The 144,179-nt window shown below is 33.7% G+C and overlaps 1 protein-coding gene across 2 annotated transcripts; it reads right to left on the minus strand.

Moving 5' to 3' along the window:
• Positions 1 to 509: 509 nt before the first annotated feature.
• LOC118202840 (uncharacterized) lies at positions 510 to 57,960 on the minus strand. Of its 2 annotated transcripts, none has more exons than XM_035375048.2 (8): positions 57,738 to 57,960; positions 43,274 to 43,654; positions 38,539 to 38,625; positions 38,155 to 38,289; positions 35,053 to 35,164; positions 34,882 to 34,967; positions 28,146 to 28,539; positions 510 to 1,170 (listed from the first exon to the last, which is right to left on the minus strand). In XM_035375048.2, the coding sequence occupies exons 1-8, from the start codon at positions 57,777 to 57,779 to the stop codon at positions 1,109 to 1,111; spliced, it is 1,299 nt and encodes a 432-aa protein (XP_035230939.2). In that variant the 5' UTR covers positions 57,780 to 57,960; the 3' UTR covers positions 510 to 1,108. The 2 variants fall into 2 exon arrangements, with proteins under 2 accessions (XP_035230939.2, XP_085674655.1); XM_085818529.1 differs by having other exon boundaries at positions 57,648 to 57,960.
• Positions 57,961 to 144,179: the final 86,219 nt, after the last annotated feature.

The raw sequence follows: 144,179 nt of genomic DNA on the forward strand, positions 1-144,179 counted from the left end.
ATTTCTCTAACCATAACGTTTTAATTAAATTTTCGGACACATCCAATGTTGCAACAGATTTTAATTTTTGTAACAATTGACTGGGTTTCAAGTTGCCTAAATCGATTCCTGTAAGAAGTTTTTTAATTCTAGTACTTTCGCTTTCCTTAAATAAATCCAGAAGCCTTGTTTTGGATTCTGTATATTTAGTAGCGGAATTACTTGTTACGATATCCCAGATGTTATCAACATATTTGGGTTCTAACTGTGATACTAAATAGTTAAATTTCGTTTCTTCCAAAATAATTCCATTTATCTTAAACTGAGCCTCAACTTGAAAAAACCATATTTCTGGGCGATCCAACTAAAATGAAGGAATTTTAACACTTACCTTACATAGTTCGCGTACAGGATCTGTGACAGTTTTATCGTCTTCAGACATATTCACTTTAATATCAAAACTTCAAGCCACCAGTTATTGGCTCCAAATAAATCTTTATTTTTAGAACTCTTTCATCAAAAGACGTTAATCCACTTTTTAAATCAAAAATAATCTTTATTTCGTTTTTAGCAAATGTAAACAACTCTTTAGAACAACATCATCAGTAATCTTTTGTTTCCATTCCAAGAACAACAAAAAACAAATAAAACAACATTAATCAGTATTTAAAGTTTCTGTATAAGTTCAAATCACAACACTGGTACTAGCATATGCTAAAAGAAATTGCTTTTGAAGGTAACAAGAATAAGGTGATCTTAGAACATTCCAATTTATAAAAGTGTTCCTCACTTGAAAAAAGTTTGAGAAACACTGGCATAGCTCATTTATATCATGTCTGAAGTTCGATACATTTTCTTCTACAAGCGGAGAGGGTAATGTCAAGTTCCTATCACTGTTCCTCGCCCCTAAAATGAATGTACAGCATTTTTTGCAGTTAATTGTACAAAATGAATCATATTTATTTGACATAGAATACATTTAAGTTAAACTATGGTTACAAAAAATTGTACAATATTTAAAATTACACAGCTTTTGGAGACAATTCTTAATACACAATTTATCTGTATCATTTGCGAAATATTTTTTTTTTTAATTCCAATTTTGAGAAGTATTTCTTTTAACATTTTCTCATATTTCTTCAAGGAAAGACTTTTCATCTAATGTGCTAAACAGTTGATCAAAGTCATCATCTGAAACACACAAAGAAAGGTTTAGAATTTATAACTTAAAAACAATGCAATTGTTCATATGTGAAAAAGTTATTTGCATCGTTTCAAAGCAAAATTTTAATTTACAGATACAATGACATGCTGTTTAATTCCATAACTATGATCTAGCTATTATAACGTCATTTATTTTATGTCTTATGAGATTTTTTTAAAATTAACATCCTTGTATATCCACACTATTTAATGACTTGTATTCTCTAATTTTCAGGAAACTAATTCATGTTTGAGAGTCTATAAGAAATTCTATTCTATGGTTGGAGTGGCGCACTTTTCCGTTACCGTGAACAATATTTATGTACAAAAAAATGTTGTGGGCATTTTGTTATGGTAGATAAACACAAAATGCTGTGGGCATTTTGTTATGGTAAATAAACATAACAAGATACAATTGTTAAGTGTCTGCTGTGGTAGTTCAGGAACATCTAAAATGCGATTTTTCCATCAGTTGCTTTCTAGTCACTAAACAACAAAACCCATCTTTTTCTTGTATATAACACATATTTTTTTCCTACAGTGAAATTTAAAAAAAATTTAAGCTCAATAATGTAACTAGAAATGATTTAACTCTGTTTTTTAATTTAACATGTGATTTTGTTTTGTCAAATATATTTCAAAGTGATCTTGTGAAAAAAACTATAAGCTCACACTGTCTTAAAGTTTTCATATTTAGTGTAATAAATATGACTATTATATCACAGATTGTGATGTGAAAAAATGAGCATGTGTTCATTCAAGAACATTTAAAAAATAAGTCTATTGTCAGTTTATTTATCACACCGATTTATATGCATATAAATCAGTGTGATAAATACATAAGATATATAAAATATGTGAACCAAAATTGTAATTTAAACTAATGGTAAATTTTTTAAATCTTCCCCTCTGTTTTTTAAAATTGTAATAACTTCCCTGGATTGCATCATTTTGAGCTCATTCCATTTCGCATAGCCTGCTCAGCTCTGATGACTTAATAGTTGGAAACCAAAACTGTAACCTCAAACCAAAATTTTTCTCTTTGCATGCTTCCATATCGGATAAATAGGCACTTCAGCTTTTGCCTCTATGCTGTTTAGATACTGTTTCATTCTGCTCTGTACCTATTGCAACAATATGAAAAATGTAAATGCTTTTGAATAGGCACGACTAGAGTGCCAAGTGAATTGTGGCCACAAACGTCAACTGGAAAATAAAAATGGAATTAAAACTGCTTCGACTGCCAAGTATTTTAGATATTCCGAAGTCAACATATTAGCATACTACACAATCAGAATTCTTCAATATGGATCTAAGTACGTATCAGCAGTGCTGCGGGTTTTTCTTGCTACACACAAAACTATGATCAATAAATACAGTGAATGATTGACTTCATAATTTATTTGCAGATACTTGCTGTACATGGATGCAGAAACACAGCTTATCATCCTTCAAAATAATTGCCTGGTTATGCAGTCCTAAAAACACATATAAGTTTTCCCTATTTTAGACGAAGGCCTAAAATATACAAGACAGTAGTTCTGACAGATACCGATTTCAAAACTCAGTTATAAATCGATATTCCTAGAACTCAAAACTCAAATAAGGTTCGAGTTTTGAGTTCTAGGAATATCGGAAAGTTTTAACATGACACTCTTTTTATTCTTTGGAACAGTAATAATTGTAACGTTTATATTATAGAACATCTAACTGCGTATATGAACACAAGTCTCTCATTAAACTCGTAAACAATAGAATACACTTTTTGTTGCCAGATTCAGAATCACAAAGTTATTAACGATAAACAAAGTGAAGTTATACTGAAAATAATTAGAAATAATAAAATAAATAAAAAATTAAATTTAACATAAATTTAACACTCAGTGCATACATTTAACATTCTGTTTTCTACATCCTCCCACCTTGATTTGTGAGACTTCACAACTCAACAATGGCATTACAAATCAAGTCTCTTTGGTATTTTGAAACCTCTTCCAGATCGAGTTGTTCAGTTCATCTAACGGGTTCTGCAGGGTCTGCTACTTGTATTTGGGATAGTTCAGAATGAGACACTTGCTTTCTTTTCTTGTGAAATCCATAGCCATTTCACAAGTAATCTCTAGCGGAAACAACTGTTGTATGAGTCTCATGATTTCTCCATGAGCTGTCCGAAGTTTCACGAGTCTGGCGATTCCTTCTTTTCCAGAAATAATTTCTGTTACTCATCCTAGAGGGCAGCTAATGCGTTTCCGATTGTCACTCCTATGTCACTGCCTACGTCTCCCACAGATATCGTTAACCATTTTTTAATTAAAGAACCCAGATATTCAGACCTGAATCTTTTCTTAACATCTTTTGGAAGTGCGAGTTGATATTTTAATCTTCTATTAAGGCTTTTGTGATCTGCTGCATCACAGCCCGGTACCCAGATTTCTTTGATGTCTTGAAGAAATAATGATGGTGACAGAGGAGCAAAATCTGAGTCATTTTCCGAAATATATGCGAGAGGTCTTGAGTTAATAATCGACCCAGTCACACAGAATCATCTCCTCATATGATAAACAAGCACCACCTATCACTCTCTTTAATATATCTTTTACAATTCAAATTAACCGTTCCTACCAACCACCCCACCAGGAGGCAGAAGGAGCATTGAATTTCCACTGAATGCGATTCACAGTTGAATTTTCGATGATTCGATCCCAGAGTTCTTAACAAATTATCGGCTCCAACAAAATTGGTTCCATTGTCACAGTAACAGGGTTGCCACTCAAACAGGAGAATTAAATTCCACGACTTTTCCAGGTGTGTTTTAAGAAAATTCCAGTCTATCCGCGTAATGCACATTGGCTGTGCTAAGAGGTAAATTAATTATGATACCACTTGAAAACACAAAAATTTGCCAATTACATATGACTTATAATATATAATCCCCAAAGCATTGCTATTATAACTAACTATAATAGGAGTCGTTTTCTCCACTGACGATTGAGCTTAGAATCTGCCCAATCTGGATTAAAAATTGTCTTTTTTTGCAAACAAACAAAAGAAAGAAATCTATTTAATGATATTTTTAAATAAATTCAGGTATTTTATATTTATTTAGCAGCATACATAAGCAAAAAATATGCGTATTAAATTTTGTAATGGTATGTCATCAAACTGCTAGAATTAGTTTCAGGATTATGTCAGAGAAAATTTCCTGAAGTTTTAAAGTACAGTCAAAAGTCGTTAATTCGGACACCCATAATCCGGAATGATCTATAATCCGGACCTCAAAGCTAAAAACTTTCTGCGCATGTGCCGCCGCACAGGCGTTTTACGCGTGCGCGTAAGACCTTGACTACTGCGCATATGCGTGTGCGCAAGCGCAGAGTACGTTTTCGCCTGCGCGTTTAATGTATAACGCACGGTGTAAGCTAAAATTATTTAATTATCTATTTCAGTTAATGTTAATGATTGTGTTGTTCCTTAATCTTCGAATTGGATCCCTCTTATTATTTTTTGCAGACTGTAAGAGCAATTTTATAAAAGTAAACTTGAACTTTCGATTATGTCAAATAGAATTTCCGATGCTGGAACTTCCAAAGAATCTACAAAACGAAAGTATGTTTCGATGTCCAACAAACAAAAAGTGGAATTGCTGCAAAAAATGGATAAAGACATGAAGAATGTGACAGAGAGGTTAGTGAAAACGAAAAAATTTCGATTGACAAGTTAGTCGGTATTCTCGGCACAGCAATTAACGGGACTTTGTAACTGAACAAGAAATTATGTCTGTTTATAGAATTAAAGAGAAAGTATTATCACATAAAATGAAGCAACTTAAACAATTTACATTGAAAGAAATGTTTAATAAAGTAAGCAAATATATATTATGCTTTTTTTTTTTTTGTAAATTTTGATACCCTTTAGATCATAATTGTTCTTTATTTCATAAATTACGGTTTCATATTTTTAATTTTAGAATTTCTGCATGCCATCTTACGAGATTTAAACTGATGATCTATAATCCGGAAAAATCGATAATCCGGAATCGCCAAAGTCCCGACGAGTCCGGATTAACGACTTTTGACTGTATTATTTACTAATAATAAATAAATTTAGAGAGAATAAGCAACACTAAATGAAACGAATAACATCACAATAAAAATTATTACTTAAAAATTGATTTAGAATAATCAACGATATTTTGGCGAGTATAGTTATATTAAATGGTTAGCGCATGCGAGCAGGCCCTCACGACAGTAGGTGCAAGGTCGTGCAGCGAGTCAAAAAGGCGTCAGGGATTCATTAAAACAAGCAGTTTGTTTCGCTGCCTGTCTGAACAGAAAAAAAATTCTTTTCTTATTTGAACGGCTCTCCGGGTCGACTCGGGTAAAACCTCGGAAGCTACTGATTAGGATCTGTACCTAGGCAGTCTCGGCCACGGGTGTTTAAAATCAGTCTCCGCAGGACTGGAGTCATCACTAGCGACGGCTGTTTCAGGCTCGGCAGGGACCATATGGAGTTCTTGTCTGTTCAGCTGGTTATGGTTGAGCTATATAATCAGATATTTATGGATTTGTCCGGGAGGAAACACTCCCGTCAGTGGAGTTGGTGACTTCAGCAAGCCTTTAAACTGCTTGAGGTTTCCAGTGGGCACCTGGAGCCATAAAATTACATATTCATATCCTTCCTTGGTTCCCCCCCTGGGGCGCCTAAAGCCGACATCTGTATACCATGACGTAGTGTTAGCAAGCCGGATTGGTGGCCCGGTCTGTCTGACGGTGTTTAAGTGACTTCGTTCTGCTGTCCAGGGTTGGGGCATCTGTTGATGGCAAATGTTTTTACCATTCTTCCAGAGCGGGGACGTGGAATGTGAGTTGCTGACTATTCCTGTCGGCTCTGCTTAGTCTTAGCTCTTCGGCTCAACCGATAGGTTAGTGGCCTGGATAGCCTCTAGGTGGTGGGGCGTTTAACTGTGTTAAGGCAGCCTCGAGATTGCCAGATCTAAGTGCTCCTTCCTTCTAGCACACTGTCTTATTTGACCGAAAGTTATAACCAGGGCAGGAGTTCATCTCTGGTGGTCTCTTCTATTATATTTGAACGTGAAAATACGTGATGCCAATGTGTATGTAAGGGAAGACGCATTCGACAAACTGCTTAATCCTTATTTTGTGTCTACTGTTGCAACAGTAATAATTTGTTGCAACATTTATCTTTTTTGTGATTGCTTGTTGATATTGATTTTTTTTTTTTTTACATTTAAAAAAAAAAAAAAAAAAAAAAAGTAAATGCAGTTACATGGGTGTACTCCAACTGCCGGAATGAAAATTCCCCTGGATCCTGCTATAGTCCAACTGCGCGAATCAAGATTTCTTCCCCCTGATACCTACAGGCTTACAATTTAACTTTTCGAAGCCAATTGTAGCCAAGAGGTGTTGGTGTTGGTGTATTTAATTATGGCAAAGTACACTAGGGCTATCTGCCTAAGGGCAGGGATGCCTTTGTTGAGGATTTTCTAAGGGAATCTGGCTTGTATACACGTTACACATGGGGAAAAACACAAAAACGCCCACGCAGGCAGCCCGTTCGCTGGATTCCAACCTCGGACCGAACTACCAGTGTTCAGCGACTTTACAGCTCGGCCGCTGTTTTATCAGGAGGGAAAAAAAGCGTCTTTAGGTGACATCCACATACATCACTGGATAAACTCCTGAATCTTCAAATAATTCGACTGAGAAATCATAAGATTCTCCGTTTATGATACGATATGATGTTCTATAATGTAATTTAAATATATACAACCATATGTCTAAAACCAGTCACTCTTCACTTTAATCTGCGATGATATCGTTTTTGTCTTTTCTGTTAACCACAAGCTCAATTGATGGTATTTGCTGGTGTACACATCCAAGTGTTTTCTCTTTGAACACCTAAATTCTTTGAAGTATCCTGAAAGTATCTTCAAAAGCATCCAACTTTTTGAAACATCTTGGTATGTCTGACAGCCAAATTTTCCTGCAAATTTTTGCTTACTGTTCTCCCTAATTTTCTTCTTTCCTCTACAGTTATTTTCAGTGCTCACACAAGAAAATTAAGATTTTTCGATTGCTAGACATCCATAAATTTTGCATTCTTGTCAATTTTTTAAAAATATCAATTAGTACATGAATTGCGTTTCAGCTGAAGACAGCTTTTCATTTTCTAGTCATTTTAACTTCATTTTTTAAAATTTTTAAGTTTAAAGCGAAGTCCAAAGGATAAATATTTTAATTAAAAGATTTTTTTTGCTAAATGACAAAGAAATTAAACAGTCCAGCAGTGTTTATTCTGTACCATCGAGTAACCCGATTCTTATATCGGCTGAAACAATCTAAATCATATTAAAGATCATGTTTTTTATACAATCTATAACGCGAGAGAAAAATTAACTTCTTAAAACATTCTTTCTAAGAGCATTAATATAAAAATTTATATTTATATATATATATTTAAAGCTGGGACTTGAACCAAACTGTCAAATTTTTAAAGTTTAATTTACGTGGTGGTTATAATTAAAGTTTCACTTTGAAATGGTTATAAAAGGAAAACTACCAAACCAAATGTTATCACACTTGGGAATCATGTAAAGGAGGTTATGGAAATTTATTTTCCGCGGGGTGGGGGAGAGAGAAAAAGAGAGTTCAAAAACTCACCACCAAGGGAAAAATGGCGCTGTATGCAATATTGTTAAATGAAATAAAACATGAAAACATCGGTTTAAAATGTGTTTAATCATTTCCGAAACGTGTTGCAAAGCATGTTCAATGTAGCATCCAGTATTTTCCGAAAGCAAGTTAAATCCTATTACTGCATTCTCAACAGCAGCTCTTAGCATATCAGGAGGAATGTTACGGACATGTCGGTGTATCACATTTTTCATTTTTGCCAAACTGTTTAGATTATCACCATAACAGTGCTTTTGAGATAACCCCATAGCTAAAAGTCACAGAGATTAAGGTCTGGTGGGAAGAGGGGAAGTGTCGGTCTATAAGACGTTCATTCGTGAAATGTTGCCTAAATAACTGTGCGACACATGTGAGGTGGGGCCCAGCCCTGCATAAAAATCGTAGTATCTAAAATGCCACGTTACTGCAGTTCATGTATCACGAAACATTTTAACTTTGACTCTAAGTGAGCTGCAATCACAGTGGTCCAGCTGTCGACTGCTCTTCAGAGAAAAATGGTTCAGTTATGAAACTAGCTGTCATTCCACACCCTTTGGTGTGGAATGACTGCTATGCAATCGAATGCAGTAGGAGAATGCAATGGAACTAGGTAGATAACATGAGGGATTTCTTTAGCCCAAATTGATTAAAAGCATTTTGAATCAGTATCTTCATGTTTCAGGGTCGAATTCAGGCTTCAAAAATTACAAATTAGCGATCTGTAAGAAAACGATTTCCAGATTGTACGCACTTGTGCGAGAGATTTGCGATCTCACATTTTCTAATCGCTAATTCGTGGTTTTCACGGGCAAATTTCTCCCTTACACGGATGGCGCACTCGACTTTTATTGTGTTTAACGTCTTTAAATGGTAATTTGCTTACCCCAAAGTTTCTTAAGGGTATACAACATATTAAACCCATGTAACAAAAGGTTAAGTTAGATTCCGACCCATATGTCGTTTAACAATATTGCATACAGCGCCATTCCCTTCCCTGGTGGTGAGGTTTCGAACTTTCTTTTTTTCGCGGAAAATAAATTCCCATGACCTCCTTTACATGGTTACCAAGTTTGATAACATTTGATCCAGTAGTTTTCCTTTTATCACCGTTTCAAAGTGGAACTTTAATTATAATCACCCTGTATATTATTAAATTTTAATTTGAAGCTATGCGTTATATGTATACCATGCGTAAGATTTTCGCTTTACGGAAAAAATAAAGAATTGAAGCAAACATACTTAGGATAATGGACTAAAACTGAAAAAATTTCCCCTCCCTCCGAAAATAAAATATTGAAACTTCGACCTTGAATTTATTGGATTATCCGAAATATTCAATTGCACTTATCTTCTAGGTGTCCGCCGATAACATCGCGGCAAAAACATCGTGGACGAAAACGTCGCGGAGAAAACAACGCAAGGTGAAAACGTCGTGCTACAAAACATCGTGGGAGAAAACATCGCAAAGAGAAAACATCACAGTTCTAAAACATCGTGGTACAAAACATCATCGTAGAAAATAAAGCGGTTCAAAAACATCGCAGTTTAAAAACATCATCGTCGAAAATATCGTGGTAAAAAATAAAGTATCTACAAATCATCGCATGACGATAACATCGCAGACATGCTTTTTTCAGGTTTTAATAATTGTAAATGGATATTCCCATAATGATTTGTGAGTGCAAGGTGTAAAGAAGAATAAATTTTACTTTCACATATTTTATTAACTCATAAATTTTTGCTGAAAACGTAAGAAGGAAACTTAAGCATAGAAAATTAAATGTAACTTATAGATTATACTTTTCATGAAATATTACCAGTAAAAACTTTATAAAAATGATTTATTAATGGCCTTTGTTAGTTAACTATGTCGGTTTAAAATTCTATTAAGTGCTATAAGTTGCATTAATTTTTTATGCTTAAGTTTCCTTTTTATTTTCTCAGCAAAAATTTATTAATTAATAAAAAATCGGAAAGTAAAAATTATCCTTCTTTCCATCTTGTGTTCACAAATCATTATGGGAATATCCATTTACACTTATTAAAGCATGCCTGAAAAAAGCATATGTGCGATGTTATCGTCATGCGATGATTTGTAGATACTTTATTTTTTACCACGATATTTTCGACGACGATGTTTTTGAACCGCTTTATTTTCGACGACGATGTTTTGTACCACGATGTTTTAGAACTGCGATGTTTTCTCCCACGATGTTTTGTAGCACGACGTTTTCGCCTCGCGTTGTTTTCTCCGTGACATTTTCGTCTGCGATGTTTTTGCCGCGATGTTTTCGGCTGTAACCTATCTTCTAAGTCCTATTTCCGACAACAGTTCCGTCAAAAATTCCGAATTACTGAAGCTGAAGTAAAAAATTTAGTATATATTCCCTGTATGTTAATAAAGTAATCAGAGTGTAATAAAAATAGGTTATAGAATTTACGCTGATACAACTTTTAGTCTGAATGCACAACATGTAATGGAAGAGAAGGCTTATAGAGATCTGTTTTTGACATGCCTCTAAAAGTAGATGTCATACTCCTTTTGTGTCTTCAATGTCAAAAAACTTTCGTTTGAGAAGCAAGTTTAGTTTTTGGGGAAAAAAAAATCACAAGAAGACAAATTAGAAGAACATGCACGACGATTGAGTACACATACTTATTTTCGGAATACAAGCGGTTCTCCGATTGGTTATTGAACAATGAAAAGATGCATTGTCATGCAATACAGAACATTTGGAATACGTTTTCTGACTGAATAACGTAAGATTAAAAGTCATTTGCTTAATTCATAGCCATTTACAAGTCAACTACTCCGGCAATTGCAGAATCGTTTTGATTCTGAGCTTGTAAGACAAACCTAATATCACTGGATTTAAACACTTCTTTAATCTTCCGAGAACATTCCTTCTTTAGCTCATATTCCAAGAATATTACGTGAATACAATTATTGCAAAAGAAATTGAATGTTCATTTGCACTACGGCTTGGTAGTTTACTAACGAGTTAATAAAACTTAAATTCTGCTTTTTGTGTCAACAATATTCTAAATATTTACAAATAAAATCTTAAATTGGAGATTTAATTGGAGCTTCACCAGTTGCCTAGCATTTGAAGATTGTCAAATACTAATTGTTGCGAAGTCTAACCTAGGCTGCATGGTTGGTTTTCGTAGTTTTCTAGGTTCTCTTTACAAAGGTTCTCTATGAAAGCATCTTAACCAAATAGCTCTCATGTTCTTTCTATGTTCAAATAACCAACTAACCTAGTTTAAGCGCGATTTCCAAGTGAAGTTACTAGCAAAACCCGAATACTCATTAAAAATCATGTAGCTTGCCAATCGGGAGTAACATAAAAAATACGGGGCCAATAATTGAATTGCTGTTACGGTACGCTGTTTCTAAACTTAGATGATCATTCCTTAATTAAATATATAATTGATTTGTAACTTCTACTAGACTTGATGGTAAGAGCTGAAGTGTAAATAAATAATATCGTGTGCAATCTTGATTAATATAAAATTAGAAACATTTGCATTCAGACAGAAAGATTTTTTTGAAATATATGCATCTAAACTTAGAGATCATTCCTTAATTAAATATATAATTGATTTGTAACTTCTACTAGACTTGATGGTAAGAGCTGAAGTGTAAATAAATAATATCGTGTGCAATCTTGATTAATATAAAATTAGAAACATTTGCATTCAGACAGAAAGATTTTTTTGAAATATATGCAATTACTTTATAAGAAGGATTTATTAATAACCGTAAAAATTACTTATAATATTACTGATGATTAGAATTCAGTTCTTCACAATTTCATTCTAAATTAGAATTTTAAGGATATAATGAAAATACACTACGCATAAAAATACATTTTAGTATTAAAAAATGAGTTGATTTTTTATGTTTAAACTTCTTAAATTTATTTAATAAACGTTATTATTTAACAAAAAATTATAAAAATTATTTAAAAATAGAAATTAAAAAATAAAACACAAAAAATGGGTAAATTTTATTTGGAATGAACCTAAATTTTGAAATGTGAAAGGAAAAATCAAAAAAGTTTAATACAAACAGAGATATTAATAAATATTTGCCAAATTCAATTAACATTGAGGAGCTAAAATTTTGAGAGCTAATATTTTAAAAACTACTCGTATGATTTTTACAAAACTTGGCATTCTGGCATAATTTGAGTCGTAGAATCGAAATATGTAAAAACATTGGTATGCTATTTCAGAAAAAGTCCGATTTTGTGTCAAAATACCTATGTTAGAATAGTGCTATATATAAATCTAATATATATCTTAAGTCGCGCTTTTGAGACATGAAAAACGCAGTTTGAATTTTGGCAATCGGCACAGTAGAACGGGAGATATAGCACTGTCCCCCCCCTTTTTTTTTTTGAGCAATGTACCTTTAATATCGTCACTGCATAAAGGCACTCGCTAGACATTTGCACGAAGGTGCCGATTAGGCTTGGCACGAGCCTGCATGCGAGTCTTTCGATTCTCGAGATTACTGGAAACCGAAGTTGCTGGAGACTTGCTTTGCCTTTCTAATGCTGTTATCACATCTATAGACACGCGCGCTTACCCGGGACAATTCCGAGAAACGAGATTCTAGTAGCACGGCTTTAAGCGGCAGGCTTCCGAGAAATGTTTCGTCTAGCTAGGAGGAACGTGTCCCGGCTACGAGCAACATTTTAAAACTTTTCCCAAAATGTTCCGGCTGGAGACGTCTTCCTCGAACGTTCAACCAATCAGACGAAAGGTCAGCTTCTGAAGGATCGCGGGTAACTTTCAATATGGCGATGGCTCTCACTGTGAAGTGATGGACGGTGGAAATAGAGGCCGATTTAATTATTGCTGTTTTGTTGTAATACAACTGCCTGAGTCATTTTTTAAATGTGTATATATTCATTAAATATATAATCGTGGAAATTTCAGAGTTGACATTATTTTACGACGTTCTTGCATTTCGGATTTCTTTACAAATTGTTCGTAGCCAAAAGTTCGCCAAATTTGTCGTATTTCGTGCTGATCGTGTATTATAACACTGTTATATAATAGAATTTTATTTCTTAAATTTAAGTTGAATAATTTTTTAAAATCCGTTTGTATATGCGCGGCTTTTCTCCTAATTACTTATCTTTTAAATTGTTAACTGCATAATCAGTGACACATTTTAAACAGCATAAAAGATGCATAAAAAGGAAAAGCATAGCTTATGTAATAATGAGAATACTCATTAAATTTGTCTATTATTTTCATGTTATTAATGAAATACTTTTTGAATTATAAATACATTAGAAACTATACTTTTATTGGAATTGCTACATATTGAAACATTGAAAATTTATGGATTTATTATTATGCATGATGAAAAACATTTGTATATACATTCATTAATATATATCTTATTCATTACATTAATACTAATAAATATATATTAACAACTTCTAAAACATCGCATCTCTCTATCTGTATGTAAATATATGACTTATTAGATGTGTATATATATGTATGTATGAATACAAAAATGAACATTGCCAAGAAGTTTATTTGAAGTTACTTTTAATTCAGATAACGATTATGTAATTGGCAGCAACTATAGTTATCAGTTCTTTGCAAATTATTATGGGTATGTAATAATCAGTTGAAAAATAATTGATGAGTATTTGAGTACTAAAGAGTGTACACATTTTGTTATTGGGTTAATTCATAATTATATCATAAGTATGATCTACGTAATTAAAACATGACTAATAAATAATAAGAAATGTAACAGCTGTGCATTTATAACATTTGATTACTTAAAACAGCGCTCAACTGATTATCACCTTCATGTCTGTTTACATAATGAATTGCACTTTCCAATTAAGTGCACGGGCCTACTAGTGGCCGAAGCGTCGTTGAACACTGGTAGTTCTGTCTCAGGTTAGAATGCCGCGAACGGGCTGGCTACATGATGTTTCCTTGGTTTGCCCCATTTGCAACTGGTATACGAGCCAGTTTTAAAAAATCTTCTACAAAGGGATCCCTCCTGTTGTTATCCCTCGAGGCTTTGCGGTAATCACATAAAACCAACTGAGCCCACCAGCGACCGAGCGGTAAAGTCGCTGAACACTGGTAGTTCGGTCCGAGGTTCGAATCCCGCGAACGGGCTGGCTGCATGGACGCTTTCGTGGTTTTCCCCATGTGTAATGTATAGACGAGCCAGTTTCCCTTAGAAAGTCCTCCATGAAGGCATCCCTTCCCTTAGGCAGATAGCCCTAGTGTGCTTTGCTGTAATCTCAATAAATCAAACCATAAAACAAACTCATGATGTGAACACCTAATTTCTAGAGTTGGTATAATTAATGTGTTTTAGGTATATTACCGAGTGTTCTATGGGACAGTAAACAACTCGCACATGTTTGATTGCTCATGTATTCATATGCTTTATTTGATCTTCATTTTGCTGAATAGTATCTGCTGGCTGTGAGGAGGTAAATATCAGCGATATAGATTTTTGTCATAGAAAATGTTTTTTTTTTTTTTTTTTTTTTTTTTTTTGTTTTGTTTTGTTTTGTTTTGTTTTGTTGTTGTTGTTGTCTGTTTGTTTGAATGGACAGAACAGTAATTATGAGCCATAAAGTTAGTCTGAGAATGCTTTCACCAGGTCACAAATTTTCCAGTGAGCCATCAAATTTTCATTGAAATGCAGACAACAGAAAATACACATAAGCGATGTGTGATAAATAGACTTATCCAGCACATTTTTAAACTATTCTTAGAGTGTATACAGAATTTGGCTATTACTGATGTAATTGATTGCTATAACCAGAAGTGTGTTTATCTGTTACATGAAGTGCCAGAGTGAAGATCAAAGTGATTAACTTGATAGTAATCACCTTTCTATTATCTTCCATTACTAACAATAAAGTTTAAAACGAAAAGCGTGTGAGCAATTCAAAACAACACGAAGAAGCGAATGTCACTTGAAAGGAAACGTCACTTTCGCCAATCTGAGCGATAACTGATTCTTGTTTGGCTTTCAGCCTGTTTGCCAAGTGAAGATGGTAACCCTATTTCGCCAAAGGCCGTTTCTCAGAACTGTTGCTACAAACGTTTTGTCCCGGCAACAAACAGCTAATGTGATAACGGCTTATAAGACAAGCTAACTGGAGCTGCAAAAATTTGTTCTATGCCAGCTGGCTGAATAACGCTTGCGCGATACATAATTCGCCAAGAAAAAGATCGCTTCCAACGTCAGCGCAAAACTCGCTTTTTTTAGGGATCACCGTATGAAATTCCCTGACTTTTCCAAATTTTGACTAAAATATTTAAATTCCCTAACTTTTCCTCTGACCTTTCCCGGTTTTCCAGGTAGCGTGGCAAACCTGCAGTAAATAACTGTGCATCTACCTCTTCTTGTCACAAACCTACGTAGGGCCAATAAAAATGTATCAGTCGAAATATCTGACACCAGCTCAATAAGCACAGCCGGAATAAACCACACACGTAAAGAGAAGAAACCCAAGTTTTCTTTTGATCTTTCAAATATAATGGACTGGCTAAATCTACTCCCACAATTTTAAATACTGCAGCATCTCGAATACGGTCTTTAATGATGGGGGTCGTGTCTGCATCCAAACTTTTAGCAGAATGTCTCTTACATGTAATTCATTTTGAGATAATAGACCTCACAATTTTTCTTCCATTAAGATCCAGAAATGTTCCCTCAGAAGATTAAGTAACGTTTGAGTCCCCACATGCCCATGCCTTTTATGAAAAAAAAAAAAAAAATTAGTAGCTTTACAACCTGGTGTTGAGAAGGGAGAATCACAAGTCTTGTAAAAGAATGGCTGTCTTCTCAATAGACAATTCGTGTTCTTAATCTGATAAGATCATCTTCATCTTTATAAACTTTTAGTGTTCTAAGTTTTTTATCATTCTCGTCTAAGAATGCATCTCTTTGAATGATCTTTGGTACTCTTTTCTCAGCTTCTAAAAATTCCTCTGCATCCATACTTCCATGTTTTCTCAATTATTTCGATTTTTTACAGTTTTCCAAAAATTTCAAGATCGAGCCAATCATGCGCACAATTTTTTCATACTGTGAAAAGTAACAATAGTACCAATCAGTATCTACATTTTTTATCTCAATAGTCAAGCAGCTAGTTGAACCAGTTTTCTTCTGTTCTTTAAGAACTTCATCTTCATTCACAACAAATTCTGAAGACGGCCATTTGTCAATAGCTAAATATAACCAATCAGGGCTCTCCCACCATTTTGACTGAAAATTTCAGGATATTTTAGTTTTAGATAATTTACACCAATTTTCTTCTCTTTCATATCTTTTTTGTTTCAAGAGACAAATCAGTTTTCCCACTAGTCTCCACTTCATCCTCTAATTTTTCAATGCTTTTGAAGAATAATTTTCTGGGAGCTCATATTTTAAAACTAAGTTTAAGCTAAAAAATATCATGATTTGTTTAGCATTGGAACTTGAAATACAATAAAAAAAGCATACAAAAATGTTGGCATTGCTTGATGGAAGGATTGTTATGAGCATGATTGTCAGAAGAACGGTTATGTGCATGATTGCCAGATTTTGGTACATTCTGCAAATTTGCTGACTTCTACTCAAGTAGCTAGTGTTTTAAATATGATTTTTTTATTCTTGAGGAAAATATTAATCATGAGCGTAAAGTGTTTTTGAGGGAAAAAAATTAATTTTTGCTTTGTTAATATATTATTAGAAAGGGAGTGTAGCAATGACTCGACTACATTTTGAAAATGCATGCCTCGGATGAAGCCAGAGGTGGAGAGGTGGTAACAGTTGAAGCAGGAGAGAAGCATCAGAGTTCATTGACACTCTTGACTTGATGTTTGGAGGTACGCTGTTTAGAGCTTCTGTTATATCATTTTCTAGAAATGCTGTGATATCCCCCCCCATGCATAAGCAACATATGTCAATGAATTCTGATGTTAATTTAAATAATGTTGTATCTCACTTTATGAGACCTCATTCACCAATCATTGTGATTTGGACATAGTATAAAATGCTAAAGGAGTACATTGTTATATCTGTAGCAGGCATGTTTGATATTGTTGACAGAATGAAAAAAAAAGATGAAGCCAGAACTAAATTTGTAGATAAGAATGGACCAAAGGCATCAATGATTTCAAATACTCGTATAAAAGAAAATTAAGAATCTAGTTTAAAATATGTCTATCTTGAACAAAATTTCATCATTAGCAACACACTAAATACGTATTTGATTTACAGAAAAATAACAAGCTGATTATCTGGAAGAGTTCTGCTAAATAACAAAACAAAATTCTAAAAAGTTCAAGAATTCTTAATGCTATTGAAGTAATAATAGTAACTTGATTGACAGATCTATATATATAGCGATATTAATATCAACAAAGGACTAAAAAAAAAGTATTTATCACAACCGCCTTAGTTGCCAGATTTTCAGAATGTGACAAACTCTGGCAACCATGCGCATACCAATTCTTCAAGTAATCATGCTCCTTCAGTCAAACAAAGACAAAAGTGCTTCAGCCATTTTTGACTGCATTCTTTTCATTGTATTCCAAGTTTCATTAGTTTTTATAGACAAACTGTGATAGATTTTGTCTTCAACTAAATTTTAAAAAACTCAGTTTTCTTGTTGATTTTTTTTTTTTTTTTTTTTTTTTTTTAAATGGGAACAGATCTATGTGTACATGGGGAAAAAACAGCACAAAAAAATTATAGAAGGATTTCACAAAAAATGTTGTTTTTAATGCATAATCCTTATTTAATAATTAAAATTGATATTTTAAATAGCTAAAGTGGGTTTCTTTTTTATACGTTGAAAATGTTTTTCGCTTACAATAAATATCAATAGTTTGCTAATTTTTTTTTAAAACGTCATGAAAATTGCCAAACTCAGGGTTCATATACATTTCTGCACACTGAAATTAAGTACTTTTAAGTACCATTAATAAAAAAGAATTAAGGACCTTTCAAAGGCCAATTATCTGTACCCAAACTTCACATTTGTAATAATGCTCTAAGAATAAAATAAATCTGTAGATACACTATATTAATTATTAAACAATAACACTTAACACAACTATAAAGAAATTCGAGAATAAAATCAACTTTGAAACTCTATCAGGTATTCTGGCATTAAATTACAAAATTCAAGAATATATTATTTATATTTTACACATATAACAGTCCCACATATTTTAAAGAAGATTTAAGTTTTATTGAATGACATTTAAGCTTTACTAACAATTAGTTTTATGTGGATTCTTTCTTCTTATGCCTCGTTTTGTCATGTACTCGCTCAATCTAGAGGTTTATGCAAATTTTATATCAAGTGGTATAAGTTGAAATGAGAAGTAAAATTTTAACTAGCATGAGTTTTAACAGAAGCTTGGCTACTGCCACTGTTGCTGTTTGCTAAGAGAAAGAGAGCTGCTGATCAGAACACATGTGAATGTATGGTGTTGGTATGGTCGGTTAAGTGTTGAAAGTTAACTGCACTTTGTTTGACCAAGTTAAGTGTCATAGTTTTGTGCAGATTTGCTGGAGTTATAGTTCCAATAAGCTGCTAAAGCATCAGAGGTGATAACTTGTTTTATATTACGTATCATTAGCTGAAAGGAATCAAGTTTTATGTTAATTTTTATATCTTTGGATTATATCTTACATCCACAGTAAGGATGCAGAAAAGACAATAAGTTACTTAATGCACAGAGATAGGGTGAACAATTAGTTACAAATACACGTTGTTACATACTCTGAATCGTTATCGATTTACATGGTCACTATTATTATTTTTTCCCCTAAAAACATCTGCAAAAAAGCATTATTCAAATCATAATATAAAAATATTTTATAGTTTAAAATACTCATAATTAGGCATGTAATTTATGATATTGATCGTAAAATAATGATAGAATAATTACACACAAAATATTACAAAACATGTATGTTTTTAGCAGCAAAACATGACAAAATATTAATGCATCTTTTTAATTTGGAAAATTTCAAGACATTTTAGTTTTAGCTAATTTACAACAATTTTCTTCTCTTTCACATCTTTTTTGTTTCAAGAGACAAATCAGTTTTCCCACTAGTCTCCACTTCATCCTCTAATTTTTCAATGCTTTTGAAAAATAATTTTCTTTCACTTTACATAATCAATATCTTTCTCCTATTCTATCAATTCTATAAGTTTCCTCTATATTTTAGAATTTCAGATTTAAATGAAGACTTCTATTATTCTAAAGAACTGCATGTACTTAGAATATATAGAAGATACTAATTTTGTTTCTTTAATAATATGAGAATTGAGAATAAAAATAAAGTCAGGACCAGTGCAGTGTGGCAGAATTTTTAGAAGTTAGTGAAGCCACAAAATTTAGGACTTGCAATATTTTTAGAATTAAGAATAGATACTAGACAGCAGAATTTAGACCCATAGAAATCGCATCAAGTGTCGAAATGCCCTGTGTATGGTGCAGTGAGGCATAAAAGATGAATCTTTTAAATTGTCGGTTTTCAATTTCTTTATTACCGTATTTGACGGCATATACGACGCACTTTTTTCCTAAATTTGGTCTCAAAAACGTTACCTGCATCTTATACGTGAAGGTAATTGCATTCAATAATCGCTTATTTGGCTTTTACGAAACGTGAGAACTAAAAGAAACCACGGTATTGAAACTTTTTTTCCTTGTGTGTGGCCGTCTAAATAAGGGTGCGTCTTATGTGCCGTCAAATATGGTAATAGAAAAATTCCCTTCAATAGATGCCTGTCCAAGTGACAACATTAGAACTACTGCAGTTTTTCATATGTATGTCTAGTGAAAAGATGAGAAAATAAAGGGAAGATAAACATGTTAAGAGGTAGACTTACAGGATCAAAAACAGAAAATTCAAATAACTTTGTTCTCACTGTTCTTCTAAAATTAAGAAATTCATAGCAAATTTCCTATAATACACATATTAATACCATGAAAATCTCTTTCATTTGGTAACATTTTTCTGGAATTGTAGGTCTATAAATTTTGCTTTCAAATCCTTCCTCCAAGTGCAAACTTTAAAAATTATGCCAGCCAACTTGGTAAAAGCAAAAAGCCAGAAGATTTTTGAATAAAAAAAGTTCACAAAGGAAAAGTGTGAAGTAAATTTTACAGAGAAAACTGATACGCATTTAAATATTCTGAAACAAGTACATGGGGAAAAAAACTATAATGCAAAAAAAATAAAAGAAGAAAAATGAAATCAATTTTTAGTAGTAGAAAATTAGTAGCTTTTTTGCTTTTGCTAAAAAGTGCTTCAGAAACTGAGTTTCATAGCTTTTATTATCTTATTTATTTTTCATAATCAAAATACTCCTAAGCGGCCAAAATGGAAAGTAACGTCATTTTAGAAACATGAAAAAATATAAATGTTTTATTTTAATGCTACTTCTTATTCTATGTCTTAAATTCTATTTATTTTAATGCTATATTATTATTTAATGATATTTATAAATTTTTATGTTTTAAAAAAATTGCTGAAAAATTTGCAAATATCCAGACCAAAAAATGGTTACAGCCGAAAACATCGCGGCAAAAACATCGCAGACGAAAATGTCGCGGAGAAAACAACGCAAGGCGAAAACGTCGTGCTACAAAACATCGCGGGAGAAAACATCGCAAAGAGAATACATCGCAGTTCTAAAACATCGTCGTCGAAAATAAAGCGGTTCAAAAACATCGCAGTTTAAAAACATCGTCGTTGAAAATATCGTGGTAAAAAATAAAGTATCTACAAATCATCGCATGACGATAACATCGCAGACATGCTTTTTTCAGGCATGCTTTAATAAGTGTAAATGGATATTCCCATAATGATTTGTGAGCGCAAGATGGAAAGAAGGATAATTTTTACTTTCATATTTTTTATTAATTAATAAATTTTTGCTGAGAAAATAAAAAGGAAACTTAAGCATAAAAAATTAATGCAACTTATAGCACTTAATAGAATTTTAAACCGACATAGTTAACTAACAAAGGCCATTAATAAATCATTTTTATAAAGTTTTTACTGGTAATATTTCATGAAAAGTATAATCTATAAGTTACATTTAATTTTCTATGCTTAAGTTTCCTTCTTACGTTTTCAGCAAAAATTTATTAGTTAATAAAATATGTGAAAGTAAAATTTATCCTTCTTTACACCTTGCGCTCACAAATCATTATGGGAATATCTATTTACAATTATTAAAACCTGAAAAAAGCATGTCTGCGATGTTATCGTCATGCGATGATTTGTAGATACTTTATTTTTTACCACGATATTTTCGACGACGATGTTTTTAAACTGCGATGTTTTTGAACCGCTTTATTTTCTACGACGATGTGTTGTACCACGATGTTTTAGAACTGCGATGTTTTCTCTTTGCGATGTTTTCTCCCACGATGTTTTGTAGCACGACGTTTTCACCTTGCGTTGTTTTGTCCGCGACGTTTTCGTCCACGATGTTTTTGCCGCGATGTTATCAGCGGACACCCCAAAAAATTTGCATACAAACTAATGTTGAAATCGCAAAATTTAGTAATGCATTAAAAAAAAGGTTTTTTATGCAATAAATATTACATAAAAATCATCATTAATACATAAATATTACATAAAAATCTTTTTGGTGTAATATTTTATAAATTCTTCATTATTAAAAAAAAAAAAAAGAGTTGAAATGTTGATGTTTTAATTGAGGTAGGACTTTGTGCCCTATTAAGCAGTAGGAAAGAAGTCAAACAATAACCAATCAAACACATACTGTCAATGAATCAAAAAATATTCCCCCCAGAATGTTAATTTGCACTAAAAATAGCAGTCATAAAACACAGACAGAAATGTCAAATCAGTACAATAAAGGGCCTTTTGCCAATTTGGGCCTAAATTAAGGATTTTTAATTACCAAAAATCATTTCCAAAAGGCCTAAGCACTTTTGCATACTTTTAAGGACTGTACAAACTCTTCAAACTGCATTCAATAAGTAACTTTAATATACATAATTGCGCCAAGATGGATGCTTTAATACATAAGCACCCCAACCTAGAAAAAAACTTATTTTTAGATTTATAATATTTATGCAATAGAATGAGGCGTTTGAAGAGAAAGCATGTCTAAATGATGATATTATCTAATAAAATTAATGAATTTAAATGAAATATCTAAAATGCCAAAGATTTTAAAATCATTATTAAAATTTTATTAAATATTTTAAATGTGCTATTCATAACTATTTCACATTTAGTTTCTGTACAAAAAAATGCATCAGTTTTGGGACATAATGCAAAGAAATCATTCACATGGGTCTATTGTTTCCCAAGAAGTGAAATTGTGTTTTTCGAGACTGATAGACTGATAGATATAAAGTTTTGTATTATCGTTCCCATAGTGTAAACTCATGATGTTCCCTGAAGAGGAGCTTGCATAACTTTTACAGTATTTGAAATAAGCTTTGAATAATCTATTTCTCAAGTTATTCCAAAATTTCAAAAATTGAACTTGGGAACCAAGAAGTTCACGAAACTGATTCCAACTTTTGTCCCATTCATTGTAATTGAAATTTCATTTGATAATGATCCTGCTAAATTGTTCTTTAATAAACCTTTAATGTATTTAATAATAATAGTTTAATAGTCCAACAAGTTGCCGGTTATGGCAAGTTTCAGGATTCCAGTCTCAGAAGTCAATTTGATTTAATCATATAATATCATTCAAAACCCTTATTACAGTATACTTTAGTTTAAAAAGTTAAACTAGAACAGCATCTTTATTTACAGAATGTCCCGACCACTGGGGAAAAAAAATCCAATTAAACTTTGTCAAATTTCTACTAAACTAAAAAACACCAAGAAATGCATTGTCTGTCCAGTGTGTGAAGAAAAGTCAGCCCTTTGTTTGGGACAGTGGTTTCCGAACTGATCCCTATGAACTCCCAGGGGTCTGTGGAAAATTAAAATTGATTTGGGGTTCCTGAACAAAGTCAGTGGGGTCCGCACAAGGTTTAATATAAAATAATAAAATTGCGATCCATTTTTATTATTATGGAAATTTAAATAAATAACAATAAATAAAATAGTAGCAATTTTTACGTCCTTAGTAAAATATAAGTATAGGTGGGTGTTTAAAATACAGTATGTTATTTAAGTACTGAGCGTTATGTAATACCTTTTGTGAATGAACATTGACAAAATTTATTTCCACTCATTTGTCACTTGTAGTAACAGTAGTGAGTATAACTTGTTTTAATGTTATTACTAAAACTTAGTTACTGTTCAATTTAATAAATATAAGCTTTCAACTTCCATCAACATGCTAACGACAATATAACAACAAAATAATAATGAAATAACAATAAAAATGCTGAGATAATCCCTCAAAACCAAAAAAAAAAAAAAAAAAGTCCACTAATATGCACCTATGATTTAATAGTTCTAGATGGTGCCAGCTACTTAAGTTAATAACAAGCTTGGCACAGTGCGAGACAGACAACCGAAAACAGGTTTATACAGGAACACAATAATGCCACTATATGCATTACAGTCAAAAGTCGTTAATCCGGACTCGTCGGGACTTCGGCGATTCCGGATTATCGATTTTTCCGGAGTACAGATCATCAGTTTAAATCTTGTAAGATGGCATGCAGAAATTCTAAAATTAAAAATATGAAACCTTAATTTATGAAATAAAGAACAATTATGATCTAAAGGGTATCAAAATTTACAAAAAAAAAAAAAAAAAAAAAAAAAAAAAAGCTTAATATTTATTTGTTTACCTTTATTAAACATTTCTTTCAATGTGAGTTGTTTAAGTTGCTTCATTTTATGTGATAATACTTTCTCTTTAATTCTATAAACAGACATAATTTCTTGTTCAGTTACAAAGTTCCGCTGTTCAAGTCCCGTTAATTGCTGTGCCGAGAATACCGACTAACTTGTCAATCGAAATTTTTTCGTTTTCACTAAACTCTCTCTCACATTCTTCATGTCTTTATCCATTTTTTGCAGCCATTACTTCACACAGAAGTACATTAGTTATCTAAAAGTGCATGTTTAAATCGATGTTATGTGCTCTTTGATTCAGTGTTGGAATTCCTGGAAAGGAAAGACAATGGTTTGCGACACAATTTAATTACCTCAAAAAATGACATAGCCTATATGACTGATTTATTTGCCAAATTCAACAAAACTAATTTGAAACTAAAAGGTGACCAATTATATTTAATCAAAACTAAAAGCATAATATCTGCATTTGTTGCAAAACTTTTTTTGTATAAAGAAAACTTGGGAAGAGGAGAATGTTCTCAGTTTCCAAATCTTTTGAAATTGCAAAATTGAGATGAAGATTTGCTTGCTTACAGCCAACACCTTAACAGCTCTTCATGCAGACTTGAACCAAAGACTTGAAGACATTCTTCACTTGAATAATCCCCGAATGGGTGTTGAACCCTTTTACGCGTGAATCCCATACACAGATGAATCTATACTAAGGCAGGAGTAGCTTATTGAAATATCCACAAATGAGGAACTTAAACCAATGTTTGAACAAGGATACCACAAATTCCAGTTACAAAAACAGATCCTGATTTTATATCCTGCACTTACAGGTTATTGTACAGAAGTTGTTGACTACTTTCCCCTCTTCCTATTACATAGAATGTGGATTCAGTGCCGTTTGAACCTCATCACAAAACAACAAAACTGACCAGAAATTACTACTCGTGGGGATTTGTGGCTGCTACTCACAAACATTGAGCCGGACATAAATACACTCATAACACCTCATCAAGTTCACCCAAATCATTAATTTTTTAAATTTTATTTTAAACAAAAGTTATAATTTTAATAAATACTTCTTCAAAACAATTTTTTTTTTTAATTTGTAATTTTTATACCATGCATTTATGTAGCTTTTTCACTTGGGGATCTGTGGGCAAGTTTTGAGTATAAAAATGAGTCCATGGGTCAAAAAAGTTTCGGAACCACTGGTTTGGAAGATTGTTTTAAAAAAATACTGAAAAAATAGATTTTTGTTTGTTGATTTTCATACTGAATAAATAATACTATTGAAATCACTAAAATGTTTTACATTTATATTTCCTGCTCATTTATTAAGAAATTTTTAGTTTATATAAGCCAGTCTTGATTTTTGTCTTTTCTCAGAAGCCACATTTCCTTAAATACACTTATATTTTAGAAATATAAATGTCACTGCATGAAAATGACAAGCAAAAGAACTGAAAATTATCCCAAAGTCAGTGCCATGGATAAAATGCAAACTGAGTAACCACTTAGTTGGTAGTCAGTGCATTAAAAAACTCTACAGATGAAAACAGATAGTTAAGTACAGTAAGACCCCGCTTAACGCGGGGGATACGTTCCATCGAAGTAGAGCGTAATGCGAAACAGCACTAAGCGAGGCTATCTTAACATGTAAATAATGGGGTTAGGGGAAGACGGATAAAAAATGGTTAGGCATTAAATTTAATAATGTTTTTTTTTAATAAAAATAAAATCAAACATTTATTTCTTACAAAAATAAAAACAATATAAAAGCATATACTTTTAAAAACAAATAAAATTCTCAGTCAGATCATTCAGTCTATTCTGGGTTTCCAATTTTATGCCTTTTTGGTAAGAAGGCATTATGATAGATTGGCTTAATGGCATATTGCGTTCAATTTCGTCGTCAATCCATATAGACAGTCGTTTTTCCATTTCCTCTATAATGTTATTTCTAGAACGGGTAATTCTAGTTGCAGAGCTTGACGTAGTTGCAGTTGCTGATGACAGTATTTTTTCTGTATTTTTAAGAATTGTCCTTATTGTTGAAGTTGCCAAAATCAATGCAGCACTAATTTGAGATTGACGTTCACCAGAATCTAATCTTCTAATCACTTGTATTTTAGTTTCCAGTGAAATGCTTTTTCTGGTTGCTTTCTTTTCTTGTTTTTTATTATCACCCATGATAAAAACTAAAGATCATAATATTTGTCACTGTATTAATCGTTATAGTATTATACAAATTTAAACTTACAATAATGTCAACAAATGTTTCAAATGATAAAAATGCGTCCACCAAGCAAGAAACACAACTACACTGTTTCGGATATGTTATTTGGAAACCTAGCGCTGCGCACAATTTCGGAGAATCCCCGGGTTGAAATAAAAGAGCGCTAAACCGAAACAGCGCTAAACGAAACAGCGTTAAGCGGGGTCTTACTGCACTTGAAATATCAACATGACATATTTATTACCATCAGTTCATTAGTGTTCCTAATAAACCTGTTGGCACCAGTTACAGAAATGAAATTCATTAGAACTATAGTTCTCTTAAAAAGCAGATTTAATCTTGTTTCACTTTTAAGGCTCTAAAGAAAAGCTAATATTTACAAGAAAACACCTTTAACTCATCCTCAAACAACAAATTTAATAATCTTTAACTAAAACTTTGAATAATATAAAAAATTCATAAAATTAATCATTTATTTGAAATTACCAGTTTTCAATGGTAGACTCATAAATGCAAATATAAAGAAATAATTTAATAATTAAGAAACAATACTTAGGGTGAAAATTCCTGCTTTCCATGAGACTAGCCAAATATGTATGTATATATATATATATATAATCCTGTTTTAGGTTTTGATTAAATATTGGTTACTTAATTATGATAAAACACATTTAATGGCTTTCCAAGAGAAACTGACTGGTATTAAACATTCAAAATATCACATTATATTTGCAACAAGCTATTGGCTTCTAAAAATCTAACCTGCGATAAACTGTCAGTATTCTGCAATATTAGTTACTCAGCAGCTAGTGATATTGGAAATAAAAAAAGCTAAATGATTTTTTCTCCTTTTCTTAAAATTTCTCACAAATTAATAAAACCAATCAGGAAAACGGTAATTATACTTTAAATTACACCCAAAATGTTCCATATTTTTGTGCACAGAATTTCCAAAGGTATTAATTAGAGAATGAATTTCCCGACTTAGATCACTTTTCAATGCCTAAGCAGCTTTAGATTTCTCCAAATTCAGGGTGAAACTATAAAACAAAAATTGTTGGCTTTACAGATTAAATATTAACATTCTGAATTTCATTATTAACTCTCTAGCAATCCTGAATAAATTGATTAATCACTAATATTTCTGCAAATTTTACACACAGAGGCACCAAACACTTTATATGCATATTAAAACCATTTTATTACTTTTAGGAGATATAGTAGAAATTCAGATTTTATATTTATAGAAGCTTTCTATTTCCAGTGATGAAATATTCTTATAAAATTCTCTGCTTAAAAAAGATAGTTTGTAACATAATTCCTGCATATAAAGTAAATAAATAAGACATTTATTAAATATTTTTCATTCAGATGAAAGATTTATTTCCCTAAAAAGTGCAATGCAGACTTTTTTAAAATATTAATTTCTGGGATAGTTATAAAACTATCTAAATCTGTTTTCAACAGCTAAATGTAAGGGAAGAGTGATATTTGGAGATTTGCATTGAATTTTAACTGTGTTGGAAGAATATTTCATTATATTCACCTTAAAAATTATATTTAGCTCTTTTTATCCAGTAAATTTCAGATTCACTAACTTTCCATTTTTTGAAGAAACTCCTTATTATGTTTTTTCTACAACCCTAAGCCCCCAATGGTTAAGTGGCTAAAACCACAGAATACTGGGGAAAATCATTCTGGGCTTTGTTTCTGATGCTAAAAAAATTAGTTGCATTGGGTTTCCATCGTTTTCTTTTAAGTATAAACCACTTTTTCAGAAAAAATCCTCCATTAAGGAGTCCCTATAAGAGAGCTCTCAACTAACCAAATAATTTTCTCATTGGAAGGATTGCAAGGTTAATATGCACCAAAACTGAATTATTTAGATCATGCCTGAGGACTATCTGCCAAAAGACAGGATGCCTTCATAGAGGATTTTTTAAGGGAAACTGGGTTATATTCACATTACACATAGGAAAACCCTAAAAGCCTTAGTGCAATCAACCTGTTTGCTAAGATTTTAACCCAGACTGAACTACCAGTGTTCAGTAGGTTTACTGCTAGATTACTAGTAGGCCTTATTTATATAAGAAATAAATGGGTTACAAAGATTATAATCAGCAAGACCTAAATAGCCATGCTTAAGAGAAGCATGAAACAATTTCTAAGAGATAAATTATTAAGAAATCATTAGATAATTACATACCCATTTCATCGCAGTTCAATGATGTATCTTTGAGTATGTTTTTGGCTGCTACTGCTTTTGTACTTCTTGGACTTGAAGAAACTTGAAAAGTCTCTTTTGATTCTGCTATTTGTATTTTCAGCTTTTGAGATGTAGAAAAGGAACTGCTAATTTTGTCATTATAACCATACTGCTCTTTAGGAATTACAGAAGGCATGAGAGTTTGTAAATTATCAGTGAGAACTGGTCTATGATCTGAGCTTATTTCATTTGATATCCTCAAATATTCCCGATTTTCTGAGCTCTCTAAGATGACAGAACACCAGTCTTCTATATGGTTAGATTTGCCATTAGGAAGGTAAATTGAAACAATGTTGGATTTCTTTAATATTAAGACATTAAATAAGAATGTGACCTAAAAAAATAAATAATTACATTATGAAACAATATAAAAAATTGAATGTATCATGCAAGATAAAAATAACTATGATAAAATAGTAATTTTATTTTGCAGTAATGCCTAACTTTACTTTTTAATTTGATTATTTCTCCTGTCCATCTTTAAAATAGTAACTGCTCGTAATAAATCACTCTAAACTGTGCCATTTTAAAATTAATCTTTCTCATGATTCTTACATAACATTTCAGCTGATCAGAATATTCACATTTACAAATGGAAATCTAAAATTAACCAATATGAAAAAGTAAGCCCATAATTTTGCCAAATTATTATTTGGAAACTATACAGTCTTTCCCTGCTTGCTGCTCTGTTAGCATGCTACTGCTTAACTTTCTTTCCACTGAAAATTTTGATACACAGCTTGATGACAGAAGTTAAACTTACCAAATTTTCAGTGTCCAAAGTAGTTTCTCCAACATCAATGCACTTCTATGAGGTGAATTTTTCAAAGATTAAATGTTTCAAGCCATTCGTTTATTGGAATTGATGGAAAATATGCTTTTATAATCTCATCAATCTCATCTTTGGAATAAAAACGACAATCAAGTAAATTTTATTTTAGATTAAAAAAATAGTGAAAAGTCATAGCAAGACCAGGAGAATATGGTGGATCTCCTTTCACTATGATGTGTTTCTGTTCAAGAAATTCGAATGTGAATCTTGCTGAATGGCACGATGCACTATCATGGTTAAGCATGAGTCCGCTAATATTTCTTTCCTGAAGAATTTTGGAAAAACACTTTGGTTAACCAGTTAGCTTTAACTGTCTTCTGTTTCTCCAAATTGATGGCTTTGACCAATACTGCACTTCTGAAGAAAATAGCATACATTATTTTTTTCACTGCTCATTGACATTTCACCATTGTTGGTTTGAGGTCATTTTCAAAGACCCATAGCTTAATAAAATCACAATAACACGCCGAATAAATACTAATTCAGAAGTCAAACAACAAAAATCAGCGTTATATTTTCAAAATTTTCACAGGACTAGTTTCGATGGTTTGACTGAACCACCATCCTCAGCTGCAAAACCGCAAATGAACAAGATACGAAACAATGATTAGATAAGATAAGAAAGAATGGACAAGAATAAGCAAGTGTCACTATCTGTTCATAAAACCAAAACTAAAACATAATCTCTTTAAAGGCCGAAGGCAAAGTTGGATTGGAATTAGGATCATTAACTGGAACAGAAAGATTTTTTTGAATGTGAAATGCCTCTAGAAAATCCAGTTCTCCAATGGAAGATGTTTTTTTGAATAATTTTGGCAGCAGAAAAATTGAAAGTGTGATTTTCGGACCAACAATGTTGAGCAACAGAAGGCTTCAGTGTTTCCTTTTTTCTAACATATGCCTCATGTTCCTTGACACGAAATTTTAAGGCTCTCCTAGTTTGGCCATTGTAAATCAAACCACACTGGCAAGGAATCCTATAAATATCCCGAGAATTCATATCCAGAATGGGGTCCTTGAGTATGGAACTCGGAATTTTATTGATGGGAGAATAAAGAACCCAAAAGTTAAATTTCTGCAAAATATGTGCAACTTTATATCTAATCGATGGAAAGAAGAGAATGACAACAGAATTTTTATAATCTCCTAAAACAAGAGTGTGCCTTTTAGTGTGTTGAGATGAGAATTTTTTAACTGCTTCGTTAATAATGTTGGGCAAAAAGCCCCTGTCAATAGCTTTAGTTCTTCATCAAGGGCTAGTTTCGAGGAGCAAACTTTTTCCATGCTCTTCAAGTTTGCTCCTCCAAACTAGCCCTTGATAAAGAACTAAATTATTTAAAAGCAATAGGTATTGACAAAGGCTTTTCACCCAACATTATTAATCAAGCAGTTAAAAAATTCTCATCTCAACACACTAAAAGGCACACTCTTGTTTTAGGAGATTATAAAAATTCTGTTGTCATTCTCTTCTTTCCATCGATTAGATATAAAGTTACTCATACTTTGCAGAAATTTAACTTTCGGGTTGTTTATTCTCCCATCAATAAAATTACGAGTTCCATACTCAAGGACCCCATTCCGGATATGAATTCTCGGGGTATTTATAGGATTCCTTGCCAGTGTGGTTTGATTTACATTGGCCAAACTAGGAGAGCCTTAAAATTTCACATCAAGCAACATGAGGCATGTTAGAAAAAAGGAAACACAGAAGTCTTCTGTTGCTCAACATTGTTGGTCCGAAAATCACACTTTCAATTTTTCTGCTGCCAAAATTATTCAAAAAACATCTTCCATTGGAGAACTGGATTTTCTAAAGGCATTTCACATTCCCAAAAAAAAAAAAAAAAAAAAAAAAAAAAAAAAAAAAAAAAAACTTTCTGTTCTAGTTAACGATCCTAATTCCAATCCATCTTTGCCTTCGGCGTTTAAAGAAATTATGTTTTAGTTCTGATTTCACCAACAGATGGCACCACTTGGTTATTCTTGTCCAGGCTTTCTTATCTTATCTAATCATTATTTCCTATCTTGTTCATTTGCGGTTTTGCAGCCGAGGATGGTGGTTCATCACCATAGAAACTAGTCCTGTGAAAATTTTGAAAATATAACGCTGATTTTTGTTGTTTGACTTCTGAATTAGTACCCATAGTTTAGTTTTTTGATGCACCGGAACGTCAAAAAATAATGTGCACTATCATTTTAGAAATCATGCAATGTTCACAATCATTTAAATTTAAATGAATTTAATGTAAAACCTTTTGATAGATGAAAAGACCTTAGAAAAAAAGATGTCATGCATATATTGTTACTACACTGACTATATGGAATAATTTTCCTATTTTCAGAGGCAATGATTTTACGTTCTTTGCTTCTCCCCATTCATTAGGTTATAAAGTACAAAATGAATTATACAAAAAGGGCTTTAAATCATATATTTTAGTTAAATGCACTAAAAAGTAAAGCTAACATTTTTAGCTAGAATAACATTCTTTGTCATATGCCATTAAAGAAAAATCACAGAGCAGTCATATAAGAACTATATTGGGACATTAAAACAAATTCCAGGAATATAAATGATATATAAGAGAATGAATAACATTCAATTTCCTTTTTCTCTTTGACAGTTTTTATTTAAAATTTGTCATCACTAGCAATGACACAACACAATTTGTTTTGAGTTCTTTATGAATTTCTTTTGAGTTCTTTTAGAATATTATGATTATTAAAAAGGATTTCATATTATTTAAAATAATAAAAATTTAAAAAGAATATTTTATATGTGCATTTTATTTCATTTCCAGCATTAATTTTTATTTCTTTTCTGTACATTTGTGAATTCTTGTAATACTTATATTTTGTATGAAAATAATCTTTTTTGCCCCTATGTGTAAAACACGTATATTGTTGGTATATATAATAATTTCAAACTGAGAAAGGCAAACTTCCGATCAATTAATATACGAGGGTAAGTTGAAAAATAATTTTCCCCTGTCGACTATGGTCAGAGTTGTGTATGAAAGTCAAAAAATATAAGGGCGAGTCAAATGAAAGTGAGCCAACCCCTCCTCAGCAAGAATGGTTCGGTCCATCATCTGCGGCGCATGCGCGTAGCACAGAGACAGCCTTCATTTACGAAAGTGGCGCAAAAGTGTGAGGTTAAAGTTCTTTAAGGCGCTCTTACACTGGGTTGAAGACGGTAGCGTGACATAATGGACACTCCAAAAGAGGAACAGCGTGGTGTGGTCAGTTTTTTGACAGCTGAAGGTGTTTCCCAACATGAAATTAGTCGCCGTATGACTGCTGTGTACGGTGAACATTGCATCGCATTGGCCACTGTGAAGCGTTGGAGCAAACAGTTCAGAGAAGGACGTGAAAGTTGCAAAGACGATCCAAGACCGGGCCAAAGCCACCTTGCAATCACCCCTGACACAATTGCACAGGTTGATGAGCTGATTAGACAAGAATGGAGGATACGCATCAATGAACTGGCAGAGCGTGTGAACATCAGTCACGGTTCGGTTCACACCATAATTCATGATCATCTCGGTTATCGGCTTTTGTGTGCTCAATGGATGCCCAAGATTTTGAACGACCGCCAGAAGACGGAGAGGTTCGGCGCTGCTTTGACTTATCTCATCCGGTATCACAATGAGGGTGACGACTTCTTGTCTGCAATTGTGACCGGAAACGAATCATGGTGCCACCACTACGAACCTGAAACACGCCGGCAAAGCTTACAGTGGAAACATTTGAATTCCCCACCCCCGAAGAAAGCAAAGGCTGTCATTTCCTCGGGAAAGGTGCTATTGACTTTTTTTTTTCGATCGTCAGTGGCCATTACTGATTGAATTTGCTAAACGTGGAGAGACTATCAATAGTTCGCAATATTGTGCAACACTGACCTGGAAGATTGACGCATGGTGTGATCTTGCTACACGACAATGCTCGTCCCCACGTCGCTGATGTGGTTAAGACACAACTGGCAAAGTTCAAGTGGGACACGCTGCAACATCCTCCATACAGCCCAGATTTGTGTCGCCATGCGACTTTAACATTTTTGGGAAACTGAAAAAACATCTCAAGGGTACCAGATTCGTGTCGGATGACGCCGTGAAGGAGTCGGTTACAGACTTTTTGAATCGACAGCCCAAGGAGTTTTATGAGACGGGGATCACGCGGCTCATTTGTCAATGGGATAAATGTCTCAATGTTCATGGAGACTACCTTTAAATAAAGTACTCTGTTTGTCATATATTCGCATTGGCTCACTTTCATTTGACTCGCCCTTGTAGAATGAGACATTAAAGATATGACATACCTTTATTTTTCCACATAGGTATAAAGTACATTGAGACATTTGTCATATCGCTTGATAAGCTTCAAAAAGCCCTCCAGGAAAAAATCAGGGCTTTGCATATGGAAGAAGCGTTGAACGATGGGTGCCCCGACAATTGACCTTGACACACAAGGAACAATGGGGGTCAGCCTGGAACATCTCGTGCGTTACCATGAAGATGGCAATGACTTTCTGTTTCGGATTGTGACGGGGGATGAAACGTGGGTCCACCATTTCACGCCTGAATCAAAGGCCGCATCTATGCAGTGGAAACATCCATCATCACCTGTCCGAAAGAAGTTCAAGACAACTCCCTCTGCAGGTAAAGTGCTCCTCACAGTTTTCTGGGACGCCCAAGGAGTTTTGTTGCTGGACTTTTTGGAGGTTAGAACCATCAATGCTACGCGCTACTGTGACACCCTGTCGAAATTGAAAGAGGAAGGCGTTTTGGAAGCAATACTGAAGTGAAACAAGCCGTTCAACGCTTCTTCCATATGCAAAGCCCTGATTTTTTCCTGGAGGGCTTTTTGAAGCTTATCAAGCGATATGACAAATGTCTCAATGTACTTGGTACCTATGTGGAAAAATAAAGGTACGTTATATCTTTAATGTCTCATTCTATTTTTTGACTTTCATACACAACTCTGACCACAGTCGACAGGGGAAACTTATTTTTCTACTTAACTACGTATTAAGGATACATTAAAACAATGACTTCATATAGTACCCAACAAGATATTTCAATTCCTTGAATATTTATAGAAGCTTCACCATTAACTCGCAAAAATATAAAATAAAATAAAATACAATTCTGAAAAAAAAAAAAAAAAAAGTTGAAATGTTTCAGATTTTAAATTTTGTCTAAAGGGCATTTTTTAACATTTTGTGTGTTACCTTTATTTATTAAATATCATGTTCTTAAACCATGAAATTCAGTTCAAGATCAATATCACAAAATAATTTTAAAATGAGCATATGTTTAAAATTTCTGATACACAGTTGCGCATGCTGGAGAAAAAAATGTTTTTCTGTACAACATTGCTATTGCTCGCTTTGAAATCCTTGAGTTTGTTAATCAAAAATTCGCAGTTTTACAAAATATGAAACTGATAATAAAACACATTCCAAATTTCAAATTTGGGTTCCAGATGCCCATATTTGCAGGAGGATTATGCTATTCAAAATTTGATAGCTCTAGGAACTTTTATCACAATGCAGGAAACATACATACATTTATGCAGATTCTTCATTATTTAATTTCTTTAAATATAACACAGGGCGATAATATTTCGTGGCAAAAATTTGAAAAGTGAAACAACACTTGTAGTGAATCAACACAAAATGCCAAAATGAAATTAATAGTCCTGCTGGGCAAATTGCCCCTTTGGACTTAAAAAAAAAAACAAGAAATAATATCAGAACATTCAAGTCATCAGTTCCATTAAAAGCCAGTCGAAATTTGCAAATTAATTCCTAGCTATAAACACTTATATAGACTCAGTATCACTTACATTTTTCAATATTAGAGCAGTACCTGCTTGCAGGTGTTCTTTGTATGTATTCACAACTTCATCATCTACTGATCCCTTAATTTCATCTGCAAAAATAAAACAAAAATTAGACTTTTTTTTAGTACAATACTACTAAAAAGTTAAATTTTCTTAAAACTAGAATTTATTTACCTGTATCATCCAATAGCATCAGTGTTGCAGATGTATCTTTGTAATTAATATGCCTTATTAAGACACAAAGAATAGGGACAACTATGTATTTAGGCAATTTCAGCTTGCAAGACTGGTGGAAGGAAAAAATGAAGCTGTATTAAAATTTTGGATAGTTATTAAAAATATTACTTTTATTAGGAAATTTGATATTTTTGAGTTAAGTCTTTAAATTTTAGAATTTAAAGAATTAAGTTTCAGCTGTGATCATACCTAAAAGTTTTTTTATTAAAATGTGGGTATACTAACTGATCCAAAATATTAAAAAAAAAAAAAAAAAAATAATTTCAAACTTAAAATTTTAGTTCATAATACTTTTAAAAATGGTTTAGATATTTAAAATTTGTTATTTTTAGTAACTTAAAATTAGTTTCAAATTATTCTTTCCAAACTAGTGGTGGGTATAATTTTTGGTTTAATTTTTTTTAAATATTTCATAACTGAACCTGGGAGATAAAAATTTTAAATATAATAAATATGTAAATACTCAGACCTCAGAATTGTGATTATAGTGCTGTCATTGTTAACATTTCTTTTAAAGAATGTGAATTCACTCTTTTGTCTTAGTATTTTCAGCCTTCTTTTAATATTGATGCTGATCTGTATAAAACAGACCATAATTGCAGAACAGCCACCAAATTGCTTTTGCAAATGATTCATTTGTTATTGTACAATGTTTAAAAACATCAATGATACCAGTGCTCATTCTCAGAGTATTTTAAACAATATTTTTTATTGGTCAAAGCACTACAAGCTTGAATTTAACCCTTCAAAAGTTCGAAGGCATCATGATACACAAAAAATCAGTGTTGCCTTATAAGACTAATTTAAGTCTAGGAAGTGAGCCTATTGAAGAATAGCAGTGGATTAAATATTTATGAATGACTGAGGATAATAAATTTCAATGGAAACAGCATATTTATTATTTATAAGCAAGCAACTTACTGAGATACTGATTTAATGTTATCTGTCTGTTCCCAAGTCTTATCGGAAGCGTATGGCTCGGGAGAAAACTGCGACTGATTAGAATATTGAATCTCTTGCATCATCGAAGGACCAGTGGACAAAGAGATTTTTCCCAAGTATTTTCAATGACTTAAGTGTAACCATTTTTAACCGACTAATAAACTTACTCATTTTGACCTGTCATGGGAAGTTTAGAATTTACTTACTTTGCTTCAATATTATGACCAGTGGGCTTTGTGCTTGCAGTGATGCTGTGGAAGATGTTGAATATATTTTATTGCATTGTAGGCTGTAGGCAAGTGCAAGAAGTACATTTGAATTTAACCATTTTAATTTCAGTGAGTTTAGGGTAGCTCTCAATTTACTGGCCTCCTGTTTTCAATTATCTTGTTAGGAGGCCTTTGCAGTCTTATTTGTTGTTTGAACTTTTAGTAGTACAGTACAAAGTCCTTAATCCGGACTCGTCGGGACTTCGGCGATTCCGGATTATAGATCATCAATTTAAATCTGGTAAGATGGCATGCAGAAATTATAAAATTAAAAATATGAAACTGTAATTTATGAAATAAAGAGCAATTATGATCTAAAGGGTATCAAAATTTACAAAACAAAAAGCTTAATATTTATTTGTTTACTTTATTAAACAGCTCTTTCAATGCGTATGTGTAAAGCATACATTACGCATGGTCGAAATTAGAAAATTGCAACCAGAAAACTATTTGATGTGTATTCATGATATTTATAATGATGAGGAATTTGATTTAAATCATATCAAAGATGGAGTACATCGAGATGAAATACTACATTTAGTAAGGAATTATAAGCTGAATAAAATAAAAACATCTGCCCTGAAGATGAGGATAGTGCTGAAAGATCAACTTCTAGTTCATTGTGCATCGCGACGTCCCCCCTCCCGCATAGCAGCGTGAAACTGATAAACAGATTTCGGAATGGTTAGAGAAAAAAAGGATATGCCTTTATCCATTCTTTGAAGCAATTTCACTTTTTGTTTGATTGACGAAACATGCTTTCGCTTTGTAGATCCTTTGGTAACTCCAGAATCGGAAACTCTTTTTGACGTAATCAAAAGTTCAAGCTTACTTTTTATAAAATTGCTCTAACAGTGTGCAAAAAATAATAATCCGAATCCAATTAGAAGATTAAGGAACAACACATTCTGCAAACATTAACTGAAATAGATAATTAGTTAATTTTAGTTTAGCTTATACCGTCCGTTATACATTAAACGCGCACGCGTAAATGTATTATGCGCATGCATAAACGCATACGCACATGCGCAGAAAGTTTGTAGCTTTGAGGTCAGGATTATAGATCATTCCGGATTAAAGACTTTGTACTGTATTATTTATATGATTGGATTTTAATATGTTGTGTGTCACTGTATTATTTTGCATATAGTGTATGTATGGTTACATTATGTACTGATGTATTGTATTGTTGATGTGTCATTTTTTCTTTGTATCAACATTACTTCATTTTTATTATTATTAAGATGGTTTATTTTCATTTATAATAATATTAACAAAATTTAATTACTCATGGTATATTTCAGCATTTTTATTATAGTAGTATTTGTGTTTTATATAGTTTCTTTGCTCCCTCCATATCTAAATACTATGTTTTTATTGTTGACTTGTATCTCCTTGTATTATGAGTTATTTACATACATCTGTAAGCCTCGTGGAACATGAGGAGTTTTGTATTTGTTTTCTTAATTTAAAAAAAAAAAATACTCAGAGCAGTAATCGCAGTTGCAGTTACTCATTATATAACTATAAAAAAGCTAAATAATTCATTAGATAGCCGATGTTTTAAACCTGTTTGAAAAAATACTACTATTTATACAGATCAATAAAATACTGAAAATTAGTTTGAGAATTCTTAATCTGAAATTTGAAAATGTGTATACATACAAATTTATTAATTCTCCATGACTATGAATAATTTTTTGTATATAATCTAAATGAAAATTACTTTATAATAATAATTAGCCAATTATAAGAAACAACAATTTATATAAAATGTAAACTAATACAATTACTAAAAGCTAAAACTAATAATTATTTGCCTACATACTTCACAAAGAACTCTTCGAATGCTGTAATGTTTTGCAGTGGCTAATAAATTAGGGCACGAAGAAACTTCTGTTTGCAGTGTTTTCCATGAAGGAAGCAGTAATTCTTCTGGAGAGAATTGAGATGATGTAATATTCTTTAAAAAAGAAGAAAGAAAGGAAGAAAAATTTGAACCTTTTTTTATTCATTCAAGATATGTCACAATAATTAATTACAGATAAAAGTTAAGTCAATAATTTTAAATAATACATTAAAAAAAGACCAGTTTACAACTATGTGCGTAATTTCTAATAAAACAAAATAAAATAGATTGTCAGTTTTTCTACAAGCAAATAAGGATATTTCACAAATATATAAATTGCCATTAGTTAAAATAAAATATTACCTCTAATTCTTTTTCAGAATTTGAAAGCATTTGATTATTACGATTAGTATCTGATGTCCCAAACACCTGTTTCCCAGATTCCTTGATCTGAAATATATTTTATAAGCTTTAAGAAAAATATTTTGACAATTATTATTTATATAAGAATAAACATTTAAGTAATAATATATATATTATAAGTATTTTAATATATAATAAATATTTGGTTCTTTCTGATTAACTGCATCCTCTACTCGAAAAGTTTTCAAAAGATGCAATGTGATGGCAAAATAGTTATATGGCAACCCATGATGTCACTAAAACGTATTTATGTGGCTACCCAAGTATGCACTTGCATGCAGAAAATTTCATTTAAGTGCATGTGTAGATTTTCACCTTCCAAATTCAATAGTCATTTTTCTGACTGGCATTTTTCTTCTAATTTAGTACATTTTTTACCCTTGAATGTAGAACTGTGGAATTTGCTAGCTGATGAAAAACATTGCATTTCTACAGAAATCTGGTTTTTAGACAATCAGGAAGTACAGTTTTCCAAGTGAAAACATATTGCTATATACTTCGAGAGAACAGCGAAATACACAATACCAAATTTATGGGTGATTTTGAATTTGTGCAATTCTCTGATTTTTTAAGCCGAAACAGATAACTGGAAAGAATACTGCCAAAAAATTACCGTAGAATTTTTTTTTTTTCTTGAGGTAAGCATATTATTGTAGAGTTTCTTGCTCCTTTTAATTTTATACATTGATTGTTCTTTTATGGATTTTTTAGTGACTTCCATTTAAAAAATGGCGACTGCCTTTTGTGTATCAGGTTGGCAAAATGTTAGCTGCCAACTTTTGAGAGAATGAATGCAGATAATAAAAAAATATCAAATATTTTAATATAAACAGTATAAGTAATAGCGTGTCATTGATAATATAGATGTGATTTAATCACAAAAATTTCAAAATCAGATCAAAAGAAACAACAAAAACAAATTCTATAAACTGTTTAAAAAAAATTTCCAACTCAGACAGTACTGAATGTAATCCAAATCAGAAACCAGCGTCCTCTGGATTGCCAAGAAAAATATTCCAGAAAAATGTCTACACCATGACTTCCTTGTACGGAATATTAAATTATACGCAATTTTTCCTGCATTTCGTTTAAACTTATTTCTTCAAATTTCATTAGAGATATATTTCTCCTTCAATTAATTCAGTTCTCACTTCGCGACAGGGCAAAAATACCTGAAACCTCAAAATATCTTTATTAGAAATTGAAAAATATAAATTATAAATACAGTTAAAACAATTTGAAGAACATTTTTTACAATTAAAATTAGAATTTCTATGCAAAACAAGCAATTCAGCCAGCGAGCAAGAAGGCAGATTTTTGGTGCACAAAACTGAAAGTTTACTTTTGGTCTCAGTCGGCAAAAAGACACTGAAGGCACAGAAACTGACTTAATTAGCTGTAGACGCTACTCTGAGTGAATATATGGGATAATTTAAATGTTAATTCCAGAATGGATTAAGCAAGATTTAATTCGCAATAATAAAAGAAGACTTTACTTTGTTGATGCAAAGCTTGGTTTCTCTAGATTGGCAGCAAATCCACTATTCTGCCAAGTTTCAAATGTAAACAAATATGGCTGCTATGGTTAAAAAAAAAAAAAAAAAAAAAAAGGCTTAGCCACACTTAATCAACTTTTAAATTGTTAATACAGTACAAAGTCCGAGATTTGGACGTCCAACATCTGGAATAATCTAGAATCCACACCTCAAAGCAAACACCAAATTTTTATTTATTTATTAATTTTTTTAAATTTATTTTGTGTATGTACATTTGACTCTTCCCCTCGTACACATGGATAGTCCTGATTCTTAATTTTACTTAGGCACTAAATAAAATACTTCGTTATTGAAGAATCGATCATTTTAGCATAAATTTGTTTGATCAATAATTTGCCTCCATAGCTGCGTATCTGCTTGGTATACATCTCAAACCGAAATATTCTACATAGATACATCGCTGATTTGACACCTACTAATATTTTATATCCCTGACGAAAACCTAGAGAATCATTATATATTATATTTCGCTTTCATCACATTTATCAACACATGACAACTTGAGTAATGACTCATATAGCGAAGCCTAAACAATTTTTTTTATATTAGCAATTGAATAACAAAGAGTGTTGTAACCTTTTATGTTGACATTACACTTGACGATAATTACAGATAATGCACTAAAGAATGTTGACAGGAAAAATTTATCAAACATTTGTTTCCATATGCTTAAAATTAATTTTGTTATGATACTCATAGGCCAAAAGATTACATTTAGTGCTGATTAATTCAGAATAATTGATTTGTTATTCACATAAACTGAGAACCAGTACCAGAGCCAGTATGGCCGCACTGTGCAGCAGAATTTAGGGAAGACAAAGGCACTTGGTAGCATGAATCTAGGACCTGCAGAGACTGCATCAGGTGGTAAGAATTCTATCACTGGCCCTCAATAAGCCTTAAGTATATATGAGAATATATTTATTCAGGACTCAAATGAGTCTTAAGCATGTGAAAGGAATAGGCATGAGTATAATAAATAACTAAACTAATACAAATCAGGCTTAATTGTCTCAGTGCATGATAGAAGCAAGATAAAATTTAGCGGAAGAACTTGTCTTTAGTCACCGATTTCATGATACATAGCCAAATATGTATAGTACAAAGTCCGAAATCCGGACTGGTCGGGACTTCGGCGATTCCAGATTTGGGATTTTTTCGGATAATAGATCATCAATTTAAATCTGGTAAACGTGCGTTGATTGCTTGACTGCCCATAAATTTTGAATGATGAGGAAAAGATTTGTAAGGGCTTGTGGTGTATGTTGGTTAGGAAGTACATTGCTTGTTTTGTGGTTTAGATGGTAGAATGGCTAAATGTTGTAAGATTAATTTGAATTTCTGTACGATTTGGAACAAAAGAGGAAATGCGCATTAATTGACTGATGAGTAAATAAAGGTTCACTTATTAGTCATTATAAGAGTCCTGTTTATAGGAAGGAAATGCATATGGTTAAACGCCAGAGGATACCGACACTACGGAGGATATTTTTTACTCTTATTTTTGTGACTTTTGCGGCAACGCTGATATACGGATTCCAGTTCAGATAATTTTAGTAAGTTTTTGGATGCTGTTAAGGAATTTTGTGTGCCACAGACTGAAGGACTCAGAAATTTCTAAATAAGGTAAGTGGATATTTGCCTTGTGTAGTGCTTAGATGCATAAGATGAATTTCCTTTTTTATGTTATTCTTTGTTTTAAAATGTAGTTTATTGAGATTATGTACTTTTTGTTTGGCTCTACTGTAGAATCAGTAGTACATTATCCTTTGACTTTTTAAGTGAAAATAGATCGAAGTGTACATGTATATGTACAGTCAAGTCATGAATGTACAGTCAAGGCCGGGCGCAATGTCAAGTTTGTGCAATTCTCTGATGCTTTTTTAAGTGAAAATAGGTCTATGTGTACATGGATATTGAGTTTGTGCAATTCTTTGACTTTTTATTTTAGCTTTGTGTAGCGGCACTTTTTGGAGCAAAAAACAGCACTACACAAAGTCAAAATAACAATTCAAAGAATTGCACAAACTCGGTACCCATGTATCGCCAAAAATCACAAATTTTCGCCAAGGGTAAATATATTTTTACTGCAAATATATTATATAACATGTAAATATATTTTTACCGCAAAACCTGTTGTGCCCTAAAAAAGGTTTGTGCAGTATAAGAAATGTTTGCACGGGTATTATCCTGTTGAAATACAGGGTCCGGATTTCGTTGAAGAATGGGGAAGTTCTCTGGCTCCACAACTTCCCTTTTAGCAATCACTGTTGAGGTTGCCTGCAGTGTGCACTAGATGGGATGAAAGGTTATACCCAATAGCTCCCCACATCATGATGCCAGGTGCTTGTGTGGTATGGCGCTGGATAATACACTGTGAGAGCAGTTGTTCCTTTCTGCAACATCTGACATGACTCTTCAATCATTGCACTCTAGCTTGTAGTAAGATTTATTGGAGAAAACTACTTGTTGCCATAGGGCATGCCACGCACTGTGTTGCTGTGCCCACCCACCAAGTCACAGGCGTTTGTGATTCAATGGCAGGGGCATTCTGCATAGAGGAACCATTGCACATAGTTCATGCTGCAACAGGATCATGGAGGTAGATAATACAACACCTGTAGCCCCCATGTTGTTTTGTTATTGCGTGCTCCAGTGTAAGCATTTTGCTTTGTTTGGTTATCTTCTATCCATTTCTTCTAAATATGCGTCACTGTTGTGGCATTACACTGCATGCGGGATGCAACTGCTCATTAAGGAAATCTACCATCTCACATACTGACGATGCGACTTTGTTCAAACTCAGTTAGTTGTTGGTATGCCACTCTTTGCTGTTGACAAGGTATAAAGACCACTAATTAAATGTTCAACACATACAGAGGACAATAAACAGATTTTAACAAAACTTCCCAGCCCTTTATATACATGGAAAAAGCGGCCGGTTCTCATTCCAATCATTTGCAAGTCTTATCTCACTTTACATTTGAACCTGTAAGTTTGGTTCAATTTACTTAATTCCTTCATGATGCTGTAATTTTCACAAACATTAGGGTATGTCACTTTAAGTTTCATGATGCAAAATAAAAAAAAAATTTCACAAATTTTATGTGATAGCTTACCTCTTCTGATAAGAGACCAGCAGGCCCTGGAAATTTACGTTTTTTTGCTTTGGGAGTAAAGCCAGGAATGAATCTCTTGTTAATTAAAAGAGTTTTCTCATTTGATTCATTCTCAAGCTCAGTGCAATTACTGCTTAAGTTATTCTTTTTTGCAACAAATTCTGAGATTCCAAAATTTTCCTGAATTTTGTATGCATTTGCAGAGTTCATCTCAGTGCTACTTGACAAACTTTTAAAACTATCTTGCTGAAGTACATTACAGTCATTAAAGGATATATTTACAGAACAATTTCCAAATTTATTACTATTTTTTATAGGAGTTGAAGTATTTGCTGTCATTAAATCATCAGGTATACTTTGTAATGCATCAGCAAAGAAATCCTGGAGGGAGAGAAAAAGAATTAGAATAAATTAATAATAAAATTAATCAACAGAAAAATAAAATGTTTGATAACAGTACATAACTAAACATATCAGAATTCCATCACAGCTTATTAAAAAAAGTTGATACCTTTAGACATTTTAATACAAAAATGCATATTCTGTATATTCTACAACAAGAACCTTAGCACATCTCAACATGTATTTACAAGAACTTCAAAATTAATAACCCTTTCCGAAGATTAATAAATATGCTTTAGTCTTGTAAAATGAAAAAAGGAAGTCCATTATTTAAAAGCCATTCTCTGCTCTATTAATATTATTTGTTTTAATGTAATAAATAGAAAATAAATATTAAATCACTTTGCTATATAACATTGAATAGTTTCCGTGTATAGCTCTACAAAAAAAAAAAAAAAAAAAAAAGATAAGTGAACTCTAATATAAAAATTATCTTCCAAGTGTGAAAATATGTGTAATAATTTTTTATAAAGTTGATGAGGTATCAGATAAGCTGTAAACCGATGCTGGGAAAAAAGTGCAATTACAATACCCTAGTAAACATACAAATTCATTACTATCAAACTAAAACTAAGAATATTTTTAACTTCTTGTTAGCCAGCAAAATTCTAAACACATTTAACCAAAGATGGTCTCTCCTATATGAGTTTGATATGTTAAAGGGCACTCTGCATAAAAAAAAAAAAAAAAAAAAAAAAAAAAAAAATTAATGGCTTAAATATCCTATGCAAAATTTAAGAGATAATTTTTGCATATTTACATCAGCTTCAACACAGACATCTATTAAAAAACTTTTTTAAAAGTTACATATTGAATACAGTTATCCTATAAAATGCTATACTTGTGAAGTACTTGAGATCTGTATATTACTGCTGCATAGGAAAGTTAAGAAAATAACTTCTAATGATTAATTTATTTCAATTCTTTACATAGCACTTTACTATTTAAAGCCTTCCTGGAAAATATAGTGATTATCTGAGGCTGAAAAACTGTTACTCTACTGAACTTGCTTTGAAATCTTGATAAAACATCAAGTAGCAGGATTGTAATATCTGTACAATAAATTTGCTTAAAATTCTGTTAATAAGAAAATTCTTTTGAAGGGCTAGTGATATGAAAAGCAATACCCTAGTAAACATACAAATTCATTACTATCAAACTAAAACTAAGACTATTTTTAATTTCTTGTTAGCCAGCAAAATTCTAAACACATTTAACTAAAGATGGTCTCTCCTATACGAGTTTAATAATATAGTCAATTTACATATTACTACAATATGTAGATTGACTGCAATATGTAAACTGAAATTTGGATTTCATTGCCTGAGAAGCTATCACCAAAGTGCATGACAATGATTTTACCAATTTCACCCAAATTCAATGTAATTACACAAGATATTCATAAAGCCCATATGCATTCAAAAGGAGAGCATGCATGTCATTTTCAGACCACCTTATTATTTTATGATCAATTTCCACTGTTTAATAGCAAAACTTTCCATTACTGATATTTGTTCTACATCTGAAGCTAGTTTGTATGTGTCTTTCAGTTTCCAACAAACATTTTTCCAGTCTGCCTAACTTAAATGATCTTATATGTTTGTTGCCTTAATCAGTCGTGGATTGGCCAAAGAAATTGGGCCTGGCAGGAAAAAATATGCCGGCCCTAAGGCCCCATATGAAATGTCATTTTATACATATAAGTTATCATTGTTATCATCATTATCACAAAAAATAATTTTATAAAATAAAAATATACCTTTGTAGAAAAGTAACACTTTATTCATATATATATATATATGCAAATAAACTACAAACAATAAATAACAGTGACTAAATAATTATATAAATAAAACAGTGGTTGATTCATAATTAGCCATTCAAATATTTTTTAATTCCAGGCACCTCGGAAAATTTTCTTCTCCAATACATCTTCAATTTTTGCTTTAGCCAAAATATCCTTCCTTATGTTAATAGCAATGATTCAGAATTAGCTTGTTCATAGTAGTACTTAATCTACTTTTTAAAATTTTTAATTTTGAAAAATCTCTTTCGCATTCAACACTTGGAAAAAGAATAAATCATAGTGCCAAAATGGCAATTAAGAAGCTATAGAACTTTACAATATGTAGATTGAAATTTAAAAAAAAGGAGGTCTAAAACCAATCTATGCTAATTCGAAATTCAAAAGCAAGTACAGTACAAAGTCCGAAATCCGGACGTCCTTTATCCGGAATGATCTAAAATCCGGACCTCAAAGCTACAAATATTTTTTTTTTTTTTTATTAATGCTTTATGCATGTGCATTTGATTTTTTCTTCCATAATAAAACATGTGGAGATTTGCACTTAAAAATTCCGATTCTTAATTTCACTTAGGCACTAAGTAAAATACCTTGTTATAGAAAAACAATCATGTAAGCATAAATTTGCGAGATTAATAATTTGGCTCCGTAACTGAGTATCTACTTGGCATACATCTCAAACCAAAACATACACTTATTTTATATCCCTGACACTGAGCTGGCGAGTCATTATTTATTATATTTTGCTTTCATCAACGTATGCTTATCAATACATGACAGCTTCAGTAATAACTCATGCTGTGGTGTCTAAACTATTTTTATATTAGTAATTGAATAACAAGAGCATGGCAATCTTTTATGCTAACATTACGCTTGGCAATGATTATAGATTTTTAAATGCTCTAAGATATGTTGACAAAGAAAAATTCAACAAAAATTTCTTTTCATATGCTAAAAATAGATTTTGTTAATGAAACTTATGTTAAGCCAAAAGATTACATTTAGTGTTTAATTGAGAATAACTAATATGTTATTCACCATAAACCCAGAAGTGGCGGCAGAATATGTCGGCATCGGATGACAGAATTTAGGGAAGACGAAATTTTTGGAATTTGGGGAAGCACAGAGTAGCAAAATTAAGGGATGAGAAGTATTTATGATTTAGGGAAAGCACTGGGATCCAAAGTTTAGGCACAGCGAAAATTTAGAACTTAGCAAAGCACTTTGTAGCAGAATTTAGAATCCGTAGAGACTGCACCAGGAGGTACCGAGCGCCGGCCCTAGATAAAGCCTTAAGTAAATGTGGGAGTTTATTTATTCAAGACTCGAATTAGTTTGAAGCATATGCAAGAAATATGCATAGGTATAGTAAATAACTAATACATTTCAGGCTTAATTCAGTATGCAATAGGAGCAAGAGAAAATTTAGCGAAACAACTTGGCTTTTGTCACTATGCAAGAAATAAGCATAGGTATAGTAAATAACTAATACAATTCAGGATTAATTCAGTTCGCAATAGGAGCAAGAGAAAATTTAGCGAAACAACTTGGCTTTTGTCACCAATCTTATGATACACAACCAATAATGTATAACGGACGCTATTAAGTTAGACTAAAATTATATTTACTGATTCTAAGGCATTTCAATTAATGTAGCAGACTGTGCTGCTCCCTGATCTTCTAATTTGATGCAGCTTATTATTTTTTGCAGACTGTTATTATTACAGCAATTTCATAAAAACTCAGTTTGAACTTTCGATTATCTCAAAAAGAGTTTCCAATTCTGGAGCTGCCAAAGGATCTACAAAGCAAAACCATGTTTTGATGTCCATTAAACAAAACGTGGAATTGCTGCAAAAAATGGACAATGGCATATCCGTCTCAAAATTATGCGATGAGTATGGCATTGGAAAGTCCACTGCATATGACACAAGAAAAAAAGAAAAAGGAACTTTTTCAATTTTTTGTGGAGGCATCTTAAGCAACTTACATTAAAAGAAATGTTTAATAAAGTAAACAAATAAATATATTAAGCTTTCTTTTGTAAATTTTGATACCCTTTAGATCATAATTGTTCTTTATTTCATAAATTACAATTTCATATTTTTAATTGTATAATTTCTGCAAGCCATCTTACCAGATTTAAATTGATGATCTACTATCCGGAAAAATTCAAAATTGCCGAAGTCCCGACGAGTCCAGATTTCGGACTTTGTACTGTATAAATAAAAAGTAAAACTAGTAGTCATTTAAACAAACTAAAAAATTGGGAGGTCCCCTATTATAATTTTTCAACAGCAGTTTTTCACAAAATGGATTTTCAATTTACTACACACCTTCAAACACAAAATACTTAAGCAATTGCTTTACCACTTTCAATTTAAATATTAAGGACTCCAATTACTAAAAGACACTATAACAGATTTTTGTAAAAACAAACTACGCTGCAGCAAACCTTTTGAAAATAAACATTTCTGCTTTATCTGCTTCAAGCATCCAGTTTATGACCAATTAAAAATTAACACACTCTTTAAACTACACCAACATCTATTTCCAGACAAAGTACTGGCAATACCAAGCTATCGATATGAAAGAACACTAGGTAGCGTAATAATTAACCACCATGCCATTGATAAAGCTCCAGATACTTGAAATCACAAACTCCCAGAATACAGTCCTCATGTATATCAACATCACCAACATATTATAACAGGAAAGTTAGAAATTACAGAAGATAGAAATTTATGGCAATTGATGAATCTCGGCACCCAATTTGGACCCACTTTCAAAGATAGGAAAAATTTCTGCATACAACAATTCGAAAAAGATCTAGAAGCTTTCATGGTGTTCTCCAGCTACAGAATTAACTTACCTACTACGATTTACCTGGAATGGAAAAAGGAAATGCTCACTGACTTCAAATGACAGATTAAAGCACAAGTAGTACTTAATAGCACATATAATAAGGAAGATTTAGACAAGAAAGTGAAAATTTTACAGGATCCGTTCAACATTACGAAAATAGACAAAGCCAGTAACAACTTTAGTATTACAGTCAAAAGTCGTTAATCCGGACTCGTCGGGACTTCGGCGATTCCGGATTATCGATTTTTCTGGATTATAGATCATCAGTTTAAATCTCGTAAGATGGCATGCAGAAATTCTAAAATAAAAAATATGAAACCGTAATTTATAAAATAAAGAACAATTATGATCTAAAGGGTATCAAAATTTACAAAAAAAAAAAAGGCTTAATATTTATTTGTTTACTTTATTAAACATTTCTTTCAATGTAAGTTGTTTAAGTTGCTTCGTTTTATGTGATAATAACTTTATTTTCTCTTTAATTCTATAAACAGACATAATTTCTTGTTCAGTTACAAAGTTCCGCTGTTCAAGTCCCGTTAATTGCTGTGCCAAGAATACCGACTAAGTTGTCAATCGAAATTTTTTCGTTTTCAATAACCTCTCTGTCACATTCTTCATGTCTTTATCCATTTTTTGCAGCAATTCCACTTTTTGTTTGTTGGACATCGAAAATTACTTTCGTTTTGTAGATCCTTTGGAAGTTCCAGCATCGGAAATTCTATTTGACATAATCGAAAGTTCAAGTTTACTTTTATAAAATTGCTCTTACAGTCTGCAAAAAATAACAAGCGGGATCCAATTCGAAGATTAAGGAACAACGCAATCATTAACATTAACTGAAATAGATAATTAGATAATTTTAGCTTACACCGTCCGTTATACATTAAACACGCAGGTGAAAACGTATTCTGCACTTGCGCACACGCATATGCGCAGTAGTCAAGGTCTTACGCGCACGCGTAAAACGCCTGTGCGCATGTGCCAACGCGGCGCATGCGCAGAAAGTTTATAGCTTTTAGGTCCGGATTATGGGTGTCCGAATTAACGACTTTTGACTGTATTTGAAAGGCTTTCTACTACAATCTGACCAAAAAAGAACTCCATTTCGCAGTTACCTATCATAAAGTTAAAACTATGGCCAATGTCCTGCAAAAATGTTTCACTGCAATTCATCGGAGACTTAAAATTATTACAAATAAATTTTACCAGAGATTTTTTAACCTTTATGCATTGCCTAAATTTCACAAAATGGCAGTCAAAAAATTTTGATTCATAGCTAACACGACCAGAAATTACATGAAAGAAATAGACTAAGGTTTCATGAAAATACTTTAAAACGTTTTCTGCTTTATTAAAAACGAACAGATGCAAGATCATAATTTCAATTGGATAATAAGTAATAACATAATGATAATTGAAGCACTTCACACTTTAAAGATTGAAAATATTTACTGTTACAATTTTGAGAATTTATACACAGCTCTTCCTTTAAAAGAAGTCTTTGACAATCTTATTACTCTACCAGATCTATTTCCACAAGTTATTACTGTTATTTCAAAAGAATGGCAACTCTATTTAAAAAGTATTCTATTTAATAACTACATAGCATTTAATGCTCTTTTTAAACAAATCAACAGTATTCCGAAAGAAACTTGCCCGTGTTCGGCGATCTGTAATTTGAATCTTTTCACCAAGGAATTTCATTTCCAACAGTTATCTCAAGTACAACATTCTTATTACTTTAACATTTACAGATACATGGATGATATTATTACATTCAACAACTACAATCAAACAGAATATGATCGCATTTATCCTTCATGTTTGAAACTAAATAAAACTAACTTTCAACAAGAAGATATTAATTAGCCAGATTTGCAAATTATCAATTTTAAAGATATTAAAATCTATGACAAAAGAAGAGATTTTGATTTCCCTGCTATAAAACTTGTACACTGGCACTCCAATATTTCTCCAAAAGAGTAATACTTAATATCATACTTACTCAACTCATTAGGATAAAAAATATTTGCAACAAAGTAGGGCACTACTCTTATATGTGCTCTAAGATCACCAAATGTGACAATATGTTTTCTGCGCTGGTTTTTGGCACCATTCCATGCTGTGGGATGGTTTGGTGGACGATGCTGTTTGTATAGCAACCCTTTTGATGTTGAAACTTAGAGACGTGGTGGGAAGATTTCAGATGCGTATTTTAGATTGTTTGCAAAGTAAATTTAGTATTAAAATGTATGATGTTGGAGTTGTTAATGAGTCTTTTGTTCATGGGTGTGTTTATGTGGATAGAAGTGCATTTTTGGAATTTCTGTGAGAGTCAGGACTTTTAAAACGGAGTTTGTCCAAAATGCAGAGCTGATATGAGAACTCGGACAAAGAATGGTGTTTCTGATAGATTTGTGTGGGTTTGCAGTCAAATGGTTGCTGGTAAAGTATGTGGCTGTCAGTGGAGTTTAAGATTTGGATTGTGGTTTTAGTTAACTTTGATGTACATGGATTCTTGTCAAATATTTTTGGTTAGAAACTTTACGTTTTTGCTATCTAAATTTTTTGTTTTTGTTTCGGATTTTTAGCTTAAATTATGTGTTAAAAATGTGGTTTTTGCATGTGCGAAAACTGCGTTTTTTTTTAGATATTTTAGGCTTAAAGTTCGAAATGTAGAAAAAAAATTAGATACCGTGGAGTTTTCGCGAGAAATTTGGCGACCTGAGGGCACATGTAAGAGTAGTTCTCAAAGTAGAATACTTACAAGAACAAATCACTCAGTCAATATTCTCTTAGAAAATAAAACACCTTGATTCAAAATTTCTACATCTTTAAAGAAAGCTGGTATTAACTACTTTTTTTAATTTCTCATCTAAAGTGATATGAAAATTATTACTTGAACATTCATTGGAGGTAATAGTTGGATAACTACGATAAGAAATTTAATGTCAATACGTACAAAGATAATTAAGACACAATAACACGCCGAACAAATACTAATTCAGAAGTCAAACAACAAAATTCAGTGTTATATTTTCAAAATTTTCCACAGGACTAGTTTCGATGGTTTTACAGAACCACCATACTCAGCTGCAAAACCGTAAATGAACAAGATAGGAAATAATGATTAGATAAGATAAGAAAGCCTGGACAAGAATAAGCAAGTGGCGCTATCTGTTCATGAAACCAAAACTAAAATATAATTTCTTTAAACGCCGAAGGCAAAGATGGATTGGAATTAGGATCGTTAACTAGAACAGAAAGATTTTTTTTTTTTTTTTAATGTGAAATGCCTCTAGAAAATCCAGTTCTCCAATGGAAGATGTTTTTTGGATAATTTTGGTAGCAGAAAAATTGAAAGTGAGATTTTCGGACCAACAATGTTGAGCAACAGAAGACTTCTGTGTTTCCTTTTTTCTAACATATGCCTCATGTTCCTTGACGCGAAATTTTAAGGCTCTCTTAGTTTGGCCAATGTAAATTAAACCACACAGGCAAAGAATCGTATAAATACCCCAGGAATTCATATCCGGAATGGGGTCCTTGAGTATGGAATTCGGAATTTTATTGATGGGAGAATAAACAACCCGAAAGTTAAATTTCTGCAAAATATGAGTAACTTTATATCTAATTGATGGAAAGAAGGGAATAACAACAGAATTTTTATAGTCTCCTAAAACAAGAGTGTGCCTTTTAGTGTGTTGAGATGAGAATTTTTTAACTGCTTGATTAATAATGTTGGGTGGAAAGCCCCTGTCAATAGCTTTTGCTTTTGAATAATTTAGTTCTTCATCAAGGGATAGTTTAGAGCAGCAAACTTGAAGAGCACAGAAAACATAGGAATAAAATGAAGCTAACTTTTGTTTAGTCGGATGACATGATTTGAAGTGTTGTGGAAGGCAAACTGAGAAAGGTTTATGGTAAACTGTAGTTGGATGTGTTACGTGTGACCAGAATGTCGAGAAACGGAAGAGAATTGCAAGTCTCAAATTCAAAAGTGAACTGAATAGCAGGATCAATAGAATTCATTGTTGAAAGAACTTTATTTAAATCATCTTTATTACCTTCAAACAGGGTAAAAGTATCGTCTACGTAGCGGAACCATAGCGGGAAGTTTAAAGTTTCAAACAATTTTGATTCATAATAATGAATGTAGATATCAGCCAGGATGAGACTTAGGGGGCTTCCCATGACTAATCCCTCAGTTTGCTTGTAATATTTATTTTGTAAAATAAATTTGTTTGTTTCAAACAGAGTTGACTGAGAGAAATTAGCTTATCAATTTCGTGCAAGAGAAATGAAATTCGCGAAGTCTGGTTTCTAGACATTTTAATGCACCCTCCACTGGAACATTGGTGAATAATGATTTTACATCAAAAGAAACCATGAGTAAATTTCTAGGAGAAATGTTTTTAACCTTTTTTACAAACTCTACTGAATTTTTTATGGTGTAAATGTTATTGTCTACTAGAGTTGAAAATCTAGAAACTAAATATTTAGCTAATGGATACGAGGAAGTACCCAAATTTGATACTAATAGGGCGGAAAAGAATACCACTTTTATGAATTTTGGGAAGAGCATATAATCTGGCACAATTCACAACATATGGGATAAGCGAATGTTTTAAGTTGCTTGAAATGATTTGTGAAGATTTGAAATCTCAAAATCGCTACGTAGACGATACTTTTACCTTTTAAAGGTAATAAAGATGATTTAAATAAAGTTCTTTCAACAATGAATTCTATTGATCCTGCTATTCAGTTCACTTTTGAATTTGAGACTTGCAATTATCTTCCCTTTCTCAACATTCTGGTCACACGTAACACATCCAACTACAGTTTACCGTAAACCTTTCTCGGTTTGCCTTCCACCACACTTTAAATCATGTCATCCGACTAAACAAAAGTTAGCTTCATTTTATTCCTATGTTTTCCGTGCTCTTCATGTTTGCTGCTCTAAACTATCCGTTGATGAAGAAAGCAATAGCTATTGACAGGGGCTTTTCACCCAACATTATTAAACAAGCAGTTAAAAAATTATCATCTCAACACACTAAAAGGCACACTTTTGTTTCAGGAGACTACAAAAATTCTGTTGTCATTCCCTTCTTTCCATCAATTAGATATAAAGTTACTCATACTTTGCAGAAATTTAACTTTTGGGTTGTTTATTCTCCCATCAATAAAATTCCGAGTTCCATACTCAAGGACCTCATTCCGGATATGAATTCTTGGGATATTTATAGGATTCCTTGCCAGTGTGGTTTGATTTACAATGGCCAAACTAGGAGAGCCTTAAAATTTCACGTCAAGGAACATGAGGTATATGTTAGAAAAAAGGAAACACAGAAGTCTTCTGTTGCTCAACGTTGTTGGTCCGAAAATCCCACTTTCAAGTTTTCTGCTGCCAAAATTATTCAAAAAACATCTTCCATTGGAGAACTGGATTTTCTAGAGGCATTTCACATTCAAAAAAAATCTTTCTGTTCTAGTTAACGATCCTAATTCCAATCCATCTTTGCCTTTGGCCTTTAAAGAAATTATATTTTAGTTCTGGTTTCATCAACAGATGGCGCCACTTGCTTATTCTTGTCCAGGTTTCCTTATCTTATCTAATCATTATTTCCTATCTTGTTCATTTACGGTTTTGCAGCTGAAGATGGTGGTTCGGTAAAAGCATCGAAACTTGTCCTGTGAAAATTTTAAAAATATAAAGCTGATCTTTGTTGTTTGACTTCTGAATTAGTATGTACAAAGATCTTGTATTTTTTCTCTTTTAAACATTTTTACTATTTTTATATACTCTCCTTCTACTATTTTGTAAATTTAATATCTGGCAAATGTGGTTGTTAATAAAAAAAATGAGGTTTCCAGTTTCTAAGGCATATCGTACCCTGATTACGTGCAGACTATTATCTTTTACCTATTCTTTTTCCAAAACTTTAAGCCAATTATGTTTTCACGCTTAAAATTTACAGAGGGCAGCTTCTTTTAGAAGTTTCTTACACCGCCATTTCGGGTAGACAATCACTCCCTCCTCATCGGTAATAATTTTACAAATCACACTCAACCATTGACACCCACGCACACAAAATATAACAGGGTAAAACATTTTGAACACATGTTAAAATACTTTGTTCTGCTATTGGACAGTTTGAACTTTATCGCATGTTCTTTCCAAAATTTCAGCTTCTCCAGAGCACTCTGAATTCTACTTTCTTTAGCAAGAACACCGTTTGGTCATCTTTAGAGTTCAATTAGATCACAGATAGAAGGTCGTGTTAAGATTTCAGTAAGTTTGCATTTTTCAATTATAGTTTCAAATACATTTTCAGTTTTTAGCTGTTTAAAGCACAGATTTGACCTTTTTATTTATAGAAATCTCTAAATACAGTTTTTTACTTTCTTGATATTAAAAATTTAGTTTAGCATAATTGGGGGCCTCCCAATTTTTTAATCTGTTTAAATGACTAGTAGTTTTGCTCTTTATTTATACTTGCTTTTGAATTTCGGATCAGCATATATTGGTTTTAGACCAATTTTTTTATTTTTACTTATTTATTTATTTCAATGTACATATTGTAAAGTTCTGTGGCCTTTTTAATTGTTATTTTGGCCCTATGTAATGATTTATTCTTTTCTCCAAGTGTTTCAAAAATGTGTAGGTTTAAAGTCTTTAATAAAAATTTGATGAATTATTTTTATGGTTTTTGATCTCAAATGAACCAGAAGAACAAAAAATATGGTACTTACGTATTAACGCAACCAGGCCAAAATTCGCATAAATCGCCAAATTTGGCAACCCTACGTGTTTAGACGAAAGTTTATTTGTAAAAAGAAAAAATAACACTGGGGGTGTACTACCACAGCAATGGGTTTTTGGTGGAATTTGCCGAGAAAAGAAAGAGACTTTTTTGGTTACTGTACCTAACAGAAGCGCCGTTACCCTCAAAGAAAAAATTTGCGAAAATATCAAGGAAGGAAGCATCATTTATTCGGATTGCTGGAAAGGATACAATACAAGTGAGTTCGAAAATGCTGCATTTCTGCATGGAACTGTTAATTACAAATATAACTTTGTGGATCCCAACACAGGCGTTCACACACAACATGTAGAGCGCATATGGGGCTCAGCCAAATGGCGCAACAAAAAACAGAGAGGAACAGCTCGTCATCATCTTGACTCATACCTTATCGAATTTATATGGTGCCAAGCTCAAGCTGTTAATGGCGAAGACAGTTTTCAATCAGTGCTAAAAGCAATAGCCAAAAGATTTCCGCCGAAAAAATAATTCTGCAACTTATTCAAATTCGAAACCGGAAGGGTTTAATTGCTATTTTATATTTTAAAACAAAATAATATAAAAAACTGTATTAAAAATTATCTGTAATTAATAAATGTACATTTTCTTTCTATTCATACTTTTTTACTCAAACTTAAAAATCACGCCAACCTGGTTGCGATAATACGTAAGTACCAAAAATATTTTCGAAACATATTAATCAACTTTTATGAAGCTTTAATTCATTTTTCCCTGATGAGTTCTGAATTGGAGTTTCAATAAAAGAAGATTAATTTTTATTTGTATATTTTCCTTTTCACATTTTTATTTTTCGAGATCGTTCTACTATGAATTCTTTCCTTAACTGATTAGTTTTGATATTGTGCTAAACCTCTTGTACACGGTTGCAATTATTATGTTATAGAGGAATTATCTTGCTTTTATTACAATTTACTATTTAGATGTTTTAAGTTTATTCTACTTCAATCCTGCAGCTATAGCGCAGGACGGGTTCAAAAAAAATTTTTAATTCTAGTTTTTAGCCTATTTTTATATTTCTCTTTATATACATATACATAATAGAGTTTTTGTTTAAACATCTAAATGTAGTTCAGCAGGACATTAAAGGGCCCCCTAAGCCTTCGTGTCCTTATGCAACAGCATTCCTTGCATACCCTTATTTACCTTACTGAACACTGGCAAAATTTAAAAGAAAACTGACAAGAAAAGTGTAAATTTAAAACAATAGATAATTATCTCTATTTGCAATAGCTTACACACATAAAATAATATTCTTTTCCTGAGCCAATTTCCTTAATAAAATAAGTAATAAATAATGGTTAATCTTTGGATTATGGTAACTTGGCGATCTTTTGGCTAAAATTTGGCGACCAACCCTGCTACAGCAACCTGCTAGTTTTGTTTTCAACGCCATTTTGTTTTCACGAAGTAAAAGCATGTTTTTTTTTTCACTGAACATTTTTTTCCAACAATCCGCTAGCCGAATTACGCTTATGCAAGAACTTTTATGGAACAAAAGTGCTTAATCATGATGAAGATTAGAAGCGAAATTGGGAGAAAGTGCAGAATCGCCAATGCTAGCCACGTTTATAAGATTTGCACATACACGGTATCCATGTGCACATCGACCTATTTTCACTTAAAAAAAATCACAGAATCGCACAAAAATGGCACTGCGCACACTCTAGACTTTATCCATGTACACTGCTAAAGTCCTAGCTAGTAACCTTTATCGCCTTACCAAAATGTCGCCAAACTACCTGTTACCATATTCCAGAGATTAGCCTAAATAATAATAATAAATTCCTTAATAATATTTAAATAATATCCATGAGAAAGCAAATTTTAAAACCAGCATGAAAATATAATATCACAGCATTTAGAATTTGAAGACCCTGTGACACAAAATATATTTAATTTTATTGTTTGATGTTATTTAGATCCTACTACCAAGCACATTGGTACACAAGAACAACATTAAAAAAAAAAAAAAAAAAAAAACTTTGAAATATTAAAGCGAAATAAAGATGCCAATATATTATTTTACAAAAAAAAAAAATATGTAGTAGGAAATTATTAAATAAAACATTATGATAGCTTAATAACGATGTAAAGTGTTTAACAAATTACTGGAAGCACTTTCGCAAAGAACCCAGTATTCGCCAACATTGGCGAACTTTATAATTCGTTTAACAACGTCATGTCATAATTTTTTAAATACTTCTGCTGATAGAAAGTCTGATTAATATTAAAAATGTTTGTTAAAAATATTATGAAACTTAGAAAAATATTTACTTGGCAATTCAAAATCTTCACTGTTAAGAAATGAAGAAACGAATTCTACTACAATAAAATAACAAATACATTCTGCAAAAATCATAAATTACTAACTAATTAGTAAGATAACTCAATTTTTTTATTCTGTTATACACTTATGCATTAACGAATACAACAAATACAGGACATAGAGAAATTATAGAAAAAAACCTGAAACCTTTATAAAACAAGTACATGGTGTGCATGTAATAATTTTGAAACAGAACCTGCATTTATATTTTAAGAAAAATGCTAAAAAATTAATTACATCGTTTTCACAATCAAAATCATCTACTGTAATATCAATCATGACTCATATATATACATATATCTTAGTAAGCACTGAAATCTTCGTTTTCAACAAAATATTAAATCTCAAATTTTCACTGTTGATATTTATGTCAGCATTTTCTAACATAAAACACCGTATAGTCAATAATTTACATTCAAACACACAGCAACAGACAGACAAAGTAAACAGATGTCTTGTTGTGCACCTGCTAAGTCTTTCTGCACTGATGGGCGAAAAATCAAACTTAGGCAAGCGAAGGAACGGGGGGAAAGGGGGCAATTTCGTTTTCCAGAGAAAAGACCAATTTTCCGACAAAATAAATTTAAAAATAAATGGCTCAAAGTACTTAAGAAGGGAGAGTAAAGGATTTAAAAAAAAGATGGGTCTCGAGAGGAAAAGGAAAAGAAGTAGAAAATATCTTGATATGTTATAGCGTCCATTGGTGTGTGTGTATGGATATGTCAAAAACCGAAAAAAAAAGAAAAAAAAAACTCCTCTGATTAGGAATGTAACGTGAAGTAATTTAATAATTAAATAAACATAAATTTAGAATATATAGATACCCTAGCATAATTTTGTAACTGAGCATATAAAGGAGATTTAGTTTGTAACTTCTAATGTATTTAATATATCATATAATTTTGAGCACCACTGGGAACACAAGGCATGCTAATATAAACAAAACCTTACAAGTAAATACGTATGCAAATTATTTTTCATTTTGAGATCCCCGGTCGTCGTTTGATGGATAAATTAATAAGAGTCGTTGTTCAAAAATTCTCACCAAATTTGTTACCTCAAGAACTATTTATTACTCGGAAATAACTATCTATATCTCTTTAGTTATTTATGACTCTACAATAATTAAATAATTCCATACTCTCAAATGATGAAAACAACTAAAACTCTCGAAAAAGAACAACATCAAAGTATGTTGCCATTCTCTGAAACATAAACTTTTACAAAACATAGATAATAATAATATGAATAGATAATGAATAAAAAAACCTATAAAGAAAACGATTACATCTGCTTGAAGCTTGTGCAATATTATTCAGAAGCTGCAGTTAGAAAAATATAAACAAAAATATTAGAGTCAAAATATTCTTCATCCTCCCACTTTGTAATATGAAATTCGGGATTGATTGCAAAATAATAAAAAATTAAACATTGTTCTCACAAGTCCAATCGATGAGGAACTCTAATTGTCCTTTCTGATTTGGTTATCGTGGGCGATTTTAAATGGGTATGGATTATTCTATTTGTTTCTACAGATACATCCTCAATTGGAGTTTGCTCTACCGAAAAATTTTTGCATAGTTGACTTCCGCTGAATTTCGATGGAAGTTGCTCGGCAGTCGATAATTCCAAAGGATAAAGATTTTGTACAACTCTTATGACTTCTCCATTTTGCACTTTAATTCTGGCTCGTCGACTTTCACCGTCGGTACCTGGAAATAATTGTATAATTTTACCAAGAGGCCAATTTAATCTCCTTTTGTCATTGCTTCCAATTAAGACAATGTCTCCTTCTTTTAATTTACAACTTCTAGCGAATTTTTTGCTTGTTCTTTTCAAAGTTCCCAGATATTTCTGGCGAAATCCTTTCTTGAAAACCTGGTTAACATTTTGGATATAACACAATCTACGTTTATAAAAGCTAGAATTGAAGTCCTGTTTCACAATTGGCACTGAATAGTTTTGCTTTTCTCGTAAAAAATTTCCAGGTGTTATGGCAGTGAGACTTGAATCAGCCGATACAACTGTTAAAGGTCTATCATTTAGGATGGCTTCACACATAAAACGGTACACATTTCCTCATAACTAAGGCAGGCTCTCCCAAGAACTTTTCTTAATATTCTTTTCATCATTCCTATGAGGCGTTCCCACCAGCCATCCCACCATGGAGCGCTTGGGGGAATGAACTTCCAAATAATACGTTCATTAGCTCCTTTTTTTGCAATTTCATTGAAATCGATTGAAGCAAGTGCATTGCATGCTCCAACAAAATTTGTTCCATTATCAGTATGAATTATGGATGGCTTCCCACGTCTAGCAGAAAAACGATGAAACGCTTGTAGAAATGTATCTTTCGTTAAGGATGTAACCAGCTCCAAATGAACACACCGGTACACTGCGCAAGTAAATAGGCAAATCCATGCCTTCTTGTAGTCTCTTAGAAATATAGGTCCAGCATAATCTATGCCAGTTATTTGAAATACTGAGGCATCCTGTATCCGATCTCTAGGAAGTGGTGGCGCTGGTGGGTTAACATTTTTGTTTGAATAACGCTTACATGTTATACAAGTTTTCAAACCGGATGACACAAATCTTCTTCCAGCTAATATCCAAAATCTTTTTCTTAAGGAATTTAGGACGTGAGAATCTCCAACATGTCCTTTCAACTTATTAAACTTTTTATAAGAGGATGATCACTTAGCAAAATAGCAGGAGTTCTGAACTCAGATGTATCTTCTCTTTGAAATATTGCTGTTTTAGTTCTGATGATCCCACAATCAATGAATGGATTAAGACTTAAATTCTGTTTATCTTCTGTTCCATTAAAGGATTCATTTTGTATTAAACAAATCAAGATATTCTCTGCTTCATTTAACTCAGATACAGTAAGTTCATCCTTTTTCTTGTTTTGATGTTTACAGTTGTAAACAAAACGACACAACCACGCTACCAGTCTGATTGTCTTACGATAACTTGAGAATCTAGTAGCAACTATTTCACTAGCATTAAGATTTATTAAGGACGAAATAATCCTTTTCTTTTTCTCAAGAGCTATTTCTTCTTCATCAGAACTAAAATCTTCTTTTAGCCATTTTTCAGGTGATAAATATAGCCATTTAGGTCTTTTCCACCATCTGGATTTAATTAAATAAGAAGCAGAGCATCCTCTACTGGGCAAATCAGCAGAATCAGTGATCCTGGTACGTGCCTCCAGGATTCAATAGAAGTCAGTTGCTTTATTTCCTTAATTCTGTTGTGAACAAATACTTCCCATACTTCATTTCTCTGTATCCAAGCTAGCACAGTAGACGAATCTGTCCAAAAATAAATATCATCAGCTTGAAATTCAGGTATTATGCTGGATGCTAAACGTGCACATATTGTAGCTCCAAGAAGTTCCAATTGAGTTATTGTTGTCTTTTTCCTTCCGCTGGGTGCAACTCTCGCTTTAGCTTGCACCAAATGAACTTAAACCGACTCTCTTGTTTGTACTCGAACAAAAGCCACAGCTGAATATGCAAGTTTGCTCGCATCACCGAAGAAATGAAGTGAGATATTTTCAATCTCACGATCACAGTTTAACCATCTTGGTATTCTCATTCTTTCCAGACACTGCAAATCATTCAACCATTTACAAAATTGTGATTTTGAATTTGAATCAACTTCTTGGTCCCAAGATAACTTAACTTCCCATCGGTGCTGAAGTAAAAGTTTCGGAACAAGAGTTACGGGGCAAGCTATTCCTAAAGGGTCGAATATTTTGTGTGTAGTAGCTAAAATATCTCTTTTAGACAAAATTTCTGGTAGATTGTAGGTGATGTTAGTAATATTAAGGTAAAGGTAATCTCCACATCGTTCCCAAATCATTCCTAATACATTTGTGGTACTAGAGGAATTATCTGTTGGGTCACTATATTCCCAACCACGTAATTCTAGCTTTCTTGTAGCTAAAGTATCTGAAGCAACTTGTAAAACCCTACCCCACTTTTCGAATTTTTGACGCCACGGAAATATCGACTAGTTTCACCTGGCAAGATGCCTACCCCACTTCTGACTAGTGCTGTAGAAGTAACGAGAAATTGTGTACCGGTATGTATTCGTTACTCGGTGAACCAGTACTCGTTACTATCGTATCGTTACTCGTTACTTTCGGTAAAATCGATCGGTATCCGTATCCTGAGCCTATTTTATCGGTCTACGGCCCTAAAATGGGCCTTGAAACGTCGCATTGCATTGAATCACGTGAGCTATTCTACTCCGCGGGAACTGGGTAGTGCTGCGATAGGGAGCTTTGCGTCGCATTTTGGGGTAGAAATAATTCACTTTATTTTGGCTATTATTTTTTGGTGCACTGGATTCATTATTAATTTTTCTATTGCTGTCAGGGCTTAGTTTCTAAAGTCAGAAGGGCCTACGGAAGGCCGTCAGAAAACAGGAAAAAATAAAATAAAAAATAAATAAAGAAGGAAATAAATATTACAATAATAACATTAATTAGTAATTAAAATAACAAAAAATTACTTATTAAAAACTTAATAATTAAAATAATAAAAAATAGTGATTAAAATAATGAATAATTAAAGTAACATAATAATTAGCAACTGACATATAAAATACTTATAAGTACAATTTAATAAAAATGTAAAAACAAATAAAAGTTAAAATAATTTTTTAATTTATGATGACTAATTAAATAATAAATTAAAATACCAGATCTTGTCTTATTGGCTTAGTATCGTTTCGTCCTTTCTCATTTCATTCTCAGCTCGAAAAAGTGTTATTTCGTTCGCTGCCTTCCCCCGCCAAATCCTTCTTTCCCGTTTCATCCGCTGTTTGAAAAATAGGTGTTTACTTTACGATAAGGCGAACGTTTGTTTACTTCAATTAAAATGGCTTAGAAGAGATGACTGTTTCTACTTCGACTTAGCTTTTGATTTTTTAATATTATTTAATATTTTATGCAGACAAATTATGTTGAGCAGAATAATGAATTTCAGACGTGTTCAAAAGGTGTGTATCTGAATATAATAACATTTTTGTTGTATAGTATCCATTTTTTTAATTTCACACATTTCTAAAGCAACAGAAGTAAGGTATCACTATTTTGGCACACACATCAAAAATATGTATAATTAAGATTAATGTTACATTCCTTATTAAAAGTAATGCAACCATTCATGCTTCTAGAGGATTTTACATGTGGTGGTTTTAAAAAGATGATGTTCACTACCAATGTTTGTTTATGTTCCCAAAAATAGAGATCTCTTAAAAGGTGACCTCTTAAATAATGTCGTAAATAGATGATTTGCTATAATTATTTTCCAATAGATAATAGAATTAATGTAATTTAATGTCAATAACTCGAGGAAGCAAGTTAAAATACGGTGCAACAAAAATACAGAAGTATATTAAATGATGAAAATATTCATATTTTGTCAATGTCAAATTTAAAAAAGAATTAATTTTGGACAAATTATGAAATCTAACTTATTAATGTCGTCTAATTAATCTAACTTATTAATGTCGACTAATTAATGTCGTCTTCTGGTTTCTACATTTATATCTGGCAAAGTTTTATACTCGGTATGAAAAAATAAAAATACAAGAAGTTTGAGTCCCGTAGGACAAAGATTGACCGGGAAATTTAGTTTCAAAATTTGCAATGTTTGATGCCATTTGTAACTTGCCTTCAGGTATCGCTTAATTGAGTTAGAATAATTCGAGGAAATAAGTTTAAATGAAGTGGAGAAAAAATAAGCATAATTTAAATAGTCATAGAAGGAAGTCATGCGGAATCCATATCAAATTTTCACTTTTTCATAATGACCATAAAACTTTCCCAAATACAAATACAGAAACTGGGAAACCGCATTAAAGATTAGCTTGCGTTATTTGTCCGTTATTCGTTATTTCGTTTGCTGCTTCCCCCATTCCCTTCATCAGAACCGCTAATGACGAAAAGCTGAAATTTCCCCGATTCATCCTTTCTCCAAAAACTCTTTGTTGAGACAAGGAATGCTATATTATAAATGTCAACTTGCTTTTTACACTTAACAATAAAATCGATAAAAACATTCGCAAATGTATAGGTTAAGTACGAATAAGAACTTAAAAGAAATTTAGAAATCTATAAAAAATAAGGAAAGTTTTATGTTACTTTATTAGAGATAATAGTGAAGCACTAAATATTTCAATCAGTTTTATTTCATAATGCTATGAGTATACCTTTATTCATTTAAGAAATGGCCCACCAGCGGTCGAGCGGTAAAATCGCTGAACACTGGTAGTTCCGACCTGAGTTCGATCTCAGGCAAACGGGTTGGCTTCATAAGCGTTTCGTGGTTTTTTTCCCTTACCAGCTTACAAGCCAGCTTACCACGTACCATACGAGCCAGCTTTCCTAAGAAAGTGCTCTATGAAGGCATTTTTCCTTTTACGCACATAGCCCCAGTGTGTTTTGTCATAATCAACTAAACCAAATCATTTAAGAAATATATCAGTTGATCACTGCTCAGTGTACATCTGCTGTTTGCTTATAAAAACACTTTGTAAAGACGTTTCCACTATTTTGCTAATAATTCTAGAAGGCTCATGAAATCCGAAATTATGTTACACTAACATCCGAAATTATGCTACACTAGTTAACAGAGAACTTAAGTCTGCTTAATACAACAAAAATCTGCTTGACTTGCTTTCGTGTCTTTGGGAAACGTAAGTATATGCAGAAATAAATATTAAAATCTATCACGTATATTTGTAAGGATGTAAAGCATACTGTTTTGGTTCACGATAATGATAAATATGCATCATGTTACGACAGTTTTAAAAGATCACAAATTACTATACATATGCTAGACTTCTAACAAAATTTCTGTTACAATATGAATATGCATTTATTATTATATGAGTCGTAAAATGGCCCACCAGCGGCCGAGCGGTAAGGTCGCTGAACACTGGTAGTTCGGTACGAGATTCGAATCCCGCGAACGGTCCGGCTACATGGGTGTTTTCGTGGTTTTCCTCATGTGTAACGTGTATACGAGCCAGTTTCCCTTAGAAAGTCCTCCACGAAGGCATCCCCCCTTAGGCAGATAGCCATAGTGTGCCTTGCCATAATTAAATACACCTATACACACATGAGTCGTAAAATTCAGTATTCTTCATTTTTAGATTCTAGGTATATGATTTTTTTTTTTTAATTTTCGTTTTTTTATTAAAAATTAATTCACTTTATAGCTTTTCTTCAATTTATTATAAAGGAATAGTAGTTTAAATTTTTATTTATATATAATATGATATAAATTCATCATTCATTAATAATATTTTATGTATAACAAAAAATTATCATTAATGTTCCAAATTTTAATTTTTTTAATGATTTGTCTTACATTTGTTGTATATTTGTTGAATGCATAGCTAAATATTTCAATTATACACAATAAAGGTTATGCAGAAAACAATTCAGCTGGCATGATAGCTAATTGCGAAAGAAAAATTAGTCTTAGTGCTCTTAACTCTTAGTACAAGCAGCCATTTTTAAATTGATGTTAAAATAAATTTATTCTATGGTCTATTAGAAAATAACTATACTGAATCATTTATTGACGACTTCTAAGAGGTCGCTTTCTGAAAGAGACCTGTATTTTTGAGAACATAAACATACGTTGATATTGAACATTACTTTTTTAAGATGCCAGAGCAAATGCACAGAGCTCCAAAAATCCTCTAAAAGCATAGACGGTCACGTTTTAAAAGGCTGACTACTTTTAATAAAGCCTGTATATTAATGTTCATTATACATTTCTCACATTTTTACTTTCTTTTAAAACAGCGATGCTGTGGTTCAATTGCTTTAGAACTATGTGAAACTAATAAAATGTGCCCTATGTTATAAAAACCTAATTATATTCAGATACACAACTTTTGAACATGTTTGAAATCTATTATTCTAATCAGAATACTTTGTCTACAGAAAACATTGAATCAATATTAGAAATCAAAAGCTAAGTGAGATTAAAGTAGGAAGAGTCATATCGTCTAACCCATTTTAATTGAAGTAAACAGGTGCTTACTTTATCGTAAAGTGAACACCCGTTTTTCAAACAGCGAATGAAAAGAAAAAAAGAGCCCACCAGAGCTCGAGCGGTAAAATCGCTGAGCACTAATAGTTCGGTCCGGGGTTCAATTCCCGGCTAACGGCTAGCTGCACGGGCGTTTTCATTATTATTCCCGTGTGTAACTTCCATATGAGTCAGTTCCCTTTACAAAATCCTACACGAAGGCCTCCCTCCCCGTAGGCAATAGCCTAGTGTGCTTTGCTATAACCGAATAAACCGAAACTGGAAAAAAAAGGGGGGGAATTGGTGGTGGAAGGCAGCTACGGAACGTCGTTTTAGAAGAATGGGCTACATAACCAAATTTCTATCTATACTCTGGTAAACAGTACATTATTTGCTCATCAAAAGCCTAAATTTATCTAATGCTCGGCTTAGTTCTTAAATTGTAATTTTAGCCACAGGCCCCAAACAAGACGATGTCTGGTATTTTATTTCATTACTTAGTTATTCATCATTAATTTAAGAATTAATTAAATTTTCATTTGTCTTCAAATTTTTATTGAATTATAATAATAATCATTTAATATTCTAGTTGCTAATTATTTTATTATTGTAATAGTTATTTTATTTATTCATCTTTCCTGATGGCCTTCCATAGAGCTCCAGCACTTCTAATTTTAAAAATTAAGTCCTGACTACAACCAATGATTGCGAAAATAAAAGTAACTTATTTAGTGATAATTAAATAAAATAAAAGCCAAGGCTTTTATTTTCGCCTTACTTGGCTTTTATTTTATATTTATATATATGTGTGTGTACTTTACATTTAATTATAAGAACATATATATATGTACTTTACATTTAATTATAATTTATTTGATATATATATACATATTTACGTTTGGTAGTATTACCGATTGCAATAAAAAGGGAGGTGCACATCTAGATGTTATAACGGACCCATATACAAAATTTCAACGTTCTATAACTAACCGTTTTTGAGTTATGCAAAATGCATACATACGTACTTACACATCACGAAAAAAATCCCTTTCAAGTATCAACTTAAAGTCATAATCATTAGTCATAAGTATCAGCTTAGAGTAAATGGGATTACATTTAACAATAAGTTTTTTTGAAAAAAAAAGAGAGAGAGAAAGAGAGAGAGAGAGAGAGTCCTTCATTGTGTTCGTACGTACAGGCGTCAGCCCAAAAAATAATTCACATGGATTCCGTAATCATCGAAAACGGATATTTCCGTTAAAATATGATACCCAAAAGTTTTCTCGATTACAATAATTACTACCATTTTATTTGATACAAGGAAGTAAAGAACCTATATTAACCTACATATTCTTATATAAACAATACCTAAGTGCAGTATATAAATATTTCAAATCAATAAAATCTGACTATGGCACGCTCAAGGGAAAAAAAAAAAAAAAGAGAGAAGATGAATCATCTAAATTTTCAAATTACAAACATAAATAGCAATAGTAAAAAGCAAATACAAAATAACGCTTCACGCTATCAAAATTGCTCATTTTCTTAAATATCAACAACTAAATAGTATTTCAACTAAAACACATAATGTAAACAAGAGTTTGCCCGATGCCCAAAAAAATTCTAAATTATCTATGAAAAATATGAGCGCATTGTGACGCAACCGTATCATTCGTATTCGAACAGCAACCGCATCATTCGTATTCGCATAGAAACCGCATCATTCGTATTCGTATAGCAACCGCATCATTCGTACTCGAACAAACCGCATCGTACGACAGATGCGAGTAACGAAATGAATTTGTGAGTACCGAATCGGTACTTCGAGTCAACCGATGTACCCGTTACTCAGTAACGAATACATGCGGTTTGCTCCAGCTCTACTTCTGACTACTACGGCGGGCTTTCGAAAGAATTGTGCTGCTGAATAGTGTGTTTAGGTGCTAATTGTGAGATTTTCGCAATTTAAATTATTATGAGTGGGAATTTACGCAAAATCTTTAGTGAATGGTTATTGTTTATCGCCGTAGTGTATTTGAGGAAAGAGGAGAATAATTCACTGCTGCTTTATAACATTAACAGTATGAAAAATCTGGAAGGTGGCACTCGGCAATAAATGTGCTGCATTTCATTGAAAAATTCAGCGCCGCCAGTAAAACAAACGAAAGTGTTCGAAAAACTTATCCACATCTGAAGCCACTATACAAAAATTGTATGTGTGCCAATACAGCAATTTAAAAAAAAAATTGCAGAAAACTTCAGATCAAGGAATAAGAAAGAATTGCAGTGCCTCTATGTGCTTAAAAACTACGAAGCATTCTGCAGACTTTCGTGCCAAAATCAAGGTTGACAAATAGATTAATACATTTTATTGTTTCTTTTAGTGTATATATTTCAAAATTATTAAAATAACTTGAACAGTTGTTTAATTGCTTAAAACAGCAATAAAGTTCATTTATAAAGATATACAAGGAACTTTATAATTGATTGCTTTGGTGAACAACTGAAATTTACTAAATTACCTAACTTTATAACATTAAATATCTTCGTAACTGTTGTATTATGCTCTGTTTTATAAAAGCTTAACTACTTTATTCATTTGTTATACATTAAAATATTTTCTGATTTATTTACTAAATGCGTAATCAATTATCAGGATTACTAAATGTATTAAGAATTTCCATACATGCTTGTGCAGTGTGAATGCATGTTTGTGTAATGAACTTTGATTTTCATGAACGAAAAAGAAATACAATCTCCGAATAAGTACTTTTTTGTTTTCCAGTTCCTGTGTTTAGCTGTCAAAGTAAATTCACTTCAAGTATGTGTCTGTGCATTTGTGACGATGTAAATGCTGAAATGTATGTATAGTAAAAACTCAACAAAAAAAATATCCGGAAAACTCTTGAAGTTTTGGATAGCCGGGCATATAAAAAATGAAATATTGTAGTATGTGAATGGAAGAATAAACTACTAGTCTAAAATCATAGAAACAATTCATCTTATTTGTATCAACTTGAGTATCAAAAGCCAATATTTAATATTATGCACAATTTTGAAAAGAATGTATGCTGCTGATCTTTGGAATATGATAACGGGTGATTTTTACAATGGTTATTATGTGGATTAAGACTGCAAGTTGAAACTTTAAATATGAATAATAGTAATCTGAAAATTTGAAGTAGTAATTTTATATCCAACAATCTCTGCCAAATAACTTCCATGTTTGAAGTAATTAAAAAATATATTTTTAACCACTTATTATTAATTTTATAAAGTGCATTCTATAATTTAAATTTTATTTACTTTCATCTATTTTTAATGTTTGCCATTATAAATTTCATACTATGTACTTTTTTAAGATTTCATAGTTGCTAATTAAACTTCCTTTACAATTTATTTAGTTATTCTATACATACATTTATATTTTATGTAAGAAAGGGATTTATGTGCAACAGATATACAGTGAAAAATCATTTAACATAAAACTGAGGGGACTGAAATATTCTTTCTTGATAAAGAATATTGAAAAGAAAAAAAAGCATATATTCAACAAAATTAAGCTTATTAGAGTACATTTTATTTACATAGATATGTATATATGCATGTATTTAATAAAAACCAATGAAACTAAAACATCCACAAGAACTTGATGGAATTTAATACAAAATTTTCAAGTTTTTGAAAAACAAAACATTTATTGAGTTTTGGGAAAATAATCTGATATTTTTCTTTGCATTGTCTTTTTTAGCATCAAATTGTTCAATGTCAAACATTTTGGGTTGATCTTTACAATATGGTAACTGGTAGTTTGGCGACATTTTGGAGGCAATAAAGGTTACTACCTGGGACTTTGGTAATAATGTGAGCAGTACTCAGTTCCGATTATGCATTATTTTGTGTGAGGGAAATGAGAGATCATGGGATATGTCATGTGTTATTAATGGACGAATTACGGTTCTTTAATCGGAAAAGGGGGGAAATCGGGAAAAAATCTGGAAATTTTGTATTTGGTTTATTCTGTGTTGTGTGAAACAGTGTTCGTGAATTTTTGGATCCCATGGCCGTAACTAAAGAAAAGTTTACCGGACACGTAATCAAGATTCTGAAGAAGATTAGGTAAGTTAGTATTTTTAATTATTTGAGGATATTATTTTTATGCATTGTTCTAAATGTATGGTGGAAGTAAAGGAATTTGGTATTATTGGGAAAATTGTTATTAGCAATGATTTAGTTTAAAGTAATTAGGATTGTAAGGTAATTTTTATTAATTTAATGTATGTGCTCATTTATATTTTAAGTAGTGTTTTTGAATTTAATTATATTTTAATTAAATGATAGTTATTTTGTGAATTTTATGTTTGTAGGAATTTGGTATACGTTTAAGTTGAAGTAAACGTGCATGGAAATAATTTAAATATTTGATACTAAGTATTTGTAATGCTTGCGGTATGAATTCGTTGGTGACGTGTATAATGTAATAGATGATTTAGAGGTAAAAGTTTTTGGATATTTTATTTATTTTATATGTGGAAATGTTCATATTTGGAAAGGGTAAATACTTTTTCGCGATCAGGTAATTTCATATATGTTCTTTTTATCGGGTTTAAAGATTGAGAAAATTGTCATGTATTTTCGTGAAATTTTTCTAATTTATGAGAAAAAAGCAGTGTACATGGATATAGTGAAGAGTGTGCGCAATGCCATTTTTGTGCAATTCTGGGATGTTTTTTTAAGTAAAAATAAGTCGGCGTGTACATGGTTTATGTGTATGTGTTATTTTGAAAAACGCGTAAGGAGTATGGTATTGTGCACTTTTTCCCAATTTTGCAGTGAATATTTGTCATGATTAAGCAGTTTTGTTAGATAAAATTTCTAGCATAAGTGTAATTCGGCAAGTAGATTGTTGGAAGAAGTGTTCAGTAGATAAAAAGAAAAGAAACATGTCTTTACTTCGTGAAGACAAAATGGCGGCGGGGAAAAAAAAAAATAGAGGTTTGCTGTAGGAGAGTTGGTCGCCAAATTTTCGCCAAGTTACCATAATGTAAAGATCAACCACATTTTGTTATTCATTTCACCACTGGAATGTGTGTCTGAATAACTGTCCATACTTTTAATGATGTTCCTCATTTCGGATGAGGTGGGAACAGGAACTGCATTATTCACTTTATTTTCGTCATCAGAATCTGCATCAATGATAATTTTTTAGCTTTGAACAAACTCCAAAATAACATTGTCTGCCATAATTGAGGCTGTACACACATTATCATAAACTATTGCAACAAATTCTTCCGATAGTACAGTAGACAGTTCATTAATAAACTTTCTCAAACATTTCTATTAAGTGTCAACTCAGTTTCAATATCCTACTTCTCCATTTCTTTTGGCGCCGAAGAATCTGATACTTTTGAGAATTGTGTGTAATGTAATTTTCATTCATCCTTGGAGTCGCTGAATTCTATGCAGTGCAACATATGAGCCAAACTCACTAATTTTTACTCACACTGCCATGTATTCATCACTGAATTCCAAAGCTAACTGATGAGAGATGAGATGTTTGTGTGGCATTTGTAGATGTGGAAGGCGAAAGTACCGTAGATAAACAAAACTGGCTCGTGTCACAGGCTATTCCGAGGGTATTTCAAAGCCAAATTAGCCTCTTTTCTACGAAACATGTGAAACCACCTCTCTTTCATTTCACGCCGCTTAAATCTCGCCAGCGATGCCAGTGTTTTCTGTATTTTGTTCATTTCCAGAAAGGATATCTTTTCATGTTAAGCAATTTTTGTTTCGTGTTCAGAGAAACAAATTGCATGAAAATACATAGTAGTTTGTTGGGACCGTTGCATTATTTCATGTTAACCGATATTTCGCCTTAAGCGTTTTCACGTTAAACGTATTCCACTATATACAGATGTGTTTGGACTATGTATATACAAATAATTTTTTAAAAAGAAAATTTATAATCCTTCCAAAACTTTTTTGTGCATTATGCTGCTAAAAATTGATCAGTTAATATATAAAGAAAGAAATTTAGAACCAATTTTTCAGAAAGAATAAAAATTCAAATTCAAATTAACTTGATAAAATCCTGTTTAGACTAGTAAAATCTTTTTAAATTGGAAGATATTTTTAATGATTTTACCCCCCCTCCCATTTTCCTTTGCTACTGCTGTTTGATAAGAGGTTCTAGTGAAGTTTTGTGTTAAAATTATTTTGAACTTTCAAAGATTTTCCACTGCAGGATTTTAATTTTTTCTACATTTTTAAGGGCATGTTTTCTTTTTCGATTCTTTTTAGACTAGAAAAATATTTTTAAATCGAAAGATATTTTCAATGATTTTCCTTCGCTTTGAGGAGGACTAGAATTTTTTGGTGAACTATTAAGATAAAAAATATATTGAAATGGTTCATCAGCTGATTCTGGATACAGAAAAGCAAGGATTTTGTTTTAGAAGGGGAAATGTAATTAAATTCGACATACCTCCTCTTGACGATATTATGTTAAAGTTGGTTGGATTCCTCACCTTTCTTGTTTGTTCTTTTATACTACTTTTTGGTTTTCCTTGTGATGGTTTATTTTAACACGTTGACTGCCGTGGGGATCACCGGTGACCTGCACTCGACTTGGCTACAGCGCCGTGGGTGCCACTGGCAATGCGACCAATAGTAAAATACATAATTAAAATAAATATTGATACTGATAAATTTTTAAATAGTACCATTGTTACTATAATGGTTTGAAGAATAATAAATCGTAAAAATTTAAATTATAAATCACAAAAATGGTCTACAGATGTTTGGAGGTCGCTGGTGACCCCCAGCATGAAGCACAATTATATAACATTATGTTCTGTAGATAATATTTCAACATAATATATATCGCATAATAAAAATTTCAAGTTGGCGTCATGCGCAAATCACGTAAAATGCACGCGGCAGTCAACGTGTTAATTTTTACATTTTAAATTATTCTTGTTCCACATTTATAGGATTTTATGAAGATCATTTGAACTTCAATTTTTTAGTCTTTGTGAAAAGTTGGTTCTAAATTTCTTTATATATATATATAAGAACTCCTACATTCCTAGAAAAAAGTAATTTATATATTTATTTATCCCAAATTTTTATTTTGAAACATTTTAGTACATGCTTTTCCTCAATATTTTAAAAGTTGATCTTTTGTTGATCTGAAATATGTAATATGGAAAAATTCTATCAAAAAACATAACTCAGAAACAAAACAGGAGATAAATAGAGATAATAATAATGTGGGATATTTGATTCTCTTCCTCTAATAGTCATTTGAAACATTTTAGCGTGTTTTTCCATTCAGCTGAAACGGTAAAAATATAGAAAAATTCCCACAGAAACATTATTCGGCTGAGAAACAAAGCAGGCAAAAAAATGGGTTGGCGTGAGGAAACTGATTGGTCTAAAACAGGCCTTCTTAAACTTTTTTTAAGTCGTGACCCCTTTTTTATCATAGATTTTTTCCACGACCCCAAAATATTTATGAAAATTTTGTAAGACCCCATAAGCATTACAAAAATCTGACAAGCGCGAGTGAAATGTCAATTTTTCCACTTGTATTGTAAGATAGTATTGCAGTTTTAGGTCATTATCTTGAATTTCTCATTTTAAGACATAGAACAATGTGAAAATTTTAATTAAGTAACAGACGAAATGACAGCGTCACGTGCAAAGCAAGTAAAACGAACATTTATATTATAAACAGAATGTGTTGAAACATTTTTGTTTTTCTCTTTGTCTGTATTGTCTTATCTTTATCTATTTTCAGATACATTGTGTAAAAGTATTGGGTAATTGTAAAATTATTATATTAAGTTTAAGAAATACCAAAACTACTAAAATTTTTTGCGACCCCTGCTGTAGATGGGGGTTGCGATCTACAGTTTAAGAAAGTCTGGTCTAAGATAACGTTACAATATTTGATTTTGTTGGAACATTGGATAACTGAGGCCACAGCCTGTGCAGTTATGGCAGGTGTGCAAATTTTGGAATTTACAGAAATATCAAGTAACAAAATTTTTGGAATTAAGGAGTGAAAAGTTTTTAGAATTTAAGGCCCACAGAGATTGAATAGCATAACAAAATGTACCTGCTGAAGCTAGGACTCCAGTGCATGGTTATGTTCTTATAAGGAGTTATGCCTGAATGCAAAGATGCATTTTGAGTCATCATCGCTAGGTCACCAGCCTACACAGCATTGTGGTATACGTCATTCATGTAAATAGGAATAAAATTGATTGCACTTTAGTTAAATAACCTTATTCTCTGTAAGTATTAATACTGTAATTAGAGAGAGTACTGTAGTTGTTTAATAAGAATAAAACACTTGCTTTCTGTTCATCTGAAATGGCATAGAATTTCTAGCAGTTATTCCAGCAGAAGTTTGAAGGAATGGATCATTCTGTATTTAGTTAGATAATCAAAATACACAAGCTATGAACATAACATATTAAACCGTAATTCACTTTTCATATTAGACAGCCAATGTTTATAAATTTTCACATAAGTCGTACTTTCTCGTAAATTTGAAAATACTCTATTGTATGCTGTTCTGTTGAAGACAAGCCTGAAATAAATTTTTTTTTTCAAAATGCAACTGATAACTTGTTTTTTTACAAAATTTTAACCTGGGAGTCATGAACAAATTTGTGGGGGGTCACCAAATTCAAAGAAATTTATTTGACAATAAAAGATATACAGAATTTGAAGAGAATTTTGGATGTTTTTTAACATTTGCCAGGAATTTTAAATTAAACATTTCCATATTTTAATTCTTATTTTATTGCTTTCACTTGATTTATGCGTTATGTTTGATGATTTCCAAACAACTCGAATCAAATTTCAAAGCAACTGCATACGCGCAGCTAAGATTTAGTTTTTTCGGCTATCTTGGTAATGTCTTGCATGCAATTTCTAATTGTAATACACATCATTTATAAACTATGTTTCTTATTTCTAATCAAATTTGTTGTCAAGTAAGCACATAACATTTCCTAAGCATTGGAAAATTCAGTAGTGTCTCAAAGGATAATAAAAACAATTTTGTTTTCGTTGCAATTTTGTTCATGATGGTTAAATGGCCCAAAATCTCTTGTAAGAGAAATGGGATGGATGCACCAACATCAAATAAACTTAGAGAAAAACTATTAATGAAAATGCAAACAAAAATTTAACCATTGGCTCTCTTTCTACTTCTAAAAAAAAAAAAAAAAAAAAAAGAGTAAATATCAAGAGTTTATTTTATACTGTTTTACATGTTGCATTATCAATGGAAAAAGAATATCCATTGTGTGTTAAATGCAGTGAAAACTTGGCAAATGGAAAGCATGAAACCTGCGAAATTCAAAATACATTTAGAAACGGTACTTTTCCTATTTTGCCGCCGCAAACAATAAAGTCGCCAACAACGGTGCTACTGATGCCAAACGGAATATCTTCACTGCCATCGTTTTCCGCCTCATTTTTGAAATAAGTCGCAGCCATTTCTTATCAGATTGTTTCTTTCAATACTGGCATACAACTACATAGAATTTTTACAGGATAATTAAAATTTATGCCCCAAGACCATTCACGGTAATTAAGACAATTAGACTGCAATCACACCACTCACCCGAAGGCAAAATGAAGGGTTAAATTCATCAATTCTAACGAGAATGCAGTAGTGAAGTAAAGCACTGCGGTTTTACATAATTTCTGAGTAAGCTATTTGTACGAATTGAAATATTTCTTGTATTTAAACTTGTATTCCAAATTAAGATTTAACTTGAAATTAATGTAGATAATTACTGAGAGAATTAGATTTTTGTAGCGTATTTTACGTGAGATGAGATCACGTGGTGTTATGTGATATGAACCGGCGAATCAGGATGTTGAACCATGAAAACATAGTAAATTCTTAATGTTTTTTTACAAATTTATTATCTTTATTTATTGGCTTTTTACAAAATTTTAAAAGATATTAAAATATTTGTGCCTTCAAAATAAAAAATTCTTAGAACTAACGTTTGTTAACATTTTTTATGTGTATACTGTATGTCATCAACAAAGTCTGCTTGGCGAGATTTGCGTCAGTGAAACTGAAAAGTACCTCAGAAACTAAACATAAAGATTAAGTAAATAAATCTGAAGAATTTTTTTAAGGAATGAGCTGAGAGCATGAAAAATTAAAATGTATTTTTGAAAAAATATACAGCAGTTCCTGAAAAGGATTTACATATATTTTTTGCATATTTAATTGCAAAAAATTTAAAAACCTCATAGAATTGGAGCATCGCTCATTCTTCCTTCAGCAATTAAAATGACATCATTTATGCACGCAGAAAAATATAGTAACGATTTAAAAGCAATAGCACAAAAAAAAAAGATACTGTTTCTTACCAAATTTTTGTCATATCAGACACTAGAGAATACAAAATCCAGTCTTTACTATAAAACTTGATGAAACTACCGACATTACTAAAATGTTTCATTTCATCGTTTATGTGAGATGTGTTTTTGAAAACGACTCAGTAGAATATTTTTTATGTTGTAATATTTGGGAAGGAAAAGCAACTGGAGAGAAAATATTTGAAATTATTAACAGACATTTTGAAACAATCTTACCTAGACACACTGTGTCGCAGTTTGTATTAATGTAAGCTTTTAAAACTAAGCCAATACTTTGGCAAGGAGAATTGAACAAAAAAAAGAAACAGAAACATGCTTTTTACAATTTACTAAAGAAAATAATACAGATTTCTTGTTTAAAACAACATATGATAAAATTGACAGAAATTTTTTTGAAAAATTTCCAAATAAGGAATTAGGTTGGATCTGTAACCCATTTTGCCTTTGGTATTTTCAATTCCAATGTATCTCTAAATGAAAAAGAACAATTAATTGATATTTTAAGTGACGGAATACTGTGTGTTAAGTCTCTAAATTCCCAAAAATTTTAGTTGATTGGAAACTAATATGCCAATTTAAAAGGAATGAAAGTAAATTATTACGTTTCTTATATAAAATTGTACAATAAACCTTTAGCTTGTATTTAAAACTTCTAAAATGCTTAGCTTACATTTGTCTGTTATTTAAGCATTAAAAGTGGATTTCTCACTGAAATAGAAATAATTTTGCTATTGAATTAACATGGAGAACTTTTTTATTGAAATAATTTTTCTCCGTGACATTAGTTGCATCTACTACAAAATAAAGATTAAAGAATGGTTTTTAAAACATTTGGAATTCGTTGTCATATTGATCTATGAAGCACTAGATTAGTGAGTTTTTATAACATTATTGACAAATATAGTTTTTAAACGATCAAAAAATTTTCAGCGGAGATAATTATTTGCCAGATATGAATATGTTTCCAAAGAGGAAATAAATAATAAGTGATAAAAAGAAAATTCAGTTAGAACATTCACATCTCTAACAAAGTAATTTGCTTTGATTTAATCTTTATTATACAATATATTTTAAAATGATATGGCAAAATCCAATGTGAAAGGTTATGCGAAGATTACGATAGTACCTAGAGTATTCAGCGTTAAAATAAATTTTATCTGAATGAAGTTTTGGCACAGCTTTAGTATTAGTCCTTTTAGGCGAGAAATTTGTTTGGCGACATTTTGGAGCGATACATGAAAAATTATGATAACCTTGGTAACCCTAAATACTGAGCTATAAAAACATGCCGCCATTTCTGTCCACGTAACTTTAACGAATTTGGTAGATATCAGAGCTTTCATGGCAGGAGGGATAAATTGCATGTTTTTCTTAAAGTTACTTTTGCGTTAGGAAAGGACAACATTTAAAATATTTTTTAAAAAGCCAAAATTTGATAGTTAAAACTGGTGCTTTTAATATTACATCACATAAGTCTGTACATTTTTTCATATGTCAACTCTGCATATTATAAACTCCACCCCCCTGCCAAGAAAAAAAAAAAAAAAAACATTTTCAGTAGCATGAGGTAAACTCTTGGTATTTCCTTTGCTAAGGAGATCAAAATTAACATGGTCTAAAAATACTTATTTTCCTCATGTTAGAACTATAGGGATGTGTAATTGCATGAATTCATAGGTTCAAATCAGGACCAAAATTAGGCTTCATTATTGCTTTATAACATTTTTATAATTTGTCTGACTATCAAAAATATAATGTTGCTTAGGTTATGGAATATATTGCTTATAATTTAGAGTTCTCAAATTTTGTAAATCTGACAAACTAATAGCTGTATATGAATAACCTTCACTGAGTATTATTACTTTCGGTACTATTCGGTTTCGAGGGCCGTAAAAAATCGCCAAACTATTGTTGATGCCAGTGCTGCCAAAAGTAATTGCGGCAACCCTAACGCAAGAAAGGAAGTATAATAGTAAACAACTATCTAAATATTGATGTTTTAATTTAGATGAACGTTTAATTTCATATAATATTTCGCTGCCGAGTTATCGCTAAAGCATAATGTCATCTCGTTGGTTATTCAAATATAATTTTCTATAATGAATGATGCCTTTTCTTTGAAAACATTTTCGGTAAAGTGCAGAATCGCCCGCTTATTTCTTTCCCGCTTTTTACAAGGGTAAAAACAATTGGAATTTTGTCAATTTTCTTTTACTTTTTAAGTGACAATAGGTCGATGTGTACATAGATAAAGTCAAGGGTGTGCGCAGTGCCACTTTTGTGCAATTCTGGGATTTTTTTTTAAGTAAAAATAAGTCGATGTGTACATGGATACCGAGTATGTGCAATTCTTAAAAACGCGTCAAGCAGTGGGTGATTCTGCACTTTACCCAAAATTCTATCGCAGACTTTTCATCATAGGCAAGTCCCAAATTGTTAAATTCATAGGATATCAAAAAAGGAATTAAAATTAAACTAGTATTTCAATGGCATCTTAAGAAATATAGAACTATATAAACTTGCGCAATCTGAAATCAGCGCATACGCGAGATTTGGCATGCTGTTAAATGGGCGTGTTTGCTAGATTTGGCGCTTTCACGCATACTTTTTCGCTACAATTTTTTTACAGCCCTCGAAACCGAATAGTACCTTACTTTCATTAATAGTATGTTGACATAACAGTCGACTTTTTATTTTAAATTGTATGCAAATTTTCTACATTAGTTAAACATTTTACCTAACAGAAATCTGAAATTTTTGTAATAAAAACTCTATAATAAAAGTACAATTATATAAAAATTTGACTACATGGCAAGCACTTAAATACCGATTAAAGTTTAGATGTACAGAACAGAAGGCATACTTTGTGCTCACGACTCAGTCAACTACTTGTGGCAAGATAACTTATTGATAACAATTAAGTTCAAATGTAAAATTTAAATTCAAATAAATTTGTAGCCAAAGGCTACACAAATTAATTTAATGCAAAGTTGGTTAAAAACTTAACCGGCATGGAATTCAACGATCAGCAATTATAATGCAAGACTGAAGACTACAAATCTTACCTTATCTAGCAACCTAGTAATGTGGCCTCAAAAGGTAAAACACGATTTGTTTTACAAACTAAAAACTTCATTTGGATTCTGGTGAGGAAATTGACAGTAAAGATCCCAAGCATAAAATAACTCTGGTTACAAAATAAAGGAACGTTACAATATACTTTGTTCCCTGATTAATTATTCACTATATGAAATAGTGTAATGCATTTTTGTTTGCATCATATACAAATTATTTATTTTATTTAAATGCTGTCCAAAACTGAACAGGATTTTGCAAACATATTGACCATATTTTTCGACCTATAGATGCAACACTTCTTCACTTCAGAAGTAAGATTTAGAATTAAGAAATAAGAAAATAAGAGAGAATTATGAATAGAAAATAAATATATATGCTGGCTAGCAGAAGAAGGATGCCTTCATAAAGTACTTTTTAAGAGAAACTGGCTCAGATTCACATTACATGTACGGAAAACCACAGAAACTCCCATATAGCCAGCCTGAACTACCACTGTTCAGTGGCTTATCACTCCACCACTAGTGGATTCCAATGATTGTTTGAATTTTTCACAGAAATCATCATTTAAGATGATTGTATTATTACCATTGGTACAAAATTTACTCATTATGATAATTTAATTTTAGCTTTTAAATTATAATCATAAATTACTTGTAATAAATTAAGGGATTAAAAAATACACACTTCTTAATATTTTTACTATTTACAAAATTTAATCATAAAAAGTATTTCTAACACTGGTACAAAACTTGCCCATTACAATTTAATTTGATTTCCTTCACTTTGAAATATTTTTTTTATTTTCTTTTAATAACAGAATCTAAGAAACTAAAGTAACATATACTAGTTTGAAATGCATTTATTAACCTTTTGTAAATTTCATTATTCATAACATAAAAATTAACCTTTTTTTAATTTGAAATATTAGCTAAGTACTAATATAATATAAATATTAGCTAACTACTTGAAATATTAATGTTTAATACATTAATATTATATTTTGTAATTTAAAATATTAGCCTTTTGTAAATTTCATGTTCATTACTCATAACATAATCACTGCCATAAATTCATTTACGTTAGTGTTTCAAGAATTTATCATAGCAGTACTAGAAATGTTGAAAATTAGAGAAAGACTGTTTATTCTGATTAAGAGCTTATTTTTCAGGATTGTTATTTAGTCTAGATCGGGTCTTGTTGACAATCCGCCATTTTTTTCCGATCTTCAAAGATGGGTCTACCTTGGCGACCGAAGTTTGTTGCCAAATCAAAAAATCACCAAAAGGACCAATACTAAAGCTGTTCCGAAGTTTTCTTATTACAGAAACAGTAAAATTATGCAATAACATAAACGAATACACTTTCAGACAATATACTTAATACTGTTTAGAAGCGCAAGCCAAAGTTCTGCTTATGTTACTTCTCGCCCTTCAGCGCATGCTCAAGAATTACCATCCAGGCGAAACTAGTCGATTTGTCCATGACGTCAAAAATTCGAAAAGTGGGGTAGGGTTTGGAAATACGCTACGGGGCAAGCTATTCCTAAAGGGTCGAATATTTTGTGTGTAGTAGCTAAAATATCTCTTTTAGACAAAATTTCTGGTAGATTGTAGGTGATGTTAGTAATATTAAGGTAAAGGTAATCTCCACATCGTTCCCAAATCATTCCTAATACATTTGTGGTACTAGAGGAATTATCTGTTGGGTCACTATATTCCCAACCACGTAATTCTAGCTTTCTTGTAGCTAAAGTATCTGAAGCAACTTGTATGAATTGTTGTAATTCTAAATCATTTTTCACACTCGCTAAACAATTATCTACATAAAAGCTCTTCTTCAGTTGCTCAATAATATCCACTTTATACTTTGGGTTTCCATTTAGTTGTTTCAAAGTGGATTCTAGAAGATGGTGAATTACAGAAACTAGCAAGAAAGGGCTGCTTGTAACTCCAAATACTACCCTACAATGCCTGTAATACTTCAGTTTTCCATCAGTTCTATACCATAAGAATCTTAGATAGTCTTTATCCTTAGGGTTGAAACTTATTTGTAAGAATGCTTTTCGTATATCTGCAGAAACTCCTATTCTGTTCATTCGGAATCTATGAAAAATTGAAGGAATCAGTTCGATAAGGTTCTGACCTTTTTCTAGACAATCATTGAGACTAGGAGATCCTTTTTGTTTGGCCGAGGCATCAGACACTGGCCTGATTCGTGTAGTACTGTTTTCTTTTACTACGTGTCGATGTGGTAGATAATGGCATGTTACATCAATTTCGCTTTCTGGTACTTCTTTTATGATGCCTTCTTGTTCCCATCCACTAAAAACTTCTCCATAAGCATCATAAAGTTTCTCAGATTTTAGTCGTTTTACTGTAGAAGCTAATCTCTTTACAGCTAAGTCATAGTTATCTTTTAACGGTAGATGGTTATCAAGCCATGGGAAGCTGACTTGAAAACGCCCCTCTTTGTTCACCTTTACAGTAGACAAGAAATGATCTCTTTCTTCTTCTTGAAGTTCCAGTTTACTTTTCTTCTCTGATGTATCTAGAATTCCAAGTGAATCTAGATACCATAGATCGGATATCAATATTTCCTTATTCAACATGGATGTGACGAGCAGTGCGGAATTGTCCGGGATCTCACGCATAACATTTTTCCCGAAAAGAGTCCAACCAAGTTTTGTTTCTATAGCAGCAAGGCCTGAAGTAAGCAATTTAAATCCTCCGGTCATCAACTTGCCTGCAATGTCAGCGCCAATAAGTATTTCTATTGGTCCATTACTATCGTCGCATACGGATATATTGTTCTCTTTAAGCTCTTGAATCCACTCGCCATTAGCAACTGGTGGTATACTTCCACAAATAATATCTTGGCTAAGAGCTTTGAAGTTACAATGATAAGTTCCATCCGTTTTAGACAAGAACACTGTAAAAACATCGTGGTTTATGACATCAGTACATGACCCTCCAAATAATGAATGGCTCAATCTTACTCTCTCAAATTGTACTCTCAAATTTCATTTCATCTGCAGTGCTTTTTAAAATATAAGATCTCTGTGAAGCTGAATCGATAATAGCACGGGCCTGGCGCTTTCTATCTCGCCCTTTCAATGTAACCGTTAAAGTTTGCAAAAACACATTTGTTGTTCTCGCCAAATTGGCGAGGGTTTCATCTCGTTCAGGTACTGCATCCGTATTTTCATCCTTATTCGTGCTAACAGGAACTGGAGATTTTGATTCAGCTTGGATATTTCTACATAAAAGTATGTGGTGTTTCTTCCCACAAATCACACACGATGTTCGTTTGTTTACATTTAGCTATTACATGTTTTCTGTCAAAACATGAAAAGCAACTGCGACTATTTAGGACTGCTTTTTACCTTTCCTCGGACGTCATCTTTCTTGCTTTAACGCAATCACCAGATGCATGATTTCCAGCACAAAAAATACATCCAGTTGAATTTTGTTCAGATGTTGCTATTAGAGTAGAAGCAGAAGGTGTTTTGGAAAATTCTCCACGGTTTTTGAAACCAAAGTGTTTATCATTCCCAGGCTTAGGTGTCTAATGTTTAGTAAAGCACTGAGTAGCTATAGATACTCTCTCTTCACCTTCAATTTCATCAAGCAAAAATGAAAGCAAACCATCTAAATCCATGCGATGTGTCGACGCATTTTTCTCTTTTTGCTCTCTACTTTCAGATTCTCACTGACTGCGATTAATAACTCGGAATCTTTGCCATGCTCTTAATGTATCATCCGGCAATGACGATTAGACTAGAGGATATAACACCGCCGCATATTTATCTCTAGCAACACCCAGAACTTCTAACGCTCTTAGTTTCGATTCTAAGTTATCATAGAGTTTTCGTAATGAAAATTTCTGCTGAGAGTTTTTTAATAATACTAACGAAAGTAGATCTCTAACATAGACTTGTATAAGAAGGTCTTCTTTCCCAAAACGCGATTGTAGTTGTTCTAAAGCTTTACTATAACTTTCGCCACCGGGCGGAAAGCTTTTGATTAACTCTTCAGCAGATGACCCTTTTTCCATAGACTGCAATAAATATGCAAATTTATCATGATCATCTAAATTGGGATCATTATCGATCTTTTTAAACTGGCCCCAAAATCCTAACCAGCTTTTAATATTCCCATCAAAAATCGGAAGTTTAAGCTTAGGATAACGAATAGTAGCATTTTGAGTTAAGCTTTCATTAACAACAGAACCGTTTTCCTTTTCAGCTAAAAGCGAAACTAATTTACTTTCTACCATTCTCCACTTATCAATATAGCATTTCGAATCATCAAACTCGTTATTTATCGCAGTTTCATCTTTTTCAATTTTAATCAATTCTTCTCTATAAGTCTGTTTTATTTCAATCATAGGTTTTGCTTTGTCCTCAACTAATTTAAGTTTCGAAATTTTTCCGTCTAAAGATAAATCATTCTCATTCTTCTCAAAATCATTTAAAGTTTTTGTAAACAATCTCCTAAATTGAGATCGTTTGCACTTCAAAACATCCATTATAAATAAACGAAAGAATTCTACTTACAGATAACAGTCCAGTCAGCGGACGCCAAATGTTAAAACATTCTCACCAAATTTGTTACCTCAAGAACTATTTATTACTCGGAAATAACTATCTATATCTCTTTAGTTATTTATGACTCTACAATAATTAAATAATTCCATACTCTCAAATGATGAAAACAACTAAAACTCTCGAAAAAGAACAACATCAAAGTATGTTGCCATTCTCTGAAACATAAACTTTTACAAAACATAGATAATAATAATATGAATAGATAATGAATAAAAAAACCTATAAAGAAAACTATTACATCTGCTTGAAGCTTGTGCAATATTACTCAGAAGCTGCAGTTAGAAAAATATAAACAAAAATATTAGAGTCAAAATATTCTTCAGTCGTTTCTGAGTCGTTGAAGCTCTTTCAGCACTTTGTGTTGCAGCAATCAAGAACCTATAAGTAAGTCTTTGAAAAAAAAAGCTTCTTTATATAATGATATGAGCTAGTTGTACCTTGAATGTGAACGGAGTAAGATTAATGAAAGAGAGCATATGCTGTAACAATATCGAGATTTCCGAACGTGGTAGAAGTCCCCGCCCATCAAAGGTAGCCGCACCTTCATGGGAGAAAGAAAAACCTCTTAAAAGCTAATTCATGTTGAATAAAAAAATTTTTAAACGTAAGCGAAGAGGGAGGGGAAATAAGTAAATAAACAAGCGGTAAATTGAAGACTTGACAGTAACGAGAAATACGTAAAAAAAAATTAAAAAAAAAAAAAAGCCCGCCTCCTAAAAGGTGGCCACGCCTTCATCGGATTAAAAATGGTGTATGAGACGACGATATTCCCTTATGAACTATTACAGGTCATCGGGACCTGCAATACACAGCGCGACGAAAATGTTTACGAAAGAGTTGCGCGCTTTTAGTTGAATTCTCTAACGGATGGAAGAAAATTACTTCAAGTTGTTCATTATTTTTAATTCTTAGATTTAATTTTCATTTCGGACACAGATTTCAGATTTAATTCTAGCAGATTAATTTTAAGGGTTTTCGATCAAAATATCGTTTTTCCATTTTTGTAGAAAATACTTAAATTTTAACTGTAATTTAGCTTTGAAAATTGGGCAAACGTTTGCTACAGTTATTCATTTATTTTTCCTAATTATTTATTTGTTACCTCAAAAGGGCTCAGAAGGGCTTTTAATTTCGTTTTCGCATTTTGCTTTGATTCACCATAAAAAGGCCTTTCACTTTTAAAATTGTTACTACCAAACATTAGAGCCCTGCATTATATTTAAATAAATTTAAAAATCTGATGTGTACACCACATGACTTCCTTGCAAGGAATATTAAATTGTACGCATTTTTTCTTGCATTTCATTAAAACGTATTGGATTGAATTAAATCTACATCGTAGATACCGCATAAACCCCCAATAGGGATATTGTTCGGAGACAGCCTTAGTTGCGCCAACTTGGCTCCTTTAAGGATATGGGCGACATTTCCTTATGCCAACGGAAGTAAATATCATATGAGGAATAGGCGCTATGGAGAAAAGAAAAATATATGGGGAAAAGCGGGATTAAGATGTGTTTATATTTGTTTGGCATCTGATTACTAATAATTGCTAATGATTACTAATTTGGTTCTGTTATATTGCTAAATTAGCATTAAAAGTCGAGTACTGTGCATTTATGACGAAAACGCAGGGCAATTACTTTTCGATCCGATTTCATACATGTATTAATATATCACATTCCTGCTCCTATGACCTACATATGTATCAGATAACTAGCTACTTTTCACACTTATTTCACACTTAAACTTATTTCTGGATGTGTATTATTTTACAACCTTTTCCTGCTTTGAAAACCCAAGTATTTAAATATTATGTGTATGCTTGTGAAAATAGTATAGCTATACTATAATCTTATATTATTCAGTTCTCATATAACTACAATATAAATATGCTTCTATTATTTACTTTAAAATGCAGTATTTGATAACCTTCCACATAGTAACCATTCTAGAATTAGTTCTGTAATGTTATATAATGTTCATTAAATTGTCTTATGCATTATTTTGCCTAAATATTCATTTTCATAAAGAATATATAATCAATGTAGAGAATGTGAGTTCAATATATTTTAAAGGTAGAGATAATAAACAAAAAATAAAAGGGAGACTACACACAACAACCAGATAAAACTGACCCTATTTGTTTACCATAGCTACACTCTGGCGCTAGATTCACTTAACAGCGTTACATTTCCTCCATTTTATAACTCAGAATGCATATAAATTTATATCATTTGAAGAATTATCCAATCGTTGTCACATGTTCTATTCAAATACTACAATAAATCTAAAACGATGTATAAAAGAAATTAAGCAAACAAAACAAAAAAGAAACAGTTTTTCACAGACGATTCAGTATTTCTCATTCAATTAATTCAGTTCCCGACAAGGCAAATACACATAGAAATCAAAATAGCTATATTAAAAATTAAGAAGTAAATCTGGAACACTTATTTCCTCGAATAAATTCGAGAATGGACTAAGCATGATTTAATTCGCAATAATAAAAGAAGGCGTTATCTTTGTTGTTGCGAAGCTTAGTTTCTCTAGATTGGCAACAAATCCGCTATTTTGCTAAGTTTGAAGGTGAAACTGCCTAGTAGAAAAACGGGTCCTAAAATGTCGCGTTCACTAGATGGCGCTGCTGTTCCATCTTAGCAGTTCCAAATGTAAACATTTATTGAGTAGCCAGGCGGCTAAGCTTACTAGCGGATGAAAAAATGTTTAGCTAAATCGCAGAATAGGCTGCATCAGTCGATGCTGTGTTTACTTCTCTTAAGCTTTGTTCAGACGGGAGGTGTAAAGGGCATAAGTGGTTAAAGCCGAGCTCCGTTGCCAAGGCAACCAGTCTATGCTACGTCACAAAATCTGATTTAGGCATAGGGATCAAAGTTTTCAACTTTACGCCGAGTTTGGGATAAGCGTCCACCAATCAGAGCGAAGCTAAAACGAAGTGGCGTTCTACGGAAGATTTTGCTGTCACAAAATAAGCAGACCGAACGCGGGAAGTCAATCGAGCAGGAGAACAGCGCGTGAAAGTTGTAGACACATCCACGCATGCGCAAATTTAGCTTCTCCCATTACATCATCGTTCTCGCAAGTGTGAACGGAATTCCCGTATTTTATGCCCTTATGACTACGCCTCAGTGCCCTTTACGCCGTCGTATGAACGTAGCCTTATGCTTGGACACGCCTTTTTATGACGTAATATTGGTTACGCCTCTTCTTAAAAAAGTACGCTATAGCTTCCTATTTAACGAAAACTTAAATTATATTTTAACTGAGTTGAAATATAGGTTTATAATGTTCTACCGGAGATTTTTTAAATTATAAATCTACTTTTGTGTGCTATGTGGTAGTGTTAGCATTTAACGCAACGAATTATCTCACACGAATGTATTATTAAGATACCAAACAATTGAAAACGACCATTACCAAACGATTGCAAATATTGAATGCATGAGTTAAAAATCACAACCGTAACTTCTGAAAATACAGAAAAGAATTCTTGATTATTGATGACTGTGTCTAATTCGGTGCTTACGAGGAGGTTAGAATAGAGGAAGGGAAGGTTCAACTCAAACGGTGAAGCCTGGCGGCCATCTTCCTGTTATCACCGTGACTTGTGCAAGGAAGTCTGTCATTGCAACATTTTTTTCTTTTCTTTTTGAAGCATGTCAGCTTGTATTGCATATGGATGCGTAAATAGATTCTCGAAAAAAATTCCGGGCATTATTTTTCACACGTAAGTATTAATTTTCTTTTTTTTTATGTAATATGACAACTATGTCAAAAAATATCACAATGTCATGTGGTTTTCTTTCCAGATGTGAAAAAAAGGACTTAAAATAGGTTATTTAATATAACTATAATCAAAACATGTTAAATACATTTTAATGTTTCTGTTTATAGCTGGTATCTTCGTTCCTTAAGATACAATGCTATATGGTAGGATTTAAATTGTATAATTTGAACGTTTTAGTTAATTCGTTTTATAACTTTCATGAAAAGTAAGAAATCAATTGTTACTATTTTTATTAATTGTAAAGGTGTTAAATAAAGCAATGCTTTTCTTTATATATTAATTATTATTCATTTTTTTAAGTTAAGATAAACTGTTCTGTTGTTAAAAATTTTTTGTATAAACTTACAAATTTCTGAGCAGTATAGTGATAAAATTAAGTAAAATATTTACACAATTGAACATGTGGAAAGATGTATCCAAAAACTTATATAGGTGCATTTCTGTAATTCAACTTAATTGAAGGCAGTTTCTTTGAGATTAATAAATATGAAATGCGCGTAAACTGAAATCAATGAATTCTGTTTTATTTTATTAATATTTATTTTCTAACCTAAGCGAATCCGTGAAATATGCAGAAGCATCACTTTTTAAAGGCTTTAATGTTATGCGCATGCATTTAGATTTCGAACTATTTCTTAACAATTTGCTGTACATAGTAAATTATGGATATCATCTTTATTACTTTAAAACAAAAATTCAACAATAGCGGGGTATTTCATTATAAATTTAACATAATTTTACTGGAAAATAAATGCACGGAACAGCTTAGAAACACGTACATGTCACTGCCGTAATGCAATGTTTTGAAGTCAAACATGGATGCCGCTTGTTCGGCGGAGTTTCATTCCCTGATAGTGGAGGAAACTGCGAACCCTCCCTCCTTCTATTCTAACCTCCTTGGGTGCTTACTGCAGAATGGATCTGTATTTTTTTTATCATTTGGAGCGAAGAGGTAAAAAGAACGTTATTGAGTGGTGTATGGAGAAAAGTCTGATTGTAATATCGTATAAGTGCCCAATTTGTGAAACAGATATGAAACTAGTAGAGCGAAAGAACCATATAGACGGTTTCGAGTGGATGTGTAGAGTTACTGGAGGCGAAAGTAAACATCGAATTTCAAGGTCTGTTCGAAAGAACTCCTGGTTTGCGAAGAGTAAATTTGACAAATCAAATCAATGGAGTTGGTTACGCGCGAGTTTCTGTAATTCTCTGACTTTTTTAAGTGAAAGCAGATTTCTGAGTATATGAGCAATACAGAGTTTATTCAATGTCGGTTTTTTTAAGTGAAAATCTGATGTGTACACCACATGACTTCCTTGTACAGAATATTAAATTATACGCATTTTTTCTTGCATTTTATTTAAACTTATTAGATTGAATTAAACCTACTTCGCCGACAGCGCATAAACCACAATAGAATAAATGCATTCTTTAAAATTCCCTTTGTTTACCATAGCGACATTCTGGCTCTAGGTTTACTTAACAGTATTGTTACGAATTTGGTATTTAAAAACCTAATGTTACTTCAATTATAAATTAAATGGTTTTATTTCTCGCGCAGTGCAGCGCGTGATGAATATTAAAAGAAAGCTAAGCCGGAAAATTGAAAATACAAGAGCGCGTGCATTAAATAAATAAATATCTCTTTTTGATTTCGAGAAAGTACTGGAAAATTCTAGCGCGTGATTTTAAAATCTTATAAAAGGAGGAAAACATCTCAGTTTGTAGTAGTTGCTTAGTTTGTTGTGGTTTAGAAAACTGCTCTTGTTGATTGTAGCGAATTCGCGGATTAGAGTTCTTTAGCTGTTTTGAATTGCGTTCTATTGGACATTTGAGTAGTTAAAAGATAACTACTGTGAGATATTGTAATACTGCATGATAATTTGAGAAAATTTAAGCATTTTTGTTGTGATAATAATAAATTTTTGTTCATTTTTCATCGGACTTGTGCATTCATTTCATAACGAACCCGTACGCACGCAACAATTTTTGGTGTCAGGAGTGGGGTTTGAATGCCAATAACAAGAGCGATGGAAGAACAATTCAGGCAAATGATGACTGCATTTGCTGCTTTCCAAGAAAAGATGGAAGGAGCCGTCAACTCCGTTAAGGAAGATATAAAAGCTGTACAAGAAAAGATGGAAGCTGGCCAAACATCTTTTAAAGAAGAAATTAAAGAGGAAATGAAATTGGGCCAGGAATCCGTTAAGGAAGAAATGAAATTGGGCCAGGAATCCGTTAAGGAAGAAATGAAATTGGGCCAGGAATCCGTTAAGGACGAAATGAAAGCCATTCAAGCTGGTCAAGAAGATATGAAAAGAGAAATTACTTGCATAATAGAAAATAAATTTGAAGCTATGGAAGGCAGAATTGACGCAGTTGAAAATAAAGTTGGACATATTGAAGAAAAAGTTTCTTCCGTAAAAGATCATATTGAAGAAAGAGTTTCTTCGGTGAAAGAAGAAATAGAAGAAAGAGTTTCTTCTGTAAAAGAACATATAGAAGGGAGAGTTTCTGCTGTGGAGGAACGAATTGAAGGAAGAGTTTGTGCCGTCCAACACCAAATCGAACAACAAATTGATGAGAGAGTTTCTGAAGTTGCCAAAGAAATGGATACTTTAAAGAAATTCGTAGCCTCGGCAGGGAGCAGGAGTGATGATTTTAAATTCTTACCAATGCCTGCTCGTCCACCTCTGAAGCTATCCACATATGATGGGAAGACCTCCTGGCAGGTGTATAAGACACAATTTTCTATCGTGGCGGATGCGAATGGATGGGATTCCCAAGCTAAGGCCTGTCATCTCGCCGCTTCTCTAAGAGCCGACGCAGCGGATATCCTTCAGACTCTTCCCGAAAACAAAAGGTTAGATTTCGAAGCTCTGTCCGGCGCCTTGGAGTTGCGCTTTGGGGAGAAGTGTTTAAAAGACTACAGCAGGCTCCAATTAAAATCTCGTCAACAGAAGCCTAACGAAACACTTCAGGATCTCGCCGCGGATGTTGAAAGGCTGTCCCATCTCGCCTTTTCGGAATGCCCGACAGAAACAAGGGAAATCCTGTCCTTGCAATACTTTATCGACGGCATCCGAGATACTGAAATACAGAAAGCTGTACGAATGGCAGATGTAAAAGATTTAAAAAGTGCTCTAGTGTACGCCATGAAATTTGAGGCAGCCCAGCAAGCCACTCGTCGAGACCGCCACCCAGTCAGAGCTGCTCAAGTCCAGGAGCCAAGGGATCAAGTCACCGCTCGACTTGTCGATTTAACTAGACAACTGAACACCTTGAGACGGAATATTGGTGAGAAGAAACCGACCGTTAAGTGCTGGAACTGCGGTGCTGAAGGACACATACGACGAAACTGCAAAACACCCCAGGGTACTGATGTTAAGACCGCTTCTAACAAGCAGCAGGGAAACTAATTAGTGGCCAGCTCGCGAGGCGGAGGTTGCCAGATAATGAAAAGCCCCCGTTTAAAGCGCTTCAGATTTCTGCAGTGAGAGGCGGCAGTAATGGACTTTTCATAATAGGACATATTAATGGAGTTCCGTGCAATATGACTATAGATACAGGAGCCAAAGTCACCATCATCCGAAAAGATTTGGCTCAACAACTAGGAAACAAACTTATCTGGACGCCGCCCTGCGTTACCCTCCAAACTGTGTCCGGTGAGAAGATCGACATCGTCGGAAAAGTAAATGTTAACATCACGTTTGGAAGTGCCGCTTACCATCACACGGCATATGTAGCAGAGATCACTGATTCTTGCATACTCGGATTGGACTTTCTAAGGAAATACAATTTTTCCTTGGATTTTAAAAATAATGAATTGCATTCTACATCTGAGGACATAGCGTTATTTCTCGTTAATGATGAAGAAGTTAAATCTGTCCATAAAATCATAGCACAAGACTATATCGCAATACCGGCAAGAACAGAAATTTTACTTCCTGGATCCATAGCCGAAAACAGAAATTTCCGCTACGGCATCATAGAATATCCCAATAACTGTAATATCCCAAAAGGAGTACTAGTAGCCTCAACACTCGTCGACCTATCCAGAACGGTTATCCCGGTGAGAGTCGCCAATGTAACTGAAAAGTCGAGAGTTATTAAGAAAGGTGAAGTGGTTGCAACATGTACTCCAGTAACCAGCGTTGAAAGAAAGAGTAACATCCAAGAATCCGTGTCCTCAGAGAGCATTACATCGGAGTTATTGCAGAATGCACAATTAAACGATAAAGAGAAAAATGCTGCCGATCGCGTCATTAAAGATCTTCAAGTTGTTTTCTCCCGCTGGTCTTCTGACGTGGATCGAACTAGTTTGACACAACATAGAATAGATACTGGCGATCATCCCCCGATCAAGCAACATCCAAGACGTCTACCGTTTGCTAAACAGGAAGAGGTGCGAACACTGTTAAAAGATATGGAAGAAGGCGATGTCATCGAGCCTTCAGCGAGTCCATGGGCATCTCCCATCGTTCTCGTCAGAAAGAAAGACGGCTCAACAAGATTTTGCGTTGACTATCGCCGGTTGAATGAGGTTACGAAGAAAGACAGTTACCCTCTTCCTAGAATTCATGACATTCTAGACGCTCTTTCTGGAAGCAAGTGGTTCTCAACACTTGATTTAAAGAGTGGGTATTGGCAGGTAGAAATCCATCCTGATGACCGAGAAAAGACGGCATTTACTACGGGACAAGGACTTTGGCAGTTCAAAGTGATGCCGTTTGGACTGTGTAATGCGCCGGCAACATTCGAACGTCTTATGGAGACTGTTTTGAAAGGCCTTTCCTACGAAGCCTGTCTGATATACCTGGACGATATCATCATCGTCGGAAAGAGTTTTGAAGAGCATCTAGAAAATCTTAGAAAGGTGCTTCAGAAACTGAAAGAGGCCAATCTGAAGCTGACTCCCGCTAAATGCAAATTGTTTCGAAAGGAAGTGACTTACCTGGGACATGTCATCTCTGCAGAAGGTGTGCGCACGGATCCTGAAAAGGTATCAGCGGTTAAATCCTGGACGCGTCCCGAAAATGTCCATCAGCTGAGAAGCTTCCTAGGGCTTTGCACCTACTATAGGAGATTCGTGAAGAACTTTTCTTCCATCGCAAGACCACTTCACAAGCTGACAGAGAGCAAGCAATGATTCTTGTGGAGAAAAGAATGCGAGGATGCATTTAACAACTTAAAGGAAGCTTTAACATCTGCTCCAATCCTGACGTATCCTCAGCTCGACAGACCATTTATTCTCGACACCGACGCGAGCAATGAAAGTGTCGGTGCTGTTTTGTCCCAAGAAATAGACGGCCAAGAACGTGTAGTAGCTTACTGGAGCAAGTGCCTGTCTAAACCGGAGAGGAATTACTGTGTCACAAGGAAAGAGTTGCTCGCCATAGTCAAAGCTGTAGAACATTTCCATCATTATCTATACGGGAGAAAATTCCTCCTCCGCACGGACCATGCCTCATTGGCCTGGCTTTTAAATTTCAAAAATCCTGAGGGTCAAATAGCCAGGTGGATACAGAGACTCCAAGAATATGACATCACTATCCGTCATCGTAAGGGATCATCACACGGAAACGCCGACGCACTGTCTAGAAGACCTTGCCAAGAAAGCTGCCGATATTGTTCCAGGGTGGAAGCGAAATACGAGCTGCTGACTCCGGTCGCAAGACAAATTACAACATCAACATCGGCTGATCGAGACCCGTGGAGTGATGATGAAGTCAGGAAAGACCAGCTGGAAGACCGCGACATTAAACCCATACTTGATTTAATAGAGTCATCAAACAGAAAACCTACATGGCAGGACATTTCTATCTGTAGTCCTGCAACAAAACAATACTGGGCACTCTGGGATTCACTTCACATTCGAAACGGCGTCTTATACCAGAAATTCGAGTCGGATGATGGGAAGACGTTCCGATGGCAACTGATACTTCCAAGATCCCGGATTCCTGATGTCCTCAAAGAACTACATAACAGCCCTACAGGAGGTCGCTTTGGAATTATGAAGACCTTACAGAGAGTTCGTGAGCGCTTTTACTGGAATAATGCAAAGAATGACGTGCAAAAGTGGTGCCGATCTTGCGATGCCTGTGCAGGTCGGAAAGGACCGAGGAAACGCAGCAGAGGCAGACTGCAACGTTACAACGTAGGTGCGCCTTTTGAACGTATCGCCTTTGACATCCTGGGACCTCTGCCACGAACTGCTGATGGCAACAAATACATACTCGTTGTCATTGATTACTTCACCAAGTGGCCTGAAGCTTATCCTATTCCTGATCAAGAGGCAGTCACAGTAGCTGAGGTAATGATACAGCACTGGATTTCCAGGTTCGGAGTGCCTCTTCAGTTACATTCCGATCAGGGAAGGAATTTTGCCTCGGCAGTAATCAAAGAACTATGCAAACTACTTGGTATTGACAAACCTCAAACGACGCCATTGCATCCCCAGTCGGACGGCATGGTAGAGAGGTTCAATCGAACCATCCTTAATAACCTCTCATTAGTGGTTTCCAGAAACCAACAGGACTGGGACAAGAAATTACCACTCTTTTTACTGGCTTACCGCAGTGCTGTCCACGAGACTACCGGCTATTCTCCATCACAGATGCTCTTCGGTCGTGACCTTCGTCTGCCTTGTGATCTATTGTTTGGCCGCCCTCCGGATGCTCCTTCATCGTCTGAGGAATATATTCAAGATCTCCAGGCCCGGTTTGAAGTGATGCACAATTTTGCACGAGAGCGAGTCAACTTGGCGACGGAGAAGATGAAGACCCGATACGACACAAGAGCTACTGAACATCAATTCCACGAAGGAGACAAGGTGTGGTTGTGGAATCCGACTCGACGGAAAGGACTTTGTCCGAAATTACAGTCACCTTGGGATGGGCCGTACACAGTCCTGAACAGGCTGAATGACGTCGTGGTTCGGATTCGTAAGTCTTCGAACTCTAAACCTAAAGTCGTTCATTACGACAGGTTAGCTCATTAATATGGCCATAGTACATAATGTAAATAATTGTAAATAGTATAAGACCATGGTCCATTTTGTTTTTAAATGTGTATTTGATTTGATTTGTATTTAGTATTTGATTTGCATTTAGTATTTGATTTATATTTGATAGCATTTGATTTGTTTTATTTATTGTTCATGTTGTTTATTATTGTATTGTAATGCTTATTAATGCATTTATGCCACAGTTGTAAGTTCAGCTTCCTGTACAGGGATTGTACTGCCCGGGACGTGCAGTCCTTGAGAAGGGGGCAGTGTTACGAATTTGGTATTTAAAAACCTAATGTTACTTCAATTATAAATTAAATGGTTTTATTTCTCGCGCAGTGCAGCGCGTGACGAATATTAAAAGAAAGCTAAGCCGGAAAATTGAAAATACAAGAGCACGTGCATTAAATAAATAAATATCTCTTTTTGATTTCGAGAAAGTACTGGAAAATTCTAGTGCGTGATTTTAAAATCTTATAAAAGGAGGAAAACATCTCAGTTTGTAGTAGTTGCTTAGTTTGTTGTGGTTTAGAAAACTGCTCTTGTTGATTGTAGCGAATTCGCGGATTAGAGTTCTTTAGCTGTTTTGAATTGCGTTCTATTGGACATTTGAGTAGTTAAAAGATAACTACTGTGAGATATTGTAATACTGCATGATAATTTGAGAAAATTTAAGCATTTTTGTTGTGATAATAATAAATTTTTGTTCATTTTTCATCGGACTTGTGCATTCATTTCATAACGAACCCGTACGCACGCAACAGTATTATATTTTGTTCATATTATATCTTGGATTTTGGATCATGTCTTTACTGCTGGCTTTAGCTACTAGGAGCTCTTACCAGTATATTATCATTTTACCATAGGCCATAAAGTTAAAAATTTAAGAGGTGTATTTAAAAATACACCGCGCCCGAAGGCGAGATCAATAAATGAGACACTCATAAAATAAGTTTTACTAAATTGCATATCATGGCATAGCATGGGTGATTATATAAATGGTGGCGAGAAGCGAAATGAAAGTCTAAGCATCTGTGTGAATCAAGAAGAGCAGAAACACGTGATCAGCGTCCAGCATTTAGATTGGTCGAAAAGTCAGAGTTCGAAAAATGAAGTTTTTTCTAGTTTTTGGAAATAAATATAGTTCGAACATAGTAAAAGCAACATCTATTTGTGAATTTAAGAGTCCTATGTCTTTTGAAACACTTGAAAATCTTCTAAACTTACGATATAATCATTAAATGAATAGGAAATTGTAAAAGGCGACAGTGAGGTCATGTAGCTCACTAGGGTTAATGAGTGAAAGTAAGCACTTGGTGTGACCAACGAACTTTGATTTTAAAACACACGATACGAAATAGTAAATATAAAAAGTAAAAGTAAAAATCTTGGTTAAATAAGTAGTAAAACGAAGAATTCGTCGATGAAAAATAAAGTCCTAACTTTGCAAAGTTCATCTTTCTTGAATAGTAACTGCAGAGGAATAGTATTTTTTTTTTTTTTTTTTTTTTTACAATATATACACTACCACCACTTAGAATTGTGGTGGATCGTTCGAGGTCTTTTCACTACGTGCTCAATAGTAGTGTCATAGTCTGTAAGCGATTTAATAGCTTCATAGGGAGAATTTCTCATATCTTCAAAGAAGTTATGTGCAGAAATTAGGATTTGGTCGTGAATTGGGTTGATATCCAGGTCTTTGTGAATTTGAGAATTTCGCACGAACCAGGGTGCGTTCACTATGCTACGTAAGATTTTGTTTTGAAGAACATTTAATTTTTGTCTGTCTATTTTTCGGGCAGTAGCCCAGGCTGGAACTGCATAGAGGATAATTGGGCGAATAAGTGAGATGTAGATATTTTTCTTGGTACGGAGGTTTAACTTAGAGTTTCTTCCAATTAATGAGTAGAGAGCAATGAAAGCAGCGTTAGCTTTATTTGTAAAATATTGAATATGATCTTTGAAATTTAGGGTTTTGTCAGTATAGACACCTAAATATTTATAGGAGTTGGCAACAGGAATATCTTGGTTATTGAGTCGGATATTTATATACACTGGAATATTTTTTCTGTATCTGCGGAAGAGAACTACGCAGCATTTATCAGTATTTAGTTTGATTTTCCAGTCTTGACAAAATTTGTTAATAATGTTGACTTGGAGCTGAAGTTTCTCTAATGCATTATTTGGACTTCGTGAACTGGTGAGGATGACTGTGTCATCGGCATATTTGAGTATATTAGAATGAAAAGGTAGAGGCATATCATTTATGAATATTGTAAAAAGCTTCGGTCCTAAAACGCTGCCTTGAGCTACTCCACTGTAAATCACTCTTTTTGAAGAGATTGCTTCACCACAGCGCACTTGAAAAGTACGATGTTTAAAATAAGAATGCATAAGCTTGATAAAGCTGTTTGGTAAAAGGAAGTTAGATAGCTTATGAAGTAAGCCAGCATGCCACACTCGATCGAAAGCTTTTTCGAAATCGAGGAAGCATGCCGCTACTCCGTTCTTTTTTGTAAATTCTTGGGCAATAAATTCAACTAAATTTAATATTTGATGTGTAGTAGCGTGGCCTTTGCGGAATCCAAATTCATGCTTGTCTATTAGATAAAGGCGTTCTAGATGATTGGTGAGCCGAGCACTAAGTACTCGTTCGAAAACTTTTCCAAGCGCTGGCAGAAGACTGATGGGTCTATAAGTTTTTGCTAGCTTTGGATCTTTTCCTGGTTTCGGCATGGTGACAATGATCGAGTGTTTCCACTGCGATGGAAAGTAGCTGAGTCTAATACAAGCATTAAAAATATTTGTAATTAAGACTATGCATCTTCTAGGTAAGCTCATTAGAAATCATGTCATATCCTTTAGCTTTGCGCTTCTTTAATTTTTTAATAATTTGCTGAACTTCGTTTGGAGATGCAGGCGTAAAAAAATTAATGCTGGGACTGTTGAGGATGCTATTGACAGAGTAATTAATATCTTTTTCTTGATCAGAATTATTATTTTCATGTTGTTTAAAAATGTTTTCTAATTCTTTTGCATGAATTTCAGCAATGGAGTCTTCGAAGTGGTGAAATTTGCCCATGTGATACAGGGGGTGAATTTGATTGGGTGAAAGATTTCTGAGTGATTTAGCTACTTTCCAAACAGAGTTTGGGTAAAGATCCATGTTTTCTAGGAAATTATCCCACGAATTTGATCGATGGGTGGCGATGTCTTCTTTTATTTTTCTGTTTAAATCATTAATATGACATTTTTCAGTAGGATTGCGAGTAATATGCCATCTTTTTCTAAGTCTTTCTTTCTTGTATAAGGGATTTAACTTCTTCTGGGATGCCATAGGGATTTTTATTCTTGACTGTATAGGTAGCATTATTGATAGCGTTTTGAATTTTGGAGTTTAATCTGGTGATTTCCAGCTCAATATCGCAGTCATAACGAAGTATGGCTCTGCTGTTTACAGAATTTAGCTGTTCGGTAACCATATACCAATTAACTTTTGTATGAGCTTTAGGGAGAGGAGGATAAAATCCATAGAAGTTGAAGACTATAGGGAGATGGTCAGACGAAAGTTCTGGGAGAACATCAAGATTAGGAATATTAGGAAGGTTTTTCATCATAACTATATCTAAAATATCTCCGAGTCCGTTGTGCGTATAGTGCGTTGAGTGATTGGGAGCAATGAAATTGATGTTACTATTGTGAATGAAGTTGTTTAAATTTTCTCCATCTCTATTTGTGACTCTACAGTTCCAAGAGGAATGTTTAGTATTTAAAGCACCTGCTATTAAGGTGGGGTAGTTATTTTCAGTAAGTAGTTTCAGATTTTTGAGATCAAGAGTGCTTGAGGGGGGATTGTAGACGGAGATAAAAAGAAAAGGTTCTCTAAAACCACTATAGATAAGTAATGCAGCATTTTCTGTAGTACAAGCAGGGTTTAAATCATATTTGGCTGTTTTGATATGGTTTTTAATGAGAATTGCGTTTCCTCCTCCACTATTATGTCTTCTGTCTTTTCTGTAGATGCGGTAGCCTTGTATTTTCAATTTGTCGCAAGAGCGGAGGTGGGTTTCATTTACTAGCATAACATCAATGTTATGTCTAGTAAGAAAATTTGAAATTTCCACTTGTTGGTATCTGATGCCGTTTGCATTATAGTAACAAAACTTTAAGAAGCTATTTGTAGCTGAGATAAAATTTATTTGACTATGAGTTTGATTAAAATTCATAGTTTAGATTTGAGAAATATTCGAAGGCCGCCATACCGACCTCGAGTTTGTCAAATATTGTGTTGCTGTTTTAAATTTCTGAAAGAATTCTTTAACTTGAATTGGATTTTTATCCAGTCAAAAAAGCCAAGTGGGTTTGAGTTTGTGTCTTCTGTTTTACTGATGTTTTCATTTTCCTTGGAAGTATTCCATGCATTTTTTGGTTTGTTCTCAGGGAGTGAAGGAAACTCCTGTTTGTTAAATTTAAATTGTTCTTTTTTCTTTTCTTCTTTTAAAGCTTTAAATTCTTCGATTTGCTTCTGAACATTATAATGATGTTTACTGCAACCTTTGAAGGAAGAAACGTGATTTTGCCCACAGAGGGCACAGACAGGGGGTTTGTAGTCATTTTTTGTTTGTTTACGAGTGAATGTTTCATGAGGCTCTGCACATTTTAAACAGCGAGGTTTATAGTGACATTTGTCCCGTGTGTGCCCGTACTTTTGGCACTTATGGCACTGCACGGGTCCAGGGCGAACTTTAAAAGGCTCGATAAAGACATCCAGACCTCTGAGTTTCTTTAGATCATATATTCTTCTTTATTTCTAGTATATTCTGCTATAAAAATAGGAAGATGAACTTTCTTTCCTTCAATAGTGTGAATTACTTGTCGAATTTTTTGAATTGGGATACCTTCTTGGGCAATTTCGTTTTTGATTAGTTCCATATTAGCTGTTTTTGGAAGTTTTTTAATTATTGCCTTGATAGGCTTTTCACTGTTAAGTTTAAAAGTATGAAAAGGAATATGTAGTTTAGTTAGGTATTCAGTAACTGTGCGGTAGTGGTCTGAGTCATAAACTCTTATGGTCAGAGTACCTCCACTTAGGTTTCCACGATATTTTTTGATATTTAATTGCTCTTCAAAATCTTCTTTCATCTTATCCCAATCCCCCGTGAAGTCTGCTAAGACTATAGGGGGAATGTGTCCTGCATTTTTGTTGGGTGTAATAAATTCACCTTCCTCTGCTTCCATATTGTCTTCAGGGTTTAGTTCCTCGAATTTATTTTTTTGAGCTGGTTCTTCAATTTCGAAATTTGATAGAGTTCTTTTATGAGTTCTTCTAGGGGTTATGTATCCTTCTTTATCTATTGTGGTTTTCTTTTCGATTCTAGATTTTTGACTAGCAGTAATATCAGATTGATTTGTTTCCTCTGTTGGATTATTTAGGGTTTCTTTTTGTTTCGTTTCATTAATGTATAATTCTAAGATTTGTATATCCTTTTCCATAGCATTGACATGGGCTAAGTGAACTTCAATCGCATTTTTTGGATTAAATGAATTTTGATAAGCATGAAACTCAGAAAGCATAAGTTGCTTAAGTTTATCTAAGTTATCGCAGTGTTCATATTATAACTCTGAAATGCACAAAATTTATATCATTTAAAGAATTATCTAATCGTTGCCACATGTTCTATTCAAATACTATAATAAAGCTAGAACTATGTATAAAAGAAATTAAGCAAACAAAAAAAAAAAAAAAAAAAAGAAAGAAAGAAAGAAAGAAAGAAACAGTTTTTCACAGACGATTGAGTATTTCTCATTCAATTAATTCAGTTCTCACTTCGTGACAAGGCAAAAATACATAAAAACTCAAAATATCTGTATTAAAAATTACGAAGTAAATCTTAAACACTTCTTTCCTCGAAAAATTTCCAGAAAGGATTAAGCATGATTTAATTCGGAATAAAATAAATGAAGACGTTATCTTTGTTGTTGCAAAGCTACGTTTCTCTAGATTGGCAACAAATCCACTATCCTGCTGTTTCGAATGTAAATAAGCAATGGCCGCAATCAAAAAAATTATTAGGCTTAGCGGCACATAAACAACTTTAAAATTGTTGATAATTCTAAAAATATTGCATAAAGATTTACTAAAGGCATAAACACCTTAACCGAAAGATAAAAACAACATAATTCAATCATTTTTAAAGCAAAAAATGTACAATTTACAAACATATAAGAGTAAAGAAACTGAGATCACTGAGCCGGGTAACAGAGTGGATATATTTATAAATATATTTATATACGTTTGGCGCGGCCGATTGAAACCAAAATACGAGGTGCACATCTACATGTTATAGTAGACTCATATACAAAATTTCAACGTTCTGAGGCTACTCGTTTTTGAGTTATGCGAGATACGTACGTACGCACGTACGTACGTACGTACATACGTTCGTACGTTCGTACAGACACCACGAAAAATTCTCTTTAGAATTAATTTTAAAGCAGTTTTATAATTTTTTTGGAGGAAAACAGTCTTTTATTCTGTTCTTACGTACAGATATCACGCAAAAGCATCGTTAAATTGCATTCGAAAGCGGTCAAAGTGGATATTTTCGTTGAAATATGCTGCCTGAAGCTTTTCGCGATTACAATATTTCCTTTTTACTTCGTACGAGGAAGTAAAAATAGATCGATGTGCACATGGGAAAGCCAATGTGGCGCGCAGTGCCGAGGTTGTGCGCCATGCCGAGTTTGTGCAATTCTGTGGCATTTTTTAAACGAAAATAGATCGATGTGCACATGGGCAAAACCAATGTGGTGCGCAATGCCGAGGTTGGGCACGATGCCGAGTTTGCGCAATTTTGTGATTTTTTTTAACTGAAAATAGATCGATGTGCACATGGGCAAAACTGATGAGGTGCGCAATGCCGAGGTTGTGCTCGATGCGAAGTTTGTGAAGTTCTGTGGTGTTTTTTTAAGTGAAAATAGGTCGATGTGCACATGGGCAAAACCGATGAGGTGCGCAATGCCGAGGTTGTGCGCGATGCCGAGTTTGTGCAATTCTGTGAATTTTTTAAGTGAAAATAGATCGATGTGCACATGGGCAAAACAAATGTGGTGCGCAATGCCGAGGTTGTGCGCGATGCCGAGTTTGTGCAATTAAGTGGTGATTTTTAAGTGAAAATAGATCGATGTGCACATGGGCAAAGCCAGTGTGGTGCGCAATGCCGAGGTTGTGCGCGATGCCGAATTTGTACAATTCTGGGATGTTTTTTAAGTGAAAACAGATCGATGTGCACATGGACAAAGCCAATGTGGTGCGCAATGCCGAGTTTGTGCAATTCTGGGATTTTTTTTAAGTACGAGTAAAAAAGATCGATGTTCACATGGGCAAAGCCAATGTGGTGCGCAATGCCGAGTTTGTGCAATTGCGGCATGTTTTTTAAGTGAAAATAGATCGATGTGCACATGGGGAAAGCCAATATGATGCGCAATGCCGAGGTTGTGCGCGATGCCGAGTTTGTGCAATTCTGGGACTTTTTTTAAGTGAAAATAGATCGATGTGCACATGGGCAAAGCCAGTGTGGTGCGCAATGCCGAGTCTGTGCAATTCTGGGATTTTTTGAGTGAAAATAGATCGATGTGGACATGGGCCAAGCCAATGTTGTGCGCTATGCCGAGGTTGTGCGCGATGCCGAATTTATGCAATTCTGGGATGTGTTTTAAGTGAAAACAGATCCATGTGCACATGGGCAGAGCACTACATACCAGGCTTCCGGCCTCAGGTATAACCAATCGGAATAGTGCCTGACCTGTAGAAATTATGTACTATCTACTTCCGCCACTGCCAGGGCGAGCCCCGCAAACCAGCGGCATTTATTGAGTCTAAGTCAGAAGTTACCGATTCACAGTAATGGTTATTACAATGGCACCTTTGCAGACGTTGTCTGCTACATGAAAAGATGTAAGTGCTGTACTGAGCTGAGTATTATTCATACGCGCGTGTAATTACAATTGCTCTGATTGTGTAATGTTCCATCGGCAGTAATGGGTTAAGAGCACTGCGTGAAATTTAGTACATTGAGTTAGTAAGGTGTCCGGACTTCACTACAAATAATTATTGGTGAACTTGGCTTAATCTATGCTGCGTATCTGTCCGTGTCACATACTAAAGACATACTGTACATACATACATAGCATGATGATATACATAGCATGAAGATTACATACATAGCACTAAAAATTACACATAGCACTAAAAATTACACATAGCATCAAACATTATTACTGTTTTGCTCAATGAACAAATTATATAACTTACTATCCGCACAAATATTGTACTCATTAGTAGCTGTGCACACAGAATATTATAAACATTAAATAGATCCTAGCAGCCACAGGTTATTTAGCTGTGCACACAGAATATTATAGCTGTAGTAGCTGTGTACTATAGTAGCTGTGCACACAGAATATTATAAACATTAAATAGATCCTAGCAGCCACAGGTTATTTACATATTACATAATATATGCGTTTCATAATATGCGCTTACATAATATATAGGATTATAAGATAAATAATTAAATACTCGAATGCAGAACATTGCAAATTTGAATAGGTAAGTAAATGAATGATACTGAGATACATTAATAACGATTAATAGTGAGTAACTAAAGAATAGTATTTAATACTAAAGCTCATAAGTGCATAACAAAGTTCGCAAATAGTACTATAAGTTTCAAAATTTCTTAATTTAATGCAAAACATACAGCTGTGTTTCAGGAATTTTGTGCGGAAATCGAAATGATGCAACTATCTTATAACTATTAATACTAAGTAAGCGCATGATAAATTCTACATTAGATATGCTTGCTTAGTAGATTACACGATTTGCAATAAGGCATAATTACATAGCAGTAAAATAATAAAGAATATAGGAAAGTGCTATGGCTCACATGACTTAGTGCGCATTTTGATTGCATGACACTTCTTGGTAATATGCAATAAAAACATAAGAGATAAAAATGGCAACATACTGAGATGAATGAGTACTAAGAATGAAGTTCTGAGTGCAGTAAGCAAAGCACAGAATACCATGGTACAATGATTAAACAAGCATGAAATTTTGTACAACTGGCAACACATATTATTGATACGCATACAGGATCTTGCTTACATTACTTATGGCAATGCTTAAATATACATAATATAATACATTCTTAAGATAATTTGCTTATGAAACATACTTATAAGTGTGTCAGTTCATTACTTAATGCTGATGGGAGTCCACTTACATATATATACGTTGGATTATGTATTTACTACATTCAAGTTAAGTGGAAGGCATAAGATTACGATTATAATAATTAAATTAATATTGTTACGAATTTGGTATTTAAAAAGCTAATGTTAGTTCAATTATAAATTAAATGGTTTTATTTCTCGCGCAGTGCAGCGCGTGACGAATATTAAAAGAAAGCTAAGCCGAAAAAATTAAAAATACAAGAGCGCGTGCGTTAAATAAATAAATATCTCTTTTTGATTTCGAGAAAGTGCTGTAAAATTCTAGCGCGTGATTTTAAAATCTTATAAAAGGAGGAAAACATCTCAGTTTGTAGTAGTTGCTTAGTTTGTTGTTGTTTAGAAAACTGTTCTTGTTGATTGTAGCGAATTCGCAAATTAGCGTTCTTTAGCTGTTTTGAATGACGTTCTATTGGACATTTGAGTAGTTAAAAGATAACTACTGTGAGATATTGTAATACTGCATGATAATTTGAGAAAATTTAAGCATTTTTGTCGTGATAATAATAAATTTTTGTTCATTTTTCATCGGACTTGTGCATTCATTTCATAACGAACCCGTACGCACGCAACAATTTTTGGTGTCAGGAGTGGGGTTTGAATGCCAATAACAAGAGCGATGGAAGAACAATTTAGGCGAATGATGACTGCATTTGCTGCTTTCCAAGAAAAGATGGAAGGAGCCGTCAACTCCGTTAAAGAAGAAATTAAAGGCGAGATGAAATTGGGCCAAGAATCCGTTAAGGAACAGATGAAGGCCATTCAAGCTGGTCAATTAACTTTTAAAGACGAAATAAAAGCCGTACAAGTAAAGATTGAAGAAAGTCAATACGAAATGAAAAGAGAAATCGCCTGCATAATAGAAACCAAATTCGATGCTATGGAAGGTAGAATAGATGTGGTTGAAAATAAAGTTGGGCAAATTGAAGAAAAGGTTTCTTCTGTCAAAGATGAAATAGAAGATAGAGTGTCGGCTGTGGAGCGACAAGTCGAAGAAAGAGTTTCTGCTATTGAACAACAAATCGAAGACAGAATTTCTGTTGTCGTCGCCAAAGAAGTTGACACTTTAAAGAAATTCGTAGCGACGGCAGGGAGCACATCGGATGGTTTAAAAATTCTACCCATGCCTGCTCGTCCCTCTCTGAAATTATCCACTTATGATGGGAAGACCTCCTGGCAAGTGTATAAAACACAATTTTCTATAGTGGCGGATGCGAATGGATGGGATTCCCAAACTAAGGCCTGTCATCTCGCCGCTTCGCTGAGAGCAGACGCAGCGGATATCCTGCAGACGCTTCCTGAAAACCAAAGACTTGACTTCGAAGCTCTATCCGGCGCATTGGAGCTGCGCTTTGGTGAGAAATGTTTAAAAGACTACAGCAGGCTTCAATTAAAATCCCGTCAACAGAAGCCCACCGAATCACTCCAGGAACTCGCCACGGATGTTGAAAGGCTGTCCCACCTCGCCTCGAAACGAGGGAAATCCTGTCGCTGCAATATTTCGTCGATGGCATCCGCGACCCTGAAATACAGAAAGCACTGCGAATGGCAGATGTGAGGGACATAAAAAGCGCTCTGTTGTACGCCATGAAGTTCGAGGCAGCCCAGCAAGCAACTAATAGAGATCGCTACCCAGTTAGAGCTGGGCGAGTACATGAGCCAGTGGATCAACTGATGGCTCGTTTAGATGATTTATCCAGACAAGTCGATGCTTTGATACGGAGTAGCAGTGAGAACAAAGTGGCTGTAAGATGTTGGAGATGTGGTAGGGAATGTCACCTAAGACGGAATTGCAGAACGCCCCAGGGTACGAAATATAAAGCAGATGATTTTACCAGACAAGTCAGTGGCTTGAGACGGAACAGAAGTGAAAAGAAACTAGTTTTAAAGTGCTGCAACTGCGGAGTTGAAGGCCACATACGAAGAAACTGCAAAACAGCCCGAGGTACGGAAAATAAGACCATTTCCCAGCAACGACGCAGTAAACAAATTAGTGACCATATCGAGGAACGGAGGTTGTCAGATAATGAAAAACCTTGTTTTAAAGCGCTTCAAATTTCTGCAGTGAGAGGCGGCAGTAATGGACTTTTCATAATAGGACATATTAATGGAGTTCCCTGCAATATGACGATAGATACAGGAGCCAACGTTACCATCATCCGAAAAGATTTGGCTCAACAACTGGGAAGCAAACTTATCTGGACGCCGCCCTGCGTTACCCTACAGACTGTGTCCTGTGAGAAGATCAACATCGATGGAAAAGTAAATGCTAACATCACGTTTGGAAGTGCCGCTTACCATCACACGGCATATGTAGCAGAGATCACTGATTCTTGCATACTCGGTTTGGACTTTTTAAGGAAATACAATTTTTCCTTAGATTTCAAAAACAATAAGCTGCTTTCAGCATCTGATGGCATGACTATCCATCCTCAAAAGGGATCCTCGCCTGGAAATGTCGACGCCTTGTCCGAAAGATCGAGCTCGGGAAGCTGCCGAAATCATACCAGGGTCGAAAGGAAACTCAAGACTACCAGCTATTCTCCATCCCAGAAGCTCTTCGGTCGAGACCTTCGTCTGCCTTGTGACCGCCTGTTTAGTCGCCCTACGGATGCGCCTTCATAGCCTGAGGAACACATCCAAGATGCCCAGGCCCGGTTTGAGGGGATGCACCGTTCTGCACGAAAGCGAGTCAACTTGGCGACGGAGAAAATGAAGATCAGATGCGACACAAGAACTACTAGACAGAGATCCAACAAAGGAGACAAGGTGTGGTTGTGGAACCCAATTCAACGAAAAGGACTGAGTCCTAAATTACAGTCACCTTCGGATGGTCCATATACAGTCCTAAAAAGGCTGAATGACGTCGTGGTTCGGATTCGTAAGTCTTCGAACTCTAAACCTAAAGTCGTTCATTACGACAGGTTAGCTCATTACTATGGCCATAGTACGTAATGTAAATAATTGTAAATAGTATCAGACCATGGTCCTTTTTGTTTATAAATGTGTATTTGATTTGATTTGTATTTAGTATTTGATAGCATTTGATTTGTTTAAGTTAGTTATTGCATTTATTGTTTATATTGTTTGATATTGTAATGTAATGTTTATGCCTCAGTTGCATTTATGCCACAGTTGTAAGTTTAGCTTCCTGTCCAGGGATTGTACTGCCCGGGAAGTGCAGTCCTTGGGAAGGGGCCAGTGTTACGAATTTGGTATTTAAAAAGCTAATGTTAGTTCAATTATAAATTAAATGGTTTTATTTCTCGCGTAGTGAGCGCGTGACGAATATTAAAAGAAAGCTAAGCCGGAAAAATTAAAAATACAAGAGCGCGTGCGTTAAATAAATAAATATCTCTTTTTGATTTCGAGAAAGTGCTGGAAAACTCTAGCGCGTGATTTTAAAATCTTATAAAAGGAGGAAAACATCTCAGTTTGTAGTAGTTGCTTAGTTTGTTGTTGTTTAGAAAACTGCTCTTGTTGATTGTAGCGAATTCGCGGATTAGCGTTCTTTAGCTGTTTTGAATGACGTTCTATTTGACATTTGAGTAGTTAAAAGATAACTACTGTGAGATATTTTAATACTGCATGATAATTTGAGAAAATTTAAGCATTTTTGTTGTGATAATAATAAATTTTTGTTCATTTTTCATCGGACTTGTGCATTCATTTCATAACGAACCCGTACGCACGCAACAATATATTAGACACGTTAAGGTGTTGACAACATATTGTAGTTACAACATTGAGATTAAAATGAAAGCATATGATATCAATTATAATAATTAAGTTAATACTATAAACACATCGAGGATGATTATTACAGTAAAGTAAAAGTCACATAAAGTGTAGTATTTAAGGTAATGCGTTAAATGCATCTAACGAATAGGATAAGAGTATGATGAAAATAATATGGACATAACAGTAGTATACAGATATTACTTATCTGGTAGCAGGGTTATGCGCTGAGAGGTATTAGGTGAAAAATGAAAAGTGTACCCTGAAGAACTTGATGATCTTATGAAGCTTAAAGCACGCACCCCTCCGTTCTAGTAGCACTTTTGTCCATTCCCTCCAATATCTGTCTGAAGGAGGACGCATGTGGTGCGCCTCTGTCAATCTGCATGTAAATGCATAATGGTCTGGCTTTCCGACTAGTCCACATTCACAGAGATCATGGTCTCTAAGTCCAAATCTGTGTAGGTAATCAGGAAACGGGTCGTGCCCAGAGAGGAAAGTAGTCAATGAAGATGAGTTGGAGAAGACAAGGTCTGTAACTTTTGGGATAAATTTATACGTCCTTCGACCTGTCCAGGAAGTATCCCATCTCTGCTGCCATTCTGCGTAAAGGTCGCCGCGTGTAATCTTTTTGAGATAAGAGGAAGGCAGAGGTAGAGCATGTTCTGGCAGGAAGATAGCCGAAGCCGCTTGTTTTGCCTGTTCATCCGCCAGCTCGTTGCTGACTGCACCTGTGTGCGCTGGTACCCAGATAATGATGGGACGATAATTGAGTGGGAGGTTGACTAATGCCCTTTGTATGTTGAGTACGAAGGGGTCTCGGCTGTCTGGTCCTTCTATGGCGGCTATGCTCGACAGTGAGTCACTATAGATATAGACAGTTTCTTGGTGACTATATGAGAGATCGATTGCTTTTTTAATAGCTGACAATTCAGCTTGGTAGATTGTGTTGTTCGGATTGAGTCTACTTTTCCAGCGGTATTTGATTTCTACATCGATCATTGTGCATAAGCCGCATCCAGTGCCATCCTTTGTTTTAGAACCATCCGTGTAGATGGCTATTGAGTTCTGCCGACAGAGAAGTGTCTGCGTGTATATATTTTCCGCGAGGTTATGCTGGGCTGGGTGGCAGGGATAGTCAAAGATCTTGTGCATATACTCCGAGGTATGCAAATTCCTGTTCCAGAGTTTATAGTCTTTCCCAAGTCGGAGAGTATTGGAGATGACGGCCTCTCGCTCTGCCACCAAGTCCAGTGGTGGTATCCCTGTTAGGACTTGCAGTGCCACTGTTGAAGTTGTTCTGTATCCTCTGCTTATTTGCAAAAGGTGTGGGCGTTGGAGTGAGTTAAGTAGGCGCCTCTCTTGTACCGTTAGATGTTTTGCCCAAATGCCGGATCCGTATAAAACTATGGCCTGAGTAACGGTGAGATACCAATGTTTTAGCAGTGTCGATGAAATGCCCCAGGTTGGAGCCGCTGTTCTCTGCATGTAATTTTTAAGACTGTCTGTTTTTATTTTTAGATACTGAAGATACGGAAGCCAGGATAACCTTGAGTCAATGATTAAGCCCAAGTATTTGAGTTGTTTAATTATCTTGATGGGGTTGCCATAAAGTTTGATGGATGGATTCCTTTTGAGAGGTCTTTTGGCGCCTATGAGCAAAGCTTGGGATTTTGAGGCAGAGATCGTGATCTTGTGGTCCCTTGCCCAGAAGCTAAACTTGTCGAGGTAGAATTGCGCTGTCATTTCTAATTTGGATCTTCCATGGACTATAATCAAGAAGTCGTCCGCGTAGGCCAGTATGTCACAGTCCTGGCAATTGTCATCAAATTCCTTGAAGATTGAGTTGGCAACTATCGACCAAAGTATTGGTCCAAGGCATGAGCCCTGGGGGCATCCTTTCTGTAGGTGTTGTCTGACTATACCATCGTTCGCTGTATACTGGAGTGTGCGATCGCTGAGGTAACTATGAATTAGCTCTTGTAGTTCTGCCGGACAGTTCATCTGAGATAAAGCCTGTATAACATCTGGCCACCACAGGGAGTCGAATGCTCCCTGGATGTCCAGACTAATGATCAAGGAGTGGCGCCCCTTGCTTCTGTTGCACTCTATCAAGTTCATTAACTTGGAGATGGCGTGTTCTGTAGAAAGTCCTCCTCGGAAGCCAAATTGTCTGGGGTCTATGGAATTGTTTCTTTGTAGGAAAAAATTTAGTCTTCCAAGTACTACACTTTCTAGCAGCTTGCCAAACGAGGGGATGAGACATATTGGCCTGTAGGATGTGGGTTGTTGTGGATCTTTGCCCGTTTTATGGAAGAGTGCTACCTCTGCATTTTTGGTCGATTTCGGGAAGTGTCTATTCTTCCAACAGGCATCGATGTACTCTTCAACTAGGTCAGGCGCAAAAGCATAAATCATGCGTATTACGGCATTGTCTAGCCCGTCCGGTTCTGGTGCCTTCTTTGTGTTTAGGTGTTTGACGATAGCCTCTATCTCATGCCTAGTAGGAGGGGGTTCCAAAGAAGTCTGATATCTGGTGAAGTTATTGAATGAAGTTCTTATCTCTGATTGCGCAAGGTTGTCATCTGTCGGTGGGTCTTCTTTGAAGAGTGACTTAAGTATGTAGCTGATTGCTTCGGTTGCACTAGTGGCTGTTGGAGCTACTGACAGGGGGATTTGTGTTGGTCTAAAGACCTTGTTGGTTGCAATCTTGAAAACCTTGTCGTACTTCTCAACGGTGCGAGAGCAGTATTCGCGCCAGGAGTCTTGCTTGGTTATAGAGATCTGTCGCTTATATTGCGCTTGTTGCATTTTGTAACGGGCGAAGAGTGTCCTGCGGACTATTGGCTCCTGTGTGGATTGAGCTTGCCGTCTCAGTTTTCTGAGTTTGCTCTGTTCCTGTGACAATTGGGGTGTCCACCATGAGGCTGATGTCCGAATTTTAATTTTCTTTGTCTTGAAAGTCTTGCGGCAGGCATCAGTGCATTGGTCAATTAAATGGTCATAGTTTTTGTCTAGAGCTGCTCTGGTCGTGCTATTCCGAAGTGCTGTTTTAATAGAGGGGATGAAGGGAGAAAGGTGTTGTTCCAGCTTTTGTGTCCCACCATATGCTGTCTTAAATCTTTGTTTAATTACAGTGCTGCTTGGGGATTGGAAGTTAAACATGATAGCTTGATGGTCACTAAGAGAAGGGAAGTCTGCTACTGTCCAGGCTGCAATATGTGAGGATAGCTGTGAAACCGATGAGGTGCGCAATGCCGAGGTTGTGCGCGATGCCGAGTTCGTGCACTTCTGTGGCGTTTTTTTAAGTGAAAATAGATCGATGTGTACATGGGCAAAACCAATATGGTGCGCAATGCCGAGGTTGTGGGGGATGCCGAGTATGAGCAATTCTGTGATTTTTTAAGTGAAAATAGATCGATGTGCACATGGCCAAAAGCAATGTGGTGCGCAATGCCGAGGTTGTGCCCGATGCCGAGTCTGTGCAGTTCTGTGCCTTTTTTAAGTGAAAATAGATCGATGTGTTCATGGGAAAAACCAATGTGGTCATAATAGTCATAATACAGGGAAGACTCAATCCTCCTAGTCCCACTGGACCATATGATTATAAAGGGTCGACCCCGTCAAAACCACAAAAGGAAAGAAGAGAGAAAAAGAAGCTAATTAAGTAAAAATAATTGGGGGTTAATTAACGAACTAAAAATTAGGAAGAGACATACAAACAACGAAGCACAGCACCAAACATTCAAAATCCAAAAACGATTAAAAACCCCACGGGCATACAGAGTGGCGGAAACTCTCAAGAAACATTCATTCACATGAATTTTCAGAACAGACATCGAGGAATTCCCAATTTAAATAACCTGCAGAAGGTCAAACCGAATTCCCTACAGTATTACTTTAATAGCATATTGTTACGAATTTGATATTTAAAAAGCTAATGTTAGTTCAATTATAAATTAAATGGTTTTATTTCTCGCGCAGTGCAGCGCGTGACGGATATTAAAAGAAAGCTAAGCCGGAAAATTGAAAATACGAGAGCGCGTGCATTAAATAAATATCTCTTTTTGATTTCGAGAAAGTACTAGAAAATTCTAGCGCGTGATTTTAAAATCTTATAAAAGGAGGAAAGCATCTCAGTTCGTAGTAGTTGTTGCGTAGTTTGTTGTTGTTTAGAAAACTGCTCTTGTTGATTGTAGCGAATTCGCAGATTAGCGTTTTTTAGCAGTTTTGAATTACGTTCTATTGGACATTTGAGTAGTTAAAAGATAATTACTGTGAGATATTGTAATACTGCATGATAATTTGAGAAAATTTAAGCATTTTTCTTGTGATAATAATAAATTTTTGTTCATTTTTTTATCGGACTTGTGCATTCATTTCAAACGAACCCGTACGCACGCAACAAATTTTTAGTGTCAGGAGTGGGGTTTTGAATGCCAATTACAAGAGCGATGGAAGAACAATTCAGGCAAATGATGACTGCATTTACTGCTTTCCAAGAAAAGATGGAAGGGGCCGTCAACTCCGTTAAGGAAGAAATAAAATTGGGCCAGCAAGAAATGAAAGATGAGATGAAATCTGGTCAGAAAAAGTTGGAAGCTGGTCAAGTAACTTTTAAAGAACAGATAAAAGCTGTACAAGAAAAGATTGAAGCAGGTCAAGACGAAAGGAAAAGAGAAATTGCCTGCATAATAGAAACCAAATTCGAGGCTATGGAAGGCAGAATTGACGCAGTTGAATATAAAGTTGGAAACATTAAAGAAAAGTTTGCTTCGGTAAAAGAAGAAATAGAAGAGAGAGTTTCTGCCGTGGAACAACAAATTAGTGATAGAGTTTCTGCGGTCACCAAAGAAGTTGATGATTTAAAGAAATTCGTAGCGACGGCAGGGAACAATAGTGATGGTTTTAAATTTTTACCTATGCCTCCTCGTCCCTCTCTGAAGCTATCCACTTATGATGGGAAGACCTCCTGGCAAGTGTACAAAACACAATTTTCTATAGTGATGGATGCGAATGGATGGGATTCCCAAACTAAGGCCTGTCATCTCGCCGCTTCGCTGAGAGCAGACGCAGCGGATATCCTACAGACGCTTCTCGAAAACCGAAGACTTGACTTCGAAGCTCTATCCGGCGCATTGGAGCTGCGCTTTGGCGAGAAATGTTTAAAAGACTACAGCAGGCTTCAATTAAAATCGTGTCAACAGAAGCCCACCGAATCAGTCCAGGAACTCGCCACGGATGTTGAAAGGCTGTCCCACCTCGCCTTTACGGAGTGCCCGAGACAAACGAGGGAAATCCTGTCGCTGCAATATTTCATCGATGGCATCCAGGACCCTGAAATACAGAAAGCACTGCGAATGGCAGATGTGAGGGACATAAAAAGCGCTCTGTTGTACGCCATGAAGTTCGAGGCAGCCCAGCAAGCAACTAGTATAGATCGCTACCCAGTCAGAGCTATGCGAGTCCACGAGCCAGTGAATCAACTGATGGCTCGTTTAGATGATTTAGCTAGAGAAGTCAATGCTTTGGTACGGAGTGGGAGTGAGAACAAAGTGACTCTAAGGTGTTGGAAATGTGGTTCTGAAGGACACCTGCGACGGCATTGCAGAACACCCCAAGGCACGGATTATAAAATGGATGATTTGATAAGACCCGTGAATGCCTTAAAAAGGAATACTGGTGAAAAGAAACCAACCTTAAAGTGCTGGAGCTGCGGTGTTGAAGGCCACATACGAAGGAACTTCAGAACACCCCAGACCACGGAAAATAAGAGAGGCGGGTTAAACAGACAATTAAATGCCATGGGACAGAAAAGGATTGACAAGAAGCCAAAGTGCTGGAACTGTGGAACTGAAGGCCACGTACGAAAGAATTGCAGAACACCCCAGGGTACGGAAATTGAGACCATTTCTCAGCAACGACGCAGGAAACAAATTAATGACCATATCAAGGAACGGAAGTTGCCAGATAATGAAAAACCCTGTTTTAAAGCGCTCAAGATTTCAGCATTGAGTGGCAACAGTAATGGACTATCCATCAATGGGCATATCGATGGAGTTCTTGCAGTATGATCATTGACACAGGAGCTAATGTTACCATCATTAGGAAAGATGTAGCTGAACAGTTTAAAGATAAGCTTATTTGGACGCCATCCTGTGTTACCCTTCAGACTGCGTCTGGTGACAAGATCGAGATAGCTGGAAAGTTAAACGTGAACATCACATTTGGAAGTGCCGCCTACCATCACACGGCATATGTGGCGGATATTACAGATCCATGCATACTCGGATGGGACTTTTTAAGGAAATAAAATTTTTCCTTAGACTTCAAAAACAATAAGCTGTTCTCATCATCTGAAGACATGACGATCCATCTTCAAAAGGAATCATCGCCTGGAAATGCCGACGTCTCATGTGAAAGACCCTATTCAGAAAGCTGCCAAAATCCTACTAGGGTCGGAGAGAAACACCAGACTACCGGGTATTCACCATCACAGATGCTCTCCGGTCGAGACCTTCGTCTGCCTTGTGACCGCCTGTTTGATTGCCATACGGATGCGCCTTCATCGCCTGAGGAATACATCCAAGATGTCCAGGCCCGTTTTGAAGTGATGCACCATTCCGCACGAAAGCGAGTCAACGGAGAAAGTGAAGTCCAGATACAACACGAGAGCTACTAGACATAGATTCAACAAAGGAGACAAGGTGTGGTTGTGGAACCCCATTAAACGAAAAGAACTCAGTTCTAAATTACAGACACCTTCGGATGGTCCATGTACAGTCCTGAAGAGACTGAATGACGTCATGATCCGTAAGTCTTCGAACTCTAAACCTAAAGACGTTCATTACGACAGGTAGCTCATTACTATGGCCATAGTACGTAATGTAAATAATTGTAAATAGTATAAGACCATGGTCCTTTTTGTTTTTAAATGTGTATTTGATTTGATTTGTATTTAGTATTTGATTTGCATTTAGTATTTGATTTGTATTTAGTATTTGTTTTGTATTTAGTATTTGATAGCATTTGATTTGTTTTATTTATTGCATTTATTGTTCATGTTGTTTATTATTGTAATGTAATGCTTATTAATGTATTTATGCCACTGTTGTAAGTTTAGCTTCCTGTCCAGGGATTGTACTGCCCGGGACGTGCAGTCCTTGGGAAGGGAGCAGTGTTACGAATTTGATATTTAAAAAGCTAATGTTAGTTCAATTATAAATTAAATGGTTTTATTTCTCGCGCAGTCTAGCGTGTGACGAATATTGAAAGAAAGCTAAGGCGGAAAATTGAAAATACAAGAGTGCGTGCATTAAATAAATATCTCTTTTTGATTTCGAGAAAGTACTAGAAAATTCTAGCGCGTGATTTTAAAATATTATAATAGGAGGAAAACATCTCAATTCGTAGTAGTTGCTGCGTAGTTTGTTGTTGTTTAGAAAACTGCTCTTGTTGATTGTAGCGAATTCGCGGATTAGCGTTCTTTAGCTGCTTTGAATTACGTTCTATTGGACATTTGAGTAGTTAAAAGATAACTACTGTGAGATATTGTAATACTGCATGACAATTTGAGAAAATTTAAGCATTTTTCTTGTGATAATAATAAATTTTTGTTCCTTTTTTATCGGACTTGTGCATTCATTTCAAATGAACCCGTACGCACGCAACAATATTATTTGTATAATCATAATTCTATTTAAAGTATTAATAAACCAATTAACAAACCAATGTAGTACGCAGTACCGACGTTGTGCGCGATGCTGAGTTTGTGCAATTCCGTGGTGATTTTTAAAGTGAAAATGGATCTATGTGTACATGGGCAAAACTAATGTGATGCGCAATGCCGAGTTTGTGCAATTCTGTGGTTTTTTTAAGTGAAAATAGATCGATGTGCACATGAGCAAAACCAATTCTCTGATTTTTCTTTAAGTGAAAATAGATGGATGAGCACATGGACACCGAGTTTGTGGAATTCTTTGATGTTTTTCGAGTGAATGCTGCTCGTTGTGAAACGTGGGAAAACGAGGTTGTGTGTGATGCCGAGCAATAATGTAACTTTATTTATGTTCAATGTTTAACATATCGTTTGTGTATTTTAAATTTGTATTATTGTGTTAACTGCAAATTATATTTGAGACACCTTTTCTGTTACTTAAATTGTATTTTTAAGTGTTTGGTTTTGATATGTTCACAATGCTTTCCGACTTACGATAAATATCGATAGTCCGACGATCTACTCAACAGTAGCAAAACTGTAAACTTTGACCCTTTAAGTAACGTTTACCTCATATTTTAATACGCATTGTTTGGTGTCGTAATTGCACTTGAATTCATTGATAATATATGTATGTGTGCGTATGTGAAGCATTGCTTAGTGTTTCAAGTTTTTAGTATTTATTTTCTTATATTAATTTCTTTCATTTTGAGAAATTAGATTTTTTTTTTTTTATTTATTAATGCGTAGAATTCTAGTATGCCTACAGAGAATATGGCGTGATTTAGGAATTTTAGAAACTGATATGTAATGATATGTATGAAGCTGTGTAATGATGTTCATATGCAATAAAAAATATTCTTTTGGTTAAAATTCCATAATCAGAATGAGCGCCAAGCTTGGAGAGAGTTTTTTATTTGGCGCGATTTTAATTTGGTTGTGGTTTCCGGCTGTATGTTTTCTTGTGGCAAACCTAGAGCTTTATTTCGGTAACTGTAAGAGCGCGAATTTAGTGTAGCCAGATTTTTTTTTAAATTTAATTTTGAAATACTGCGTTTGTTTTTAAAAGTTTTAATGTTTAATATTATTGTTATATACATATATGTTTAATATTATATTTATATAAATATTTGCAGAAAGTTCAGCTGTTGTTCATGGGAGAATGTTGGATTTCATATGACATGAAGTTTGTAATTTATGAATGTTTTCATTTAATTTTATTTAGTTAATTTTTTTTAGTTTTGTTTCTTGCATGTGGCAATCAAAAGATGTGGAATATTTAAAGCTTTGAACGAAAGTTGTTTAGTGCGTGGAATTCCACGACGATAGTAACTTGTGTTAACTTCCGTTTGTAGTTAAATTAATCACTCGTAAAATGGTTGTAAAAGTAACAATAAAAATAAAGACATTTAAATAAAGACAAACATTTATTTAAAGATAAATCTTAATAACTTACACGTAACATATTCGTAAACGCACATAACATAACAAACGTACTTACTGCATCGTACCATTAAACATTTCAAGCGAACATCATCTCAATCTATATTTTTAAAATTATAAAATAGAACGACATCCAGAAATTAGCTGTTGCCATTTTCTCAATAGATATTTTGTCTAATAACAATTAAATAATTTGCAATCGTGCTTACATTCGACCATCCTGACTTTTCAATTGTCCTCAATTGACATAACAAACGTACTTACTACATCGTACCATTAAACATTTCAAGCGTACATCATCTCAATCTATATTTTTAAAATTATAAAATAGAACGACATCCAGAAATTAGCTGTTGCCATTTTATCAGTAGATATTTTGTCTAATGACAATTAAATAATTTGCAATCGTGCTTACATTCGACCATCCTGACTTTTCAATTGTCCTCAATTGAATCAAATCTTATCATACATTAAAACGACAAATAAACAACAACAAAAATATAATAATAGGTAGGAAAAAAATAAAATGAAATATAATTTTAAAAAAAATTCTTAAAGTCCTACAAAATCTCTATAGCGCAATGGTTTGGGCATTATTCGCTTGGGCCTTTTAAGTTCCTCGTCAACCTCGTCATTATCATCATCTTCTGTATTTCTGGAAATGATGGCCTTCGAAGATGTGTTTTTAGCACGTGAATCAGCTTGATGGTGCTTTCGACAACCCAGTTTTGATCTGTAAAGTGGACAAGATCTAGATCCTTGACCGGGTGGCTGCTGTTCTTCGTCATTTGCTTCAGTATCTTTGCTAGTTGCTTCTCCTTCCATTCTACTTTGACTGCATTCAGTGGCATTCCTATGATAGTGGGTTTTGCTATTAAAGCACCTTTGATAAAATCGTCTAGGATTCCAGTGATTGTCTCTTCCACCTCCTGAAACTCTTTCTTCGTTTTTTCTTTCATTTTGTTCATCTTTACTTCCATCATGTCCAACGTTTCGTGGAAGTCCTATGGATAGATAACTACAATATTGCTGAAGTAAGGATGACGTAATTGCCTTCGTACGGGACTTTGAGGTTGTAGTTGCTGCTTATCATCCACATTCTCTTGGCTCTGACTACCATTACTTTCGTCATTCTGTCTTTGCCTTGGCATGAAGTGGTGTTTAGAGAACAGTTGACCACAGTGTCGATTTCTATTTGCAGCATAAGGACTATTTTTCACTGAAGTGCGATTCAGTCCAATCAGATTTGCAGCTTCATGCCTCTTCTCTCGAACAACTTCAAATGCACCTAATTCACCATATCCTACATTTCGAACGGCACTTTTTGTATTGTTTTTCTTTACTGCAGTTTGGTGAACGAATATATCTTCTTTAGTGTCCATTTTTATCAGATCAGTGCACCCGAGTTCTGAAATACTTAGTCCGAAGCAATCTCTGTATTCACTCAGAAGACACAATAACACTCGCCGGTGATCAACGTCGAGATCCGAGCCAATTTTAACTTGGCTTAAACTTATAGGAACTTTTATGTTGTTAATATTTTCCGTTTTTGTTAAATTCGAGCTCAATTCAGAAATTTCAGTATTTAAACATAGTTCAACTTCTTCTGCTCTCCCAACGCATTGATCTTTTTGGAGCTTAACACTTCTATCGCCAACGGTAATCACTGGTATACAAGTTTCGCCATTTTTAATTTCTAATAAACAGCTTGTACATTCGGAAAGATTTTCTATCATAATTAATCCATTATCTACAGAATCTGTTTGAGAACTGACAAGACTGATTGTATTTTTCTCTAATTCATTTTCCTCAAGAGCTTTAAGGCAGACTCGATTTATTTTTCATCAATTTGGAGGTTACTAAATAGTTCATCTTCCCTATACCCGAAGTGAAATCTTTTTCCTATTCTGACATAAGCGATGTGAGGTAGATCAAGCCATGTCCGTCCGATGATTAGATCAACTGGCTGTGCATTATCAGGTACAAGGTATATATTTATGCCTTGGCCTTTTACATTATCAACTTCAATATCGGCTTTAATCATTCCTATAGAGGTCACTGCAGGCACCCTTTGATTTCCAAAACCGTACAATTCATTCATAGCAGGTTCTGGTTTCACTTTAAGTTTCTGACAACTGAAGTCCTTAAGAGACAACAAGAACTCCCCGTATCAATTAAAGCCTGTACTTCTTCAGAATCATTCAGTTTTGCTTTCTTCAAATATGAATTGCTCTCTTCTGAATTTTTGCCAACTTGCTCAACAGAATAATTTTTATCATTTGAATGATTATTTTCAGCCTTAGTAACACAATTTTTAGCTTTATGACCTGTTTTATTACATTTTCGGCATGTTACTACTAGTTTGGGCAGCTTACAGTCCCTTGAGATGTGTCCAAAATTATTACAGCTGAAGCATTTTGGTTCACCTTTTTCATCATGTGTGATACCGTAGAGTTCTTTCTTTTCGTTGATTGTAGCAACTGGACCATCTTTAAAGTAGTTTCGTTTGTCGTAAGACCCTTCTTTACGCGGTTGTTTATTGTTGAAAGTTGACTTCAAGATATCATAATCATCTAGTCAATTAATCACCGATCAACTAAATCAATTGGTGAAATCAACTCAGACCAGATGTCAATAAAATGATCTTTTACTTCTGGAGACACTTTACGTTTTATCTGATCCGCTACAATAAGGTCGCTAAGTTTCTCAAAGGTATCTACTTTAACTCCGCTTATCCATTCATTAAAAAAATTTCTTAACTCGTACGCAAAATTCTTCCATGTGTTTCCTACACTCTTATTGTGCGTAAAAAATTATTGGCGAAATTTTTCAGGTGTCATCTTGTACCGTTTTAATAAGATCCTTTTAACTTCTTTATAATCGTTTCCAATCTCATCGGTTTCTCTGGCGATTAACTGAGCAATATCATACGGCAATAAGCCAAACAAACGAGTAACCCATGTATTTTCTGGTATTTCAACTTGTTTAGCCAAACGTTCAAACATGATTAGAAATAAACTGATATCATTCTCGTCAGGTTTAAATTTTTGCATCAAACGATGAAGCTCTAACTTTGGATTCATGTGTGCACCACTAGCATTTTCATTGGTGCCAGAATTTGTAGATTTACTTTCTGATTCAATACGTAGTTTTTGCAGTTCAAATTCCATTTCATACTTTCGTTTTCGTTCCTCATATTCTTCTTTTCGCCTACGTTCTTCGTCTTGACGTTTTCGTTCTTCAATTTCTTCTTTTTCTTTTCTTGCATTTATTATAATGTTTAACCATTCCTTGGCGCATTCTTCATCGTACTCTTTGCTAGCCAAAATTATCTTCTTCAAATCGCTCATTTTTTGACTCTCATTTACATCTTCTCCCAATTCTTCAGCTAATATTCTTAAATCGTATTTCTTTGCCTTACCGAAAATAGACATTTTCGTACTCATTAAAATGCAAATTATATATATATGCTATTATTATTAACTTCTAATTAGACAGCTTATTAGAACACAGTTATTGGTATTTTATCAGTTTGTTTGACGTTCTAAATGTATTTCAAAATTTAAAGAAATGCAAAAAAATAAACTCTCTTTCCAAAATGATAAAAAAAATAACAAAATTAAATTCTATAATAAATATGTTACATCAATCAATGCACATACCTTGAAATTCAAATTTTTTTCAATTTATTTACGTATGGCAAATTCGGTACTTTTCCGTTTTGCCGGCGCAAGCGATAAAGTCGCCAATAATGGTACAACCGATGCCAAACGGAATATTCTCGCTGGTAACCTTTTAGGCCTCATTTTCAAAACAAGTCGCAGCTTTTTCTTATCAGATTGATTGTTTCTTTTAATACTGGCATATAATTACATAGAATTTTTATCAGATAGTTCAGTTTTATGCCTAAAGCCATTTTCGGTAATTATGTCAATTAGGATGCAATCACAGCGCTTACCCGAAGCCGAAAATATAGAAAAGGTAAAGTCAAAGATTAAATTCATCAATTCTAATGAGAATGCATTAGCGAAGTAAAGCACTGCAGTTTTACATAATTTCTGAGTAAGCTATTCGTACGCATTGAAATATTTCTTGCATTTAAACTTGTGTTCCAAATTAAGATTTAACTTGAAATTAATGTAGATAATTACTGAGAGCATTAGATTTTTGTAGAATAGTTTGTGTGAGATGAGATCGCTTGGGGTCACGTGATATGAACCGACGAATCAGGATGTTGAACCATGAAAGCATAGTAAATTCTTAAATTAATGTCTTTTTACAAATTTATTGTCTTTATTTATTGGCTTTTTATAAAATTTTAAGCGATATTAAAATGCTTATGCCTTCAAAATAAAAAATTCTTAGAACTAATTTTTTAAATATTTTTTATGTGTATACTGTATGTTGTCGCCAATAAAGTCTGCTTGGCGAGATTTGCGCCGGCGAAACGGAAAAGTACCGCAAATTCTTGTATATTTAGGCTTAGGTTTCAGAATAATCCCACTTCTGATTTATGTTAACTTCCTTTTGTAGTTAAATTAATCACTCATAAAATGGTTGTAAAAGACAAACATTTATTTAAAGATAAATCTTAATAACTTACAGGTAACGTATTCGTAAACGTACATAACATAACAAACGTACTTACTGCATTGCACCATTAAACATTTCAAGCGTATACCATCTCAATGTATATTTTTAAAATTATAAAATAGAATGACATCCAGAAATTAGCTGTTGCCATTTTCTCAATAGATATTTTGTCTAATAACAATTAAATAATTTGCAATCGTGCTTACACTTGAATATCTTAGTTAGTTTATGATGCTGAATACGCATAATTTGCTATTCTGTTTACGTTTAAAACTGACTTCGCAGTGCTCTGATCTGATAAGTGTATATATTTATTTACTCAATAATTATTTACAAGAATTGTTCATTCTACTATTTTATGATGAATTACATATATATAGGACTATGCTTTTACTTGCAAAGCTGTTGGACTTTGTTTTACTCATCTAGTTTTTTATCATCTCATTTTACTAGGTACTACTTTGGTAGACGGTTGCACGGATTTTTGGCGATTTACATTGGCGCAATTGTTGGCGCGGTTTTTACAGTCGTCAGCCATCTTGAAAAATGCTGTTTTTACGTATTTCACGCATAGTAAAGTATTCGAAACTTTAAAAAAGTAAATATCGTTAAAAATAATGGATTAATTTTTTGTTGAAAACGTTGTTTTTATTAAGATGGTTGGCAAATGTAAATAAATACATTTACTAAGAGGATGAAATGCTAGAGTAAGGTTAAATTATTACTTTCATATAATAGAATAAAAACATTGCGCCAACATTTAATTGGAATAAAATATTACTTAAATTGAATATTGAATTAAAAACATCCTACCAACGTTTAAAAGAATTAAAAAATTTCAATTACTTAAATTCAAATCCTTTAAAATAAGATTTATAGGATATCATTATTTAACATTAAAACATGTGGCAATAAATATCTCAGGAATTTTTTTAAAAGTGTATTAATTTTTTAACAAAAATTGAAGTATACAATAATAAAGTAAAAGAAAAATATGTACTTACATTTTTTAAGTATTTTACTTTACGCATTGATAAGTATCAAAAAAAAAAAAAAAAAGATCTTCATTTGTTATTCGCATTTCTCGCACTTCATTGAAGAAGCAATTGGCGAGGTTTCCTCCAAAAATTTTGAACAAATTTCCTCTGACCCTTGTAACAATAAATAAATCTTTGATTAGGAAATCCAGGTTGGCCAAAATAAGGTCTCAAACGGCAATTTTTTTATGCCGATACCAATAATTCTTGGTAATTACCAATAAGAACATTCATCTTCGAAACGGAGACATCCATTCGCTTTGAAATCTGAGGAATTCGAAGAGATGAATAATAAAATTTTAAAATGGCGCGGTAATGCACAAATATTCAGTAACCAATCAGGGAGCTGATTACATCACGCATGGAATTAAAATTATTTAAACAATCATTCATAATAAAATCATATTTAAAAAAATGCAAAATTAAATTGTGTTTTAATATTTAACAGCCATAAATAATGTTTAAAACATTAGATTAAATTTATAGATATTAAAACCAATTACTTTTAAAATAATGTGACGTCATTCATTACATCATTCACAACATAAAATTCCATAAAATATCATAAACGGTAAAATCTTTATTTCAAATAAAAATGCAAAATTAAATTCATTTTTATTATTTTGAAGTCATAAATAATATTTAAAACACGGAATTTATGCATAATAAAACGCATTATTTTTTAAATAAAATGACAACAAAGTATCGGTTACCATAAATAACTTGTCTAGCAATGGGTTTACCATAAGTCGTATCGCTTTCCGAAAAAAAATCGCCAAAATCCGTGCAACCGTCTACCAAAGTAGCACCTTTTACTATTCTGTTTACATAAAATAACGGCGTTTCACTACTGCAAAACTTAAAAGTTACTATTCTGTTTACGTTTAAAAATCCCGTTTTAGTGCTTTCATGTAGAGCGCCTAAAAAATTTGCCAAATTTTGAAGGCCAAAATAGTTTGGCGCCAACTTACCCCGCTTATGGAATTTTAGCCATTCTTTTTTATTTATGTAAAGTTAAAAATTTTTAGAAAATAAGAAAAATTGTCTAATTATTGGTATGTAAGGAATTAAGTCGGATTTATGTAAAAATGATAAAACTGAAATGTTCCACAATATGAATTTAAATTTAAAAAAATCTTTTTTTATGTCTATAAATGCTTTAATAAAAATCTTTGAAAATATTGAAGCTGTACAAGTATTAGAAACTACGATGCTGTTTATCGTTTTAATAATTGGTAGAATTCGCTTACTGTATCATAGTAATTTTAAATATAAACAATTTATTATACTTATTATTAGTAACGCCTAAGGCTAAAAGTATAGTTTAGGGTACCCCTTGGCGATTTTTGGCGGTACATGGACACCGATTTTGTGCAATTTTTGACTCGTTATTTTGGCTTGCGAAGCGGAGATTTTAGCGTAAAAAATCGCTGCTAAACAAAGCCAAAATAACGAGACAAACAATTGCACAAACATGGTATCCATGTACACATCAACTTATTTTCACTTAAAAAAAAAATCCTCGAATTGCACAAGAATGGCATTGCGCACTCTTTTAACTTTATCTATGTATACGTCGACCTATTTTCACTTAAAAAAATCTCCGAATTGCAAAAAAATGGTATTGCGCACTCTTTTAACTTTATCCATGTACACTTCGACCTATTTTAACTTAAAAAAAAATTTCCCAGAATTGCACAAACTTGCATTGCGCATTCCCTTTACTTTGTCCATGTAGACATCGATATATTTTCACTTAAAAAGTCAAAGGAGCACCGAATTCTACAATATAGGCAAACAAAAAATACATAACCTCAATAAAATACATTTTAAACCAAGCAATAAAATAACATAAAAAAGGAAAAACATGTTATACATTTAAGCACTACCAAAATCAAATATTCACTTACCATGATTTTCGAGTTCGCTTCATACACCCATAGACACGTAGAAATCAAAATATCAATCATACTCAAATGACTTTTTTCAAACCAGGTACTTTTTCTGATCGAACGCTTCACATAGTGACCATCTGAACCTTTCTTCCTACAAACCCATTCAAATCCATCTAAGCGGATTTTACGTTCGACTAGACGCATGTCCTTTCTACATACAAGACACTTATAATGGCTACTAAGTAAACCTTCATTTACACACCAGTCAATTAAAGCTCTTTTCTCCTTTCGCTCCAATCATACAGAAACTTCAAATTAATCTTACTACATTCGGCCATTCTACCGTCTAAAGAATCAAACCAACACACCCCAGAAAAAGGCTTACAAAACATCCCATGATTCAAAATTTCTCAGAATCATGCACCCGATTACGTCACAATAGGGGTTTCCATAACATATTTCCATAACTACTCAGGCTACCATAAATGAAAGAACAACTTGGCAATAAATCAAACAACAACTTCGCCATAATTACAAGGGGTAAAGTCTACTCTACCGCGCCTAAGCTTAAATGTTATAAATGTAAATTTAAAGTAAAGAATTTGTTCCGTCTTTTTAGTAGATAGGTGGCGCTCTTGATGCGCGCCGATGAAAAATATTTCACTTGACGCTTGAACATGAAGAATGACGCATGTCATATTTATTTGATGCTTGATTATGTTTCATGGCCGCTATAGGCGGAAGTAATATAAGTTTATCGTTAATAAATGTTATTTCTATGTTCTGTGAAATTTGAAGTTTTGATTTGAAATTCTAATGCTCTCCCAACCTTGACTCCTGAAACGAAACGATCTTTGAATTTATGACTCATGAATAGAGACACACACATTTTTTTTTTTGGGTCTGAAACCCGCGAAAAGGGGAATTACCTTTTGAAAGGTAAGAAATTTGATTTATTTGTTCTTGGTATCGATCTTTGAAAACGAAGCATGATGGATGATTTAGCAAAAGTGAAAAAGAAACGTGCTATTGTACGTAGTAAAGTTACTACACTTCTAAATAAACTTGAGAAATTATTTATCGGAAGAATTAAGTAAAGAACATCTAGAAGATTTAAATTCATCATATGAATTGTTAATTGAATACCATGAGAAACTTAAAACTCTTGACTCAAAGATCGATGCTCTCATAATTGATGAAAAAGAATATGATAACGAACTACTTGTATGTGAAGAATATGATGAAAAAATTATAACGTTTAAAGCTAAGATTGTTAGTAAAGTAAAGAAAATTAAGAGTAATGAAGTTGTTGAAAGAAGTATAATTGCAACTAGTAATGGTATTAGTAGTACTCTGAATGGTAATAATGTTGTTACAAGTAGTGCTTCAGTAAAGTTACCTAAATTAAATATTGAAAAATTTGCTGGTGATCCCAGTAAATGGCTCGAATTCTTTAATTCGTATGATAATGCTATTCATTCTAATCCAAGTTTATCTAAAATAGATAAGTTTACATATTTGAAAAGTTTATTATCTGGTTCAGCATATAATTGTGTTTCTGGTTATGCTTTATCTGAAGAAAATTATGATCTATGTATTAAAAGTTTAGAAGAGAGGTTTGGTCGTAAAGATGTTATTATATCAAAATTCATGCAGATGTTGTTACAGTTAGAACCAGTTAAAAGTTCTTCAAATGTTTTTGAGTTAAGAAAGCTCTATGATCAGTTACAAATCTGCGTTAGAAATTTAAGTAGTTTAGATGTTACTAGCGGTTCATACGGACAGTTATTGAACCCAATAATTCTTAAATTGTTACCTGAAGATTTAGCTCTTGAATTCCATAGAAAAAGAACATCTAACCAAAATATAGAAGTAAGTGAATTAATAGAGTTCATTAAAATAGAAACTGAATGCCGAGAAGCAAGTATTTTGATTAATAGCTCAAAAGGTAATAAATACACAGGGGTTAATCCTAAACAAGGGTTAAAAAATTATAAAGTCAAATCACAAGCTTCTGCTTTTAACACATCGGTAAAAATGTTTTGCATATTCTGCAAATCAAACGAACATACATCTGCCGGATGTTTGAAATTTTCCGACGAACAAAAACGAAACAAATTGAAACATGAAGGTCGCTGTTACAGATGCTTTCTGAGATCACATTTGCGGTCGTTTTGTCATTCAAAAATACAACCATGCGAAAATTGTAACGACAAAAATCATAATAAACTTTTCTGCCGTTTGAAATCGAAAGAAATGGAAGATGTTAACTCCGCAGATACGCAAAATAAAACTTTAGTATCTACTTCCCACTGTAACACTCTAAAACCTGAAAATAGTGTGCTTTTACAGACATGTTCTGTTATTGCTCAAAGCAAAAACAAATCGAGAATCGTAAGATTATTAATTGATTCAGGTAGTGAACGAAACTTCATCACCCACAAGTTAGCGCGCGATTTAGAATTGCAAGTCATTAGAAAAGAATTTCTAACAATTTATTCGTTTGGAAATCAGCGCGGTAACTCGCAAGAATTTGATGTATATAGTCTAAAAATAAAAAATAAAAACGATGATCGCTGCCTTGTTGTAGAAGCTATAGGGATAGAATTAATATCATCAATAGAATTCCAGGCGCCATCAACATGTCAAAACATTAAAGAATTTATGACTAAAAAGGGCTTGGAACTTTCGGATACAAGTCCCGTTAATGAGAACATAAATATTCTGCTTGGCGCGGAGCATTTCTGGTATATACAAACAGGAAGTAATTCAATGATAAATGATGGTTTGTTTATAGTACCGACCATATTTGGATACACAGTGATGGGTAAAGTAAAAAATAATAATACTCGAATTAATGCGTTGTTTTTATCTGCCGTTGAAGGAAACACATTTGATTTGCAGTCATTTTGGAAACTGGATTCGATAGGAATTGAAAATGAAAACAAAACATTTTCGGAAACTGATTTGGATACTATTAAGCATTTTAACGACAGTTTAAAATTTAATAACGGCAGATACGAAACAAAACTCTTTTGGAAGGACAATAAATCACAACTCGCTGATAATTTTTTCGTTGCTAAACAACGATTTCTAGGACTTAAGCATAAATTAAAGGGAAATGATTTCCTATATAATGAATATGATAATATAATTAGAGAACAAGTTGAAAGGGGGATTGTTGAACAATGTAAGTTTGTTGAAAATGAACCTAACTGTTATTATATGCCTCATAGGCCCGTTATACGTGAAGAAAAAGTAACAACAAGAATAAGAATAGTTTATGATGCCTCTTCTAAGTCTGAAGGAGCTAAATCGTTAAATGAATGTTTGATATCAGGCCCTAATTTAAATCCTAACTTGTTGGATATAATTTTAAAATTTCGCGTACATAAAGTTGCATTTTGTGCAGACATAGAGAAGGCTTTTCACCAAATTCAAATTGATAGTGAAGATAGAAATTTTTTAAGGTTCTTGTGGTTTGATCATTCTTACGACAATAGTGACAATAGTTTAGGCTTTAAGGTTTTCCGAATGTGCCGAGTGCCGTTTGGAATGACAACAAGTCCGTTTATTTTGTCCGCCACTATCAAACATCATATTAAGGGTTATGAAAAGAAATATAGCAAAGCTGTTGACATGTTAAATAAGTCCCTATATGTTGATGACCTTATCCATGGAGCAGACTCCGTTGAAGAAGTTTTCTCATTATCAACTGATGCAGTTAAAATTCTTCAAGACGCTGGTATGAACTTAAGAAAATTTGAATCAAATTCGTATCTTTAAAAAATCATTGGCAAGATATTGGTTTAATTAATAAGGAAGATAATTTGGATAAGAAAACGTTAAAGGTGCTGGGAATAATTTGGGATTTGGATGAGGACACGTTGAAATTAGATGTACAAGAACTTTTACAACCAGTTGACTGGAAACACGTTACGAAGCGGAAGGTATTACAGATTGTGGCAAAAATTTATGACCCAGTTGGCTTCATTGCACCTTTTGTTATCAGAATAAAATTCTTATTACAAGAGTTATGGGAATTGGGTATTGAATGGGACACAATTTTGCCCAGCTATTTGAGTGAAAAATTTAAAACTTGGTACTTTGAACTTGAAGTTATTCTCAACTTGTGTATTCCTAGAAAATACATATTAAATGATGAATGTGTAAATTCGATAAAATAGAGCTTTTTGTCTTTTGTGACGCCAGCCTCAAGGGATATAAAGCTGATGCATATTTTCGTTATCCTGATTCTTGCTGTACGTCTTTTGTTCTTTCAAAGAGTCGTGTATCCCCACTTAAAAAATTAACCTTGCCTCGTTTAGAACTTATGGGAGCCATTATTGCCGCAAGAATAGTTAAATATTTAAGAAAATTATTTAATATCCAAGAAGATAATGTATTTTGTTTTAGTGACTCTAAAATTGTTCTTCACTGGATCAGGGGTACCGCTGATAAATGGAAACCCTTTGTTGCTAATCGTGTACGTGAAGTACAAGATGTTGTATCACCTTCGCAATGGAAATACTGTAAGGGAAATGACAATCCGGATGACATAGTTTCACGTGGATTAAGAGCTTCTGATCTAGTGGAAAATAAACTTTGGTTCAATGGACCAGTGTGGTTAAAAGAGAAAAATGTACCTTCATCATCTTTTGATCCTTTGATCGAGCCTATGGTGGAAGAGGTACAGGTAGAACAGCGTCAAACTACTGTATGTTCTGTTATTAGCCAAGAGGCTGAATTTGAATTGACATCCAGGTTTTCATCCTGGAAAAAATTGAAACGCGTAACTGCATGGTGTTTAAGATTCTGCCACAATATTAAACCTACATCTTTAAAACTCAAGGGTTTTTTAACAGTTCAAGAATTGGATAAGGCAAGCAATTTGATTTTTAAAATCATGCAAAATTCCGAATTTAGAGAAGAAATTAGACTTTTGAAAGCAGGGAAGAAATTGAATCTCAGCAGTAAAATCCTGAAATTAAATCCTTTTCTTGATAGAGAAGAAATCCTTAGAGTCGGTGGTAAACTCTGTAACTCGAATCTTTCAGAAAACACAAAGTATCCAATCATTCTTCCCAAAAGTCACCAAGTTACTGAATTGATAGTCAAACACTTTCACGAAGTGAACCTTCACGGAGGAGCCACATTAACATTATCTGCTCTGCGACAGAAATATTGGATCGTTAATGGCCGAGAAATTGTAAGAAAAATAATTTGGAAATGTATAAAATGTTTTAAAAATCGAACAAGCACATCCAGTCAGATAATGGGCGACCTACCTGCTTCTCGCGTATTGCCAGATAGAACATTCTCGAATACAGGACTGGATTTTGCAGGCCCCTTTGTAATTAAAGATAGGAAAGGAAGAGGAGGAACGAGATATAAATGTTACGTTTGCCTTTACATATGCTTCACCACAAAGGCCATTCACTTAGAAGTAGTCAGTGATCTAACAACTGAAGCATTCCTAGCATCTCTGAAAAGATTTGTGTCACGCAGAGGAAAACCCAAGAAAATCTTTTCAGATAGAGGAACCAACTTTGTTGGGGCTGATCGAGAATTAAGAAGATACAAAGCTACACTTTCCTCTGAAGAAGCATTTCAAAACTACCTGAGCGGTGAAAATATTCAATGGATCTTCAATCCTCCTGCTGCCCCTCACTTTGGAGGCCTTTGGGAGGCTGGAGTGAAACAAATGAAGATTCACTTAAAGCGGACTATTGGGATCCAGGGTCTGACATTCGAAGAATTTCACACCTTAATTACACAAATCGAGGCGTGTTTGAATTCCAGGCCAATAGTTTCCATCTCATCTGACACTGAAGATTTTAATCCTTTAACACCTGGACATTTCCTAATTGGGACTACATTAACCGCAATTCCTGAACCTGATCTTACAAATAATAAACTAACCCCTGCTGAAAGATGGAAATTGACACAGAAAATTTTCCAGAGCTTTTGGAAACGTTGGTCTAGAGATTATCTTTCACAATTACAAGGGCGTACCAAATGGTTGAGGGATAAACCAAATTTAGCCCTCAATGACTTAGTCTTGATAAAGGACGAAAATTTGCCTCCATTAAAGTGGCGACTTGGACGAGTAATTGAACTATATCCTGGTGCTGATGGAAAAGTTCGTGTTGTGAAACTAAAACCTTTATTGGGCGAAATGAAGCGTCCTATACATAAACTTTCCCGCTTACCATTGAGTGAATAAGACTCTAAAAAAAAACCATTAATTGTATATTCATAATTTGTGTCTTTATTATTATTATTAATTCAATTATGTTTCAGATTCAGAGAATGGACCACAATTGTGGATTATGGTAATTTAGCAGTTTCATTATTTTGTTTTCCTTCTAGAGATTGTAAGTATGTTTTATTTGTAAAATTTTGTGCTAAATTTAATGTTGTTATTCAATTTAAATTTGTCATTATGCATTTTTATTTTATATGATATACTGTTGAACTTTTGGAAAACTTGTTTAAATCTAAAATTGAAGATCTTTATAATAATGTTGTAATGAACCAATGTTCATCGGGGCGGAGTATGTTCCGTCTTTTTAGTAGATAGGTGGCGCTCTTGATGCGCGCCGATGAAAAATATTTCACTTGACGCTTGAACATGAAGAATGACGCATGTCATATTTATTTGATGCTTGATTATGTTTCATGGCCGCTATAGGCGGAAGTAATATAAGTTTATCGTTAATAAATGTTATTTCTATGTTCTGTGAAATTTGAAGTTTTGATTTGAAATTCTAATGCTCTCCCAACCTTGACTCCTGAAACGAAACGATCTTTTGAATTTATGACTCATGAATAGAGACACACAGAATTTGATATTAATTTACAATAATAAACAATTTATTACTGTTATTTTTAAGAGAAAATATAAGTACGCGTAGTGTAAATGCGAGAATACATTGTGACGTCACAAGCTTAGTCCCACCCATTTATGGACTTCACACAGCTCCGCCTTCTCAACTTTGTTGATGCAGCCTATTCTGCGCTTTTACCAAATGTTTATGTTTTTAATGTAATATAGATTGCGTTATTATCAACGTTATAATGTTCTGCTCACTAATGATTGTATTTTATTCTTCAAATTATAAAATTAATTTGCAGCTTTCATGCTGTAAGGCTTGCAGTACTTTTTATGAATGATTAATTTGAAGATATTTTTCAGTCCCTGCCCCTTAGAAAAATAATCATATTACTAGTACTAATACTTGCTGTGTATATGTTAAATTGGTACTATTCGGTTTCGACAGCCGTAAAAAATCGCCAAACTATTGTTGATGCTAATGCTGCCAAAAATAATTGCGGCAACCCTAATAATTGCGGCAAGAAAGGAAGTATAATAGTAAATAACTATCTAAGATTGATGTTTTAATTTAGATGAAAGGTTAATTTCTTATAATACTTTTTTATTGTTATAATTTATATGAAAAAGGCTAAGCATGACTGAATGGAAGTATAAGAGTAAATAACTATTTCAAATCATTATTATAATTTAAACATAACTGAATGGATGCCTGCATCGCTATTTCGTTACCGACTTATCGCTAAAGCATAATTTATCTCGTTGGTTGTTCAAACATAATTTTCTATAATGAATGATGCCTTTTCTTTGAAAATATTCAGAATAGGAATTCAGAAGTGCAGAATCGCTCACTTACTTGTTTGCCGCTTTTTACTCGTACAAGGGTAAAAACAATTGGATTTTTGTCAATTTTATTTTACTTTTTAAATGAAAATAGGTCGATGTGTACATAGATAAAGTCAAGGAAGGGGGTACGCAGTGCCACTTTTGTGCAATTGTGGGAATTTTTTTTTTAAAGTGAAAATAGGTTGATGTGCACATGGATACCGAGTATGTGGAATTCTTAAAAACGCGTCAAGCAGTGAGTGATTCTGCACTTTACCCAAAATTCTATTGCCGACTTTTTCTCATGGGCAATTCCCAAATTGTTAAATCCATAGGATGTCAAAAAAGGATTTAAAATCTAAAAAGGATTTAAAAATTAAACTAGTACTTCAATGGCGTCTTAAGAAATATAGAACTATATAAACTTACGCAATCTGAAACCAGCGCGTACGCTAGATTTGGTGCTCTGTTAAATGGGCGCGTTTGCTAGATTTGGCGCTTTTGCGCATACGTTTTCGCTGCAATTTTTTTACGGCCCTCAAAACAGAAGAGTACCGTTAAATTTAATTAAAATAGGTTCTTCGCGTCTCTCACTTTGTAAAATGCTTAGATACACAGCTTGATATAAACTGTAGCGAAATTTTAATGAAGCTTATATAATTTTTTGCTTCAGTCAGTAAACTTTCTTTCTATCATAAGAATATTATCATAATGAGTTATTCTTTTTTATGAATCAGACGTCAGTTTTGATTTTGATATCTTTATCGTTTTCTATTAAAAATTTCCATATCTTTGTTATTTGAGAAGTACGTTTCAAATTGATTTCACAAGATTTTAAAATAGAATTCGGATTTGAATTCAGTTAAGTATTCTGAACACTTGGTTATGCTGAACTGTATATTATTCATAATTAAATATAAAGAGTAAAAAATATTGAAACTAATTCAATCTGTCTTTAATTTTGTCATTATAATAAGTTGTTTGAAATGTAAACAAATATGTCCGCAATCTGCAAAATTCATCAGGCTTAGCTGCACTTAAACAACTTTTAAATTGTTGATAACTCCACAAATATTGCATGCAGATTTACTAAAGGCATAAAAACCTTAACCGGAAGCAAAGAACAACATAATTCAATCATTTTTAAAGCAAAAAATACACAATTTACAAACATATAAGAATAAAGAAACTGAGCTCACTGAGCCGAGTAACAGAGTATATATATATATATATACATTTAAACAAATTTAAATTCTAAACAAATACGTATAAAAGTAAAAAAGTAGAAAAGCAAATTTAAATTCTAAAAAAAGGAAAAAAGCCAAAATAATTTAAAATAATTTAATAATTTAAAAAAATGCAAACATGCAAAAGATTTAACCCTCGAACTAATTCACAACATCATTTAAACTCAGAAGCACAAGCAAATCAAGTGCAAAATCCATCCATGAAAACAAATCCACTAATTTAATAAATTAAAATTAAATTAAACAATTTTTTTAAAAAATGCATATGTGAATGATCGTAGAGTAGGCAGGAGACAGACTTATCAAGGGGAAGTTGCCTCCAAACCTAACTCCCCAATCATTCAATTCGTGTTTCGTCATTCATGCAGGCAAGGGTAAAAGTCAAAACCAAAAGTAATTCCAACAAAGCGGCACCCCTAGAAACCAACATTTAAGTATTAACATTTAAGAACTAAAGTTCAAAAAGGAAAACACCAATTAAGTCCCCAGAGAAACAAGCAAGCAAAGTCACGAATTAAACTTTTTCCTAAAAAATTAATTTTTAAAAAAATTAATCCTTTATAAATTAATAAAAAAATTTAGAAACCAATGTATTTTAGAAATCCTTGTCTACAGAAACTTCCCCTACACGAATATGCATATCAATAAAAAGAAACCACAAAAGAACCATACATAATCCACACAAACCAATAAGAAACAAAAAGTAACAAAAAGAAACAATTCACAATTTCCAAAACAAACACATACCCAAAAATACAATCCCATATCCAGAAAACACCCAGATACCACATAAAAAATCTTTTTAAAAAAACACCCAAAGCAAGCAAACAGCAAGTTTTAACTCTAACTTACCTACTATATGCGTGTTGGGGTCTGCAAAAGTGTTGTGAAAGAGAAGCAAGTGTGTTCTTCAAATTATACAGATGGCGCTTATGTAGGTAAAGTTGAGTGTCAAGCCGCCATCCCTGTCATAGTAAAAAATTTTTTGTAAATATTAATATTAATTAAATTAAATTAAATTAAAAATCCTAAAGGTAATAATATTAATTATTTAGGGAGTTAAGTAACTGAGCCAATCAAGAGATGTATGTTTGCTTGAAGGGAATTAAAGTGATGTGGTATGTGAAAAAAATTAAAGTGAAGTGGTATGTGAAAAAAAATTAAAGTGAAGTGGTATGTGAAAAAAATGTAAACTATGTAATTTGAAATGTGTGTTCTGTTGAAAAATTGTGAAAATTGTTAAAAAAATTAAGTGAAAGATATTTTGTGTGAAAATTGCAAAAAAAATTAAAGTAATTAAGAAAAACTGAAATGTTTTAATATTAAAGTTTTAAAGTAAAATTTCCCCAAATTTTTTTGAAATGAAGTCCTTAAAAAACCTCTAAAAATTCCCAGAAATTTCTCAAAAATTCCTTTAGGAAGTTAAATAAAACTTAAATTTAATGAAAGAAAATATTAAAAGTTTAATAAACTTGATTTAATTGGTATATCAAAGCTTAACTAAATACTGGCTAAAGTATGGAAAATTAGAAGAAGAAGATTAAAATATTCACTCAATTCGGGCTATAATTGAGACTTTTGAAAAGAGTTGGCTCTTTATTAGTAAAAGGAAAGAATCCAGTATTGATTAAATATACATATTTACGAAATATTTACAATAAAAATTTACAATAATTTCTCTACTCTTTTATATCCTTTATTACCCTCCAGTTAAGGTTTAAGGTAATGGTATCATATCCAAAAGAGCCAAAAAATTATAAAGTAAAGCTAAGGCCCCCTTTTTAATATATAAATTAATAAATTTTGGTGGTACTTGGTTATCAACCTGTACATTAATTAGTTTTATGATTTCTTCCTTTAAATCGTCATTTTCAGTACATATATTTTTTATTCTGATAATTTGGCTATGAAACGTGTTTTCTATTACTTTTCTAGAGATATTAGAGTTCCAATTAATTAGTTGAATAGTAGGAAAATGGAAATTCCTTCTTTTATCAAATAATTTAATTTTGTTGTGTTTAATAATTTGCAGGTCTAGGAATTCAATAGTATCTTGATTCATATTCGTTTTATTAAGTGTTAAACTATTTGGGTAAATTTTGAATTTCTCAAAAGTAGAATTATTATTGAAAGTTATAATATCATCTATGTATCTAAAAGTATGAGCAAATAGCTTTAATTCATTTTTATTTAAACTGAGTTGGAATTTATATTCAAATGTAAAAAGAAATAGGTTACAAATTTGTGTAGAACTGTTTGCTCCCATAAGAATTCCTCTAACTTGCTGAAAGATCTTATTATTGTATTTAATGTAGTTATTAAATAATGCACAATTCAGATAAGTATTCCATCTTTCAATACAAAGGATGTCAAGTATGTCAGGAAAAAGTTGTGGGAGTTGCATTAAACTAGTAAAAATTTCTTCTAATGGTAGAGAAGTATAAAGGTTTTCAAAGTCATAGCAGTTAATGTTCTTGATTGTTAAACTTTTAAAACTGCTGAGAACTGGAGCATTATTATAAATAATCCAACTATAATTGTGTTCTTTGTTAACGAGATGTTGGATTAAATTACAGATATTTTTAAGTATAATTGCAAATATGTAATCTATATTCTTTTACGAAAACATTTATCTGCTACTACTAAGAACATATTGTTGCTTGCGTATGGATTCGTAATAGATTGAATTCTCAAGTCTGATGAAAAGTTAATAAAATTTATTGTTATCACAAGAAATAAAACAAAATGCGGAAACTTTTCCTCACAGATATTCGTACAATATCACAATACCACACATCAGTTATATTTTAAACTACTTAAACGTTAAAAAGAACGCAATCCAAAGTACACAGAAAGCTTATCCGATCCCACCGCGAATTCGCTACAAGCAACAATAAAAACTTAGTAAACAACTGAACTTAGATGATTCGCTCCGGCTTTTCAAAGCTTTTTAAACATGCGCGAGAACATTCTGTTAATTTTTATTTTCTCGAGCTGAAAAGCAAGAGAGCAGAATTACAGTTAAAGCTAATACACAATGACATTTATTCAATTTAAATAAAAATTACCAGATGTCTATTTATTAAACGCGCGTGCTCCTGTATTTTCACTTTTTCGGCGTAGCATTCTCTTAAAACTCATCACGCGCTGCATTACACGGGAGAATAAAACAATTTTAATTACAATTCTACTAAAAATAGCAAATTAAATACAAAATCCCTAACACTGTCCCCTTCCCAAGGACTACACACCCCGAGCAGTACAATCCCTGGACAGGAAAACTTACAACTAAGGCATCAATGCAATAACAAACATTACACTAGAATAACACAGATCGTACGCCCAGATGATATTTTATTCTCGAGTGTCAAGATGTAAAAACATCTTTTTACTCGACTTCTGACAAGATTCTTGGAGGAGAAGGAAGAGGAGTAGTGTGAGAGGGAGTCAGGGAAAGAGAGTCAGGTCCGCGCTAGCGGCGGCAAAAAGGGAAGGAGTGAGTTCAGTGTCGTAGATGTAGCAGCGAGTGACAGACCGCAGAGTCAGTTAAGCGTGAATGAGTCAATTAAGGTTGTAATTCTTATGTGGGTAGGATGCGAAATGGGTACCGATGTTTTTCACCGGGATGCGGGGAGTGTCTGAGAGTGCTATTAAGACTATTACTGTGGGTTATGTACTGAATAAAAGAAGTTGACCGCTAATCGTTTAATATATTCTTGAATAAGTTCGATTGGAAGGTCTCTGTAAATGTAGATGTTTGGAATATACCAAGGAGCATTGACAATTTCTCGTAAGATTTTATTTTGCAGAATTTGTAATTGTTTAATATTGGTTTTAGCTGCATGTCCCTAGACCGGAGCTGCATAAAGGAGGGCTGGACGAAGTATGGAGCGATATAAAATTAATTTGTTTGTAGTAAATAAGTTGCTTCTTCTACCAAGAAGAGGTCGCATAGTAGCTGTGGTGATTTTAAATTTTTGTACTACGGAGCGGAAGTGAGTTCTGAAGGTAAGTTTTTGATCAAGGGTGACTCCAAAGTATTTAGTTTCATTAATCCAGACTATTTCTTCGTCAAATATTTCAGGGGGTAGAGCATAGTATTTCATGTTTTTCTTACGGAAAATTATTGCTTTGGTTTCATAAGTCTTAATTTTAATCCTCCAAAGGGTGAGCGATTTTCCAGTTTTATGAGATAGTTTTGGATTTGGTTTTTTACGGCGATTAAATATTAAAAATGTACGGCGAAAGTGCCGACCCCTGTGGGACACCAGCTTTAATTACTCTGGTGGTTATGTAAGCAGTACCGATGTTGATTCTGAATGTTCTGTTGCTGAGAAAAGAGGCTATTAAGCGAATAAAATGATCTGAAAAATTGAGAGTGATTAGTTTGTAAATAAGGCAGCGATGACATACCTTGTCAAAAGCTTTCGCGATATCGAGGAATATGACACCGGTCGGAAGCTTGCAGTTGTAGCCTTCAGTGATAATGTTGATAACTCTAAGAAGTTGGTGACAAGTGCTATGATGATTGCGAAAACCGAATTTTCTTCTGGGAGAAAATTCATGGAAGGTGAATTCTTTGGATGTGGAAAAGTAGAATTTTCTCAGTAACTTTAGAAAGATGGATAAGTAAACTGACAGGGCGATAGTTCTGTGGGAAGGTGGGATTTTGCTGCGGTTTAGCAAAAACAATTATTGTAGCTTCCTTCCATGAGCTAAGAAAATGAACGATTTTGATAATGTTGTTGATTATCTTAATTAGGCAACTAAGAGCGATCGGAAGATGTTTCAGTGCTTTGGTTGAGATGCCATCGTGCCCTGGGGCTTTCTTCGTCTGTAAGGAGCTGATGATGTTGGCTACGATTGTTGGGGTAGTCAGGAAAGTGATGTTGTACGGAGCCGGGGTATTAAGGACGTTATTGACCACCAGGCTGACCCGTTGAATATGGTTATTGTCGTAGTGAGTGGCATTAAGAGTGAATGTATCTTCCATATAGTCCGCAAAAGATTTAGCTTTATCTTCTTCTGTATATGAAATTCCACTAGGTCCATGGATAGGTGGGACAGATTTATAAGGTTTCTTGAATTTGCGGGAAATGTCAAATAGGGAATTGTCTTCTATAGCTAGGTTATTTAGGAAATTTGTTCATTTTTGGTTTTTGAAGTTCTTGATTCTTCTGTTGATTTCTTTTTGGACAGAGTTTAGTTCGCGTTTGAGTTGTGGATCCCTGGTAATTTGCCATATTTTACGGATCCGGTTTTTCTCTTTAATACTGTTTCTTATATCGGCTGGTAGGAGAAGGAAAGGCTTGTTCCCATAAAAAGTATTCGTGGCTTCCTTTAAAGCAGAATTGATGCAGTTGGTAAATTTTGAGACTTCTTGTTCTAATTCTTCTTTTTTTGTGGATGCATAGGCATCCTTGTATGGAGTTATTCAGAATTTCGGAGTATTTGATCCAATTTGTAACTCCTATACTTCTGTCAAGTGATGGGGGATATTTATTAGTGGGGATTTCAAATACAGTGGGGTTGTGATCGGAAGAGAGGGCTGGGATTGCAGAGATAATGCATCTGTTAGTAATGTCATTTGAGATGACGAAGTCAATTGTGGTGGTGCTATTGTACCCGGAATGGGTGGGCTCCTCTGAGGCATGAATGTTATAATTATTTGATTGAATGAGTTTAAATATGTCATTTCCTTTTTTGCTAGCAGGTCCTCGGTTCCAGCAGGGGTGTTTGGTGTTAAAGTCCCCTCCGTCTATGGTAAAAGTATTAGAATTAAAGAGGTGAATCATTTCTTGTGCGCTGGGATTATTATTTGGTGCGATGTATACATTAGACATTTTGAACTTTTTGTGTTCTATTGCAATTTCTATTGTATTACTTTCGAAAGTTGTGCTCGGATTTGGAATTTGAGAGTGTTTTATGCTCCTTTTAACAAATGTGATAATGCCGCCGCCTCTTCCTGTCTCCCGATCCGTATGGTAGATGTTATAATTAACATATAGTACTCTGAGTGCTGGTCTAAGGTGAGTCTCTTGTATGAGTATTACGTCAGGTTCAATTTCAATAATCAGGTTGGATAATTCATCTTTTTTATAGGTAAAGACCGTTTGCGTTCCAAGAGAGGATTTTTATGTTGCACCTGTTCTTGAATTTAAAGGAATTAAAGATGATTTCCAGTTTTTTCGATGATTTCGACTACTGCGATTATTTTGTCAAGAGATGATTTCTTGGTTTTAATGTTTTTGAGTCTTTGTATCACTATTGCCCAGATTGTTTTTAGCGAAGAGAAGTCGAAGAGGTCTGACAGGGAGGATTCTGCGGTGCTGGTAGTTTCTTCTGCTGGATTTTCTTTTTGAATTGAAGTTTGAGCGAGATTTTCGTTACTGTTTGATGCTAGCGGAGGAAAATCTTGTCTTCTGTTAGTACATGGATTGATTGCTGGTGGAGGGCTGGGTTGGAATTGAACTTGTTTGGTTTTTGGTCTGGCCGGACAATTGAGAAGAGGACCTTTTCCAGTGATAACATATGGCTGACTGGTCGCGGCTGTGGGTGCATTCTATAGGTTTATAATTGCCTCCGCATCCGACGCATATCCAGAGCAGAGAACTGTGAAAAAATCCCTGGCATCTATAACATTGTGGAAAGCCGGGTTTCTTGCGTAATGATCTATTGATACATTCATATAACCTATGCGTTTGATTTTGAATACTTCCTCATTTTCTTCTGATTTTGGTATATGTACTAAGAAAAGCGCCATTGGTTTATTTTCTCTTCTATTTCTTAATAGTGTAATAAAGTTAACCTTGAATCCTTTGTCAAGTAGTTGAGTGATGTTTTGGGGATCTGTGGTGATGGGTAAGCCTCTTATTATGACTTTTAAAACTTTATCTTCGGGCAGTAAGTAGGTGTGGGCTTTAAGCTTAGTTTCTTCGACTATTTTGCGAATGAATCGATGTGAGTCAGAGTCTGCAGGCTGTATTTCAAGGCGGCGTTCTTTTAAGGTGCCAGTTATCTCTTTTACGGTTTGCTTGTTTAAGTTTTTTAAGAATTCATCCGCTTTTGGGACGTCATCTATGACAATAATGGGCACTTTCTCAATTCTGTTCTTTTTGGGGTTGGAGTTTGGTTTTTTATTTGCGGGAATTGTGTCACTCTTGTTTGGTTGATCTTTTGGGGTGGTAGTAAGCTGAGTGACGGATTCATCTTCGTTGTCCAAATGTATGTCGTCTATTTGGTTCTCTAATTGTTTATATCGATTGCTGGTTTTGAAGGAAGGCTCCTTATCGGAGTTAGAATTCGTTTGTATATGGTGCAATTTTCTTTTTCTCTCTTCTTTGAAACTACTGGTGGATTGAAGTTGTAAGGATCTTAAGTTTTACTAACGTTTATTTTATTTTAAATTTTTACTATCACTTCTTATTTTCTACTTCCGGCCAGAATTATAAGCGTTAACGTATTTATGCAAAGTTTGTCTGGCGAACGCCAAGTACTTAAGTTGTGGCTTTTTGCCAAGCGAGAGAGAGGAAGCAGTTAGTCAAAGCAGGCCGCTTACCTTAGAAGTTTTACTCAGTTGCTGGTTGCCTTCCAGGCCAGAGGTTTAATCCTCTTGATAACTTTAAACGTATTGTAGTGTTCACAGTTCTCTGTACTACATACGGCTTCCTGTTAATATAAGGCCAATCTTCCACGTTTATTATTTTAAAGTTAAATTAGAGTTTAGTTTTATTTTTATATTTTTACGTTTAGACCACAAGTAGTGGGTCTTTGTATTCCGAAGTACGGAAGTTATTGTAAATAGAGAAAAATAAAGGGTTTTGTATACCCTTCTTGTGTATCCTGTCTACTTCCCACAGTTATTGAACATAGCTTTAGTAAGCTCTCTGTTCCGAGTCAGGTCCTTGCATGTTCCCGAAGAAAGTAAGACGGAACATTGAACCTGATAAAGTATGTCGCAGAAGTTTTTAATCTCTTGAAACTGTTAACGAGTTTATCGTTAGAGGCTTGTAATACGTTTATTTTTGCATTAACCATCTCGTTTTCCTGCATACGCAATTAATTAATTGCTTTTACAAGGAGAAAGTTTAGTTCTTTTTTATCACTAGCGGACATAATAACATTTGGGTCGTTACGGATATCTTGGATATCTTCCACCAAGAATCTGGTAGTTTCAACGTCATTGGATAAAGTAATTTTGTTACTTGATATTTGGAGAACGTTAGGTTAATCATTAAAATATCTCGTGTGAGGATTTTCTGAGTTTAGAGGTGAATTTTCCATGTTTGTGTTATTATTAGTTAAATTTGTGTTTGTTGTTTCATATTGATTAATCATGTGAGGCAAAAAGGTTGGAAAAAAGGCCCAACTAGAGGCTGTACCCTTATCAGCACGGTGAACAAAGAAAATCAGAAGAAAGCAAAAAGATCCAGCGAAAAAAGATGCAGCAGTGGAGGTAAGGCGACGCTTCTGCGAGGAGAAAGCGAAAGAAGAAACTACCCGGAGCCCGTGAGGCGAGGTCGATGAACCTGCTGATGAGGTCGGTTCAGCAGCGAGAGGGGGCAACATCAAGGACACGGAGAGAGAATCAATAAGACGTCTAGCTCGAACGCTGTCCCAGCTCGGAAAACACTACCATAACAAAATACATAAACAATAATTGCCATAAGTAACTTAAAACAAATCAAATACCAAATTCAAATCAAATACTAAATAGAAGTCAATTCTGTTAGTTTAATACATTTATCTTTACCATATTGGCAACACCAAGTTCTCTCTCTCTATGTGCGAGCTATGGATGCCGTTGTAATGTTGTGCACGTGTTGTTGTTTCAATAAAAAAATGTGAAAAGATACGTTTCTTATTTTTCGACTTGCTTCTTCATATGATATCGATTTATTTAACATGGTAGCAGTTCTCGTGGTTTGTGAATATGAATGAAGAATTTAATAGTTATAATTTGTTTTAAAAGTTACCGGTACTAGCGTAAAAATGGCATGTACAAGAAGCAGCGATATCGGCATACCGCTGTTTGATGGTTCGGACTATTTTAATTGGAAAGTGCGTATGATGAAATTTCTTCAATTGAAAAAGTGTAAAGATGTGGTTCAGCGAAAAGTCAGTGAAAACGATGACGTGGAAAAATGGGAAGAAAAGGATATCCAAGCTACAAATTACATTTACGGCGCCATAACAAACAAGCAATTGGAATAGATTCACGAGTGGGAGACTGCATTTGATATAATTACGAAATTTGATGCAATGTATTTAAAAACTTCATTATCTCTACAAATTGTTTGTAGAAATAGCTTAGAATGTGTTAAACTGAAAAATTATCCTGATGTAAATATATTTTTCGATGATTTTGAGAAGTATGTGAACGAACTGAAACATGCCGGCGCCACCGTAACGGAACAAGAAAAATTGAACTATATGCTAAGAGCCTTACCTTCAAATTACAGTCACATTGGTGACTTAATAGATGTATTACCAGAGAAGGACAGAACAGTCGATTACCTAAGGAGCAAAACCAAATCATAATTACTTGAAGAGAAAAATTATTATGAAACCAGCAGAAAAATCAAATGTGTTCAAAATCGAAACAAGCAAATCGAGTCCAGAAGGGAATGTCTGTTATAATTGTGGACAACATGGTCACATTAAAAAGAATTGTTGGCATGTCCATCAAAGGAACTATCGTGGTAATGGCTCCACTAATTATCGTGGTCGAAGTTCTTCAAACAATCGAGGACGTAGTCGTGCTTTTAGTGGACATCGTGAGCGTGGAGCATACTCTAACCAGAGAATAAACAGCCATCAAGGCAATAGTTTTCACACCACTGTTATCGAAAGTAACATGAGAAGTTCCAGTGCAAATACTGTGACAAATAAAAATGAAATCAATTGGTTACTATAGCGGATGCACAGATCACATTATAAACAGTGATGAATATTTCAAAGAGCAAGTCACTTTGAAGGATCCCATTTAAGTGAAAATTGGTGACGGAAGGTTTTTGAAAGCTGCAAAGGTTGGCAATATAATAGTTTCTTTTCCTGTATATAACTCTGAATCTATCGTAACATTGAAGAATGTATTTTATGAAAAAGAAATGAAAGCAAATTTATAAGGTTATTCGAAGATTACTGATAATCATAAAATAGTTTCAAAAGAAAAGTTCTCTAAAATATATGATGTCACTGGTTCATTAGTAGCAATAGCAAAGAAAGAAGAAAGATTATATAAACTAAGGAGTTATGTTAAAAATAGTAAAATATTTGCAAATTTGACCATCAGTAAGTTAACGTTAACCCTTAGCCTGTCGAGTGATTTTCTGCGAATGCCTTTAAAACTGTCGCTAGTTTTGGACCGAACTTCCCGTAAAATGTCGCGAAAATAACCCTAAACCTCTGAAAATTGTCAAGCAGTTCTTTTGTTATTTCCCATCCCTCCCAGAATTTTACTTCAATGATTCCGTTAAGTGAGAATGATTGCTATATATTGTTCGGTAGCTGTGAGCTCTCAAGAGAATTGCAAAAGGCTAGACTCTCCGTGATGATCGTCTTAATGCCGCAGGCTATAGCTGCGAAACTTGAAAGTTTCCTTCCCTTAAACAATCTTTTCTCTACATATAATAAAAGAAAGAGTCTGTCTGTGTGTGTGTGCCTTTCGTTCGCGCTGAGCGTAAGCTAATAGACCCACGGCTACGAAATTTGGTACATAGGTACATCTACACAAGAGCCAGTGCACTTCGAAGCGATTTTTTCGAAATTCGAATATGAATTTTTATTTCATGTTTTGTGACGAAATCGTGTCATTTTGAAACATAATGGGCTATAGGAAAGCGAGATTTTACTCTACACACTCCATTTTCACATCGTCATGAAACGTAGGCACTTAGCTATTTTACGAACTTAAAATAAATTTCGTGTTTCAATAAATCGATTAAATACGAATTTATTTAACAAAGGGAGCTTAACACTTTTTCAATGTGATTTTTTCTAAAAAAGTTTATTTTTAAAAATGTACAGTTTATTTTTCTTTGATATTTGTACACGTTAAACTTTCATCCTTGCGA

Source organism: Stegodyphus dumicola, chromosome 6 (genome assembly GCF_044657685.1).
Source record: "Stegodyphus dumicola isolate Sdum_Otavi_A_Nest chromosome 6, ASM4465768v1".
NCBI classification, from domain to species: Eukaryota; Metazoa; Arthropoda; class Arachnida; order Araneae; family Eresidae; genus Stegodyphus; species Stegodyphus dumicola.

Coding starts and splice junctions, on each gene's coding strand:
- LOC118202840 (XM_085818529.1), bottom strand. CDS start 57,779: ATGATTGATATTACAGTAGATGATTTTGATTGTGAAAACGATGTAATT. Junction 43,655..57,647: donor CATGTACTTGTTTTATAAAG/GTTTCAGGTTTT, acceptor CTCTCCCTCCAG/GATTTCTTTGCTGATGCATT. Junction 38,290..38,538: donor ATTCTGAAAAAGAATTAGAG/GTAATATTTTAT, acceptor TCTTTTTTAAAG/AATATTACATCATCTCAATT.